Below are 144,179 nucleotides of genomic sequence, written 5' to 3' on the forward strand. Positions count from 1 at the left end.
TGATACCATTCCCTATCTTACAGCGGAAATACCAAGACTCAGAGAGATGAAGCAGTTTGTCCCTAGTCACTCAGGTTATAAATGGTGCAGCCAGGATTCACACCATGGCTTTCTGATTATAAAGACCTATTTATTTTACTGCCACTTCCATCCATCTTCTGTCCTGTGGCCAAGGCACCCTAACATGACTTCCTGTGCTTGTGGTCCTGGGGCAGGTTTGGGTGCCTGGGAGGGTGGAGGAAGGGAGGCAGCAAGCTCATGGTGGGACCATCTACAGACATCATTTTCCTGGAGGGTTTGCTTTTGGTCAGTCTCCATTCATTTTCAAGGTTTTGTGAAGAGCTGGTGCTTTAACAAATCTGCAATTCTAAAGGCATCAGAACTCTGCTGAAAAGGAAGTGTCCCAATGTTCTGTAGGTCCAGCGGATCTCTAATTCGGGAAACCCATGACTCTGGCAGGTCTGCTGATGTCCACCTTGCATCTGCAGGCAATGGCCATTGGAGGCATCTCCTCAGCCTTCAAGGAATCTGGGGGCTGTCGACATAGCTGGGATTTCATAAGCCATGCTGAATGTGGCAGCTTTTCAGGGAGGGAACCCGCGCCAGAAACATTCATAATTAGCTGTGTATTAGCCCAACCTCAGGGACTAAAAAGCCAGGCTGAGGTCAGTTCTGGAGAGATGGATGTGCTTCCCGCCTCCCCACCGGCAGGCAGCTGTCTATGGAATGGCAGGGGGAGGTGGCACAGAGCAAAGCCCCCTGCAGGCTCCCTGTCCTTCAAACCCACGGGAGATGATGCTGCCTTGCAAAGGATAGTCATGGCTACTCTGCCACCCTGCATGCCTCAGTTTCCCCCAGCCCCAACTATTGTACAGTACTGCCTTGAACAGGAAAAATGATGCCTTTTAGGTGAGGAAAAGGAGTAACCTCAGTCTTGGTAAGAGACTGGAAGGAGGATCCTTGGGGGATGGGGGTCAGCCTACAGTCGTGGAGCCCCACAAGCTCTGGTAGAGACCATGTGGGTCTGAGTCCACAGCTTCCAGATTTCAATGGGACAGAGAGGCCTGGCTGTGCCCTGTGTGTGACAAGTGAGTGATGGAAGGTTGAGGGTGAGATAAGTGCTCTGGGTTCTACTTCTCTGTCTGGGGCTGAGCTTGCCCAAGAAGGGACAAAATCATAATCAAAGGCGCAAATTGGATTCTCTAGAAACTTCGGCATCTGTCCTGCTGCAGGCCTCTGTCCCCGCTGCCCTGCCTGCACTGCTGCCCCTCAGCGCCTTCTGGCCTTTGTCTCTGAGGACCTCCAGCAAGTCTTGCTTGATATAACCTCCTCTTACTCCATGTTCTTCTTGAACAATGTCCAGTGTTGTCCCTTCCATCACGTGGGAAAGGAGAAAAGGGATGGAGCATGTTCCCCACATCAGTGCTTAATGGTTTGCATTGATTATTTCACTTAATTCTAAAAATAATCCTATATGGTATGTGCCATTTCATAGTCTGGGAAACTGAAGTTCATGAAGTTTGAGTAATTGACCAATATCTTTTAGCTGGTGATTGACATTTGAATCCACTTCAGAGGTTGTATAACACTTCCTTGCACCAGGGAAAGAGATCCAGTGTTGGGGCACTTAGCTTCCTTTCCTCTCCCAGAGAGGGCTCTTTCCAGAGACTTACAAAGGAGTGGGGTTCCTCACCTCCCCAGGCACTCCTTCCCTGCATAGCATCAAGAGGTGTCCCTGTGCAGGGTAAGAGTCTGGCATAGGGGTCACTTTGTGTCTCACTTCTGTCTCTTTCTATCTGCATGACACTGATAGAGTTACTTCACTTCTCTTGGTCTCAATTTCCTTATCACTAAAGGGAACTGCAGGGGTAGATGGTAATATGCCATAGGATTATGTTGAGGTTTAGAGCAAAGAGTGTGGGCAGCATAACTTGTACTGTTCCTAGCATTGAGTATATACCAATGAATGGAGGTAGTCATTGCCAGGCAATTTTTCGGCACATCAGTTTAGTTTGATCCATATCTAGGAACACCTGAGTGCTGAGAGGTACAGATGCTGTGTGATGTAGTGGAACAGGCGTTGGACCCAAGTCAGAGCAGTCGGGTACGTGTCTTGAGGCAGCCACCTGCTAGACTGAGAGTGTGGATGAGACGTGGAATCACTCCAAGCCTCAGTTTCATCTTCTGTAAACTGGGAGCTTAGCAGTGACCCCTGTCCCATGTGCTGACCTCATAGGGCTGTTTGGAGGATCTACAAGGTGATGTCCATGACAGAGTCATATGCAGAGGAGTTGTTAGTGCTACACAAAACTGGGACAGGACCCTGTCCCCACCCCAGAGGAATGCTTGGTGTGATTGGCGATACTCAGCTAGGAAACTCGGGCAAAACATTGGTATCACACCAGGGCTGACGTGATGCTACAGGCAAAGATGGAAACTGGCCCACAGCCTGCTGCTGGAATAAGGCTTGTTTGGATTTGTGGGTCCTCACTGCAGATGGAGGAGCTCAGCAAAGCTCTTGAGGAGATTTTTGCTTTCAGGAAACAAATTCAATTCCTATCTTTGGATTTCTGTTGTCTTTCAGGGCCAGCTGGGTCTGCCTGAAATCTTGGCTGTCATTTGAGGATATTTTCATGCATGTGGAGATTATTCCAAAAAAGGCTTCCCGCTCCTTTACTTCTTCTTGCCTTTTCCAGCTCATCCCAATGTTTCCAAGGGAAGGGAAAGCAGAATTTGCTCTGTTCACCCCTGCATGTGAGGCGTGGCGTTAGTGTGCATATGTTTTTCCGTTTCATCTTCACAACATTGTGGATATTATCATCAGTTTACAGATGTTGAATGAGAGTCAGAATCAGTAAATTTAAAGGAGAACTTTATTCCTGGGTTTGCATGCATGAAACGTATGACAACATATGACCTGTGTTCACTTTGGGGTGGAGAGTTAACATTTAAATGTATTGTATCTGGATCATAAGCATAAAAAGGTGTAATAGAGTACAAGCCCACCCTCTGGGCAGTCTGAAGACACCAGTCCAAACCTGTTCGCAGCCATCCATCCATCAAGAAGGAAGTCTCTGTGGCCCAGGGTGGCTGTCAGGTCAGAACCATACAAACAGGAGGAGCGCGCTGGGTGGTCAAATGAAGTAAGTGAAGTCTTCTGGCTTGGCTTTTTGTCCTCCTCAAGTCAGCCTTTGATTAAGATCTGCCAGTGATTAGTAAGGTAAAGGGACTTGCAGCAAGCGGGACGCATCTGGTCTCTGTCCTGTCATGGTCGGGAACTTAAAACTCTATGGTCTTTTGGCCAAAGGAGCGTTCATCAGTCCATTGAAGGCATGCAGGACTTTTATTTCAGTTCTCACAGATGAGGAAACTGAGGCTTGGAGAGGTTGAAAAACTCACTGAAGGGTATAAGTGCAGGAGCTGGTAAGCAGCAATATCAGGCTTTAAACCATCCCGAGCTTCTACTTCTATGCTTAGCTCTGTATTTCCTCCAGAAGGCTCCCTCCATCCTGTGCCTTGGAAGACCTCACACAGCTAGAGCTCACACATCTTCCAGCCTCTACCCCATCTACCCACTGACTCCTACACTGCCTGCTAGCATACCATGTGGGGGTGGCTTATGTGTGGCATTTGTGAAGTTGGTTGTTTTGAAGCAGGACCCAGGGAGAGTATAGTTCATTTTAATAAACAGATAAGATCCTTGAGGTTAGGATTTATTTATTCGTTGAACAGATATGAATTGTGCATTTACCGTGTGCAGACACCATTCTAAGCACAGGGGATAAAGCAATGGACAGAAGAGACACATTCTGTTGTTTTCCTGAAACTTATATTTTAGTGGAGAGCAGACAGAGAATGTAACTAACCACAAACTTATTAACTAGCCAGCTAACCAACATGTATAGTTTGCTAGGTGGTAGAAGTACCATGGAGAAATAGAACAAGAAATGAATGGGATGGGAAGTATCCCTGGGGGAGGTGTTTACCAAAATTTAAAAAGGTTCAGACTGTCTCACTGCAAAGTGACATTTGAACACAATCTGAAGGAGATAAGGGACAAGCAACAGAGATAATGGGAGGAGCCTGGAGGGCATTATGCTAAGTGAAATAAGCCAGGCACAGAAGGAAATACTGCATGATCTTACTTGCATGTGTACTCTAAAAAAAATCGAACTTACAGAGGCAGAGAGTACAGTGGTGGTTACCGGGGATTGAGGGCCGGGGTTCAGGAAATGGGGAGATGTTGGTTAAAGGGTGCAAAGTTTCAGTTAAACAGGAAAAATAAGTTCTGGAAATCCATCATACAGCGCAGTGACTATAATTAATAATAAACTGCCCAAAGAATAGATTTTAAATGTTCTCATCTCAAAATTGAAAAGCATGTGAGGTGATGGATATGTTAACTAGCTTGATGTCATCATTCCACAATGTATACATATTTCAGAACATCATGTTGGACACCATAAACATCTGTCAATTAAAAAAATTTAAAAGAGATAGAATGGGATGAGCACTCTAGGAAGAGCACTTTGCAAGTGCAAAGGCCCTGAGGTGCAGGTCTGTTTATTAGTGGAGGGTAGGCTCATGGGACTGTCATGGACCAAATGGGACAGGTGTGAGAGAGGCCAGAGAAGTGACAGGCGGGATAGACGAGGGGACCTCCAGGTGGACATAAATCATCCTGTTTAACTTGTCCTTTGTTGTGAACAAGACAGGGAGTTAGAGGAAACTTCTGAACTGAGGAGTGACATGACCTGAGTCACATTTTAACAGGATCCCTCTGGCTGCTTCATTGGGAAATACCAGAAGGAAGAGGTGCTCAGAAGTTAGGAAGCTATTGCGATAATCCAGGCAAGTCGGTTAGTGCCCAGGACTATATCTGCTCGTGTTTCTTTCTATTCCAGTCTCCTTCTGCTATAGCTCAGAAAAGAATGTTTGGCAAATTGTAGGTGCTCAAGAAAAACTTGTTAGAAAACGAAAGCAAGAATGACAGCATTGTATGAGTGTGAGCATTACTCTGGGATCCAAGTCTCAGCTCGCTACTGTGTAAGATGTGTGGCCTGGGTTACGTGACTTTACCTCTCTGTGCCTCAGGTTCCCAATCTGTAAATGGGAATAATGACAGCAGCAACTCCATAGGCTTTTTACTGGAGGGGGTGGGGGCGGGCGGGGTGAGAATTGCATGCAATAATGTATATGAAGTGCTTAGAATAAGAGGGCCTGGACCATAATTAGTGCTCAATAAATATCAATAATTACCAGTGCAAGAACCAGCTTTATGCACATTTGTTGAAGAAGAAAGGAAAATGTTGGGAGAAAAATAGAAATCTCTGTGAATTATTTGTGAATTTGGGAAATTCAGAATATTCATTTTTCTGTATTTCCATTCAAGCCTTGTGATTTTTGTCTACTACATTTTTCTTTCCTTTTACAGAAACAGATGTTGTTTTTGGTGATGTAATTTACCAGGGTTGGTGGTCTGATCTGGAGGAACTGGGAGGTGAGTTCCAGCCCCCTCCCCCAGTTTCTCTCCATTGTGGAGCAGCCCTGTGTCCTCTTCCTTCGATCAAGCTTCAAAGCTTCATGGCAACCACATTTAACGTTTATTGCTAATGTTATTAGTTTCTAATCAGAGCCTACTGCGATTATTACCTAATAGCTATTGCTTTGCACTTCCAACCAGATGTCAAAAATAATGAGCCAATAAGACTGCTATTAATTTAGACTGAATGACAATTTTAGGCCCTCGGAGCTGAAGATTAGGGGCCTCATAAAAGCAGGGCACAAATAATTCAAGTGCTCAAAAGTAAGAGCAAAAATGGTGATAATGTGAATTAATAGGTAAGTGTTTCTAATTTACAAATGAAACATGCAGCTTGGAATATCAACATTTCTCCTGCATTCTCCTGTGATGAATGGAGCAGTCCTCATGGATCCCAGCCTCCAGGATTTGGGTAGAATGGCTCAGAAAGTTTGCTGTCTATAGGAAGAAGAGATGATATTAGCATAGATCTGTTTACCATGGCCCTGTTTGGTTCCAGTGAGAGAATGGGGCCAGGTCAGCAAGTGCCTAGAAGAGACCTTCTCCTGGCATCAAGCGTTGTTCTATGAAATGTGTCTCCATTTTGCTGACAGGCTCTGGTGCATTCTGATTAACTTCCGGATGCCTTTCCTGACATGCACCCCATTGTAGATGATTATCCTCCTTCTAACTCACAGATGCTGTCATCCTGTACACCACTGGGTATGGGATGCTTGGGTTCAAATCTTAATTGCATTATGCTCTGAGGGTGTGACCTTGAGCAAGGTGTCCATCATCTCTGAATCTTAGCTCCCTCCCCTTTTAAGGTGTCCATATTAATAGCACGTACCTTGTAGGATTACCACTGAGCATTGGAAGAAATAGCAGATACAAGGATCTCGGCATAGTGCCCGTCACACCAATGAACTGGAGAAATTGTCACTGTTGCTTAAACACAAGGGCTCTGTTTCTCCTTCACTTTGATCATTTATTCCCTCTGTTTATTCACGCCTTTAGGTACCTATTTATCAAAGCATGGGAAAAGTTTTAAAAAGTTCACTTCTTTCCTTCCTCCAGTCCTCATATATTAATCTGTAGACCCAGGCCTGTTTCATTTCACTTTGTTCTACCATTTTAAAGACAAGCATTGTCCAAAGGCATGCTATGGCTCCTTTTGGTATATATCTGTTTACCATGGTCCTGTTTGGTTCCAATGAGAGAATGAGGCCAGGTCAGCAAGTGCCTGGAAGAGGAGACCTTCTCCTGGCATCACACATTGCTCCATGAAACGTGTCTCCATTTTGCTGACAGGCTCTGGTGCATTCTGATTGACCTCCAGATACACCAGAGCCTGTCATATAAGAGGGTGGGGTACGGAGGCGGAGACCCAGTCTGTGCTACAATACCTTTAGTGTCTGGTGGGTGTCATGGAGAAAAGAGATCCCCGGGTGTAAGGACGGGGTGAGCAGGGAGCAGTAAGCCTGCAGAAGGAGATGGTGTCCTGTCTGGCCTGAGAAGATGTTGTTGGAGAGACAGGCTAATTGCTCTCAAATGGCTACCTTTTCCACTAGGCACACAGATACACTCAAGGATGGAATGCAGGCAGAAATGATGACTTCCATTCACCTTTAACTTTCCAAGGCCTGGCCCATAAACCCTCCCTGTCAGGCTTCCTGGTACCTCTTTCATGGCTGCTAGCTGGATGCTGAGGCCCTGGGGTGCTGAGCCACTGGTGGGGTGGAGCCTGGGCCTGAATGGCTGAGTGAAACAGAAGTCATGGGATGGGCAGGTGAGCACACACACCATCACGGTGTTGATGCATGGTGCCATAGGATTGTCTGTTACAGCAGCCAGGCTTCTCTGACTAATACAGACCAACACGACTTTTCCAGGTCATTCAGGAAGCAGGAGGAGGGTGCTGCAGGCAGGGGGAACAGCATGAGTCTAGATGGGCATTGTGGAGTGAGATGCCCCCATGTGTGCTCTAAGAACTATAGGGGACCAGGATTGCAAAACGACATGGTGGGAAGCAGATTGGGAAGGTGGAGACAGATGGAGCTGGCTGCAGAGAGGCTGATGACATGCATGCCATCTGGGGTTACTCAGGAGGCAGTGGAAGCCACCAGGGACTGTTGAGCAAGAGCTCTGATGAAATCTTGCCTTGGACATGCCATGCTGGTGGCACTCCTCCAAGGGAGGCATAGGACCCATGCCAGGCTGATGGATCAGGAGGCTCTGGGAATGACCCGGGAGGCAGCATGAAGGCTGGACTAGGAAAGTGTAGGGAGGCAGGGGCAGAGCTGATTAAGGAATTATTTAGGAGGTAGAATTCAAGGGACTCAGTGGTTGTTTTTTTAGCATATAGATTTCTGTGTGCAATATGATGCTTTGATCTATATCTAAATAGTGAAATGATTTCTACAGTCATGCAAATTAGCATATCCATCACCTACCATCGTTAGCTTTTTATGTTGTTGTAAGAGACCCTAAAATCTACTCTCTGAGCAAATTTTCAGTATATCATCCAATAACATTAACTGTAGTCCTCACGCTGCTCATTGGCTTTCCAGAGCTATTCATCCTGCATAACGGCAAGTTTGCCTCCTTTGACTTACCCCTCCCCATTTCCTCTCCTAGTAAGCTCAGTGGCTGTTTTGAACTGAGGTAGTCTTGCTGTTTCTTTTACATCCTTGCATCCACTCCCTTTCTATTATATATTTCTTTCCTGTTTGAATGTGGGGACACACTGGCTAATGCAAATGTTGAATTGGCTCTTGTTTTCTGGTGCATTCTTGCTGGCCACAGAAGATGCTGATCTAGGCTGATACCTGGCAAACCCTACCTCGTCCTGCCCCTGACACCATAGATCTGAGGATGCGCTGGGGGAGCCGAGCATCCAGGTGTGCATTTTCCCATCTCTGCCTCCCTTGCTGTGCCCCCTCCATGGATTCTTCCATTAGTGACCCCGGGATTTTAAGGCTTGTAGCCTGAGCACTCACAGGGAGGTGTGGGGACTGAGTAATCCTCTCAATTGAGCCTGTTAATAAATTTGTCACCACACTAGAAGAGGGGAAATGATTTTAAATTGATTCGTGCAGAATTTTGATGTGTTCTGCACAGCCAACTTTGCTTTTGGTGCCCTGGTTAAGCGTTGGTGTGTTAATTGAGTCACCGGTTCAGCCTGATTATTCTTGCTGCTGTAAAAGTAGAAATCAATATTAATATTTCCTCACTGTTAACCATCTCTCTAGAACCAATATTTTTTCCCCTCCTTCTCCTCCTATGACTTTGTTATCTTTGCATTTCTAATTGTGTCTGAAATTTATGGAGTGTCTTTTTATTTTCTTTTTTCTTTTGGTAAAGAACTACAGTTTATGATGATGCTGCATTTCCCATCACATCTGGGATCAGTGTTTGTAATAGATTCTCTTTTATGTTCAGCTCCTGAAGAGCACTTTCATTATCTGATAAGAAAAGATAATCTTTGCTGGCCCTTTGAGGTAATGAATCCTTTTCATTTGTTTCCTTGCATACTTTCTAGGTCAGTGAGTGGAGGGAACTTTTGTCCAACGTGCACCTTAATAGAGCTTCACTGACCACGGGCGGTGTCGCCCTGCTGCCACGCAGCACACCTCTGACCACAGACCTCTCTCCAGAGCCACGTGTTTGCTCCTCACCTGACAGGCTGCGTGAGAGCCCATCTGTGCTTCCCTGGGTTGTCTGACCGCGTGCATCCCCCACTGTGCACGGGAGCCCTGCTGGGCCTGTAGGTGGAATTATTTCTCAGCTTTAATCTGAGTACATAATTGAGGCTTGTGCCAGCAAGTACTCCCATCTCTTTCTTTCCTCACACTCCACACGTAGTGCTGCTCAGTGATTTTACTGTTCCTCTAGGAACGGCTCCCACCTGCTTAGAGTGTAACAATTATCTCCTTAGCACGCCGTGGGAAGTCTCCTAAAATCCATCCACTGCTTATCTCTTTGGCCTCATCTCTCGGCCCCCTGTGATGAAACCCTGATTTCTAGTCATGCAGAGGTGCTTGCAACTTTCTGAAATCTCCTTTCAAAGGTGCCTTTGCCTGCTGTTCCCTCTCCCTTCAGGGTCCTTCCCGGCTAGCCACTGCTCCTGGCTAAGTCGAGAGGTTGCCTCCGCTTTGGGGGAGTGTTGGCCATTTTCTCCCTTCGAGGTCCTTATTGTCTGCCTTTCTCTCTTTCCCTACTAGACTCTAAGCTCCCTTAGAATGGGGCCTCTGTGTCATCCACCTCTCTGTGGCCCCCATCTAGCGTGTGTCCTAGATGTGCTGGTCAAGGCTTGCTGAGAGCTGCCTTTTCATGTGTATTATGACAATTCAGCCCAATGGCAAGTGGCTCACTCCATCTCCAACATGCTCCTGTCAACCATCCTTTTCCCTGGGTCTCTTCAGTTTAACCGTTTGTGGGCATACCATCATGCATTAGTTGGAATCAGATTGATACTGGAGGTGTTTTTACTTTCCAGAAATGTCTGGCAAAAGTGTGCCTGTGTACATTTCATATATGCCTTTCGGAGGAAAAGTTTTCATAATTCATTTATTCTTGTATCAGTTGCACAAAATTGCTAAAGATTCTCCTCTGTGTGTGGTTCTATGGGAGCTTGGACCACTTTACATGATGAATAGGACAGAGTAGAGTCCCTGTTGGGAAACAGGCATCTGTAAAATGCTATGGGTACATAAAGAGCCACCTAATGGAAATGGGTCACAGTTGGCACTCCAAAGGAGGCAACGTCTGAGCTGAGTTGGAAGGAAAAGCAGGCATTTATGCCAATGAGAACTTGGAGGGTTCTCCAGGAGCAGGGCATGCAGAGAGCCCATTGAGTGGAGGCATGTAGGGAGCCATGGGGACTTTGGTTTATCTTAAGAACAATGTGTGTTTGTGTGTACGAGGGAGGGGACAGGATAAGGAATGGCAGATAAAGCTGAAGAAGTGAGTAGAGGCCAGATCACAGGGTCCTGATTGTGTCCTGGATAAACACGGGGATGCTGGAGGTTTAATCAGGGGCATGGCGTGGTAATATTTCCAGGTAGAAAGATCACTTTGGTGGTGAATTGCAAGGACTGGCCAATTCCCCTGGTGGTAGGAAAAGAGGTGACCAGGCTGGTTTCCAGTGGATCTGGGCTGGGGCTGAGCCTCTGGGTAGTGGTTAGGAATAAGCTGAGGGATAATCTCAAGTCAGGCTCTGCTGTGGGGCATGTGTTCCCTGCCAAGCGGGTGAGATATGAGTGCCTGTTCTGCTGGCTGTGCTTCCTTCCCCTGTCTCGGGGTGCCGGGGACTGAGCCCTGTGACTCCAATTGATGGCTTCATTTCACAAATTAAACATATCATGCTAGTGAACTGTTTCAGAGCCACAGCATTACAGGATAAGAAAACCACTACAACTCTAAGTCTACAATGCTCATGAAGCAAACAGTTCTCTGAAACATTTACCCAGCACCTCAGAGCTCCTCACAACAGGTCTACCTCTTTGGAAAGGTCAGACTTTTTAAAGGTTAATTGTTACCCTTAAGAAAAATGCAAAACAAACGGCATGGCTGCATATTTAATAGGTGTTTGGTACAGCATTTCCCAGAAGCACAATTCCTGATGATTTGATTTTTAAAAAGAATGGTCTAGAAATAAAGTGCCCTTGGCAACTTCTGACTTGAAGAAAGTGAGTATGCCACCTGTGGTTTAAGGAGTATTATTATTATATGTCTGAAATGTCCTCTCCGTCTTCCCCTCTCCCCAAAGAAAACAAACTCAGCCAGACAGTAATTTGACCATTGCTATGTCCTGGGTCTTTGCACAGTGGTGGTGGCTGAACAGCTGAGCATAGAGCGTCCAGGAGATCTCATCCTTGGCTGCCTTCTCTTGCCTACTCTTTCTCCCTCAGCTTTCTCCTCTCCTGCCAGCATTGACCAGGCACCTGTCTGAAGCCGAGCTCTTCATCAGACTCCCCAGCACCCCCCACATAGCTTACCAAAGAGCTCTCCCTGGACACCTTGCTGGTGCCTCAGTGCAATTTGTCCAAACCGATTTAGCACCTCTCTTTTCCATGTCTCTGGTTCTGCCCTTAGCTTCTTCCCTCTGCTGAGCTCTCCTCTCCTCCCTGCACTCATCTTGCCTCCAGCTTGGATTCTCCAGTTGTTTTCTCACTACTCATTGTTCTTCTAGCATGCTGTCCACCCTGGCGCTGGGTCCTGTTGAGCTTTTTTCTCCCAATCTGTCTTAGGACTGTCTCTTTTCATTGCGGTGGCCACCACTCTAGTTGGAACCTCTCTCCTGGATAACTTCCCAATTGCCTCTATTACAGATCATCCATTTTGCCCACTGACACAAAACATTTTCTGGGAGGTCCATTAAGATTCTGCAAATTCCTTGATCAAAATTTTTACTGTTTTCTTACTGTCCATGATATGAAACTCAGAATTTCAGTGCTCACTGCCTTTCTACCTTAATCCCTTACTACCTTTTCTTTTCAGTAACCTTCATCTCTTCCAAGTGGATGGTCTCCGTTTTCCAAGCTGGCAGCTCACCCCCTCCCTCTGTGACTCTGCTGCCGCTGTCCATACACCAGGAATGCCCCCTGCACCCTGCACAGGGCATCCCCCCTCCTTCAAGCATTGGTCAGAGGCCCCATCCTCCTATGAGTTCCCTGGTCGCTCCAGTCTGGTGCATTCATTGTGTATCATTTCTGAGTACAATAGCGTTTGTATCCATTGGTTATTAATCTGGGGGGAAGGGTGGCAAATTTATCTTATAGTCCCACAGGTAAACTTTCTGAACCTCTGGTTTTTAGTCTGCAGAATGGGTATAGCCATTCCTTCAAAATAGGTGTTTGAAGAATATTCAATATTAAAAATAACTATTTATAAGTATGTAAAGCTCCTAACAGAGTATCTGACACTTAGTAGTAAACACACAATCATTGTCTATAGCAGGTGCAGCCATTTTCAAAGGAAGGAAAAGAGGAAGGAAAGAAGGAAGGCAGAAAAAAGGAAGGAAGAAAGGAAAGAGGGGAGGGAGGGAGAAAAGGAGGAAGGCAGGAAGGAAGGGTGAGAAGAAGGAAGGAGGGAAGGGTAAGAAAGCTAATTTTCTAGAACTTCCTTAACTGTGCCCCTCCCTGCTGTCAGACCCCCATGGCTTTACCCATTCTCTGGGTTTTCCTGAACACGCGGGCATCTGCTGAACACCTTCTCCTTCCAGCTCCAGATGCTTTCCTGCAGGTCTCTACCTCAGCTGGCCTCTTTGCAGGAAATTAATGGCTTCTCCTACCTTCTGGCTCACAGTTGCACTGGGCCAGTGGGGCATCTCGAAAGGAGAGAGAGAGACAGGGCATTTATTCTTGGCTTCTTCCCTGTGTGGTTGCCCAGGCTGGCTGTTCCTGACTGAAGGCCTCCTAGCCTGATGGAGCTGTCTTTCCTCTTCCAGTGGCTGCCCCGCCCCTCTTCAGGTGAAGAACATGCTGGCTTCAGGTTGTGACTCACCCCGAGGGGCTTGTGGATTCCTTATTCCCTGCTCACAACATTGTAGCCCTTTATTAAACACCCCTAACACGTTCCAGATAGTCTTCCTTCCAAGAACCCAAGGAACACACTCCATACATGCCTTGTGCTTCAAATCTCAGAATCACTGTGTCAAGCAAGAGAAGCCACCCAGGAAAGATATGTGGGTGAAGTCAAGAACAGGCAGGACCGACCTACTGTGATGGAAGTCAGAACACTGAAGGTTCAGTTTTGGATTGGAGTTGACTTGAGGAACCTTTCTGAGGTTTGGAAATGCTCTGTATCCTGTTTAGGGTGGTGGTCGTGTGAGTATATGCAATGGTCAAAACTCATTGAACCCATACACACGTTTTATGGTGTCTAAATGATACCCCAATAAGAAGTAAATACATAAGATTACAAAGGAAAATAATTATATTAAAATATGATTATTAAGATGTCCAATACAAAGAAGATCCTCGTAATTCCTCAACACACACAGCAACACACGCATCGGAATCCTAGGCTCCAAAACCCCAGAGACGCACTGTCTGGATGGACCTCTAACAAAGCAACCCCTGTGGGTGCAGCACCCATCTTGCCGCCCAGTACTGCATGGGATATTAACCTGAAATCCTTGCACGATCAGATATCACACTGAGTACAGGCAATGCCTTTTCCAAAGGAATGTACGACTCTTAGAAACAGGGACATTATCCCTGGCACAATCCCAAGCACAGAGTAGGTATCTAAAGCTTGAAACCAAAAGTCAGCCCTCACTTAACAAATGGACGAAGAGTCAAATAGATTCTTATTCTGGGCTAGGCAGCAGGTTAGCAACTAGAAGAGCCTAGTTTTCATTTTTTAAATTTAATCTCATAAACTCAGACGACTCTTTGGCTCTTGGAGGTTTAGATGAATCTGGCTCACCTCTCAACCCCAGGGGTTCAAAGCTTGTGAAAATGCTTTGTTTCTCCAGAGATGCCCCCGTCTCTACTCCCTTGGCTGTGACTGTCATCTCACTACTACCTCCATGATAATCTGGGCTCAGATATATGCCATTTGGGTGAGAAAATCTGCTTCAGCCAAGCAATGTGTGCTAAGTGGCTTCATGAAGGACATTAGGGTGCCATGGTGCAGGGTTGCCACTGACTGTCTGATTATCATCAGCCTCCAGTGTCCTCCCTGCATGCCTGCTTGCAGTCCACTGACTCCTTTAACTTTAATCTCAGCAGGTGACCTTCTATACTGTAAATATTCACTTGGGAAATGGAAACTATTTCTTCTTCTTCTTCTTCTCTCTTCTTCTTCTTCTTCTTCTTCTTCTTCTTCTTCTTCTTCTTCTTCTTCTTCTTCCTCTTCTTCTTCCTTCTCCTTCTTCTTCTTCTCCTCCTCCTCTTCCTCCTCCTCCTCCTCTTCTTCTTTCTTCTTTCTTGTTTTTTTTTTTTTTTTTTTGACACAAAATCTCGCTCTGTAGCCCATGCTGCAGTGCAGTGGCTTGATCTCGGCTCACTGCAACCTCCGCCTCCCCAGTCCTAGTTCAAGCAATTCTCCTGCGTCAGCCTCCCAAATGGCTGGGATTATAGGCATGCATCACCATGCCCAGCTAATTTTTGTATTTTTAGTAGAGACGGAGTTTCACCGTGTTGGCCAGGCTGGTCTTGAACTCCTGACCTCATGATCCGCCTACCTCAGCCTCCCGAAGTGCTGGGATTACAGACGTGAGTCACCACACCCAGCCAAAACTATTCCTTCTACTTTCTCCCAACACAGTGGCCTCTTTCCGACTTTTTTTGAGTTTTTTTCAGGGATCAACCAAGCTAGGCAATTTTGCCTTTCATACAATTTCCTCAAATTCCAGTGAATAACTTTTTTTTTTTTCTCATCTTCTGATATCTTGTGATGGTCCCAATGCAGCTGATCTGTCCAGGGGATGGATGAGGAAAAGACAAGAAACGATGCCCAACTGTGGCCTCCAGACTGACCTCTCCTGACACTGCTTACTCCATAGGTGACGGGCAGTGCGCTCTTCTGAGACTTTATTTGAGGATCTGTTTCCATGGTACAGGCTAGGTAGGGGACATATCTTGTCCCTTCTACACAGGGCTTCTCAGTCAGGCTGGGCTACTCATGGTCAGCAGAAGTTTTCAGGCAAGTGGGATACAGAAAGAGCTGAGTGAGGGTGTGAAGATGGAGAGGAGGGCCATGGAAGTTCCAGGCTGAGGCTTTGGCAACTCCTTCCACCCTCAGAGCCAGGGTTTACAGGCTTGCCAACCCATCTCTGACCCTTCTTCCAGGAACTAGGATTGGAAGGGAGTACCTGTACTAACTGGCTTTTCTTCATTCTCTGACCTCAGTTTCTGGAATTCATTTTGGTGCAATTTGCCCCAAGTTGTCCATCAAGAGTTGAAGGCAAAATAAATGGAGGGCAGTTCATCTCCCCAAATCTTTGAGGAATGTTGTATTTCTTGCCTTTTCTCCACAGTACTTGGGCACTAATGAGCCTCATGTAATAGCTGCCTGTAGTGTCACACATGCACCAGGGGGACGGGTGCAGTGTCTCTTCAGAGCCTCTGGCTTGCTCTGAAGATCCCTTCTGACTAGAATGGGAAACCTAACAATTATTTCTCCCTGTCGGGAGTTCAGCCTCCTCCATAAGCTTTGGCTCTGGGGATGTAAGCTGAAGCTTCCAGACCTCCGAGAGGCTTGTCTCCTGGGGGCAGCAGATGACCACCACCTTCCATCTGTCTTCCTAAATGAGCAAGAATCAGCAATTCTTGCATGGGCTTAGTTTCTCTAGGGATGTCTTGCCGGCAGTTGTTTCCTCATCACTTTGCTCCAGTGGGACCTGGTCTTCCAAACTGCAATCAGGAGGAGTTGGCATGCAGCTTACTGCCAAAATCTCAGGAAGTTTTACACTTCTAGGTCTCTTCTTCTTCCTGGTGCTGTGTACTCAGAAACCTGCCACATAGATCACAGCACCGTGCACGTTCCTGCATGCTTGCGTGCTGTTGGATATTCTTCCCTGGAGACAGGGAGAGTTATGACTTTTTGACCTTGTATAATATTCAATTCTGGACCATGCAATTTTTCTATTTATCACCATTGCTTCTCCACATCTGAGGCCTGACTCTTTGGGAACATTTCAGCAGCTCAGAATCCTCCTCTTCAATCTGTCTCTGCCTTCTCACAGATGCCGTATGTTGGCTCACATCCATGTGGCTGTGGCCAGTGGATCCCAGCTTGCCTGGCAGTTACTCCTTAGGAGGAGACCAGGCTCTGGGGAGTCTGCCCCAGCAGGTGAATCAGGAGAAAGGCCCTTCTCAATGATCAAAGTTTTTTGTTCCTTTTTCAGGATTGTGTGTCACTTAAGAAGCTGCAGTAATCATCCATGGCCAGGATTTCCTCTGGTTGGTGGGTTGATGAATTTATTCCTTGTCATGCAATACCCTGGCTAAGACACCACAGAATGCTTTGTATGTGTTGCTGTCTCTACCTGCCTGACCTGTGTGTTACTCCACATGTTTCCATGTGAACCTCCGGGTTCTGTCACCCCTCTCCCCTGGCCCAAGCATCAACATGGCCTGTGCAGAGTCATCTTTCTTCCTTGAGCTGTAGGTTCCCTGGTCTCACAGCCAAGATGAGGGTGGACTTAGACTCACTATTAGACTCAAAATACTGCATTTTGCATTGGGGGCCAGTTCATCTGCTAGTCCAGTGTCCTGGGGCTGCCCAGATGTCACTTGGGGCTGCTTTAGATCCCGAATATTTAGGGAAACATGACTCAAGTCTTCAGTCTCATGGACTATATGAACCCATAGCTACAATTCCTGTGAATTCTAACCTTGGGTCCTCAGGGTCCCATGTGGACCCCTTTGCCAATGGGATGCAAGTTTCTGCTGGTTCACAGATTTCCTCTAAAAATTTTACTGAAAGCTTATCTTCTGCCACTTCTGTGCATTTTGTTGGCTTATTTGTTCCTTTTTTTTTTTTTTTTTTGTAAAAAATAGCCGCTATAGGCAGGTCAGCTTTCCATATTTTCCTTCTCCCAATTATGATGAATACAATTTTATTTATTTAATTAGCTAAGTATTTTTATGTTGGACTTTGCAGCAGCCTCAAGTATTATTTCAGACTTGGCAGGCAGCATTTCCTGCACAGGTAGGTGTGAATTTATAAGCAAGGAAGTTGGAGGTTAGTGATGATTATTTAACACTATTTGGCTTAACAGATGTAATCTAAATATAGATAAATGAGAAAAATGACAGTTAAAACATCTATTTCCGCCATTTGAACCAGCAATCCCTTTACTGGGTATATACCCAAACGATTATAAATCATTCTACTATAAAGACACATACACATGCATGTTTACTACAGCAGTGTTCACAATAGCAAAGACTTAGAACCAACCCAAATGCCCATCAATGATAGACAAGATAAAGAAAATGTGGCACATATATACCATGGAATACTATGGAGCCATAAAAAAGGATGAGTTCATGTCCTTTGCAGGGACATTGATGAATCTGGAAACCATCATTCTCAGCAAAGTAACACAGGAACAGAAAACCAAACACTGCATATTCTCACTCATAAGTGGGAGTTGAACAGTGAGAACACGTGGACACAGGGAGGGGAACCAGGACCTGTCGGGGGATGGGGGGCTAAGGGAGGGAGAGCATTAGGAGAAATACCTAATGTAGATGATGGGTTGATGGGTGCAGCAAACCACCATGGCGTGTGTATACCTATGTAACAAACCTGTACATTCTGCACATGTATCCCAGAACTTAAAGTATAATTCAAAATAAGAAAGAAAAAAAACACCTATTTCCATATTTATGTATGCTTCCTCAAAAAGTACAATGGCTTTTTTTCCTCTCCTTCTCAAACTAATGTTTATTAAAACCATTGCATTCTTATTATTAAGTATTTACTATATGTGTGTTTTAAACAAGACTTATAATTGGATTAAATAAATAATATGTAGTAAGTTGCAATTGGGACTTTGTTCAAATTTCCAGATATTTTAAATCACCACTTAATTCAATCCTGGCTCTAACATTGAGGCATAAGTATATTTCACACACATTTCTTATTCTAGGGGTCAGAGTGCTTTCTAGGCAATGTTCTTTCCAAACATTCAGCCTTTCTGAAGATTGGATGTGATTCTTTATTTTTATTTTTTTATTTTTTTTAAGATGGAGTTGCACTCTCGTTGCCCAGGCTGGAGTGCAATGGCATGATCTCGGCTCACCACAACCTCCACCTCCCAGGTTCAAGTGATTCTCCTGTCTCAGCCTCCCGAGTAGCTGGGGTTACAGGCACATGCCACCACACCTGGCTAATTTTTGTATTTTTTTTTTTTTAGTAGAGACGGCATTTCATCATATTGGTCAGGCTGGTCTTGAACTCCTGACCTCAGGTGATCTGCCCACCTTGGCCTCCCGAAGTGCTGGGATTACAGGCATGAGCCACCATACCCGGCCAAATGTGATTCTTTATAGGAATTTTTGCTGAAAAACTTTTTATTTGACTGCTTAACCTGAATAAAATAATAATAATGAAGATAATGATAATAATTTCAGCCGGGTGTGGTGGCATGTGCCTGTATGCCAGATAATCTGGAGACTGAGGTGAGAAGATCATTTGAGCCCAGGACTACAAGTCCAGCCTGGGTAACATAGCCAGATCCTGTCTCTAAAAAATATAATAAAATAAACACAAATTTTGCTTCTTTGACTCTTTTCATGAGACTTAGAAGGAAACATGTGCATAGCTTTCTGTTCCTTTCCTAGCCAACAGAACATTTCCTTCACAGTTTTGTGATTAAAGAACATGATGTCCGCCAAATTTTTAAGTGATAATCTGCTCGTGTTTAATGGTGTATTGCTGCTGCCTTTATTTCTCTATAGATGCATTTTTCAAATATAAGATGTCCATACCATTTTGTCTTGTTTACTCACTTATCCTAAACATATTCCAGTGTTTCGCCAGTCTTCAATAAATGTAGTTATTAACACCCATAATCTACCATTCTAGCTGCATTTACAACAATCAAAACTTTTATTTTCCCTTTAACATCTATAAATGCATTTGCACAAAAAGCTGCTCTTAGCCTGTGGTTTTAGGTGAGCTGCCTGGGTTGGGCTCCTGACTTTGCTTCACACTGGCTCTGACTTTGCAGAAGTTACTCACCAGCCTAGTGTTCTCATCTGTAGAATGCTGGTAATAATAGTGCCTTCTTCATCGGACTGGCTTGAGGACCAAATGTGTAATTACTTTGAATGCCTTTGGATCAGGGTCTGGCACAGACTAACCCCTCAATAAATGTAGACTATCACTGTTTTCCCATGCTTACTCTTATTTTTGCAAATGTCTACACTGGAAATCATCACTAGTTCCCCAGGCTGCCTGCGTGTCTGTGTAGGCTGTGCAACACATACCCTTAATTCCTTTCACTCTTCACCATTTGTGGAGAATCCCCTGGAAACTCTACTTTCTGATTTAAGTGGGTTTCCAGGTAGAGTAAATTAAAGTGTCTTGGTGTGGAGGCCACCTGGCCACCTTGCCTTAATTACAGAAGTAACAATAGCATTCCCTAAGAAGACAGCTGCTGCTTCTGAAAATTTAGGTGACATGTGCCTTGTGGAACATGCTTTCTGTGACAAGAAGCAATTTAATTTCTTTGCAGGTACACACAAGCAAAGAGGCAACAAAGAAATTAGAAGGTTGTATAAGATGCTGCATAGAATCACAATGACTGCGTTGTCCTGAAACCAACCCAGGTGACTTTCTGAATAAATTGGTGTTCAATTAATTTACTGTTAACTAGTACCCCTATAGCTAGCTACATTGCTTTCTAGTTCCAATTAGACCATTAGGAAGTTTGGCAAGTTGAATTTTTCTCTGTGTCTCATATCTGCCATTCTTCAAATGGAGAGAAAGAATCTGAACTTCACAGGGAGTAAAACACTTTGAAATGTAAATATAAATGTAGATGCATATATACAATAAACCATAAAATATTATGCAAATATCTTATTAACACTATGCATTTTCTTTGAAAGGAGGTAAAGGCTGAAATTATTTTCATTCACATTTTCAGGGTGCTCATCTTTCAATTAAAATTAGGAGTAGCAGTTTTTGTGAATGAAGAAAAGTTTATTCAGATATAGATTTAATTCACATGATAGAGGGACCCTGTGGAGGTCTCTGTATAATATAATACCATCCCTTCTTTTCAGAGATGTCTTCACTTTTCAAAGACCACCTGGGTGGGCAGGGGAGAAGACCAGGGTCAGACTCACAGACCTTCCCCTACTGTGTGCTGCCGAGGCTGTACTTTGAGTAAATTTCACTTTGAATCAGCAAAGACAAAAGGCATTGCTTGGTAGAAGCACAGTGGATTTAAAATTAGAAGACCTGCGTTTGCCTTTGCTTCTCCTGGGCAATTTTTAACACATTAAGAATCTTTCCCTAGTGTCCTGCTCTTCTATCTGCTTGCTGATTTTCTCTGAAGTGTGTTGCATGTCCACGTGGTCCAGATCCCTACCCACTTCTCTTCTGACTGTCACTTGGATTCAGATGTAACTATCTTTTAGTTATAAGTACATAAAAAGGAAACTATGAACATAGCCTTTCTAGCTAGCTATATTGCTTTCTAGCACTTTTGAATGACAGAATTACATTTTTGTTTAATCCCAGAGATTATCATGTCACTAAGTTTTTCTTTACATGTTAATTTAAAGCTAAGCTTTAATTGAAAAAGAAATCTGATATTAAAGTAGAAATTTTCTTGCATGCAATTAGATTCTATCAAAGACTTAAGAAATTATTCATTTTTAAGGAAATAAGGATATGTTTTAAAAATACAAAACATAGGCTGGGCGCGGTGGCTCACGCTTGTAATCCCAGCACTTTGGGAGGCCGAGGCGGGCGGATCACGAGGTCAGGAGATCGAGACCACGGTGAAACCCCATCTCTACTAAAAATACAAAAAATTAGCCAGGCATGGTGGTGGGTGCCTGTAGTCCCAGCTGCTCAGAGAGGCTGAGGCAGGAGAATGGCGTGAACCCGGAAGGCAGAGCTTGCAGTGAGCCGAGATCGCACCACTGTACTCCAGCCTGGGTGACAGAGCGAGACTCCGTCTCAAAAAAAAAAAAAAATACAAAACATATATGGAAACAGTTTGTTATAGGCTGAATTGCATCCCTCCAAGTTCATATGTGGAATTGCTAACTGCCAGTACCTCAGAATGCGACCTTACTTGGAAATAGGCTCATTGCAAATGCAATTAGTTAGGATGAGGTCATACTGGAGTAGGGTGGGGCCCTAATCCAATGTGACTGGTGTTTTTATGAAAGGGGTAATGTGGACATTGACACACATACACAGTGCACCACATCAAGACGAAGGCAGAGATCAGGGTGATGTATCTACAGACCAAGGAGCACCAAAGATGGCCAGAAAAACACCAGAAGCTGGGAGACAAGCATGGAACAGGTTCTGCCTCATAGCACTGAGAAGAAAGCAAACCTGTCCACACATTGATCTTGGACTTCCAGCCCCCAGAACTGTGAGACAATACATTTCTGTTGCTTAAACCACCCAGTCTGTGGTAGTTTGTTATGGCAGCCCTAGCAAACTAATACAGATTTTGGTAACAGGAAGTGGGATGCTTCTGTAACAAATAGCTAAAAATGTGGAAGTGGCTTTGGCATTTGGTAATGGGTAGAGGTTAGAAGAGTTCTGAGACACTTGACAGAAAAAGCCTGGATTGCCTGTAGGAGACTGTTGTAGAAATATGATTGTCAAAGGTGCTTCCAGTGAGGCCTCAGATGGAAATGAGAAACATGTTATACGAAGCTGCAGGAAAGAAGACCTTTGTTACAAAGTGCAGTTAACTTGGCTGAACTGTGTTCTACTTTTTGAAAAGTAGAACTTATAAGGAATGAAATAAGATGTTTAGCTGAGGATATTTCTAAGCAAAGTGTTGAAGGCATGGTCTGGCTTCTTCTTGCTGCTTTTGGTAAAATGCAAAAGGAGAGAGATGAATCAAAGAAGGGACTGCTTGGCAAAAAGAAATCAGCATTTAATGTTTCAGAAGATTCCCAGAGTATTCAGATAGTGTGCTCTGGAAACAAGGCCAAAGGTGTGGCTGGACAACCACTTGCCAGAGAGACTCAGTGTGCCACTTGTGGATCCAGTCAACTATCTCAGCAGAAATGCTGCCGGCTTGGACTGAAGGGACAGAGATGGGATGAAATGAAGAAAGGCTGTCAGGATTCTGGGGTTCTACAAGCAGGAAATGGGCTAATAGAGCTACTCAGCTGCAAACATGTGTTATCCTTACAAGAAGGGAGGAATGTCCTCAAAGGCAGTTCAGGTGCTGGCAAAGCTGCCATCAGGACCCAGAGGGCAGCATCCTTCACCCAGGTGTGGTACATGAGGCCCCTGTCCCTTGCTGCTTGTGGCTTGTTGAGTCACTGCTGACATGGTCGGTGAGCACCAGGTCTGGACTCTGTTCTCTCTACCTTGATCTCCTAGGTTTCATTCTCAGCTTGGTACCTGGGTTTGTTATGGGTGCCCATTTGATTGGCATCCTTGGTGGGATTAGGCCATTCCTTTTTATCCTTCTTTACTCTTTTATGTTTCTGTTTTGCATTGTCCTGTCTGAAATTGTTGTTTGGCCCAGGAGACTTACAAGGTAGAATGCAGGCATAGATCCTGTAAGCTTGTTGTTTGAGCCAGCCTCACAGACTGGTGAGTGTGCAGTTCTCACTGGGCTGATATCCACCTGGACTAATTTTGCTGTCAGTGACTAATAGAACTGGATGAGGTTCTCCTTCCATCTGAAGTTTTTGTCTAAGTGCTTGGCTTGGCTCCACAGACAGTGTTCTCGCTGGTTTTTTGTCTGCTGGTGGTGCAGATTGCCAAGTTTGCATTGGGAGGAGGACAGCCATCATGCTGGGGACTCAAAACATGAAGTGCTCAAGCCTCACGTTTCTACTGACCACTGCTAGCACTCGTGGGGTTGTCTAAGTATAAATCTTTGCCTCCTCTAGGAAAAACTCTAGGAAACTTATACTTACTCCCATTACAATGCTAATTCTTGTGCCTATCTCTAAACGACATAACTTCATCAAGGATGATTTGAGTTTTCAGTGGCCACTCTGGGGAAGACTTGACTAGAACAAAATTGTTCATTTGAGAAGTGTTTTAGAAAAAAAAAGGAAATAAGTTTTCTCAGGCCCAATGGGCAGCATTTTTTAATTGGTATGCAAGGCCTCCAAATGAAATTCTGATTTAATAATTGCTTCACTAAGAGTCTTTGGCTAAAGCTAATGAGCAATTTGACTAAATTAAGCAACAACAAACTAGACTCATTTCCCTGCTAAATCCTTTTCCATCCTGTCTTTCAGTTGCTTCCCTCTACTAAACTCTCCTTCATTCCCCTTATCTTTTTGATGTCTCTCCTTACTCACCCCTATCAACTCCTCCTTTATTATACCCCTGTTCAGACTCCCTCCCTTTTGCCTAAGACCTCAAACTGTAGGTTGCTTCCAAACTTCCACCTCTCCCATGAGCCAGGTATGCAGGTAACTATAGAATTTAAGCGTTGGACCTGAGCTGAATTAAGGATTTCTCTAAATACAAATTAGACCAGCAACTACTGGTAGAAGAAATCAGAATTATATTGAGTGCCTATGAGCTGCATTGCCCACCCTATATTAACCTCTTTTTTTTTATTGCTTTCCTAAATTCTTTAATTTGAAAAAGGAAGAAATGAGCATGAGTCATTTAAAAGAAGTAGAATTCAAAAGCCAGACTGGTAGAAATGGGGTAAGTTGTGCTGCTGGTTAAAATTCTCAACCAGGGCTTGGAGAAGCACGATGGCCAGCAGCTCTTAGGTTAGTGACTTGGTTAGTCAGTATCCAGGATTGCAGAAGATGTTCACTTGGCATGCTGGGCACTCTTGGAGGCACCAAGGAATACCTCTACTCAGCCTATTGCTCCTTAGGATAAAGCAAGATGGATGATATCTTCTAAGGCTTCCATGGGTTTAGACCGACACCAGTCCTCATGACTCCAGCAAGCTTTGGATTCTGACAGTGGAACTGTAAGTGCTAATGTGGGAATCCATGGAGAGGTTTGGGGGAATTTGGGGGTGGAGAAAGAGTAAGCCATGAGAAATTGTACATAAAATTATATGTGTATGTGTGCTTATGCATATTTTCCTTAGGATAGAGTCACTAGAGTTTATCAGATTATCAAAAGGTCCTGAGTCCCAAAAAAGGCCAAGAACTACTTCAGTTTAGGTTATGGCTGAGGCTTTGGGGTCTCTATAAGTTTTCTAGTCTGAGTCCTTGAAGGTTCAGATTCTTCCCCAGTGGATGCTCCCTCCCAGAGCACGAGTCACATCAGAGTGGCACTTTATAGGACCATGTGCTGTCTGAGCTGCCCTATCTTCAGCTTCCTCAAACCACAATTATCAGACAAGAATTTTGTATCTAGCAAAACTAAGCTTCATATATGAAGGAAAGATACAGTCTTTTTCAGACAAACAAATGCTGAGAGAATTTGCCACTACCAAGCCACCACTACAAGAACTGCTAAAAGGTGCTCTAAATCTTGAAACAAATCCTAGAAACACATCAAAACAGAACATATTTAAAGCATAAACCGCACAGGTCCTATAAAACAAAAATACAATTTAAAAAAGAAAAACAAAAAACAAAAAACCAAGGTATACAGGCAACAAATAGCATGATGAATGGAATGGTATCTCACATCTCAATACTAACATTGAATGTAAATGGCCTAAATGCCTCACTTAAAATATACAGAATTGCAGAATGGATAAGAATTCACCAAACAACTATCTGCTGCTTTCAAGAGACTCATCTAATACATAAGGACTTTCATAAACTTAAGGTAAAAAGGGTGGAAAAAGACATTTTATGCAAATGGAAACCAAAAGTAAGCAAGAGTAGCTGTTCTATCAGACAAAACGAACTTTAAAGCAACAGCAGTTAAAACAGACAAAGAGGGACATTATATAATGATAAAAAGCCTTGTCCAACAGGAAAATATCACAAACCTAAACATATATGCATGTAACACTGGAGCTCCCAAATTTATAAAACAATTACTACTAGACCTAAGAAATGAGACAGACAGCAACACAATAATATTGGGGGACTTCAATACTCCACTGACAACACTAGACAGGTCATTAGGTCATCAAGACAGAAAGTCAAGAAAGAAACAATGGATTTAAACTATACCCTGGAACAAATGGACTTAACAGATATATACAGAACATTCCATCCAACAACCACAGAATATACTTTTTATTCAACAGCACATGGAACTTTCTCCAAGATAGACCATATAGTAGGCCACAAAACAAGCCTCAGTAAATTTAAGAAAATTGAAATTATATCAAGCTGTCTCTCAGACTACAGTGGAATGAAACTGGAAATCAACTTCAAAACCAGGCAAATACATGGAAATTAAATAACCTGCTCCTTATTGATTTTTTTTTTTTAATGAGAGAAGGTCTTATTCTGTCACCCAGGCTGGAGTGCAGTGGCATGATTATAGCTCACTGCAGTCTTGAACTCCTGGGCTCAAACAATTCTCCTGCCTCAGCATCCAAAGTAGCTAGGTACTAAAGGTGTGTGCCACAATGCCTGGCTATTTTTTTTTTTTTAATTTTGTAAAGATGAGGTCTTGCTATGTTGTCCAAGCTGGTCTTGAACTTCTGGCCTCAAGCGATGTTCCCACTTTGGCTTCCCAAAGCACTGGCATTACAGGTGTGAGCCTGGCCCCAACTTGTATAGATATTGGTCAAACCTCAGATGCTGAAGCCTAGATGGCAAAAGTTGATTATAATGACCTGGAAAAGGACTACGGAATGCCTTTTTCTATAATAAACTCAAGGCTCTCCCCTGCCACCGACCCCACCCCCACCCCTCGCCAAAAAAAAAAAAAAGCCAAAACAATAGGTCAACATCTTCTAAAAGCCATATCTGAACTATTTCTAGTAGAAATGGTTTGGGTTGTAATTAAATCATGAAAACAGAAAAGATGCAATTATAGAAGATTTTCAGGACAGACTAGGAAACACCTTCCGACAACATTCAGGAGTTAAAGATGGCACTGATGTAACAGTGGTCGTTTCACTTCATTTTGTCCTTGGAATTAAATGTGAAATTAGAGATCTAATTGAAAACCAGAGATCAGAATGAGAAATAGCCTCTTCTCTTGAACCACAACACCTTGGAGAGCATTTTGAAAGAGTTTTAGAATAAATATGAAATAAGAACAAAAATAAACTTATATTCTGTAAATCAACCAGCTAAGTGGCCCACTTTCTAATCAATTATCTACTGATGAGGACACTTATTGAAGGGACACTGGAAAAAAGATAGTCTGGTCATGCAAAGGAAAAGCAAAACAAAGAAAAATCCTTCAATTCAGATCAATGACCATGCATCAAGGAAGGAAAGAACTCACTATCTTGCCTTACCCTTAAACATTCAAGGTGAATTAACAATAAATACAGATGGTCAATCTCTTCAATTACTGGTAGATATGGTGCTACTCTCTCTATATTAAACCCTGCCACCTTTGCTCAACATCTTCCTCAGAGTAAACATACCACACAGGTGGTAGATATTTCAGATAAACTATAGCTTTTTTCTATCTCTCAGCTCTTATTGGTAACACTTAGACTTTTGACTGAAAAGCATTCCTTCCTGCTCTGTGATACTAACCCCTGCAAATTTAATAGGAAGAGACTTACTTTGCAAATGGAATTGTCATGTGATATGCACACTGGAGGGACTGTTACTTGAGGCTTTAGAGAACTCCTTTGCTTATAATTGGGGGATTTCTGGTCTAGATGTACTTTTGCCTTCTCTATTGTGTTTGATGCACACTGCAAATAAAGATCTTGAGACTATACTTGACATCCTATGGGCTAAACATTCCACTGAAATAGGAAAAATAATTGGAGCAGAACCAACTAAAGTTCAGATAGATCTTACCAAACTGTTGCAATTATTTCCGCAATATCCCTTGAAGCCAAAAGCAAAAGAAGGACTCAAATCTGTACTTAAAAGCCTTTTATCCAAAGGCCTTCTTGTATCCTGGACTAGCTACTACAATATGCTTGTTCTTCCAGGAAAGACACCAAGTGGATGAGAATATTGACTTGTCTAAGACACCAAGGCCACCAACAACATTGTTATTCTTCAATGTGGCAGCATCTAACCCAAATACCAATAATGTCGTTAATTCCATCTGAAGTCTCTTGCTTCACTGTGCTGTATCTTTGCTCCATATTTCTGCAGTGTGCCTCTAGACCAGGGCAGCCAATATCTTTTTGCCTTTACTTGTGGAAGACAGCACAGACCTGGATAGTTATGTTCTAGAGATTTAAAAAAGTAATATTTTTCCTAGGTCTTAAAGACTGAAAAGATCTAAATTTCTCTTGTGATTCATATTGTCATTCACTGCTGCAATACTCTAAGTCCTGCCTTTCACTTGCCTTTACCAGAGGAAGGGGAAACCTCATGATTGTCTTACCTCATTTAGCGAACAGCCTGTGTCTTACTCTGATTTATTGGAGACTCCCACTGAGAACCCTGTCCTTGGATTATTGGTTGGTGAGTCATGCTTCACAGCTGGAAGTGGAGGTTATAAAGCAGAATGTGCTATCACCAAATTAAGCAGCCCTCTGGAATATAGCTCTCTACCTGAGGCAAAATAAACTCAGATGGCAGAACTTCTTGCCCTTAGTAGAGCTTATCAACTAGCCAAAGAACAGAGAGTAAACATATACAGTCAACCCATCTGGTGTGGGCTCTGCACTCCTGGATTCAACCAGGCATGGATTGAAAATATTCAGAAAAAAGCAATTCCACAAAGTTCCAAAAAGTAAAACTTGAATTTGTCATGCCCTGAGTACTACAATGAATCCACTCAAATGCAGTAATGTGTTGGCATTATATTAAGTATATAATCTAAAATCTCTATAATCTGTAAATTCTATAATTAGGTTTATAGATATGTAATCTCTAGTAATCTAGAGATGATTTGAAGTATGTGGGAGTATCTACTTAGGTTATATGCAAATACTATACCATTTTATATAAGGGACTTGAGTATCCACGAATCTTGGATTAGTGTTTATAATAGTGCTGGATGGAACTATCTTAGCTTTTTTTTTTTTTTTTTGTCTTTCCATCTCTTCCTCCATGTGAGGACACAGCCTTTGTCCCCTCCAGAGGATGAAGTAACAAGGCACCATCTTGGATGGAGAGACCAGGATCCTCAGCAGGCACTGAACTCGACAGTGCCTTGATCTTGGATTGGAGGTTTTATAGGATAGGCAATTCATTCCTATAGTAAATGATTATAAGACCCTAAAGTAAGTTTTAGTAAATTGAGCAAAGGTAGAACATTTGTAAAAGTTATAGCTTTATTTCAAAATACGTCCATGGGTACAGTCCATCTGGTTGGACTCACCTTTACTCCGAGTCATGGGCTCCAGGCAGGTGTGATACGCACAAACTCACCCCTGACTTTCTCCAATCTTTTCCTCCCCACCCCTTTGCTTTTTCCTTTAATCATTACTCTCCTCATTTTTTTCTTGTGACATTTTTCTTACCAACTTTAAATTTTTAGTGTAAGTTATAGCACACTATGATGTATGCATTCACACATACACACTTTTTTTCTAAGTGGGAATCACTTCTTTTGCAATGCCTTCCCTGACTTTTTTTGTCTTTGATATACTCCTTCTGTAGTTTACTTTTGTGACACTCTGCACCTCTCTCTCCTATCATTTGTCCTAGTTGCAATTTTGTACTTATTTTTTGATGATCTGATTAACATTTTCCTCCTTCAGTAGGCTGGAACTACGTCTGCTTTTTTCATGATTTAGCACGAAGCTTGATTCAATAAATTATTACTGAATTAATGAAATAAAAGTATTGCAATCATATAATTATGGTAGTTCCCTATTTTCACATATCTTTCCTCATTAGGCAATGCTGATTTCTCAGAAGCCAGGGTTAAGCCAGACACACAGTGGATGTTTAATAAATGTCCATTGTTGAAATGAACCAGTTGTATCTGTCTAGTGTCATTCATTATCCCATTCTTAGCGGGAGCATGAACCAATGAAGTACCACCGTACCTGACCAAGGAGACGCAGATGAGGAATTACAAAGGAAAGATGTGGCTGCATCAGAGAAGCCTGCTCAATTTTTTGCAGAAGATGAATGATTAATTCATCACCTGCAGTGACACTGGACTTATTATCATTTTGCTTTCTAAGGCTGTTTTACAAATAACTGGTCAGTTAGTTAAGAAACTGGGAAATTTTCATTATAATATAGTGAAAAAGTTGGTCCAGAAACTAGAGATCTGGCTTCTCCTCTCTCTTTTGTCTTTAGCTAAAGATAAGCAAAACTTTTTCACTCTCTGGACTTCAATGTTCTCATCTTAAATAAAGGTTTTGGGACAAAAGTGTCTTAAATTTCTTAAAATTCTCTTGCCTTGTGAAGGGTGTAACATTTGGATTTTTATTTTACTTATTTTAGCCACACATTCTTGCAAGTTTCATTTCATGGTCTGAAAAAGTAAAGCACTTCTAAGAAAGTATTTAGAAGATAGAATATTTCTGGTGCAAAACATGGCCGATAAAACTTAAGCGTAATCAAATTCTCTATATATTTTCATGTTCAACTTGTCTTCTCAAGCTAACTCACCACCGATCACTCTTTATGAAGATATTTTTCAATTAGTCATACACCTCCTGAATTTTCTGTAAGTATGATGCATGGTATATGTATTATGAATTATTTTCTCTAACCCAGTAGGGAAGCATGGTAGTGTAGTGTGTGCACTAGGTTCAAATCTCAGCTCTGGCACTCACTAGCTATCTTATCATGACAATGGATTTTATTGACTCTAAATCCCAATTTCTTCATTTAATAAAGGATGATGATGATATCTGCATAATGTGGTAGCCTTTGCAAGGATTGCAAACATTAATGCAGAGCAGGAGAGCGTGCACATGACTGAGCTCCCATTATGTTCCTGGCACTACAGGTCCATAGTAGGTGCTCAGTCAGCGCAGATCTTCACCTTCTGCTGCACGATAAGGTTTTTTGTTTGTTTGTTTGTTTTTGAGATGGAGTTTCACTTGTCACCCAGGCTGGAATGCAATGGCATGATCTCGGCTCACTGCAACCTCCGCCTCTGTGCAACCTCCGCCTCCCAGGTTCAAGCGATTCTCCTGCCTCAACCTCCTGAGTAGCTGGGATTACAGGCGCCCACCACCATGCCTGGCTAATTTTTGTATTTTTAGTAGAGACGGGGCTTCGCCCAGTTAGCTAGGCTGGTCTCAAACTCCTGACCTCAGGTGATCCGCCCGCCTCGGTCTCCCAAAGTACTGGAATTATAGGCATGAGCCACCGTGCCTGGCCACGAGAAGCTTTTTGAACAAGCAACTCTTCTTCTTTGTAAATGTCACCTATAAGCAGCAATTTTCAGAGTAGGAGCTTAATATAGGCTGAATGGTTGGAGTGAAAGACTGCTCAATACTGAGAGGGAACATAGCATTGAAGAAGGCTTTCTCTGAGTAAAGGGAATTAGAAGAGGGATTAAGCCAATAAAATGTAATGTCATGGAGACCACACAGAAGATGGAAGCCTTCACATGCAGGGTGAAATACAGCAGTGGCTGTGCTGTCAGGCTAGACCAAAAAACTATTATCCCATTAAAATGCTTCTCCTCTGGCTCCTTTGCAAGGTGGCAGAGCTGTAAAAATGTTTTGCATTATTTCCTGGCAAATCATGATGGAAATGCTGTGGAATTGTACATGAGAACTTAAAGGATTCATCACAGTTTATTCCATTAAAATAAACACCAAAGAAAGTAATAATGGTATGTCATTTATTATGCAGTGTTGTCAACCTTTTTATATGTTAAATGGAATCTCCACAGGCTTGCTAATGGTATATAGGCCATAAAGCCTTTAAACAATCATGTTTAACTGTATCTGAAATAGTGGAATCTTCGGGTGGTTGCATAAGTGGCCTGGTTTTTAAATCTTCTCAGTGAGAATATCAGAAGTGCAACAAAAGGCCTCTGGGGTATTCTTTTTGAGAACAGGGGACAATCAGTCAACAAATCCAAGGCTTTGTCCTTGTCATGTGTGACAGCATGGGTGCATGAGCAGGCATGATGACACCAGGCCTTTAAATTAACAAGCCAAAAACAAAAGTAAAGTTGGGACTAAGGTACACAAATTGCCCAAATCTAAACTGAACTTCCTTATTAGGCTTTATTTTGTTTTGCTTCAACAGAGTCTCAAACCAGATTTATTTTTAGTTAACCCCTGGAAAAGTAGTACTAATGTGTTGAAAAGAAACAGATAGGAAATGCTAAAATATTTCCCATTATGAACCTGAAATGAACATATGTTTATTACATGTAAGTGACTGTCATTGATTTTCTTCTCCCATCACTCCCACCTTCATCTTAATTTCCTTCCCTTGTTTTATTTTATCCTTTCTCTTCTCTTCCCCTTTGTTTTCACTTTTTCCTTTCTCCAAGTTTGAGATACACTTTCTCCTTGTCAAGTGAGTAGCTTCAAAAATATAACAGTCCGTAGCAGAAAGGAATTTCAGAGTATCATCGGACCTGAGCTCAGAGTTTCAGATTCAATTGCCCTTAAAAGGCCACATAGATGATTGTTGATCCAACTCCTAAACCTTAGTACCTCATGCTCAGGGTAAGTGGTAGTGAGGAAAGGTAAATTTCTATGGGGGAGAACACCTACAAAAATTACCTCCTTTAGGTTACATGCTGGGGTTCATCCCTGGAATGACAGAGGTATATTCCATTTCATTTCTCCATGCATATGTGAAGCTATCAGTGCATATAATGGTCAGGGTTCCATAGCCTTGGGTGTTAATACAAGGAGTGATTGATTTCATTATAAACCATAATTTACTGTTTATACTTCCTTCCAACTTCATGAATACTGATTGGTGGGAGCAGACCAATGCATTGTAGAATATAATTCCAACTGAGTAGTTTCCATGTAAAATTTAAACATGTCATAGTACACCATGCCTAATACATTAAACTGTGCATGTGTCAAATGAAAAATGTAAATCTTTTGTGAGAAATGAGCAAGTATTTATAAAGAATTTGGCTGATGCTATCAGCAAAGACTTTTAAAATAAGGAGCCAAAAGTTTCCTTTTGGACTGTGAACTCTTGCAGTTTTCAATCAAAATGAGCCCAAGTGGAACCTGGGAGAGCAGTATTGAATTGTTTAAATTAGAAGAATCGTACAATAGTATTAAATATCTGGTGGGCTTTAAAGCACCAGAAACAGGAATTCCTTTTGTCATGCAGTAGCAGAACAATTTGTTATTTCAGTAAACACATGAATCAATTCCAGCAGGATAGATGGATATCGTCTGAAGATGGTCAGGGTTTTTTCAACTTAAAAAAATAGCAAACGTGGTTTCTGTTAAAGTTGCTGCAGGGAAAATTCCAGTGACCCAATCCTTGTTCCCACATTTGTTAAAGGAGTCTAAATATCTTGTGGTTAGAGACAATGTAGGAAAGAGGGGGACATAGTAGGTAATCAATAAATTGCTGTTATAATAATTAAGAAAGTGTTTGCCTGGTAAATTCAGAATATTAACGAAATTGCAAGGGCAAGTTAAAATTGCAAAATATGCCTATCTGACACCATTTGTGTGCAATTGATGGATCATTTAAATAATGCTTATGAATAAATAGAGCCCTTTCCTACAGTGAGTAACAAGGCAAAGCTGACACAGATTTCATCCATGTGTATTTGGCAATACTTGATAATATTGAGCACTCCTACACCTAGTTAGGACAGAGAGACAGTACAGTGCTGGAGTCCAGCTGCCAGGCTTCAAACTCCACCTCCTGCTGACTGGCTGGGTGCATTTAGCTCACCTCTCTGTGCTGCTCAGCTCATTTCATCTGAGAAGCAAGGGACAATCATGGCACATATTTCATAAATCTGCAGCTAGGATTAAATATAATCCTTGCAGAGCAGGTAGCATTAGGAAGTGCTCAACAGAGGCTTATTACTTTAAGTGTTCTTAGTCTAAGAGAGATCTGGGCAATAATGAAAAGTTAGGAGAATCTACCCTGATAATGTAGGGTAACTTTCTGTCTTGGGGGCATTTTAGAAGATAACTGGCCATGGCAAGAGATGGAAAACTATTAAATTTAACCCTTTATTATTCCACACAAACTGAAAAATGTCAAAGGTATATGAGATTTCCTCTTCTCCCATCCAATGTCTCTAACACTAGAAAAGAGAAATTTAGAAGCTTTATCTGATCATAGATACACAGATAGGTTTAGCAATGACTGGGGAATCTAAGAGCTGGTTGATTAGAAATACACAACTTTTGTGACCTAACAAATTAAGTTGGCTTAGTATCGAGGGGAACGCTTCAGTGAGTCTAGGCTGAAATCCAAGATCTCCCTTTAATGCAGAGAACAGATGGTGGAACAATAAGTCCAAAGACCACTAACGTCTTGCAGATATTCTTGACTTCTATAATTCTGCCAGAATCATCAGTAGTTCAAGCACATGGGTCTATTCCCCTTTGAGAGTTCAGACAGGATGTGTTCTCATTAAGTTAAAGATAAAAAGATTAGGTTCACTGGAGAAAATGTTTTGTGGGTATCTTTAATTAAATCTCTGCAGTTTATAAATATATCTTTAATTTCCTCCCACAGAGACCAGTAAAGAACTGCAACACCTTGGAGTCCCACGAGCATTTTATGACATGAAGAGCCCACGAAACAGATTGAAAAAAGGGGGAAGCCTGTAGAATAGATGGTAACTTCACTAACATCTTTATTTATTTTTTTAAAATTGTATCTACTCCTATGCTCTAATGATCTAGAATTTTCAGTGAATCCCTGGGAAACTTAAAGAATGCTGTGAGTACATTCTTTTTTAAATATTTAAGAAAAGAGACATTTACTTTTATAAAGAAGAACATATGGCCTTGTTTGTTACTGTGAATCCTTGGTTCTAATTACTGCTGTCACCCAGGCATGTGTTCCCAACATTAACCTTTGTCTGAACTATTCTTATCCCTATGTAGGTGTATTCTATATCTGCATCTTCCATTAAGCCTTCAGCGAACCATTTAACACATACAGACACACACACACACGTACACACAAATTGGCCCCCAATTTTTTAGGTTTTAATCCTCTTATTTTTCATGTGTTAAACTCATGGACCTTATATTTAAGTATATTTTTTGCACCTGCTGTCTGCCCAGACCCCTCCCTTAATTGACCTGAGGTCTCTCCTCTCTCTGATGCTGAAGGGTCTACTTAGGGTGCAAGGATTTTCTATACCGTGGTGGTTACAGAAATGTATGATTGAAGTTTATTATATGTCAATGATGAAAGGGATAATCCTGATTTTTTAATAATGGGATTTATCCTGATAACTTTGAAATAAATAAAATATAACATTCATCTTTGTGGCTTACTAAAACATAGCTGTTAATGGATGCTGTATTCCCTTTAAAATTTTCTTCTTTTTTTTACTTTATTCACACACTTCTCCATGGAAACCCCAAACATTAATTTAAAAAAATGGTATTAGTTTTCTTTGAGATAATAAAATTTTAATGTGTTGTAATGAATAAAGGGGAAAATAAGTTTATGAAACAAATTGCTATTAGAAACCTGTTTTCGAAGAAACTGATCAAACTATTATAAAATCAATGATCCTAAGACTTAAGTCTTATTTTCATAAATAATTCCTGCACATACATTGTGAAAATTTAGTCTTTCTCCAAGCTCAGTGCCTAATCCCACTCAAGGGTGACCACTTGGAGTGGAGCCTTGTCAATACCCAAACATGTTCCTTGCATGTTGTGCACATATAAACACACAAGTCCGTAGTTTATATATCAATCCTCTCTTTTAGAACAGAAACAAGAGTACAGCAGATAGCATTGTTCTGACCTAGAATCTTTTAAAAAAAACTCTATGAACAAATATGGAAGCACGTTCTGCTTTTTGAAATTTTTTTAGGTGATTATATGGTGTAGACTATATATATTCTCTATACTGCATAAAAGGAGTTGTCAAATTATGGCCACAGATCTACTACCTGTTTTTCTAAATAAAGCTTTATTGGAACATAGCCACATCCATTTATTTACTGTTTTCTATGTCTGCTTTTGCACTACTGTGACAGGGTTGAGTAGTTGCAACAGAGACTGTACGCCCCACAAACCTGAAGTATTTCCTGTCTGACCTTTTAGGAAACGGCTGATCCCTGCAACATACAGTCATCTCTTGGAATTGGTTTCAGGACCCCTAAATACCAAAATCCATGCATGCTGAAGTCCTTCTGTCAGCCCTGGGTAACCCACAAAAAGAGGGCCCTCTGTGTGCCCTGATTTTGCATCCTGTGGATATATGAGACGGGTTGAAAAAAATCCACATGTAAGTGGACTTGTGCCATTGGAATCCTTATTGTTCAAGGGTCAACTTTAATATGATATGACGGGAGATAGGATGTATAGAAAAGTGCACACAAGTGTACAGCATGATGAACATTAACAAACTGAACGTACCTATGTCACTGGCACCCAGATCAACAAACATAATCTTGCCAGCATCTTCTCCAACTTGCTTCTAGTCAATATCGACAGTATTCTTGTAATATTCCATTGTTTGTTTGGATGGATCTTAATCTGTTAAATTATTTCCTTAATCATGGGAATTTTAATGATTTCTTTTTGGTTACATACAATGTTTTATTTAACATCTTTACACCTATTTTCTTATACTTTAGGGGTTATGTGTGCAGGATAATTTACTAGAAGCATAATTTTGGAGTCCAAGAAAATGAGCATTTAAAATTATAATTATTGCCATGTTGCACTCTAAAGAGGTTTTACTACTTTTATACACTACAGCAGAGTATCAGAAGGCCTTCCACACTAAGTTAGCCAATAGTTTAATCTTTGCCTTCTGATAATTGGAAATTGTATTTCATTTTAATCTTAATGTTCACTGTTTTAATTTGGAGTGAGATTATGTATTTTTTCATTCGTTATAAATAATTTTGTTTCTTTGGGGGGAGGTAATTTTATGACAAACTTTTCGAATTTTCCTGTAGTAATTGATCCGTTAGATGTTTTGTCCTTTGTAAGGGAGAATGGTTTATTTACAGTTTCTTAGGTTAACACTCACTGTATCCAATCTGCATACATTTTTATCTAGGGATGAACAAAGCCTTTATTCGTGATTCATTTGACTTTCCTCTTTATATGTGACTATTTCTCAGTTCTCATTTCTAATGCTGTATGTTTATGCTTTATTGTTTTGTTTCTTTATATACATTTCTTTTCTCAAGAAGAAAAGCTTTTGGATCCATTTACTTATTTAATAGTTTTCTTTTGTTCTACTAATTTGTTGTTTTAATTTTTCCAAATTACTTTCTACACTCTGCTTTATTTGGATTATTTTACTGTTTACCTCTTCATCTTTTTAATTTTAATGATTAACTCAATTATTTAAATTACTTTCTATTTAGAAATTTAATATTTAAAGCTATGAATTTTCCTACAATGCTGTTAGCTGGCTGCAGCACTAAAATTCTGATACTTAGTGCAACCAATTTTCATATTTCCTAGATATTGTGTAATTTGACTTTTGATTTTCCTTTTCAGCCAAAGATTATTTTTAAAAAGTTTTCAGAAATATCAATGGTTTGATATTTTTCTTGTCTGTTTGTATTATTAACTTCTTAATTTTTAAAATGTTATCTGAAAGATCAGAGTATATGGGAGACTAATTTGGGGTGTATGTTGATGCTCTCTTGTGGCAAAATATATGACCAGTTAAAAATAACGTTCCTCAGGCATCTGAAAAGAAGTTTATATGATCTAGTTTCACAATATACAGCCTGATACGTCTATTACATGTAACATATTAATTAAGTAGTGTTAAGCTCTAATATTTTATTTTGTTCTACTTTATTTTTGATGGCCAGAGGCCAATGAGAAAAACATCTTAACCGGTTCTGTATTTCCATCTCTCGTTGTTCTTGCTTCATAAATGTTTATGTTTTCTTGTGTGAAGATTTATGACAGATCTTCACTGTGGATTGCACCTTCCATCATTATTAAGTACACTTCATTTCACTTATTACCTTATGCTTTGCATGCAGCTAGGACTAATATTAATAGTTGACTTCCGATTTCGTTTTGTTTCCATTTGCTTGTATAATCTTACTATTTATCACTTTTCTTTCAAAATTCCTGAGTCTTTTATTGGTGTCTCCTGTGTACAGCATGTGGATGGATTTCATGTTTTATGAAATCTGAGAAATATTTTCTTTTAAAAAATGAGTTCATCTTACTAACATTTATTGATATGGCAGTTATATTTAGTGTGTTCTTTTAACCTCTGCTTTTAGTGTTTTCTGCATTGTGGCACATCTTTGTGTTTTCCTTGCTTTGCACATGTGCGTGTATTCTTTCTGAGAGCCTGGAAAGTTTGTGTTCTGTTTTCACTTTTGTTATTAATATTGTTGTCACTTGTTTCCATTTTGTTGTTGTTATTGTTTTTTCCTATACATTTAACCCTATATTCCTTCAGCTATGAAACTGAAGGAATGAATGAAACTTATTAAATGATAATAATACATTTAACCCTATATTCTTCAGCTATGAAAGTATCTCTGGCAGTGTCTTTTGCTGTCCCACTATGAAAGTCGAAAGAATTAGTGCATATGTATTTCCTTTTACTGCCATCTGCTTTTTTTGACCTTTTACTTTTGACCAGCTTCTTTCCTACAGACCACCCCTATCTTTCATTTTCTAACTTCTGTCTCTTTCCAAGTACCATGACCTCACCTTAAGTCCCTACATGATTATTTTTATACTTTAAATAATATACTCAAATTTCTATTTCTTGGTTTTCAGTATTAAGCAGTAATCCTTGGGTTCTTGGTTTTCAGTATTAAGCAGTAATCCTTGGGTTCTTGGTATGAGAAATGAGCTAATCAATAACTTACCTCTCCGCTTTTCTCCAAAAGTTGAATTGGTGTTCTCCTAATTTTATCCACAATTTAACAAATTTTTATGCCTAGTTTTCATCAACTGTGGGCTAGGGTTATAGCTATTTCGGGGGCTATTTTTGTATGTATATACATTATATTTATGTATTATATCCATATAAAAATTATACACTTATATAAGTATAAAACTTTACATAGTTTTATGTTATATAGGTAGAGTGCACATTTTATAGTATATACAATATATTTTATATAATGTACAAGTATATATTATATAAGACATTATCTCTTTATGTTTTTTGATTGTTTAAAATTTACCATTTTAAAATATACAATTTCATGGCATTTTGGACATTCATAGTATTGTGCAACACTTACCACTATCTAACTTTACAACATTTCATCCCTTTGAAAGCAGCCACTCCCCATTTCCCCCTCCTCCCAGGCCCTGACAACCATTTATCTGCTTTCTGTCTCTCTCAATTTGCCAATATTGGACATTCCATTTAAATAGAATTATACAGGCAGTGGATCACCTGAGGTCAGGAGTTTGAGACTAGCCTGACCAACATGGAGAACCCCCGTCTCTACTAAAAGTATAAAACTAGCCAGGCTTGGTGGCACGTGCCTGTAATCCCAGCAACTCGGGAGGCTGAGGCAGGAGAATCGCTTGAACCCGGGAGGTGGAGGTTGCGGTGAGCCGAGATGGTGCCATTGCACTCCAGCCTGGGCCACAAGAGCGAAACTCTGTCTCAAAGAAAGAAAGAAATAGAATTATACAATACATAGCTTTTAGTGTCTGCCTTTTTTTTTTTTTTTTTTGAGACAGAGTCTTGCTCTGTCGCCCAGGCTGGAGTGCAGTGGCGCAATCTCGGCTCACTGCAAGCTCCGCCTCCCGGGTTCACGCCATTCTCCTGCCTCAGCCTCTCCGAGTAGCTGGGACTACAGGCGCCCGCCACCACGCCCGGCTAATTTTTTTTTGTATTTTTAGTAGAGACGGGGTTTCACCGTGGTCTCGATCTCCTGACCTTGTGATCCGCCCGCCTCGGCCTCCCAAAGTGCTGGGATTACAAGCGTGAGCCACCGCGCCCGGCCTAGTGTCTGCCTTTTTTACTTAGTACATAACTCAGAAGTTCCACTCCTAGGCATATATACAAAAAAGTTGAAAACAGATTTTCTAACAAAACTTGTACACAAATTTTTATAGCAGGACACGATAGCCAAAAAGTGAAAACAACCCAAATTTCCATCAACTGATAAATCGACAAACAAAAATATGGCATATCCATACAATGAAATGTCATTTCACCATAAAATGAAATAAAGTATAGATGCATGTTACAACTTGGATGAATCTTAAAAAACGCCATATATTTCTTATTGTGTTATTAGAAATGACTTGCATATTAATAGAATTTTTTTATCTCTATCTGGAAGACTTTGGCTTTTGTGTTCCAGAAGCCTAAAGCATTAGAGGAAAAGATTAAGGAAGGGGAATAATGGGCTCCACATCCTTCCATCCTCTCTCCAGACTAGAAACCATTTCCCCAGGAGTTGGGAATTGATGAGGCTGAGAAGAGTGGCTGAGAGAGAAGAGTTTATGCATTCTGGAGAAAGGGGCTCTGTGCCTCACCTCCTCAGCAGACTCCTGAGCAGAGAGCAAGACCCCGGGGGGAAATGCAGGACTCAAGAGCAGGGAAAATGTATGCCTTTTTCCCACACAGAGCAGAGGAAAGTGACCGACCTCCGCTAGGGTGTGCTGCCTGGTGCCGCTCAGCAATGGCCAACCTGACCTCAACGTGCTGACCATGCCCTTAGGAGTGACAGGCAAGCATCAGAAGAGCCAGATGAAAATGCACAAATGGGCAGAGGGTCCCCTAGCAGCAGCATCCTGTGTGTATTGATGACTGTGAATCTTTGAGACATGGAAGTAATCATTTCCTCTGTGGACAGTTGAATTTAATTCTAGGTTTCTCCCCCTGCCTCCCCATCTCCGATACACAAGATGATACAAACACTCACATCCTGGGTACTACACAAACCTTGGAACTTGGACATGAAGAGAAATGTCTGAGAGAAACCAGAGTTCACTGAGGTGAGTTTCCCACCACTTCACTGCCTGGGGTTTTAATTGTTAGAGAAACGTAAAGACAACGATAATTTTAAAAAGTATCTATTTTCTATCAACTGATAAATGGACAAAATGTGGCATATTCACATTTAATGATAATTTTTTTAAAGATTTATTTTTTAAGAGCAGTTTTAGGTTCACAGCAAAATTCAGCAGAAGCTTCAGAGATTTTTCACATAACCCTCCCCCTACACATTCTGAGCCTCTTCCCACACTGACCTCCCCGACCAGAACGTATATGTACTGAAACATCACGTATCCATTTACCACATGGATTTGTACAGGTATTATTTATTAATTAAAGATTAATTTAAAAAACAAAACAAAAAACAAAAAAGAAAAGAAATTGCTGAACCTACATTGACACATCATTGTCATCAAAAAGTCCATAGTTTATATTAGGGGTCACTCTTGGTGCTATACATTGTGTGGCTTAAGCAAATGTGTAACGACATGGATCCACCATTTAGTCATACAGGGTCGTTTCACTGCCCTAAAAATCCTCAGTGCTCCACTGATTTATCCCTCCCTCCGCCCGACCCCCCGGCAACCACTGCTCTTTTCACTGTCTCCTTAGTTTTGCCTTTTCCAGAGTGTCATACAGTTGGAATTATAGAGTATGTAGCCTTTTCAGACTGGCTTCTTTCACTTAGTAATATACAGTTTAATTTCTTTCATGTCTATTCATGGATTGATAGATCACTCTTTTTAGCACTGCATAATATTCCACTGTCTGCATATACCACAGTTTATTTGTTCACCTACCGAGGGGTGTCTTGTTTGCTTCTCAGTTTTGGCAATTATTAATAAAGCTGTTATAAACATCTGCATGCAAGTTTTTGTGTAGACATGTTTTCAACTCTTTTGGGTAAATTCCAAGGAGCACAATGGCTGGATCCTATAAGAGTATGTTTAACTTTGTAAGAAACTGCCAAAGTGTTTCACAAAGTGGTTGTACTATTTTGCATTCCCACCAGCAATGAAAGCAATGAATGAGCGTTCCTGTTGTTCCACATCTCAGCAAGGACTTGGTGCTCTCAGTATTCTAGATTTTAGCCATTCTAATAGGTATGTATTGGTATCTCATTGCTGTTTTAATTTGCATTTCTAAGATGACATATGATGTGGAGCATCTTTCCATATGCTTACTTGCCATCTGTATAGACTAATTTTTCACCACTTTGTTGAGTGGGGCCTTACCTATCAGAGAAAAATAAGGAGAATAATTTCTTTTAGCAGCTGGGTTTGCATCCTTAGACTCTTTCTACATGTGCCAACAGGAACAGAGTTCTTTCTTCAATTTTCATTTTTATTTTTATTGTTGTTTTCTCTTGCTTTCAAAGAGGAAATTGGAATAGACAAGCTTTATTCCACTGTCTTTAACTGGAAGCTCCACATCAACTATTTTAAATACATCAGATTAAAAATAAAACATTGATATCAAAGGTTTTTGGTAAAAATAAAGAAAAAGTAATATTGCTGAGGTCAAGTTCTTGGGTTGTCTAAAGGGTCTTATTTGATGTATCATTTGCAAATGGAAAAGAAAGAAGCTGACACCTAGAAAGATGTCCTATTTCACTATCCTAAGTCTAGTTGACCAGGGTGGCCATGGTTGGGAGATTATATCAGGCTAAGCTGCTGTTTGAAAGAGGAGTATAAAACTTTCCAAAATGTTTCAATTAAAACTCAGCAGACAAACTCAGAGGACAGACATGGAGGAATTAGAAGAGCATGATTCAGTCAGCCTCAAGGAGAATGAATACTTTGGCTTCAAAGAAGCCAACTCAAAAAGAGCTATGTGATTTCCGAGAACAAGGTGCCCATCCATGGCCTGTGCCGGGCAAGCCTGTGTGATTTAGAAGGACAGAGTTTGAGTGGGGGGTGGAGTGTTAATTCATGACGCCTTTATCAAGTCTGAACGAAATGAAACAAGCAAAGAAAATCAGTCAATTGGGGCAAATCAGCAGCTTTTCAAGTGGCCTGCAATCTGTTTTGGAGATTGGCTTTGTCGTTAGGATGTTACACAATGGGGTGACATAACCATTTTTCTCCTCTCCAGCTGTTTGTTATTGTTTATACGCCGTCTTTGTGTTAGATACAAAATTACCTGACAAGGTAAAATGAAATGATGTTATCTTCCTAATAAACATGTAATGGTCATGCTGGTTTCAGCAACATTGATTGAGAAGCCCATCTCTGGGATGCAGAGAAGTCATTAGAAGTACCATTGATACTTCTTTTCTTGATGCCACTGGGTGGAGATTATGGTGAGATGATGTTACTGTGAGCAGAGTGTGTGTCTTCTTTCTTTCAATGGCTTTCAATGTACACATTTCCTGAGGGAAGACAGTGTCCTCTACCTTTTTTAAAGTACATTCTGAGATGTGCTAGGGAAGGGTTTCCACTCAGTAGTCACTGTCCCAACAAAGAGGAGCAGCAGTAAGTTCAGTGATATTTTGCCTCATCTGATGTGCAAAATTGGTGCCCCGATGATATTCCAATGGGTCCAAGTCAAGCGGCCAGTCAATAACGTTTATGCAGCCTCTGATGACACAGAGAGGCACCAGAGGCTCACATGGAGGAAGACTGATGCAATGGACTGGGTGAGTGCTTGAAGCTAGGCAGGCCTGTGTTCAAATCCCAGCCCCAGCACTTATTACTTCTAAGGCCTGGAATGAGTTATTAAATCACCCTGATTTCTAGATTTCTCCACAGAATAGAAACAAAAATTCTACCCTAAATTCTTCAATTAAATCAATATCAGTATTGAGCACCTACTATGTAGTAGAGTCAATTAGGAGAGACACTTTTTGTTATTCCTTCAGCAAATATGTTGTGAACCTACTATGTGCCATGCACTAAACTGAGTGAAAAAAAAAAAGACTGCAGGAAAATGTGATAAATATAGTTATAGGTATTTTACTTATTTTTGAGGTTTTAAGATTTTAAGATTGAGTGAGGGCATATAAAAGAGTCTGCTATCCTGGAGGGATCCACAAAGGCTTGCACAGGGGAGCTGCTGGTGCTCAGCTTTGAATGAGGTGAAGGAATATTCCAAGCATGGAACTGACAAGGCTCCCCCAGTGAGTCTGTAATGGAGACACCTACCTCTCCAGGGAGGGGCTTCTGGACTCCTAATCCAGTGCTCTTTTTCATTGCCACGTTCTGCATCTTGGTTTGAGTTTTAAATGATTAAATGCCAAATGTGATAGTAAAGGTATTAAGGGAAGAAAGTGTACAAGCACGAATGAATCACATGTGAAGAATTGTTTAAAACGAAGTCTTCCATCAACCTCCCATAGCCAGGATTGACATTCTGATGCTCTCTTAAAATGATAATGCCCAGCTTAAAAAAATTATGTCAAATCCTAATTGTGAGGGGTGGGGGAGGAGGTAAGGAGAATGCATTACGTGGGAAGGGTTATTTAAAGTCATCAAGATAATAAAACCTTCCTTCTTATAACAAGGGTGAGATAATGAGATGTTAATCCTTCCAAGATTTAATAAATTTATTATTCTAATGAACTATACCTGACAGCTTTGAACTGTATATAAAAAATTATTAATCTTTTGACAGATGTTGAGAGTTTTCTTTCTCTCAGTCTAGGTGTATGATCAGAGAGTTATGGCTGAAATTGCTCACTCACTGCAATTTCCCTCATGGTGTAGTGGAATATTGAGGATCTCTGTGGTCCTGACTTTATTGAATGAAAACTGTGGGAATAAAACCTTGCAAAGAAGAAATTAGAGAAGTACTGATAGAGGAGATTAACTAGTGTATGTGTCCAATGATAAACAAAATTAAACACAAATGATAGAGGCTTTTATCAACCTGTTCAGTAGGACTCAGTCTTGTAAATTTAACAGCCTTGTTAATTTAACAAAGATGTTCTGAACACCTATTTTGTGCCAGGCACAGCGTTAATGTCAGGGATAAAAAGTTAACTGGGATGTTTTTGTCCTTGAAGATCTCAGCCACTGCTGCCAGGCATTGAGGGAAAGTGAGTACCTGAGATGAACAAAGGATACAGAAAAGGCTGGGGCTAATGGGTTGAAAGCTTTGGTGTGACTGAAGAATTTCTGGAGCTAGGATGCTAGAGACAGTGAGCAAGAGAGAAGGTGGTGGTTACAGGGTGAGATGCTTGCATGGGAACATTGAATGAGGTACAGTTGTTGGTAATGAGTATGTTTACAGCAGTGGTTTCAGAACTGTTTTGATCATGACTCAACACAAGAGAGATACATTTTATATCATGACTGAGTACATATATATGTTCGTATATGTGTATATATATATACACGTATATGTATGTACTCAGTCATGATATAAAATGTATCTCTCTTGTGTTGAGTCATGTACATATATATGTGTATATATGTACACATATATACACACACATATATATATATAAAATTGAGTCATGTACATATATATGTGTATATATATACACATATATACACACACACACACTCATATATATATATATATATATAAAATTGAGGCAAAGTTTCATGAAATAATTCCTATCCTTATTACAGGCAATGCTCCCTGATATTTCCTCTTATATTTTATTTCATTTAATGTAATACAAAACTTGACTTCATAGCCCAATAATTGATTACTATTCTGGCTTAAAAATCATTGGAGATGAAGGGCTGACATGGGGTAGAAAACAAACTCACTGCCAGTGAAAAGATAAAGATAATGAGAGGCCAGATATTGGATAGATGGATCAAAGGTTTTGTAACCACCAAGAATCGTGATAGGACTGATAGTGAAGAGAAAAACAGCAGTCCAGGGAATAGAATCCACACTGAATCAGGGGAAGTGACCAGGAGGGGGGCAGGTGCTTGGTACAAGGACAGGGGATGGGCTACCATCTGATAGAACATGCTTTAGAGGGGCTGGGGGTCATAGAGAGAAGGGAAGAACATGGTGTGGAGGCAACTGTGAAGTGTAAGAGGAAACCTGTCCCATGGGACATGGCTGTGAAAGAAACAACTCCCACTTGAGAGAGGGTTACAGGGATATAGGGTCATCAGGGAGACAGAACTTCCATTTAGGATAAGGTGGAGGGAATGGCCAGTGAGAGTGAGAAGATAGGGAAGGCTTTGCCCTCCAGAACTTATGGTCTGTTATCAAGTTTGGGGGATTAGGGAATGGTGGGAGTTTGGGTCAGCTTGGGGGAACTTGTCAAGCATTGAGGTCATGAGTCCTTGGATGCATCTTAGGCTCCTTATGGTGACGGAGGTAAGAGAAGAGCAATGCTTCATGGGCTTTGACATGGTGCTCTCTGGGGAGAAGATTGGTCATTCTTTCTGAGATGAGCTTCTTGGAGAGTGTGTAGTATTGAGTCAGGGAGTGCTTTGGGTGTGTGTGGGGTGCATATCTGATGTTTTCAGCAAGTGGAAGCAGGGGATAAGATACCATTTCTATCTTCTAAATAAAGACTTGGAAATTTGGTAAAATAGTAGACCACAAAGCCATACTGCAGTGTGTAGGTACCAATAATTATGGGAGAAAAGGGAAAAATCTTCTATTTCTAAATTCTCAGAGGAATTGGGGAAAGCTCACAGAGAGTCAACTCTATTGAGTCTCAAAAAATGAAGTCTTTGCTTGGTTATACATGGAGAGAAAACAGTCCAGAGAGTGAGAAGGCCTGTCAGAAAGAACAGAGATATAGACTATATCAGCAAATGGAGAGGCTGAGGGACCTCCAGGGCTATAAGGAGGCATGGTTTTGACTAGCATGCCCTTCAAAAGTCATTGTTTCCTTTCTTCTCCTGGAGATGGTCCAATGATCTGTCAACCTGCTGGTCACTTGCTCAGGTGGACAGATATGGCTTATGGTAGTTGGCTTCACTGGGAAGGGTCTTTAGCTTTCTGTGGAGGGAGCCATAGCTACTTGTCCACAGCCATTTCTCTAACAAGGGTCTCTGCAGAGTGACAGGCTGAGAAGGCAAGTCATAAGTCTGAATTCCTGGATTCGGAAGAGGATTATCCATGGTGATTGCACTGTCTTTGGGAGTTTTCTCTGGGCCTTTCACTCATTTGTCATTCAGTCTTTCACCAAGCACGCGTTGAGTACTAACTAGCAAGGAGGAAAAGCATGTGGTTAGAAAGTCCCCTTGGAGGAAGTAAGACCTGACCTGGGAGTTGCAATTCATTAGTGCATCTAATTTAAAATTAAAGTAGTGGTTCTGGCCGGGCGCTGTGGCTCACACCTGTAATCCCAGAACTTTGGGAGGCCAAGGCGGGCGGATCACGAGGTCAGGAGATCAAGACCATCCTGGCTAACATGGTGAAACCCTGTCTCTACTAAGAATACAAAAAATTAACTGGGTGCAGTGGCGGGCGCCTGTAGTCCCAGCTACTCAGGAGGCTGAGGCAGGAGAATGGCGTGAACCCAGGAGGCAGAGTTTGCAGTGAGCCGAGATCGCGCCACTGCACTCCAGCCTGGGCAATAGAGTGAGACTCTGTCTCAAAAAAAAAAAAAAGGGAGTGGTTCGATTCCAGTATTTTTTTAAAGTATAAAGTATATTAGAATAGGCAGTATAATGCAGAAAGAGAAAATGTCACTTCCTAAAGACTTTGCATGACGAAAAGCTCTTTTACACATTCTCCATGGAACATAATGACTCTAGGTGTCAGAAGCAGAGGCAGGGGTGGTCAGCTACAGCCCCATGGCGGGGAAACTCCAACGCCAACCCCTTTAGGCACTTAGGGTGTCATAGTTTCTGTCTGTGCCTCAGCACTTTCATCTGTAAAGCAGAGGGGTTCTCATCTAGAAAGATGACTGCAAAGCTTAATGGTAGACAAAAATGCTAATGTTTATTATTTCACAACGTATTTTATCTGAAGTCTTCCGTCTCCTGGGGTCAGAGAGTTAAACTGATTATCCTTATTGCTAATATAACAAAATCTTTGAAACCAGATATTTCATTTCTCTATTCATTGCTGATCATTGAGTGATAATTATGTGGTCAAATAATAAATTATATTATCAGCTACATAAATAATGAATCACATAATCAGTTATCTGAAAACTATACTAAAGTAGAGGAAACTGACTTAATCTCCTCAACTAAGGAAGTGGAGATATTCCTTGGAGCTAAGTTAATTTTTTTCCCTGATACACTTAAACCTGGCTAAAAGATAACTATGGAAGTAGGAAATGATGTGTCTTGGAGGATTTTTTGTTTGTTTGTTTTTGTTTTTGTTTTTGAGACGGAGTCTCACCCTGTCGCCCAGGCTGGAGTACAGTGGCGCGATCTCGGCTCACAGCAAGCTCCGTCTCCCGGGTTCAAGCCATTCTCCTGCCTCAGCCTCCCGAGTAGCTGGGACTACAGGCGCCCGCCACCACACCCAGCTAATGTTTTGTATTTTTAGTAGAGACGGGGTTTCACCATGTTAGCCAGGATGGTCTCGATCTCCAGACCTCGTGATCTGCCCGCCTCGGCCTCCCAAAGTGCTGGGATTACAGGCATGAGCCACCGCGCCCGGCAGTGTCTTGGAGGATTTTAAAGATTTGTGTTAAGTTGCAGTCCTGTACAGAGGCAGGAAACTAGATATTAGAATATGTTTGGCTTCTCCTAGACCCATCTTTCTCTTTTTTCCTGACAGCACATTTATCCCAATGTCTTTCATGTTAAGCTTTTCATACGACCGGCTTCATTTGCAATTTGCTAGAAGGAGGTAGAATGCAACTTCTGATTTTTGAAAGGAAATATTTTAGTGTAACAGAATAATCGAATGCAAGGTACTACTGATACAGTTTCTAATAACTTCCTGGAGATTAGAGAGAGAAAGCCATGAATAGAAAACATGGTTATCTCTGAGTCTTTAATGTGTAAGTTTAAAATGAAAGGTTTTAACAAAAAACAGGGCTTGATATGGGCTTAGAAGTTGGGGACGGCAGAAGGGAAAAATAATAGCCTTAGCTACACTGTTATCTATTGCTGCCTATCATTGAGAATCAGCTAATGGGTTGCAATACTTCTTTATTTTAATAGGTTAGGGCACATCTACATATCTGTGATTAGAATCAAGTTTTTAATATAAAGCTACAAATAACTGTAGTTGTTCTAGACATTGGAAGATGATATAAAAGTAATACAAAATAGTGCAGAAAATAGGAAGGCTGCATTGTATGGTTGTTATGAATATAAATGAAAATATGTGTAAAATCACTAGTCCAGTATCTGGCACATAGTAGGTACATAATAAATGGTAGTTACATATTATTATTATTCTGAGTATTTATTAGAGAGTAGGGTCTGTGACCACCCCCCCCCAAAAAAGAAAGAAAATCTTCTTACAGATTCCCTCTTCTCTGTTCATTTTTCTTTTAATTTTATATGTTAAACTTTAGAAAAGTGGCAAGAAAAAAAGTATTACAAAGAATGCCCATACGCTGTTTGCCTGGACTCACCTATTGTATTTGCTTTCTCTCTCTCTTTTTTCCTGAACCAATACATAATATATTCCATACACTATGGCCCTTTAACTCTAAACAACTTATTAAGTATGTCCTAAGAATATGGGCATTCCTGCACATAAACATAATGTCATTCTCAACTCCAGTAAATTTAGCATAATTGTGATGCTTTTATCTACTCTCCACATTCTGATTTTATCAGTTGATTCAATAATTTTTATGCTATTTTTCACTGATAAATTACTGTATTTAGTTGTATGTCTAGCATATTTCCATAGGCTTTTTGTCTCTTATGACATAGACATTTCTGAAGAATACCAATTCTAAAAGTCAAACATTTTATAAATGGTGTACTTCCTCTCACACCCCTTCTACCCCATCTCTCCCCACCTCCTCTAGATAACTAACATCATTGTTTTCTAGTTTGTACTTCTTGTGCTCCTGTTGGTGAAGATGAGACTATACAGCCATGTTTTCTTATTTTGCCTTTTCTCTTTTTGCAAGACAGCATGTACATATGCTGTTTTTCACATTGCCTTAAAAAAGCTTTACAATATCTTTCGGAATTCACTCCACATCATTTCATAGAAATCTTCCTTGTTCTTTTTCACAGTTGCATAGTACTCCACCATGTGTATATAACACAGGTTATACCCTATGTCTCCCTATGACTCTTTGGTATCTTTTGTAAAGTCAAATAATACTTCAATAAACAACAAAGTGCACATGGTTGTTGGTATTATTTGAAATGTATATTTAGGCTAAGTGGGATTGTTGGAGTTAAGGACAAATGCATGTATATATTTGTTAAATATTGCCAAATTCTATATGGGCTGCACAATTTGGTATTTCTAACCGTACTGGACTTTGAGCTGGAAAGATTTTACTGTGGTCCACAGTAACACGCAACATTAGCTGTTGCCTCTATGTCTGGTGTTTATTGCAATGGCAACTGTTCTTTCTGTCTCCTGTGTAGCCCCATCTTTTCCCTCAGTGATCAAACCTGCTGAAACTGCTCATTTTGAGGAAACTGGTGCTGGCTGCATTAACAGCCTTCTTCACTGCTATTCTGCTTCTCATTGTGCAGTAGAATTTCCTTTTTTGAGGACGTGGGGGTTCACTCTGCAGATAAACCTCCCTTTTACGGCTGGGACCTAATGGTGAAATCAGAAGATGAAACAGAGCTAAGAGCAGCCATGCGTGGTGGCTCACACCTGTAATTCCAGCACTTTGAGAGGCTGAAGAGGGCAGATCACAAGGTCAGGAGTTCGAGACCTGTCTGGCCAACATGGTGAAACCCCATCTCTACTAAAAATACAAAAATTAGCCAGGCACGGTGGCATGCACCTGTAATCCCAGGTACTTGGGAGGCTGAGGCAGGAGAATCGCTTGAACCCGGGAAGTGGAGGTTGCAGTGAGCCGAGATCATGCCACTGCACTCCAGCCTGGGTGACAGAGAGAGACTCCATCTCAAAAAAAGAAAAAAAAAGAAACAGAGATAATAATTGAACATGGAGAATAAATGAAGAGAGAGAAATCAGAATGCATTGTCAGAAATGAGGATTTGGAAGTAAAAATCTGTGATGGCTGGAGTGAGAGAATTCAGGTAGACAGGGAAGAATTGTGGGTCCGGAGAAACAGGGAGTGAGCACCAGAAGAACCTGGAAGGTGCCAGGATGGACAGGAGGATGGCTCATGGGTAAATGACCAGAAAGACATGACAGTGACCAAGATGATCAAGCATCTTCTATGGGTCTGGTATTGGGGTTGGTGTTTCAAGTCTATTAGTCTTTTTGGTTCATCTACGTCTGAATTAGTTGGGGGCACTTCTAGCTGCTAACTAAGTTTTGGTGAACTTTAGAGTCAGTAGGAGATAGCTAATACAGATGGAGGAGTTGATTATTCTGTTTTAGACTTACATACATTTTCAGCTTAATTCAGCTCAATAAATAAACGCTGAATGTTTATTGCGAATCAGGATTATACTGCATGAAGTGGCTTAAAGGTAGATCCTCATCTGCCTTCTAGGGTCTCATGTGGGTGAGAGGCAGTGCCAGCACAGTTACAGGCAGTGCCAGCACAGTGTGGTGGGTGTGAGACTGCAGTGGGATCAGGTGTCCTGGGAATCTTGAGGAGCCCCAAGATTTCCAGAGGAGGTGTTGCCTGCCTCAGCTAAGTCTGGGTAAAGAATGAGAGAGAACCAGAAAAACGGCAGTGGGGTCTGAGGCAGAGAGAGCATCTTCTAATCTGCAAAGTTGGCCCAAGAGGATGAAACAAGAAGTGTAAAGCTGCAGGCACTGGATACTAAGCGGGGGGGAAGGGAGTACGGGGAGGTCTTTGGGAGCCCCTCCTCACTTTTTGTGCACAGGTGCACACAGTTCTTTTTGCCAATTACTCAAAACTGTTCATTGTTTCTAGTGTTAACAATCAAGAATAATAGTAACAACAATAACAACAATAATTAATTAGTCCTTTCTTGAGAAGATAATTGGGCAAACGAGACCTTGAAATTGTTGCTCCTGGGATAAGCCAGTGGCTGCATGGTATCTGTCCAGGAGGTCCTGAGAGAGGGCTGCTCGATGTTCAGCTTAGCCAGAATTATTGCCGTTACCATCCTCTTTCATAAACTGTCTCATGGAGAATGGAGGGTCCAAACAAGTGCATCTTCCATGGCAATGGTTTTGTGACATCTACAGTCAGTGGGACAGGATTTGTACTCTGCACTGTTCCAGACGTATTAGAGTGATTGAGTGTGCTCAAAATATGTTAGCGCACCACAGAAAGTTTGCTAAAAGCTCATTTTGTAAGTGATTTGCTGACCAAGAGCTAAATTACTTAGTTTACATTTATTTTTATATTATTATTTAATATAGTTCTTAACAATCTTTGGGACAGAATTCAATCCTTCCCACAGTGAGGGTACTCTTTCCAGGTCTAAAAGAAAATAAAAAATGACTGCCAACTGGTTGAAGCTATAGGATCTGAAATAGCAGACTGATTTTTATGTAGAGCACCAAACTTTGCTGTTTCCCTGTCAGAGATTCTGAGTTACTCATCAGCTGCCCCAATTTTCTTCGCAAATATAACATTTTCTTCTTAGATTAAGAAGATGTTTTAAATCCACTCCTTTCACATTGAGTTTCTTCTCTCCCTCCTTTCCTTTCCTCCCCCTTTTTCTTCTTCCTTTCCTTTATTTTCTGCAATATGTTTCTTTTTTATGATATGTAATTTTAAATCTTACTTGGCCATTGTTATATAAATTGTCATTCTAGCGTGATGATGGATTAACCTGGTCTATTAACACTGTTAAAACTTGTGTGTCCCCTGGGATTCTTTTGTTATAATTGGTAGAACCAGCTAGAATTTTCGTCTCCTAGCAGAAGAGGGATTTTGTCTGCCTGGTTTTTTCTCTTAATTAGCTAAATTTACTGATGTAACATTTTAGAAACTACTGCTAAACCATCTGTCTATTTGGTTATTATATATGATCACTCTATTAATCATCAAAGCTCCATTTTGCCTTATTTTGTGTGAACCACCTTGCTAGGCAATCTCCGTGGCTCTTTTTCTGAGTTCCTACTTTTTCTGAAATTACTTGACATGCTTGAAGCTCCCTGGGTTATCTCTTCTTGCTCACAGCTGAAAACAAGTGTCAATCTGTAGATTAGAAACAACTATATACTGAACAAAGGAAATACAATATTTGCATAAATTAACACTCTTGAAACTCAATCGCAAATGTATCCTGTTAGGTTAGGATAATTGTGTGTTACAGATAACTTTTTGTATGTTTCATATTTGTATTTCATATTTTATATTTCGTGTTTGTAGGATTCACCTGAAAGCTGGGGTTAGAGTGCATATGAGAATTTGTTGATTTGTGTAAGTTGATGTCAACTATAGATGCCTTGTCAAATTCAATTAATTTTAATAATGGATGGAGTGATTATTCTGTATTTTCTAGATAGACGATCATATTGCATACCAATAATGACAAGAATATCACTTCATTCCTTATTGTATTGGCCAAGATCTCAGTGCAATGTGGAATCATACAACAGATAGTGGTTGCTATTAATTTGACACCACTATGTTTATATTAAGGTCAACTATAGGTTTTTGAGAGATAAATTTTTCAAGTTGAGGCAACTTTCATTTAAATCTAGATGGTTATCTTTTTATAAAACCTGAGAATGAGGGTTAAATTTTATCAGATGTTTATAATCTATCGACATGATTTTTATTCCGTATTTTTCTTCGAATATAATGTAATTTTATGTGGTATAGTGAATCACCCTGAGAAAGTTTTTTGATCTTGAAGTATGCTCACATTTCTGACATAAATCCTGCCACGAGGTTGTTTTTTATAGTTGTTAGTATTTCTCTTTGTTTTCTTTTACCCTGTTGTTTTCAGTTTTGCTAATAGTTTTCTGTTGGTCATTGGTTTTTTGTCCAGTTTAGTATCATACTTATGTCTGATGGGTAAAAGAAGTTGATTTTCCCACTTTTCCTATGCTCTGGAAGAAACCACAAAGTTGTCTCTTTAAGGTTTGTTAGAACTCCTCAGAAAAGTGATTTGCTCCTGTCTGTATCTTATAATTACAATTTTGGCAATTGGAATATTATGTTTTCTACTTTTTATTGAGTTAATTTTGACAGTTTAAATTTTCCTTAAATTTTGATTCCTTCAAGATTTTCAGAGATTGTTGAAAGGCTGCACATAATATTCTCCTGTCACTTTAACATTTTTCTTTTCATCTGTATGTAAAAATTACTTCCTTATAGTGTCTATTCAAATGTTAAATTTCTGTGATTAGCCATCCCATTTTTAATCCATTTCAATAATTTTTCCAAATTATCTTTTGTTTTATTAATCGACTCATTTCATATTTTATTTTTCATTAATTTCTGCTTTAATCTATTTTAAGACTTTCCTCTTCTGTTTATTGAGCACATTTTTCTAGCTTTTAAAAAACTAGCTATTTATTTTTTATTTGTTTTCTAATAAAGGCCTCTTATATATTTCCTGTCATTACTACTTTGGTTAGAGCCCTCAGTTTATATGTAAATTGTCAGTAATGTTTCCATCAAAATTATGCTTTTGATTTCCTCTTTAACCCTGTAATTAATTAAAAGCAAGTTTTCAACATCCAGGCATATGGATTTTCTTTACTTTCTACTTTGATTGCAGTAGTGCTCAATGAATGTGACCTCTTTGATTTTTGCTTTTTGGAATTTGGTGAGATTTCCTTTGTGGCCTAACCCATAATTTGTGTTGTCAATTTTCCATGTATATTTGAAGAGAAAGTGTTTTTCTGTTAGAGACAAATTTCTATATAGAGTTAGATACTAGATCAAGCTTTTAAATTTTATTATTCAAACATTATCTACTTTTTCTTTTTTTTACTAACTGATCTCTGAAAAAGATGCATTTAAATCTACTTCCATGATTGTGGATGTCAATTTCTCCCATATTTCCCCCAAATTTTGCTTCATATATTTCCAATCTATGTGGCCTGGTACATACATCAATGTTAACGCAATATTTTCATTGCAAGTTGGACTTTTAAAAAATCAAAATGAAATATCTTCCTTTTGTTTCTCCTGTTTTCCAAATTGAATTCTGTTAACATTTATTATTAGTATTACAGCTCTACTTTCTTATTTATTTTATTAACATTTGCATTGTATATATGTTTCTATATTTGTTTCAATTTTCTTTTGATGTTTTTATTACAGTTGTGTCTCTTTTAAACAGTAAATAGACTGGATTTTGTTATTCAATCTGAGTTTATTTTGGAAAAAATTTATTTTTTTCTTCTGGTAAAATACATATAACAAATTTGCCATTTAAACCATTTAAGTCAATTCCATGATATCAATTACATTCATAAAGTGCAGCTATCACCACTATCTATTTGATCACTCTGAATAGAAACTGTAGCCATTAAGTAATAACTTCCTATTCTCCTCTCTCTCCAGCCCCTGGTAACCTCTAATCTACTTCTGCCTCTGTGAATTTCCAGCTATTTTCAATATTTAATATAAGTAGGCTTATATTTGTCCTTTTGTGTCTGGCTCATTTCACTTAGCATAGTGTTTTTAAGGTTCATCCATGTTATAATATGTGTTCAGAGTTCACTCTTTTTTATGGTTGAGTAATAGTCCATTGTATGAATATACCACATTGTTTACTAACTCATCAGTTGGTAGATGTTTGGGTTATCTCCCACCTTTTGGCTCTTGTGAATTGTGCTGCAATGAATATTGGCATGCAGGTATTCATTTGAATCCCTATTTTGAATTCTTTTGCAGTTTTCTTTTTAATTCTATCTAGGACTGCTGCTGGGTTATATGGTAATTCCACATTTAACTTTTTGAGGAACTGCAAAACCATTTTCCACAGTGGCTACATAATTTTTACATTCCCACCAGCAATATACAAGGGTCCTAATTTCTCCACGTCCTTGCCAACACTTGTTACAGTAGTTCCCCCATCCACAGGGGATACATTCGAAAACTCCCTGTGGATGCCTGAAACTATGGATAATACTGAACTGTATATGTACTGCTTTTTTCCTATAAATATAAACCTATGATAAAGGTTAATTTATAAATGAGGAGCAGTCATAGATTAACAACAATAACTAATAACAAAATAAAACAATTATAACAATATACTCAAATAAAAGTTGAGTGAAACTGGCCTTTTTCTTTCTCAAAATATTGAATTGTACAGGATTCACCTATTTTCAGACCATGGTTGAGCATAACACTATGAACACTGTGGAAAGTGAATCTGGGGATAAAGAGGGACTGCTGTATTTTCTGTATTTTTGTTTTTGTTTGGTTTTTAAATATAGCCACTCTAGTAGATATGAAGTGATATCTCACTGTGGTTTGGATTTACATTTACCTAATGATGTGTGATATTGAGCATCTTTTATGTGCTTATTGGCCATTTGTGTATCTTTGCAGAAATGTCTTTTCAGGTTTTTTGCCCATTTTTAAATTGGGTTGTAAGCCAGGCATGGAGACAAATATCACATGTTCTCACTCATATGTGGGAGCTAGAAAAGTGGATCTCATGAAGGTAGAGGGTAGAATGGTGGTTACCAGAGGCTGGGAAGGGAAGCAGGAGAGGTGATGAAGAGAACTTGGCTAAGGCAGGATTACCCACCCCCGGGCCACAGTCTAGTATCGGTCAGTAGCTAGGCCTCACAGCAAGATGTGAGTGGTGGGCAAGCAAGGGAAGAGTCAACTGCATTTACAGGCACTCCCCATCACTCACATTACTGCCTGAGCTCCAGATCATCAGCGGCATTAGATTCTCATAGGAGCACAATCCCTATTGTGAACTGTGCTTGCAAAAGGATCTAGATTGCACCCTCCTTATAAGCATCTAATGCCTAACGATCTGTCATTGTCTCCCATCACACCCAGATGGGACTGTCTAGTTGCAGGAAAACAAGCTCAGAGCTCCCACTGATTCTATATTATGGTGAGTTGCATAATTATTTCATTATATGTTACAATGTAATAATAATAGAAATAAAGTGCACAATAAATGTAATGCACTTGAATCATCTTGAAACCATTCCCTCCCACCCCTGGTTCCATGGAAAAATTGTCTTCCGTGAGACCAGCCCCTGGTGCCCAAAAGATTGGGAACTACTGGGTTAAGGGGTACAAAAATACATTTAGCTAGAAGGGATTCATTCCAGTATTTGATAGTACAGTAGGGAAATTATAATTAACAATGATTTATTATATATTTCAGAATAGAAGAGATTTGTGATGTTCTCAACACAAAGAAAAAATAAATGTTTGAGACGGTAAACATACTGGTTATTCTGGTTTGATAATTACATATTATATACATCTGTCAAAATATCACAAGTACTCCCAAAATAAGTACAACTATATCAGTAAAAATTTTAAAAAATCAAATTGGGTTGTTTGTCTTTTTCTTGTCGAGTTGTAGGAGATCTTTATATATTCTGCATGTTAAACCTTTGTCAGATACATAATTTGTAAATGTCTTCTCCTATTCTGTAGATTTCTTTTACTTTCTTGATATTGTCCATTGATGCACAAAAGTTTTTAATTTTTCATGAAGTCCAATTTAATCTAGTTATCTTTTTGTTGCTCATACTTTTGATGTCATATCTTTTCAATTTACATTCATGGTGATTTAAAATATATTGGTACAAATGTTGTCCTTTTATTTAGAAGTTTCTATTCAATACATTTTATTTCTTTTCTTGCCTTTTGTAGAATTACTTCTTAGATATGGCACCAAAACCAATGGAACAGAATTTAGAGTCCAGAAATAAACCCATATACCTACAGCCAAATGATTTCTGACTAGTGTGCAAAGTCCATGGACTGGAGAAAGGATTATCTGACAACTGGATTACAACATGCTAAGGAATAAAATTGGATGCTTCTTAAATTGGACACTTGCATCACACCATAAATAAAAATTAGCTCAAAAATGGGTAAACAACCTAAATATAAGAGCTAAAACCATAAGACTCTGAGAAGCAAACGTAAGGCCAATCTTCTTGAGAAATAGATCTGAAAACAGATTTGAAAGGGTATCTATTCTTTCAATGATTTCTCTTAAATTAAGGGATATGTGAAGTATTTTTATATATATTTATTTTAAATTAATTTCTAGCATTAATAAGAAGCTATATGCTTGCACAGAATAAGCAAGAAACATACCTTGTTTTTTTTTTTTTTTTTTTTTTTTTTTAAGGCAGAGTCTCGCTCTGTCGCCCAGGCTGGAGTGCAGTGGCGCTATCTCGGCTCACCGCAAGCTCCGCCTTCCGGCTTCATGCCATTCTCCTGACTCAGCCTCCCGAGTAGCTGGGACTACAGGCACCTGCCACCATGCCCGGCTAATTTTTTTTTTTTTTTTATTTTTAGTAGAGACGGGGTTTCACCGTGTTAGCCAGGATGATCTCCATCTCCTGACCTCATGATCCACCTGCCTCGGCCTCCCAAAGTGCTGGGATTACAGGTGTGAGCCACCGCGCCTGGCCACATACCTTGTTTTATTTCTTTTTTCCCTCCACCTAGCTGCCCTTCTTGATATAATGTAGGATTTTACTTATGTTATTATTGTTTTTATTTTTGTTCCTTCTTAGACTTTCACCAAGTTTTAATGCTTATTTATTTAACTTATCACAAAGTTTTAATGCTTAATTTTTCTAGTAATCAGTTTCACATCCATTCACTCTTGAATGCACTTTGTTTTTGTTTTGTCAGAGTGTATCCTTTGATAGCTCTTCTAGGATAATCTGTGAAAAGTGAACTTATTGTCTTCTTTAATTCTAAATATGTTTTATTTTCCCCTCACTCTTGAATACTGGATAGCTTTAATTAAAAATTCTTGATAAAAATGTTTTCCTCAGATCCTCAAAGAAAGTATTTTATTGTCTTTCTGTATTTAATGCTGTCAACAGGGAGTCATATCAATTTAGTTATCTTTCCTTTGTAAATACTCTTTCGTCTCTCTAGAAGTTTTTGAGGGTTCTCCTTTTCTTTGGAGTTCGTCATGATATAGTTGCATGGGTCTTCATTTGGCATCATTTGGGCCCTATCACAAGTTTCATGTCTTTTTTAAATTCTAAGAAGTTTCTCCTATTATTGGTTTGTGTGTATTTTTCCCTTTTATTTTCTACTTTGGAAGCTATTACTAAAGAGTCATTAGAATATGTGTATCTCACCTTTCTCTCTCTCTCCCTCTTCTCCCTGCTTCTCTCTTAACTTTCTTTTCTTTTTTTGTTTTTTTTGAGATGGAGTCTCACTCTGTCACCAGGTTGTAGTGCAGTGGTGTGGTCTTGGCTCACTGCAACCTCTGCCTCCCGGGTTCAAGTGATTCTCCTGCCTCAGCTTCCCAAGTAGCTGGGATTACAGGTGCATGCCACCACACCCATCTAATTTTTGTATTTTTAGTAGAGATGGGGTTTCACCATGTTGGCCAGGATGGTCTCGATCTCTTGACCTCATGATCTGCCTGCCTCAGCATCCCAAAGTGCTGGGATTACAGGGGTGAGCCACCGCGCCCAGCCTCTCTCTTAACTTTCTACTTTATCTTGTTGTGGTGTTCTTCTTGAAGGTCATCTCAACCTTCCATTTCATTTTTTACTCCTTTTAAAAAATATATTTATTGTGAAGCTTTCTTAACATATTAAAGAATATACTGAATAATAAAATAAATATTTATAAACATAAAATTTGGCTTAAGGAATACAATAGTGCCAAATATTTGAAGTCTTTGGCATTCTCTTCCACAATCAGCACACCCTTCTCTCTATCCAGAGGGAATCATAATTTTGCTTTCCTGGGGGAATTTTGCATAATTTTACATAATTTTGGGAAGTTTATCATTCCCATGAATGTCTTTATATTTACTACACGTATGGCATCGTTTCCCATTTCTAACTATTATATAAACACATTCTAATGTATACATCCTTTGCAACTTTGCTTTTTTAAGAAAGTGAGCATTATGTTTATGATATTCATCCATGTTTACAGATTACACGTCTCATTCAATTCAGTCCTTCAAGCTGTTGTTTTGTGTCAAAGTGGCTGAACAGACCTCAGTTTATTTATCCATTTTCCTCTTGGTATGCATTTCGGCTGTTTCCAGACACTTGTAATTAGAAGCAGCCTTGCCGTGAACATCCTTGTCCATGTCTTTCTCATTGAATTGTAGATTGCCTTACACATCTTAGAAACAAATACTTTGGGGGGTTATGTGCATTCCAAATATTGCCTTCCTATTTTCTTATAATTTTTTCACACTTCTCAAATGGTTTCTTTGGATAGAGAGACGTTTTAAGATTTGTATGTAATTGACTATATTAATTGCTTTCTTTAAGTTTGCCCTTGTCATGTCTTACTAAGAAATTATTTCCTCATGGTTTCTTGTGAGGTCATAAAATATTCCTCACTGTTTTCTATCAACTGTTTTCAAATTTCGATTTTTTTAAGTCTTTTATCTGGCTGTGATAGATTATTGCTTATAGACTAGTTAAGGGCTCCAATTTTATTTTCATTTCCATAAGGATAATTGAATATCCCAGAATATTTGAAACATTATGTAAATATGAACAACGCAAGAAGATAAAAGTCTAGAGGGGCCTACCATTTGCATTCTGACCAGGAGTGATTTAGATTTGACTGGCTTCTACAGTTTGGGAACATCAGGCCTCTTAGAATTTAACTCTTTGTGGAGATGGAAGACCTGAGCTAGTGAGGGGTGGGAAGTTCTTCTATAGTCTTGGCTCAGGATGTGGGTGGCGAGGGATAAAAGACCACACATTGGGTACAGTGTACACTGCTTGGGTGGTGGGTGCACCAAAATCTCAGAAATAAAGAACTTATTCATGTAACCAAACACCACCTGTTCCCCAAGAACCTATTGAAATGAAAAAGTAAATAGAAAATAAAAACAAATATAAAAATAAAATCCACCCTTTCACAAAAAAAAAAAAAAAAGAACGTTAAGGAAAAAAATAAAAATAATGTGATGGCTAGAAGAAGGCCTCCAGCCCAGGGTGTCATTGCTGGGCAGCAGAACAGAGCATCAGTCTCTTACACAAATGTACTAGAGGACCTTGGGCAGTGAAGTTTTTTGACAATTTGTCATTTGAAGAATTTTCTTCATTTGACTCAATAAACCGTACCTAGAACCTGCCTATTTATTTTAATTATTTAAGTTATAGCCGTTAGCTTTATATTGTCCAGGCTTTTTAGCTTGTGTGGTGTTATTTGAATGCTGTGTGCTTGCTGCTTTGTAACAGCTCTCTGATCAAGAGTAGAAGCAGCCCATCTCTCAGAGCCTGGAAAAGAATGATAAAGGTATCATTTGTTGTCATCACAATCGATCATCTCAGGCTTAGGAGGGGAGGCAGCGGCTGGGTTAAGCCCATGGAGCTGGAGCGTAGATTAATTTCTTTTTGTCTGCCTTATCAGCTGGAGGCTAAGAAATTATTATGGGTAAAAAATGACTTTTATCTGTGATCTTGGATAGAAAAATGAAGGGATTTTGTCAAAAAGAAAAGAAAACTCATACAATTGATGTGTCAGTCTCTTAGCACTCAGAACCTTTAAAAATAATAACTTATTAATTAACTTTGGAATTAGTAAGTGAAGGAATCCCCCATGGTCATTAATCAAAAATTCCCCTTAAAATACATATAATTTCTGTCATGGTTCCATGACTTTTCTCCAGCGATCTTCTGGAGATGCAGCGATCCACCTGGCAATGCGTCTACCTTCCTTCAGCAAATAAGCTCCTCTTCACCCCTCAAAACCAGCTGAGGTGTCAACTGTTCCAAGAGCTGCATTCTGTGCTAAGCGTGCCTCTCAGTCAGCGCCTCCACTGCAGTGCTAGGCTTGTTGTGGTAGAGTGATCTCTTCATGAGCCTTACTTTCTAGGGGACTGTGTGATCCTGGAGGGCTTGAATGGGTCCTCTTCATCGATGTGTCCTCTCTTCCTTGTTCTTTGTGCACAAACACCGCACACACACACGATCTATATTTCTCTCTCTATATATATGCACATATCTATTACACTGAGTTTAAATGAAAGGTTTATTTTTATTTTTTTATTTTTTTTATTTTTTGAGATGGATTTTCATTCTTGTTGCCCAGGCTGTGTGCAATGGCACGATCTCAGCTCACTGCAACCTCTGCCCCCCAGGTTCAAGTGATTCTCCTGCTTCAGCCTCCTGAGTAGCTGGGATTACATGCACCCCCAACCATGCCTGGCTAATTTTTGTATTTTTAGTAGAAAACCCAGAAATAAATTCGGAAAACGGGGTTTTGCCATGTTGGTCAGGCTGGTCTTGAACTCCTGACCTCAGGTGATCTGCCTGCCTCGGCCTCTCAAAGTGTTGGGATTACAGGCGTGAGCCACCGCTCCTGACCCTAATTGAAAGTATTATTAACTAATAATCCAAGAAGCCAAAATAACGGAAAGCCTCTAAACTTTGGAGTCAGAGACAACTGATTTCAAATCCCACCTTGGCTACTTATTGCCTAGATGACTTTGAAAATGTTAATACATGAGTCTTAGTTTGCTGTTTGATTAAATGAGAGTCATAACTAGTGTCATGCTGGGATTAGACAAAAGAGCATTGTTCATTTTGAATGTCACACAATAGGACCTAGATGTAGGTCTGCTGTCTTCCTCTTTTTTCAAAAAAAGTATTTTAAGTTATTTTTATTTTAATAAAATAAAATAACTGACAGAACCTTGTATAAACAAATGATCAAACCATGTGGGTTCCTTACTCCTTGGTTATCTGCTATTTTCCTGTGTAAGAAAGAGTGAGCTGATGAAGACTTGGCATCAGACTCCAGGGACCAGAACACCAGAGCCACTTGGGAGCTTATGAGAAATGCAGGAACTCAAATATCTTGAATCAGAAATGTGCATTTTAGGAAGATCCCCAGAAGATTCAACTGCCCATTCAAGTTTGAGAGGAGCTGAGCCTGGAATAGGCTACAGCCCAGATTTGAATAATTCTAGAAAGTTCATTCTAGCTCCTGTGCTAATGAAAGAGAACTTGGACTTATTGAATAAAACTTCCCTGTGACGAAACGAGGAATGGGCTTTCACAGAAATAATTGATTCTGCCTCCTTGTTGCATCTTATTTCAAAGCTGCGCCATCCTAGAGGGGCTGGGGCCTTTGTGCCAGCTACTGCCCCCAGAGAAACCAGTCAGAACATCAGCCTGATGGGAAAACAGTGGCTTCACTTCATTTCCCTGTCCCTGGCTCTTTCCTGTGCCCATGTCAGCAGAATGTAAAGGCTTGTATGTCCCCAGGGATTCAGGGGGCTGAAACAATACTTTTCTTTCATCTTTTGATGTTTTATTAAAAAAAAACTACCCACCAAAAGCAAGGCTTTAATACAATATATATTGATTTAAAGTGTTTCGTGTCTTATAGAAACATATTATTACCTTTTGAAGGGACAACCTTTGCTGACATTTTGAGTCAAGGATATTGGCCTCGTGGACCATCTCTTGTTTTTTTTTTTTTTTTTTTTTTTTTTTTTTTTTTTTGTTAAAGTATCTGTGCATTTATTTGAGATTTGAAGGTGTCCTCATATCAAATTGACATCTATGCTCGGCAAATAATCATTCATGAGCAACTCCAGAATTTCCTCAGCTGCAGATGAATGTAGACTTGCAGAGTCATCTTGGTGGGGGCTTTCTGTCCCGTCTTGTGTGATAACTGAATAAATCCCATTTGTGAGAGTTGGATGGCTGCTTAGGAAGCACTTTTCAACAGAAAAAAATGGCTTTTCTATTTTCCAACTTATCTTTTATGTGTTGGTTTAGCAAACATTTCCAACACACCTACAATACCACATGTTCTTGGAGTAAAAAGATGAGGGAGAGAGAGAGATAGAGTTTCTGCCTTCAAAAAGCCAAGAATTTAGTAGGCAGACAGGCAGTGTTCAATGAACTGCAAATAAAATATGACACAATTGATTAAATCCAAATACAATGAATGTGACCAAGGTACAGACAGAGTGCAGCCTTTGGCATAGAGAGAACAAAGGAGAATGTCTGGGTGAGGATGTGGAGTCACACAGCAGGTAACTAAGCTTTCGCTGTGTGTTGTTGAGAAGAGAACCCATTTGGGCTAGGGTGGGCAAAAGGACCTTCCACTAGAAGGAAGAGCATCTGCACAGGCCCGGAGATATGAAAGAGTATTGCATATTTAGGAAACTGAATGTATCTTAGCATGCATATGACATATGGCAGAAGTTTTTAAATTTTTTTGATTGTGATAAGTAATAAGGAATATGTTTTACATTGTGATCCAGCACCCACATGTACACACTCAAATACCACTGCAACAAAAGACAAAATCTTCCCAAGATAGTATGTACCCTCGCTATACTCAATGTGCTTTGATGTTTTCTTTCTTCATCTCTTCAATTCTATTTCATTTATTAAAATGCTGGCCATGCCTTATTAAACTGATGACAGTTCACTAAAGGGTCATCACCCACAGTTTGAAAAGAATGTTCTGTTCACTAAGAACTCAGGTGCAGTTACATGGCTGGAGTCAGTAAGAATCAAGGGCAGGGCCCTGTTTGAGCATATGTGCCACCAAGTGAAGAGAATGGGTAAAGTGTCTCTATAATTTATTTTTCTTTGCTCTTTCTCTCAGCAGCTCATCCTTCATATCCATACTCTTTCTTGTTTCATATTCAGTATCTCAAGGCTCCGATGTTATATCTTATAACATCTTATAACGGTTTATCTTATAACCCAAAAACCCCAAGATGTAATAGAAACTAAATTGTAGGTTTACAGTTTACCAAATACTCTATTATTCTTATAAAAATACTATGAAGTTGGATTTTTCTATATGTTACAGTTAAATAAATGGAGATTTGGTGAAGTTAGCTAACTTTTATAAGATAACTCAGCTAGTTAGTGGTGGATCCACTGATTTCGTACTCATAAGATCTCCTTTCTTCCGTACCACCCTCACCGCCTATATCGATGTTTCCTTTTTACACAATGTGTTTGCATTTTAAGAGGGACTTTCTAAAAATAATATTAATTGAAGTGACAAGTATAATAAAGATGTCTCAGATTTATGGCTGCTTAGAAAGGGAGGCATTTTTGTGCTGGTAGGCCAATTTGTGTGCTTCGAATTATGCCACAGGTAATCAGCCGCTTCACCCATGGGCAGTGTGAAGGCTACTTGTATGTGAGAGTGCATAAATGCCTCCATAGATCTACATATACTTACATGTTTATGGATTTATAGAAGTTGTCTAGTTTAAGTTTTGGTTTTCCACGGGGAGAATTATAGCTCCCTCACACTTTGAGAGGCTCCATAAAGTATCAATGCCAAAAAGCCCAGATGAGCCCTGCCATCAACACAGACTCAAGATCTTAGTGAGTACATCCAGGCTGGGGAGAAGCAATTCCTTCTGATAGCTTTTATACTCTATTTGAGGGGGCAGCTCCTGGCTATGCCACATCTTTTGAAGAGTCTGTTCATTCATTCATTTGTTCGTTTGTTCAACAAATATTTTTTGATCGACTATTAAGCGACAGGATCTGGCAAGGGCAAGTGTGATGACCTGCACAGGAACATTCACAAGCCCACCCCAATCTTTGGCATCTCAACAAATCGTTCTACCACCCATCCGTGTGCTCAAGCCAACACTTAGGTATCAGCATTGATTACTCCCTGCTTTCTTCCCAAATTCCTGACATTCTCCTTCCACTTGCCTTACTTATCCAAAGTTGAGTCACCTGCCTTCTTCAAAGGGTTCTCAAAGTAGAGTGGGACCTATAGTCATATAGATGAAGCAGTATGGATGCATGAAATGTTTATTTATGACCTACACTGGCTTTACCAAAATTTGAGCGAGGTGCAGTGTGCTTGCAATATCCAGTGAAGTTGCAGGAGAGCAGACTCAATTTTGGTCCTTAGTTCTTCTTTTCATTATCTCATCCTTTGACTTGGAACAACCTTGTCTTAGCCCTTCTACCAAAGTGCAGCCTGTCAGTGCCATGTGTTACTTTGCCCCTAATTACTGTTTACTGAATTTGCATGTAACTTTTTACATGATAAAATCATTATCATTACTAGGGGGTCCGGTTGCTGAGGCAACTAAGAGCGGTGCATGCACAGCTTATCCTTTCCCCAAAATTTAACTCTCCTCAATCAAATATAAAAGATGTTCTTGGTTATTTTCCCTTTTGTGTTTGAAAATTATACAACCTTCTACAGGTCTTCTGGCTTTTCTCCCTGTTTGTCTGTCTCTTCACAAGATTTTACTGTCTTTTCCTCAATACCTTTTTTCTCCAAATTTTATTTTTCTCAGTGTAATATATATTCTTTAAAAGTTAAATTGTATTTCAGATTTATAACAAAAATAAGAATTTTCCTACTTCATCAATTCTCACCATTACCATGCTTAATTCTTGCTTCATAAACAATCATTTAAAGTACTTTTTGTGTATTATTTTAGTATTTCCCTTCATATTTCTAAATAACAGACAAATGTTACTTCTTGACTTGGCAGTTTTAGTTATGATCTACTAACTTTCTGCCAAGAAAGAGAGGGATTTAGTTTCTGTTTCCTCTTATTCTCCCCATTTTTTTCTCCTTGATCCTCCTGATTGCATTTAGCTCATGGCTTGCCTCTCAGCTGATGTGCCTGGAGCTTAGGAAAGAAGTGAGAGAGACAAGAAGATGAGGCCAGAAGGGTAGATATATAGGGCCTTGTGGGCTTTGTTGAGGAGTTTGGGTTTTATCCTGAATGCAATGGGAAGCATATGGCTGCCATAAAGTTGTAGAGAAATGGTCAGATATAGGACATCTTTTCAAGGGAGAACCAGTAGAGCATCATGATGGATTGAGTGTCAGGAGTTTAGGAAGAAAGCGGGGATTAATCAATGCTGACACCTAGGTTTTGGTTTGAGCACATGGATGGATGGTAGAACCATTTGTTGGATGCCAAAGATTGGGGTGTGCTTATGCATGTTCCTGCACAGGTCATCAATAATTTTATTTTGATTGAGTAAATTTGAGATGACTATTGATCCCAAGAGGAGATGTCAAGTACATAGTTGAATAGACTAATAAGGAGCTCAGTAATGATATCTGGGAATGGATGCATAAATATAGGTGCCGTTTTAATGCAGGTGGTACTTAAAACCACAGGACTGGCTGAGATCACAGGGAGACCAGTTCTCAGCCCAGTATGCTCCAAGATCAAGGGATCTAGCTGAGGAAGAGAAGATAATAATTCTGAGAACTGGTGGCTAATGTGGTAGAAGGAAGACTGGGTGGTTGTGATGTCCTTAATTCCGGGAGGAATGAGTGTTTTAGAAGAAGGGAGTTTTCAGTTGTGTCAAATGCTGATGAGATGTCAAGTGACAGAGAAGGGACCACTGCATTTGACAACACGAAGAGTCATGGCAGTGTTGGAAGGAGAATTTCGTCGATAGGTGGCTTTGGAAGCATGAATGAAAGGGCTTAAAGGTTTATAATGAGGATGTGGGGACTGTGACAGGTGCTACACCAGAGCCCAGGAGGCAGTGAGAATACACTGTAGAGAATCATGGCCTCGTCAGGACATCAGGAAGTTTCTCCCAAGTAAGTAGTTCTGAGATCTGTCCTGAAGTCTAAAGAATGAGAAGGAGTTGAGTATGTGAGACACTGGGGAGGGGAAAGAGTGCTTCAGGAAGAGGGAACAAGATGTGAGAAGACTCAGAGATAGCAAGGCAAGTGCAATGAAATGAAAGAAGGCCAAAGAATACGGGAAAGTGATATGGGGTCGGGGGAGGTGGATGGAATTGAGGGGTATTTAGGGACTCAGGCTTTGCAAGATACCCTAATCTTATTTGTCTATCCCAAACACAATGGGATGTTATTGAGATGTTCTCAGAAAGAGTTTTGTGGGTTTTCAAATATCGTGTGGATAGTATACAAAGGGCAGACAGGAGGTGGATAAATGTGGCTAAGGACAGACAAATTAGGAGGCTTTTGCAGTGGTCCAGACAAGAAATGACGGCAGCTTATTCCAAGCACAGGGGTCAGTGAGGGAATTATGTCACAGAAGCCCTTCATAGAACAAAGAAGCAAGTTCAATAATAGCAGTAAAAGTATTTTATCTTTGGCAATGAGCACAGTCTTTGCATTTGACAATGTCTCATGTTAATTTATTCTGTTGACTAATTGCTCTTTGGAGAAATTGAACTCATTCACCATTAGGTTTGACATGTTAAATTAATCAGATCTCTTAAAAGGCTTCCAACTTCTGAAAGGCTCAGACAGTTCAAAACTGCATCCCCATTTATCACACTGTTTTTGACATGATATGCAAAGAAAAATAGCCTCATTCATTCCTATCTATACTCTGGCATGCTTCTTGAGGCACGGGGGCATTTACTGGGTTACAAATGACTTCCCTGTTATTCAAGATAAACTGATGCCTTTAATTTGACTTTATTATCAATCTATTATTTATCAATAAGAACCCCTTCAAACAGTGTTTCAAAAATTGAAACATACAACAGACTACTTTCCAATTCCTTTAATTTCTGATCACATCATTTCTGATTTTGATATCACTTTCCAAAAAGAAGTTCTGTTCTCTATAATGAGATATGTTGTGTATAACACATTTTCTATTACGTTGCCGTTTTCCTTTAACGGAACTCAACTTGAAGTATCCATTTTTGGCTTGGAGCAAAATGAGATTCTTTGGCTGAGCTCTTGCATTAACAATCCCTGTTGTGCTGGTTCTAGTTCTTCAAAACCCTAAGTGATGTACTGAATGGGTCTTCTCACATCCCATACATCTTTGCACACTTCTGACTAATTCTAAATATTCCCTCCCCAAATATAACCTTTATGCCTTTCTACTAAGCTCTTCTATTTCATTTCAATGCTGCACTCAGACATAGTTTATCATATTTTTATTTAAAGATGTGGTTCTTGTTTTAGGAGATGCAAATACCAAAAAATAAATTTTGCAGAACTTTTAGATAAACTTTTAAGGGAACTGTTCAGTCTTGAGCAAAGGTCTAACTACTTCTTGGTCTGTAGTCTATAAAGTCTCCATCTGAATGCATGATCTGTTGCTCTCAGGACTGTTGAGAAGGTGTTTCACTGGCTGTGAGCAGGATTGCATTTGTGCTTTTGTGCTCTCTCCCTCTGTTTGTACTTTTCCAAAGTCTCCTGACCACTCTTTCTCTGTCCTTGTCTCACATGCCTCCTCCCACTGATTGCCTGGCTCCTGATGAAAGTTTACAGTTGAGTCTTTCTTCTTCTCCATTCCCCATTTTAATTCATACAGTCTTCTCACCAACTCTATCTTCCTTTTCATCCCTCCTCTAGTAGTCTATGCCGTATTTTCATTCACTTGCATGTTAACCATGCTTAAATGGGCTAAATTATCAGGCATCATTCATTCGCTCATTCTTTCAGTCAGCCAGCTGACAAACACAGCCTCACTACACAGCCAGCACCCTGTTATACAGGAATTCAGGCGAGAATGAGACAGAATCCATGTCCTCAAGAAATGTCTATGGGAAAAGGCATGTTTAAATCTGGATTAAAAAGGAACACTGTCTGCAGCTTTACTGAGCTGGAATCTGCTCACTTAGAAGGACTGGTTTAAACAAAGTGTTAAGGATATTCCATGATGTCTACAAGGGATTTTTGTATTATTAAGTACTTAGTAGGAGCCTGGCATTATTCAGGTCTATTACACTAATTAATCTTCAAAGTGATCATGGAAGGAAAAACATTTTTATCCCTGTTTCATTAATGAGAAAATCAGAGCTCAGAAAATTTAAAACATGTCCAGTATCACACAGCTAATAATTAAGTTGCAATGGCTACTTTAACTAAATCTTATGAATATTTTCAGACTCAAATTTAGCCCTTATCACCCATCTTCATCAATTATTAACATGTTGCCATTCTCCATTCTTCCTTCTTCTTTCATCCATCACCCCCTGCCATTTCCTTTTTTTTTTTTTTTTGGACAAAGAAGTATTTTAAGCAAATTCAATACGACATATTACTTTACCTGTGTATATTTCCATATGTAACTTTTATAGATGTGAACTCTAAAAAGACACAAGCACAACATTATTATCACAAACAACAAAATTACCAACTTTCCTGAATAATTGCTTAATAGCATCTAATACTCAGCTCAGGATTTCTTTCTTCTGATTGTCTTTCTGGAGTTTTTAAACTTTTTTCTTAACAATTAAGATCTAAAACAGAACCCAGTCTGTCTTCTTCGCGAGCGCCCCCCATCCCATTGCTCATCATTAGGCAGGGCTGTTGAGCTTGGGCGCACAACACAGCCGCCCCACCCCAGACTGATTGCTCTGATTGACAGCTGCTTTGCGTTGTGCTGGGGTGCAGTCCTGAGAGACAAGTGAAAGGCCCTCTGGCCCTCTGCCATTACCACTGCCAAGGTCTCTGCACCTGCTACCCTCACGTTTGGGAGGGACCATAAAGCCTGAGCTAGCTCCAAGCCTATGGTGTTCAGCCCGGCAGTGCCAAGCCAAGATCTGCATCCAGCATTTGAGTGGAAGAGGAGCCCACACCTTCAGAGCACTGCGAGGGACCACCGCTGCAATCCTGAGGAAATGCAGAGGAGCCACTTGGCTAAGAGCCTACCAGTCACTGCACTTAAGCGTCACCTATTGGATCACGGCCTAAACTTCAACACCAAAAATACTTCGCTGTATCCCCCCTCCATTGCTGTGAAAGGAACGATAAGAATTCAGCTATAAATAAAGACCCTGCACAAATACTTAGCCCTCTGAAAACATCCAGAAATGATGACAACTCATTATACCCAAATCCCACTATAGTTAAAGGAACATTAGCCCATACAGATGAGAAAGGACTAGTGCAAGAACTCTGGCAACTCAAAAAGCCAGAGTGTCTTCTTTTCTCCAAATAACTGCACTAGTTCCCTAGTGATGGTCCTTAACCAGGCTGAAATGGCTGAAATAACAGACACAGAATTTAGAATATGAATGGGAACAAAGACCATTGAGATTCAGAAGAAAGTCAAAACCCAATTCAAGGAATCTAAGGATTACAACAAAATAATACAGGAGCTGAAAGACAAAATGGCCATTTTAAGAAAGAACCAAACTGATCTGACAGAGCTGGAAAACACACTGCAAGAATTTCATAATACAATGGCAAGTATTAACAGAAGACTAGAAGGAAGAGGCAAGAGGCATGTGAGACAAGGACAAGCTGAGAAAAGAATCTCAGAACCTGAGACTGATTCTCTGAACTATCTCAGTCAGGCAAAAATAAAGAAAAAAGAATTTTAAAAACAAACAAAACCTCTGAGAAATATGGGATTGTGTAAAGAGACGAACTCTGTAACTCATTGGCATCCCTGAAAGAGAAGGAGGGAAAACAAGCAACTTGAAAAACATATTTGAGGATATTGTCCATGAAAATTTCCCAATCTCACTAGACAGGCCAATATTTAAATTCAGGAAATGCAGAGAACCCCTGTGAGATACTGTACAAAACAACCATCTTTAAGATGCATAATCATCATCAGATTCTCTGAGGTTGACATGAAAGAGAAAATATTAAAAGCAACTAGGGAAAGAAGGGATAGGTCATCTACAAAGGGAACCCCCTTAGTATAACAGTGGACTTTTCAACAGAAGCCTTGTAAGCCAGAAGAGATTGGGGACCTATATTCAGCATTCTTAAAGAAAAGAAATTCCAACCAAGAATTTTATATCCAGCCAAATTCAGCTTCATATGTGAAGAAATAAGATCCTTTTCAGACAAGCAAATGCTAAGGGAACTCTATCACCAGAATTGCCTTACAAGAGGTCCCTAAAGGAGGGCTAAGTATGGAAAAGAAAGACTTTTATCAGCCATCACAAAAACACACTTAAGTAAATAGATCACTGACACTATAAAGCAACTACACAATCAATTCTATATAATAACAAGCTAACGATATGATAATAGAATTAAATCCACAAATATTTATGTTAACTTTGAATGAGAACAGGCTAAGCAGCCTGATCAAAAGGCACAGAGTGGCAACTTGGATAAAGAAGCAAGACTTAACTGTATGCTGTCTTCAAGTTACCCATCTTACATGCAAGAACATCTACAAGCTCAAAGTAAAAGGAGGGAGAAAATCTATGAAGCAAATGGAAACCAAAAATATCAGGGGTTGCTATTCTTTTTGTTTTTAAGACTGAGTCTGACTGTGTTGCCCAGGCTGGAGTGCAGGGGTTGCTATTCTAATTTCAGACAAAACAGACTTTTAACCGACAATGATCAAAAAAGACAAAGAAGGGCATCACACAATGGCTAAGGGTTTGATTCAATAAGACAATTTAACTGTCCTAAATATATATGCACCCAACACAGGGGCATCCAGATTCATAAAACAAGTTCTTAGAGACCTACAAAGAGACTTAGATAATTATACAGTAACAGTTGCAGAATTTAATATCCCATTGACAGTATTAGACAGACCAACAAGTCAGAAAACTAACAGAAATATTCAGGACCTGAACTCAGTACTTGACCAAAGGGACCTAATAGGCATCCACAGAACTCTCCACCCCAAAACAACAGAAAGTACATTCTTCTCATCTGCACATGGCACATACTCTCAAATTGATCCCACAATTGGCCATAAAACAATTCTCAGCAAATTAAAAAACTGAAATCACACCAATCACACCTTAGACCACAGCACAATAAAAACTGAAATCAATATCAAGAAGATTGCTCAAAACCATAGAATTACAGATAAACTAAACCACGTGATTATGAATGACTTCTGGGTAAGCAATGAAATTAAGGCAGAAATCAAGACATTCTTTGAGACTATGAGAACAGAAGACACAATATACCAGAATCTCTGGGACACAGCTAAAGCAGTAGTAAGAAGGAAGTATATAGCACTAAATCCCTACATGAAAATGTTAGAAATATCTCAAATTAACAACCTAACATCATACTTTGAGGAACTATAAGAACAACCCCAAAGCTAGCAGAAGACAGAAATAACCAAAATCAGAGCTGAACGGAATGAAATTCAGAAGTAAAAAACCATACAAAAGATCAATAAAACAAGACATTATTTATTTAAAGAATAAATAAGTTGATATACTGCCAGCTGGACTAATAAAGTAAAAAAGAGAGATATTCCAAATAAACACAATTAGAAATGACAAAGGGGACATTACCACCAACTCCACAGAAATACAAAAAACCATCAGAGACTATTATAAACACCTCTATGCATGCAAACTAGAAAATCTAGTAGAAAGTAGATAAATTCCAGAACACATACACCTGCCGAAACTGAATGAGAAAGAAATTCAAGCCCTGAATAAACCAATAATAAGTTTAGAAACTGAATCAGTAATAAAAAGCCTATCAATCAGAAAAAGGCCAGAGCCAGACAGATTCACAGTCAAATTCTACCAGAAGTATAAAGAAGAGCTGGTACCATTCCTACTGAAACTATTCCAAAAATTGAGGAGGAGGACTCCTTCCTAACTTATTCTATGAGGCCAGGATCATCCTGATAACAAAACCTGGCAGTGATGCAACAGAAAAAGGAAAATTCAGGTCATTATCCTTGATAAAAATTGATGCAAAAATCCTCAACAAAATACCAGCAAACTGAATCCAGCAGCACATCAAAATGCTAATCCATCACAATCAAGTAGGTTTTATCTCTGGGATGTAAGGTTGGTTCAACATGTGCAAATCAACAAATGTGATCTATCACATAAAAAGAACTATAAACAAAAATCACACGATCACCTCAATAGATGCAGACAAGGCTTTTGATACAATTCAGCATCCTTTCATGTTAAAAAAAATCCCTAACAACTAGGCATTGAAGGAACATACCTCAAAATAATAAGAGCCATCTATGATAAACCTACAGTCAACATCATACTGAATGGGCAAAAGCTGAAAGCATTCCCCTTGAGAACCAGAACAAGACAAGGATGTCCACTTTCACCATTCCTATTCAACATTGTATTAGAAGTCCTAGCCAGAGCAATCAGGCAAGAGAAAGAAATAAAAGGCATCCAAAGAAGAAGAGAGGAAATCAAACTATCTCTGCAGACAATATGATTTTATCCCTAGAAAACCCATAGGTTCTGCCCTAAAGCTCCTAAATCTGAGAAACAATGTTAGCCAAGTGTATTAGTCTGTTTTCATGCTGCTTATAAAGACATACCCGAGACTGGGCAATTTGCAAATGAAACAGGTTTATTGGACCTACAGTTCACCATGGCTGGGGAGGTTTCACAATCATAGTGAAAAATGAGGAGCAGCAAGTCACGTCTTACATGACTAGCAGCAGGCAAAAAGAGAACTTGTGCAGGAAAACTCCCTCTTATAATAACCATCAGATCTCATGAGACTTACTCACTATCATGAGAACAGCATGAAAAAGACCTGCCCCCATGATTCAATTACCTCCCACAGGGTCCCTCCCACAACACGTGGGAATTCAAGATAAGATTTGGGTGGGGACACAGCCAAACCATATCACCAAGTTTCTGGATACAAAATCAATGTACAAAAAAAATCAGCAACATTTTCATACACCAATAATGTCCAACCTGAGTGCCAAATCAAGAATGCAATTTCATTCACGATAGCCACAGAAAGATTAAATACCTAGGAATACAGCTAACTAGGGAAGCAAAAGATCTCTACAACAAGAATTACAAAACACTGCTGAAAGAAATCAGAGATGACAGAAACAAATGGGAAAACATTCCATACTCATGGTTAGGAAGAATCAGTGTTATTAAAACGACCATACTACTCAAAGCAATTTATACATTGAAAGCTATTTCTATCAAACTACCAATGACATTCCTCACAGAATTAGAAGAAACTATTCTAAAATTCATATGGAACCAAAAAAGAGCCCAAAGAGCCAAGGCAATCCTAAGCCAAAAGAACAGAGCTGGAGGCATCATAGTACCCTACTTCAAAGTATTCTACAAAGCTACAGTAATCAAAACAACATGGTACTGTTAAAAAAATAGATACATACTAATGGAATAGAATATAGAGCTCCCAAGTAAAGCTGCACACCTACAGCCATCTGATCTTTGATAAAATTGACAAAAACAAGCAATGCAGAAAGGAGTCCCTATTCAATAAATAGTGCTAGGATAACTGGCTAGCCATATGCAGAAGACTGAAGTTGGATCCCTTCCTTACACCATATACAAAAATTAACTCAAGAGGGATTAAATATTTAAATAAAAAACCTACCATTATAAAAACCCTTGAGGAAAACCTAGGAAATATCTTTCTAGACATAGGCCCTGGAAAAAATTTTATGATAAAGATGCCAAAAGCAACAAAACAAAATTGACAAATGGGACCTAATTAAACTAAAGAGCTTCTGCGTATCAAAAGAAACTATCAACAGAGTAAATAGACAACCCATAGAATGAGAAAAATCTTTACAAACTATGCGTCTGACAAAGGCCTAATATACAGAATCTGTAAGAAACTTAAAAAAATTAACAAGCAAAAAACAAACACCACTAAAAAATATCAAAGGACATGAACACATACTTTTCAAAAGACATATGCATGTCCAACAAGCTTATGAAAAAAATGTTCAACATCACTGATCATTAGAGAAATGCAAATCAAAACCACAGTGAAATACCATTTCACGTCAGTTGGAATGGCTGTTACTAAAAAGACAAAGAATAACAGATGCTCATGAGGCTGCAGAGAAAATGAAATGTTTATACATTGTTGGTGGAAATGTAAATTAGTTCAGCCACTGTGGAAAGCAGTTTGGTGATTTCTCAAAGGACTTAAAACAGAACCCAGCAATCCCATTATTGGTTATATGTCCAAAGGAATACACATTGTTCCACCATAAAGACACATGCTGGCCAGGTGCGGTGGCTCACTCCTGTAATCCCAGCACTTTGGGAGGCCGAGGCAGGTGGATTGCTTGAGCCCAGGAGTTCGAGACCAGGCTGGGCAACAAGGGAAAACCCCATCTCTTCTAAAAATACAAAAATAAGCTAGGCATGGTGGCAGGTGCCTGTAATACCAGCTACTCAGGAGGCCGAGGTGGGAGAATCACTTGAACCCCGAATGCGGACGTTGCAGTGAGCTGAGATCACGCAACTGCACTCCAGCATGGGCAATAGAGTGAGACTCCCACTCAAAAAATAATAATTAAAAAACCACATGCAAATGTATGTTCATCACAGCACCATTCATAATAGCAAAGACATGGAATCAACCTAAGTCCCCATCAATGGTAGACTGGATAAAGAAAATGTGGTACATATACACCATGGAATACTACATAGCCATAAAAAAGAATAAGATCATGTCTTTCGCATCAACATGGATGGAGCTGGAGGCCATTATCCTAAGTGAGCCAATGCAGGAACAGAAAGCCAAACACTGCATGTTCTCACTTACAAGTGGGAGCTAAACGTTGAGTACACATGGGCACAAAGAAGGGAACAATGACACTGGGGCTTACTTGAGGGTGGAGAGTGGGACAGGGTGAGGATTGAAAAGCTATCCATTGGGTACTATGCTTATCACCTGGGTGATGAAATAATATGTACTCCAAACCCTCGCAACATGAAATTTATCTATAGAACCAGCCTGCACCCATGTATTCCTGAAACAAGAATGAAAGTTAAAATAAAATAAAATGGGCTCCCACACTATGTTTGGTTAATATAATTACTAAGACTCTTTTTACCTTTACATTTTTCTTCTCCTCTTCTTTCTCCCATGCTAACTACTTGTTGAAGACACTTGTTTTTTTTCCTTCTGTAGAATTCCCCACATTCTGAATTGAGCTGATTATTTCCGTTTGACTGTGTTTGACATCTTCTTTTATGTCTCATATTTTCTATAAACTGGCAGGTTAATAAGGTGGCATCAGTAGATTCAGGTCAATGTGTTCTCTTTTAATAACATTTTTTCTTTACAGATGGTGTGTGGCACTTCCTAGTGCATTTTATCAGACACTGCCTTTCTACAGATGTCACAGTTGATGACTGGGGGCAGGTGTTGTTAATCTGAGCCATACTTGCTAAGTGTCCTCATTAACCTTTCACTGATATTTTTTAGCCGTTGATAACCATTGTCCAGTTGATTAATTCATTAGGTATCACAAAATGTTGATTTCTATAATTCTCTATCATTCCTGCTAAGTTCATTAGCTAGTATTCTTCTACAATAAGAATTTTTCCTGCACCAATTATTTGGTTGCCCTGAAATATGGTTTATATCCCAAAGGGAGGCTAAATTCTTGATTCTGACCCTTTTGTAGCAAGTTTCAGAATAAGGAGTTGGTATACCACAAAGCTAGAGCCCAGGGCCACGTGACGCTAAGCCTTATTAAATTTCTCTTTAACTGGAGAGTTTAAAATGTTGTAAGAATAAAAGCAAAGTCTAAATGTCCTAGTTCTTTTTTGGCAGTCAGGTGGCTGTGGAGCCAGGATCCCTGAGATTCCCTGGTGCGGCTGTTTCAGAAGAAATGTCAGAGGTCACGAGGTGTCACTTGGTTGCACTTCATAGCAGTTACTGCCCTTCGCGCCTGATTAGCCATCGCGATCAACATGGAGTTTCAACACTTAGATGGCCAACAGTCAGGTTTAATTAATAGCTTGGTGTCTGAGTCATATCCATTTATTCCCTCACTCCCCCCACCCATGCTCCTGGCCACAAGGGCTGGAAGAGAGTGAAAGCATGTCTGCTCATCTCCTTCTCACTGGCTTTCCGGGGAAGTCAGGTGCCTTTGGAAGGAGAAGAGAATTGTGTGAGTCAATACAGTGTTTCTTCTCCAGCCCACGGGGGTTGCCTTTGTCAGCATCGGCAGAAAATCATAGATTGGAAGCAGCTCGATGATTCTGCTGAGCTTGGCCTAGCATAGCAGCTGGAACAAAACACATTTCTGTGTGCCCATGTGAATACCTGAAAATTGTTTTACCTTGGGCCTTCAAAATGGAAATGATTTAAAAAAAAAAAAATACCTCCGGGAGGCACAAGTGCAATTGTGGCAGCTTCCATTAACTACCCTTGTCACACCTGCTGCTCTTCTCAGCTGAGGACAAGGGACAAGGTTGTCTCTGGCCACAATTGCCCTTGGACAGGTGGGCCCTTCTCTAGACTCTGTTTAATCCCTACATTTGCAATGTTCTTATTAATCCTAGATGGGAGAAACGAGCCCAGCTTTTAGTCTTCTCAAAGGAATCGCATTAGATGAGAGACAGATTTAGAACTTTAATATTCTATTCTCCACCCCACACCTCACACCCTGCTGCTCAGAACACCAAAGGGAAGATTCCTGTGAACAAGTGTCTTGGAGACAGGGGGTGGGGAGTGTCAGAGTAGATTGCATCTGAGAACACAGAGAGAAAGGCAGGAGGTCGCAGGAGAGGAGAGGAGTGCAGCTGGGTCTCAGAGACAGGTGCATCCCAAGGGGAGAACCCCATGCTCCTCTCTGGCTCCTGAGTTCCTGTTGGTCCTCTTCTTTGCTGACCTCTCAAGGTCCCAGTTGTAATAGCTTTTTGCAGATGGTCTGGTAATGAGTCTCTAGAAGAGCCAGTGTCTGTGGAGTGGCTGTGCTAAGCATGGGCACAGGACGTATACTTTCTGCTTCTCCCATGCTTATTGTTGATGTGGCCACAGGGCAGAGATGTCTGATGAAGAAAGAACTGCATTCTTTCTGAAGTCCAGTTGGGGTCCCCCAAGCATTTTTGGAGGCTGGCTAGTACATGCTGTAGGCATGATCCTGTGGTCTGAACCAGCAGCCTCCTGTTCCCTGTCAAGGGATAATGTCTCCCCATTGGTGCTGGGTGGGGTAAGAGGTGGCATTTAGGATTAGCATTGCCCAGGCCAGGTGCTCAGAGCACCCTCACCCACAAACACATACAGGGACCATGGATGCCCTTGCCCTGGCTAACTCCAGATACCCCTGCCCTTTGAAGTTCAGTTCCTTCACCAGAAATTGTATTCCACAGTAATAAGCTTCTCTGTTCTAGAAACATTTGTTAATTTTACACAAAATGTCATAGTTTAAAAAATATCTGCATATCTGGAATACAGGGAGTACTTAATGAGTGTTTATTGAATGAATGAGTGCGTGAAGGAAGCAATAAAAAAATTACAACAGAAAGCAATTCCACAATGGCACTTCCAGAATAAATGGATTAAATCTCGATGCTTCTTTCCTAGGGCTCTTCTATGGTTGGAGCTGCTCACTTAGATAGTAGTGATAATTCTCATCCACAGAGACCAACAGGAGCCAATTCCCATAGACACACTGTCTCTGTCAACCTAAATGACAGAAAGACTCTCAAAAAGAAAATGATATTTATTTGGGAATAGGGCATTGCAATGAAAATATGAGTGCCACAGTGAACTATGTGTGTGTTCAGGGAGATAAAAGAAGGCAAAGGTTTTTAAAGGAAAAATGAGGAGGATTACACAACTGTTTTGAGATAATTATCTTTGGCTACAAGGGTCAATAATAACGGTGATGCCAGCTGAGGTTGGACAGGAAGTTCCTGGGCAGGTGTCCTTACGGAAGTATTTTTTGTGGGAACTAGCAATGACCTTTGTGCAAGGTTATGGTTTTTGTAGTCTTGTGATGTGTTTTGTTATCAGGCATATGAGCATGAGAACCTTCTCTTTATGGCCTTCCCTGTTTCTATTTTTCAGGTGTTTTTGGTTTGTTTAACACAAGTGACTCCATTTTGATTCTGACAATTTTGACAGCTCCAATGCTAGGACCCTGAAGTCTGGTATTGCTACCTGTTGTTTCACGTGTGAGGCCACTAAGAATGGAGGAGCTGAGCACAACAACTGATTAGGGATGCCTGGCAGATCTGGGCTGGTTCTCTTGCTCCACACAGCTTCCAGGGCTACCGTGTGCATGGAGCAAATGAGTGGAAGGTCGTGAAGCTCTGCTCTGTGGAAAGAGTCGAAGGGCAAGCACTTATATGCACAAGAGCTCATGCAGCCTGCAGGAGAACCACACTCAAGCAATGCCCAACTCACTCTTCATATGTGAGCCCCGCAGGACTGTGTCCACGTGGAGGAGTCACTAGTCTTGTTTACAGAGACTCAGTGTCCCCCTCACATCCAACCAGAAAGGGAATAGCTTTCTATCTCATAAAGGATGGATATGTGGGAAGCTGTCTCCATCAACACTTATTTCAGAATCAAGAAGTTCATGAGTATTTAGTGTCTCTACCTAAAGCACAGACTGAAACTCGCTTGGCAAGTCAAATCACATCTCTCCTTTGCTTCAACTCTTCCAGAGATCCGTCACACTCAGAATAAAATCTGAAGTCAGATCAAGGCCTCCACGTCCATGGCCCAGCCTTGCTGCCTTTTCACCTCCCTGTTCCCCTCCCCTCTTGCTCACTTCTGCCTGTGCTGTGGCTGGTCCCTCTGCCTGGCACTCTCTTTCCTCATAATTCAGACGTCAGGTGGTTGAGGTCTTTCCTGAGGACCTTGTGTGATGAAGGCCATCCTATCCTCTGCTCCTCTCTCCCATCACGATGTCAGTTGGATGGTTTCTGCGGGGGTCCAGGAGGGTCCCTATGCCCCTCTCCATCTCAGTTTCCCCTATTGTTAACATCTTGCAATAGTGTGATACTTTCATTAAAATTGATGAGCTAATACTGATAGATGATGATGATGATGATGATTACTCTTAGAGACAGGGTCTTATTCTCTCACCCAGGCTGGAGTGCCGTGGTGTGATCTAGTTCATTGTAACCTTGAATTCCTGGGCTCAAACAGTCCCCCACCTCAGCCTCCCTCCCAAGTGACTAAGACCACAGGCATACACCACCACGCCTGGCTAGGACCACAGGTGAACACCACCACACCTAGTTTTTAAAATTATTTTTTGCAGAGATGAGATTTCATTATGTTATGTTGCCCAGGTTGGTCTCCCTTGCCTCGAGCAATCCTAACACCTTGGCCTCCCCAATCCTGGGATTACAGACATCAGCCACCACACCTGGCCTAATGCATTATGATTAACTAAAGTAGTTTACATTGAGGTTTCCTGTTGGTGTTAAACACTCCGTGGGGTTTGACAAATGCAAAATGCCATGTATCCATCATGACAGTATCATACAAATTAGATTCACTGCCCTAAAAATCCCCTGTGCTCCACCTTTTCATCTTTTCTCCCTACTGGTTCCAAACATGATATTTTTACTTTCTCATAGTTTTGCCTTTTCTATTAAATAGAATGCCATATAGTTGAAGTCGTATGATTATGTAGCCTTTTTGACTCAGTAATATGCATTTATTTTCTCTGTGTCTTTTTGTGGCCCGAGAGCACATTTCTTTTTATCTCTTTTATCATTATGTTGCATGGATGTAAATTATAGTTTTCTGTTTTTTTGAGATGGATTCTTGCTCTGTCCCCCAGGCTGGAGTGCAGTGGCACAATCTCGGCTCACTGCAAGCTCTGCCTCCCGAATTCACGCCATTCTCCTGCCTCAGCCTCCCAAGTAGCTGGGACTACAGGTGCCTGCCACCATGCCCGGCTAATTTTTTGAATTTTTAGTAGAGATGGGGTTTCACCATGTTAGCCAGGATGGTCTCGATCTCCTGACCTCGTGATCCGCCTGCCTTGGCCTCCCAAAGTGCTGAGATTACCGGTGTGAGCCACCGTGCCCAGACGTAAATTATAGTTCTTTAAAAAAATCTATTCACTTATTGAAAATAATCCTGATTGCTTCCAATTTTTGGCAGTTGTAAATAAAGCTGCTATAAACACTTGTGCATAGGTTTTTGTGTAGACATTAAGTTTTCAACTCATTTGGGTAAATAGTTAGGAGCACAGTTGCTGGATCATATCATAAGACTAGTTTTGCTTTGTAAGAAACTGCCAAACTGTCTTCCAAAATCACTGAGTCATTTTTGCATTCCCACCAGCAATAACTGGGAGTTCTTGTTGCTCCACATCCTTGCCAGCATTTGGTGGTTTTGGTATTTTGGAATTAGACCATTTTAAAAGGTGTGTAGTGGTCTGTCATTCTTGTTTTAATTTGCAATTCCCTAATGATATTTGATATTGAACATCTTTTCATATGCTTATTTGTCATCTATATCTTCTTTGGTGAGGTGTCTGCTCAGATCTTTTGCTCACGTCTTAATTGTTTTCTTATTGACAAATTTTGAGGGTTCTTTGCATATTTTAAATACAAATTCTTCATCAAATATGTATTTTGCAAATATTTTCTCCAAGTTGTCGGCTTGTCTTTTCCTTCTATTAAAGACTGTTAAGAGATTTCTCAGGTGTTTGAGAAGCACTAGACTAAACTACTGGCTGCTATGGGACTTCAGGACAGGAGGGCAGAGTCATCAAAGACAGCTTCATAGCGTTAGTACTGGTAGCCACTTAGAACAGTTCCAGCACGCCATAAAATCTATAAAAGTGTTTGTAAGAGAAATAAAATTGAGTAAAACCGAAAAATTCCAAATCACGGATGTTGCAAGAAGATAGTACTTTAAATGGACCTTAAAGATGAAGAAGGTATTAGATGTTAGGATAGGAAAGAATTCAACTGATTAAGAAAACGTGAGCAAAAGTCAATGCATGAACATAATGAGGAATGTTTTTGGGGCAGGAAGGAAACTACAGAATAAAACTAAGGAAACTGTTCTTTAGTAGAGAGAAATAAAGTGAACTGTGGTTTATAACAGAATAATAACAAAAAGAAGGCCCATTTTATGTATATACACATATAATACGTGTATATTATATTATATATACACGTATTATATAGTATTATATATACATATACATATTATATGTGTATATATCTATAATGTATATTATATGTATATACTATATACCTATATTATATGTATACATATATAATGTATATATTATATGCATAATAATATAGATATAATATATACATATGTTATATGTATATATTATGTATATAAGAGGCATATAATATGTATATAATAGGCATATAATATTTATATATTACATATAATATGCATACAATATAATATGTGTAAAATATTGTGTATTTAACAGGTATATATGTATATGATATATATGCATATATACATATTACATACATATTATATATGCATATATACATATAATATATTTTATATATACTTTTATATATATTTTTATATATACATATATTATATGGATAATTGTATACATATAATATATATTATATTATATATTATAATATATAATACAATATTATATGTATATGTGTATATACATATATGCATATATACATATATGTATATATCATATATACATATAATATGTATTATATGTATATATCATATATACATATATACTATATAATATGTGTATATATACTATATAATGTGTACATATATACTATATAATATGTATATACTATATACTATATACTATATAATGTGTATATAATATATAATGTGTATAGTATATATAATATATACTATATAATGTGTATAGTATATATAATATATACTATATAATGTGTATAGTATATATAATATATACTATATAATGTGTATAGTATATATAATATATACTATATAATGTGTATAGTATATATAATATATACTATATAATGTGTATAGTATATATAATATATATTACATATTATATATAATATATACTATATAATGTACATATTATATAGTATATATAATATATACTATATAATATATATAATATATTTATTATATAAGATTAGATAAGATTATATATGTATATAATATATACATATTATATTTTATATATGTATATAATATATACATATTATATTTTATATATGTATAAATATATATTATATATTATACATGTATATATGATATACATATTATATATTATACATGTATATATAAGATATACATATCATACATATTATATGTATACAAATTATATATGTAAATACTCATGAAATTCTTGATTCTGAAATAAGTGTTGATGGAGATAGCTTCCCACGTATCCATCCTTTATGAGATAGAAAGCTATTCCCTTTCTGGGTGGATGTGATGGGGACACTGAGTCTCTGTAAACAAGACTAGTGACCCCTCTGAGTGGACACAGTCCTGCGGGGCTCACATATGAAGAGTGAGCTGGGCATTGTTTGAGTGTGGGTCTCCTGCAGGCTGCATGAGCTCTTGTGCACGTAAAGGCTTGCTCTGCGACTCTTTCCACGGAGCAGTGCTTCACGACCTTCCACTCATCTGCTGCATACACACAGCAGCCCTGGAAGCTACGTGGAGCGCATATATATATATATATATATATGTATATGGAGCATATATATGTGTATATATATGGAGCATATATATGTATATACATACACATATATATGTATTTGAACATCATATTTTAAAAGTTCTGATGGCTATAAAACATACCATTACTCTTAGACTTTGCTATATGTTTTTGTAATTGGCCTGGTGCCTTTCCCCTTTCTTTGAACCATGAGAGTCATAAACTCTTAAAATCACCAGAGTAATACAGAGAAGAGAAGACAAAGCCTGCGGTGGCTTCCAGAACTATCACCAGAATCACTGAACCAGGAAGTGTATTATTTCAAATCCAGCTGGAAGAACATTCAAAGAGTTTTAAAGCCATTGCACTTCCACTTCCCAACTCAGTATCATTTCTCACACATATTCAGCCACTTTCCAATCTCAAACAAGCCAAAATCCGTGACAGCCCTCTGTGAGGTTGTCTTCAGTGTGTGGGTGTTATTTGTGTTATTTGCAGTTAAATGAGTCCTTTGAGGCTCTCATCTGGTGCTCGTTCATATTTTCTTGAAGACTCTTGGCAAGTTAAGGAAACTTGCTGAAGGAACCTGCTGAAGAACCCAAAGATCGTTCCAAGATGAATCTTTGTAAAAACTGCATGCATTTTGTATCCTTAATAAAGACCCTCCCTTGGAGTTTTACTGCTATGCCAATTGTTAACAGTATCCAATAAAGGTTTTTCTCTGGAAAAAAAAAAACCTGCATGCATTTATCCCAATATCCAAGTCCTCAAGTCAAAATAAACTGTGTGCTGAAGTTCTACAAATGGCACTGAAAAAAATGTAGGAAAGGTGAAGGATCTCATCTCTGATTTTAATGCATAGAGTTACACAAACCCGGAAAATGAGGGATGGGAATTTAAACACTACCATAGTACTGGTTAGAGAAAGGCAGAAAGAAGGAAAAAGCATTGTGTAGTACAGAGGCTTTCACCAGGACACACAGGAGAAGGAGATTACGAACCCAGGCGGTTGAGTGTGGACTCTACCCATTAACCTGAGCGCCTTGTAGAGCCCACTCCAATTTCCTAGGAATACTTTCCCCATCACTGGCCTTTTGCTTTAGAAACTTGCAGGAAATAAAGGAGAAACAAGGATGGCTTTATTGCAGTCTGTGGAGATGCATACCATAGTGGAAACACTCGTCACAATATTAAGAGCTAAGTTCAAAGGAAAGTGAATTTTGTGGAAAAATAAAATGCCTGTTGATTACATTTTCTTCCCCATTAATACCAAATAACATTTTCCATTTCTCTCGGCTGCTCTGGACTCCAAGGTGGGTATCCTTTTTAAGACCCACAATTAATCACCTGATGGAAAGAGGCAGGGGATGTGGGTGGGGAGTGAGCAAGCAGGTATGAGAACAGAGGCAACCAGATCTGCGAGGAAAGGCACAATTATAGCCGTGAGAGGCTTGCCCAATGGGCAGTAATTTCCATTTACCCACAGGTTTCCATTCTGCCGAATAAAAACAGCAGGAAAACAAGCAGATAGCCCTATGAAATAATACACCTTCCTTTGCCTGTGTTGGCTACACAATTTGGAAGGCTGATGTCAGAGAAAAAACACTGTTAGGAATTTTAGTTTTCAAATTATGAAATGTTCATCTGGTACTTGAAAGGGAAACGTGTGCCTGGAAGAAGATGAGCACACATGAGCACAGCCCAGGGACATCCTTCCATCTTATCATTTAATATCTCATTATCGCATGTCAGCAGGGAACGCAGGCACCTGGCATCATCTCACCACTCCAGCCCAGGTGACAGTGTGAGAGTCCGTCTCAAACAAACAAACAAACAAACAAGCAAACAAACACTCCATTTGCCTCTCTCTCTTTCTACTTTCTTCTTTCGCCTTTCCCTGTGAAAAATGGGTAGATGGGTATGCATTCAAATTATCTACTTAGGGAGACAAAAAGGCCACTTTTGAATTCTAAGTTCAACATCTACTAACCCAAACGTATATCTGAGGAAGAAAATGTTTTTTAAGCAGCTTCTTCTGTCTCTTTTTGCAAACAGTGTTAAAGGGGGTATGTAATAATTTCTTAAATTCCCTTTGCTTGATTTAAATTGATTAAAATGTTGGTTGGCCAACTTGTACTTAATCATTCAACAATATTTTTTCAGGCCTCTATTATGGGCAAGTCATTTTGCTAGATCTGGGGTACAAAGATGACTAAAGCATAGTTGTTTTAGTCAAGGAGCTCCAAGTCTAGAAGGAAAGGCAGGAAGTAGATCCTGACATTCACAAGATAAACATTATTAAAGATTTTGAGATTGATTTCATAATCTATTTCTCCCCATAACATGTAATAAGTTAAAACTGAAAAATTAATATCATTCTAGTCCTTTATAATGCTTAGTCATAAATTAATTAAGCAATTAATTAACTTAAATATTTACTGAACATCTATTAAGCATCAAAGGCTCTCATGGAGCTTACTTTTATGCCAGAAAGTGATAAAGGCCATGAAGAAAAAGGTAGGTTAAGGAAATAAAGAGAGATTGAAGACAAAGCTTTTTTTAATGGAATGATCAGGGAGGCCTCTTTAAGAAGGTGACATTTGAACAGAGAGGGAGTGAGCCACACAGATATCTGAGCAAACAGCAGGTGCATAGGGTCTGAGGCAGGAATAAGTCAGGCACACTCAAGGAACAGCCAGGAAGCCAACTTGGCTATAGAAGTGGAAGGAGAAGTAAATGATGAGGAAGAGAAGAAGTGAAAGTCTGTTGTGCATGGAAGGTCTATTGTGCATAGTTGCACTTGGTAAGGATTTTGGATTAAATTCTGGGCCCAACAAGGAAAGCGGGTAATGGGCTGTGGAGACAGTTTTGGTAGATGTTGGTAACTTGAACTAGAACAAAGGTGGTGAGAAGGGCAGATTCTAGTTCTGTGTTAGAGACAGAGCCAACAGGATTTGATAATAGATTATGTTATGGGATGAGAAATGAATGACTGGTGGCCAGGAATAGGCATTTATTGAGATGGAAAGGGTGAAGGGGTAGGGGATGGGGAGGAATGAAGAATGGGTTTGGGCTTGCATTTTTGAATAGGAAACAAGGGGATATGGTGAGTGGAAGCAACTGTGAGTCTGGAATTTGGGGTGATGTCAGGGAGATCTGGATCTGAGAGTCCTGGGTGTAGGTGTTATTTGCAGCCCTAGGTCAGACTGATATCCCCTGGAGAGTAAAAATAGACAGACTTGAGGAGTGAGGGCTGAGATCTGGACCACTGTAGGCTGTAGACGTTGGGAAGATGAGGAAGAATCTGGAAAGGTGACTGAGGAGGTATGAATAGTGAGATAGGACAGCTAAGAGAAACCGGGCTTCTGAATGCCAAGTGAAAATATGCTGTAAGGAAGAAAAGCTCAACTTTGACATCTGCTGAGAGGTTGACTTAAGGTGGAAATTTTACTTTCTTTTTCCACTTTTTGCCAGCCCTGAAAGTTAGCTTTTACATCTGCATATATTAAGAGCTAGCAGTAGCTTTCTTTTTTTCTTTTTAAAGCATCAAGGTTTTCAACTCTTAATAAAATATATTGCATGTACTCAGTCTGTTTGGGATACTGTAACAAAATACCTTAGACTGGGTAATTTATAAATAGTAGAAACTTATTTTCTCACAGTTCTGGAGGCTGGGAAGTCCAAGATCAGAGCACCAGCAGATTCAGTGTCTGGTGGGGGCCTGCCCTCTGCTTCATAGGTGGTGTCTCTTGTCACATCCTTACATGGCAGGAGGGGCAAACTGCTCCCCTGTGTCTTTTTTTTTTTTTTTCTTGCAGATCACAAATGAGTAATAGGATATCTTGGGAAAATACAATGAAAAACAAAACTGTATCATTTTACAAATGTAAATACAGAGAAAAATTCTAGATGGAAGCACATGAACTTCATAACAATAAACTTCATAACAATGTTACTCCTATGGAGGAGGAAAGGGGATTAGGACACGGAATACGGCCAAACATAGGAAAATTGTATCCTGGGATGCCTGGGACAGTCCACATTTATTCTTGTTTTAATTACTGGTTGACTTAACTTATTTCCCTTGTGTCTCTTTCATAAGGTCACTAATTCTGTTCACTATGGCTCCACACTCATGACTTAATCACCTCCTAAAAGCTGCACATTTTAATACTAACATATTGGCAACTGAATTTCAACATGAATTTTGAAGGAACACAAATATTCAGACCATAGCACATATGTAAGAGTTAGAGAACCAAAAAAGATGAGTTTGTGCTGAGATGGACTGCTAAGCTGTGGGCTCGATTGTCTTACTAGTTACATTGATCTCACAACATTTATATTTCACATAGCTACTTCAGCAAAAAGAAATTTTCTGTATGTCCTTGACCTTTGAGTCTGACACCATGTAATTGAAATTTCAGGAGTTAAATTTATAAATGCTAGGACCAGACAACAAAGAGTTCCAAGGATTGTGATAGAGAACATGTACAATTTGGGCACAAAAATAGGAATCATCAATTTTGCTTTCAATATAGTTTATTTATAACTTGCCTTGTTCCAAACTGTAATCTTCCAGCAGGTAAAATCTGTGTCTAAAATACTCATTGTTGGCAGCAACTTAGACTAAGTGTCTGGGGGTGGAACAAAGATTAAAAAATACGTGGAGGCAGAAATCTTCGTTGACTCACTTTGGTCAATGTGTAGATGTTGCATTCCTCCCAAATTTTTAGTTTTTCACTGATACAGTCGTTTAGACGCTAACCCCTCAGGCCAAATCCAGCCCACAAGCATATTTTGTTTGGTGTACACAATGTTGGCTCACATTTAAAAATTGGGAGTTTTCATATGAAAATCCACAGTTATGGCTCCTTTTGAAAAAACAGTTGCAACTATTCCATTTATCAATTTAAATTACCTGAGTAATCACTTTATTGATTTAAAGTACCTGAGTAAGACTTACAATCAAGTTTGCAATCACTGATCTACAGAATGATTTATTTATCATATAAATTGTTACAACTGCATTTTCTTTCAATACGACCTCATGTGGTTCCCCATAAACATTTTTCAAGATGACAAAATCAAATCTTCTTTTGTGTGCCACATTGTTTTGGATGCTGTTAAATTTTATTTAAATAATTGTTTTTAATGTGTCAAAATGAAATGTATATGGTTCTGATAGAGTTAATAAGTATATGTGGCCATATTTTCCAGAGTCAAAGTACTGTAAATAATTAATAAGTTGACTCATTCTGGAAGTGCATATTCCCCAGGTTAGACCATTTAAACTGACCATGCTCCATTTTCTGAAATGGCTTTCATTAGTTGATTCTGAAGGAGTCCAGAATATGACATCCCAAAATATGCCACTTTGGCATAGGCTTATTCTGAGATGAGGGCAATTGAGAAAAATCAAACACAGGAAGGGTTCTCTGCTCTTTCCTTCTTCCTAAAAGCAGGATGTAAATTTTCCTTGTGGAGATATCTGCTCCTCTCCTTCTTGTACCAGGAAGAGGAGATTAATCCTTATTATGGGAGGCAGAGATGGCACCAAGATGATTCCGTGTAAATAAGCTTTACTAAATAACTTTATCTGCCATTGCATAGTTTCCCTTATGTATTTACATTCCCACATTTTACTGCCCTAGAAACCCAAAGCCTTCCTTCCTTTGTCTAGTCATTTGTCTAAATTTATCATCCTTTGTTAAAATGGTATATAGGCACTGAAGTCCAACCACTGTTTTAGAGTTTTCACTTCTTTTCTATGAAACCCATCATGCATGTAAAAAATAGTAACATCAAATGGAATGTGTATGCTTTTCTCCTGTTAATACTACTTTTGTCAGTTTAATTCACAGGCCCCTTTCAAATAACCTAAGAGAATAGAGACAAGTTTTTTCCTCCACTACAGTTTATTTATTTACTTTTACGTTGATGCCCTTTATGTGACAAATGCTGCTAGGGTATGGATATTAGGAATGAGTAAACTTGATTAACTGCTATCATGATTCAGTGAAAATATGCATACAAAAGCACATAATCAAGATTCAGTGAAACATATTCCAGGAGAGATATTAGCACAAGGAACTATGGAATCACAGAGGAGAGGGACCACTAACCCCTTTAAATGAGAAGTTATCCAGTGTGTTTTTAACTGTTAAATGAATATCATGTTACTCTATCTTGTGTAATGAGATCTGATGGAGATCTCATTCATAAATTCTCTCTCTCTCTCTTTCTGAATTTGTGTGTGTGAGAGAGATTAAATGCATTTATTTAAGATGGTTTCTAGAGATGGGTTTACATAATAACACTAGGGACTATTTAGCAAAGAACTTTCCTGTCTTTAGCTTTGCCATATGCCATAGATTGAGTAAGTCATTTATACTCTATAAATTCAGTTTGCATATCTATTAAGGAAGCATTAATTTAGATTATCACTTCTCAAATAGGGCTCCTTATACGAATTATAGGACACAGAAAATAATTTGAGTGACTATTTTCTCAATTCTCCCAAGGATGGTATATAAGTTGTGACATTCTAAATGCGTGGGAGAGAAATTAATTCATTTCATACAATGGATGCTTTAAGAGATTAGGGCTTAATTCTCTCAAGAACCCTGCTGTGATCTTATGTGGCTTTTAACTGGTTCATTGCTGCTCTATCCTCCACCCTCCTGCAAGCCAGGAGTCTAGGTTATAAATAAGGAATATAGGTCACAGGTGTCATTATCTATCTAGCCTCTGTCTGTGATATAAGCCTCAGCTTGTTATAGGGTTTGGCCTATATGGATTACTGCTGCTAAGGCTAGGGTTGACACTGTCATAACTTGCATAGATTCTTTGTCCTTGAAAATGGAAATCTCAGAAATCTCAGAAAAGTAAGGAAAAAACCTCTAGTGTTCTAATCTGATTTTAGGACTAGACCTCCTGATAAAGAATTATGAACTTGAACTCCATCCAGGTTGCCATTGCTATATCAGGGAGTCACGGTTTCAAGAGCGCATATTAAAATAACAATAACATAGAAAATGGCAGCTATTCATTATAAATAGTTGTTTTGTACATTATTTTATTTAATTATCATGAGAATCCTGAGCTGGCCTTCTTGTTCTCCATTTAACAGATGAGGAAACTCAGAGGAGTTAGGTCACTTGCCCAAAACCCAGGGCTAGTAAGTAGCAGAGGCAGGTTGCACACCAATGTCTCCATAGCCTTGGTAACCTTATACTGTGCATCCTCTCTTTCAAGTCAAATAGGAGTCAGGTTATGCTTCCTGGAGAGGAGGAGTGGCAAGAACTATACAAAGACTCTGAACCTGTCAAAGTACTAGAAAGACTGGACAAGCATGGAGATGACTTGGTTGACACTTGGAGGGTGCAAAGGTATTCCAGGTACTCTGAGGATCAAGCTAAAGGAAGGATCCCCAATTCTACCTCCAGCAGCTGATGGCACTGAGTGTAAGGACCAACTGCTGCCTTGGCTGGAATTGATTCAGTGGCCCAGGGAGACAGGGGAAGAAAGAGGAGCTTGCAGATCTAAGCCCATTTGCAGATTAGTTGGGGAGGGGCTGGGATGGGTGCTGCTTTTTGTTCTATCTGTTGGAGCATGAACCTGTGCTCACAGTTTTGGTTGTGAGAATTTGCTTTGAAATGGTATAGTGGACCCTGTCAGTGCTGCCATATATCCTCTCAAGTCAATTTTAATGTTTCTATACAATTCTTCTTCAAATTTAGTAAGTTCTTGCCTTATTTTGAGGATTGTCTTCGGGCCAGTGGAGGATTCCTGCAGCATCAGATTGCCTGAGAGTTCACATCCTCAGGGCTGCCATTGGCCGGGTGACTGACACACAGGATCAGGGCTGCCCAGCCCCCTTATCTGGGTGAGATGGCTCTGAGATTACTAAGCTCCTGACTTCTCTCCTGCAGGATCAGCTGAGGCTACTTCTGCAGGAAGATTGTCTGAAGTTATTCACTTCTCTCTCTCTCTCTGTCTCTCTCTCTCTATCTGTCTCTCTCTCTCTCTATCTGTCTCTCTCTCTCTCACTAGTTTCTCCTTAATAAGTAATTTGCTCATGGTCTGTCTCTCACTAGTCCTTCCTTAATAAGTAATTTGCTCAAGATCCTTATCTCAAGAGCTGCTTCAGGGAAAACTCACCTAAGACATACAGTATTCCTGTTTATATGTTACATACTTATATATTCAGCCAATGTTCCAAATTCATGGGAAGTCGTGTTCACTGAAAAAAGAGCCTAGGGTTTGGGGCCAGATGAATCATGAATCTTGCTCAAACTGAACCACTGCTACTGAGGACTTTGGGTGAGGCACCATCCCCGTCTGGTTGCTTGTTTCATAATGTGTGAAATATCAATAATGATACTTAAATTGGAGGAGTCTAGATTTAATGGGATAAAGTATTTAAAGCATCTGGTACTCAATGGTACTAATTATTAAAACGCCAAGCAAAATAAGATTCTAATCTCAGGACAGTCACAGAAAAACCACATTTAAAATATTATTTTCATTGTGTGATGTTTTTGCATAGATCTCTCCTATAAAAAAAGAAAAAAAAATTGTATAGCCTGGCCTTTCTAGAGACAGGCAGTGCCCTCCCCACTTGGAGTACTGTATTGTTGCTGCCAACTTGTTCTCACCCTCAGGAGGCACTGTGGTCTGTGGACAGAGAAATAAATATTTCTGTTTGTTTCTTCATTTAGTATATGTCAGTCCTGCATTGATCTTGGCTATTTCCCTCAAAGGGATGCATGTAGAAGCAGTTTTCACAGCACAGATAAATATTAAAGGCATATTTAGCTCCCTGTAGTGAACAAGCTGAGGAGACAAACAGGCACATCACAGAAGGAGGTGTTTGAAGGTAAATTAAGGGCCAGCCATCAAAGTGACCCTCATGTATGCCCGCAGAAAGTATGCCTTTCAGAAAACTCGATGACCTCTTCAATTCCTCTGTGGGAGTGTAGTTGGGTTGAGCCCTGCATCATTTCTGTTCCTCAAGCCCAAAATAGTTTTTTCTGATTTGTTAAATATTCTACTCACAGAAGTACGTGATCATGATTTTTCCTGTGTTTCATAAAGTATAAAAATTTCTTTCTTGGAAGTGGTATGGGCTTTGGATTTGCACCCAACTGCCCCAACAAGAGGCTGAGGAAACCTTGAGGATTTGTTCAATAGGATCTTATCTCTGACTAGGGCTGAGGGACTACTTACTATCTTGTGGCCACTCCAGATACAGAAGACTGTTCCTTGCCCCTCTGCTTTGGTTCATATTGTTTTCTCTGCCTGGTATTTCCAACGCTTTCCTTACCCCTACACCTGTCCCCATTTACCTGGTGCTGAGCTACTTACACTCCAAGATTCAGCTCTCACAGCATCTCCTCTAAGTAGCCCTTTTCTAAGTCCTCTAATTAGTCTTGTTCCCACCTCCTGTTGCTCCCCTGCCCTTATATAGGTTTCTACTGCAGCAGCTGAAAACCAGGAAGTGCTAGGACCTGTGATTTCCCACGAGCAAGGATCAAGACTTACACATTTTGGCCAGGCGCAGTGTCTCATGCTTGTAATCCCAGCACTTTGTGAGGCTGTGGTGGACAAATAGCTTGAGCCCAGGAGTCCAAGACCAGCCTGGCCAATATGGTGAAACCCCATCTCTCCAAAAATACAAAAATTAGCCAGGCATGGTGACATGTGCCTGTGCTTCCAGCTACTTGGGAAGCTGAGGTGGGAGGATCACTTGAGCCCAGGAGTGGAGGCTGCAGTGTGCTGTGATCACACCTCTGCACTCTACTCTGGGTTGCAGTGAGACTCTGTATCAAAAATAAAAAAATAAGATTTATTCATTTTGGGTCCTTCAGTACTGGGCAAATAATATGTGCTCAATATACATTGGCTAGTAACAGAACAGCCATAGAGCCATGGAGTATTAATTGAGGTACATTATGTGCAAGACACTATGTTAGATGCTAGAGAAGATATTGAAAAATAAAATATAATGCTGCTTTCTATAATTAGAATCCCTAATGAACTATCATGCGAATTACACGAGGAGGGGGGATTTCTGTCTGTTTGGTTCACTGATGTTTCCCAACCCCCTAGAATAGTGCCTGACACATAGTTGGCCCTCAGTAAATATTTAATGAATGAAAGAATGCCTTCCACTTGGTAACAGTTTTAGCTTTCTCAGTGATGCATCCTGTTTTATATTATACCATGAACAATGTGGCTTTGGATTGCCACATTAGACATCCTCATTTAAAAGGTAAATCCCTCTGAAAAAAGTGAGGGAGTTATTTTCAATGCTAGCTTAACCAAATAGAAACAAATTAATTTCTTGTTTAAAGATGCTTTTCAAAAGTTCTTGTTTGTTAGAAGGATGAATGGTACCTGAGGCCAAGGGAAGCTGGTTGCTTTTGAGCTCAAACACTTCCTATGAGAAGTGCAATTGTGTGTAAGTTCTGGTCCATCAGTGGCCACTGAAAATATCTGTTGAGCTGTTGATTGTTTTACTTCAATTTAGAGCATTAAATAGAAAATGTTTTCCTGATTGGAAGTCATTTCTGCTCTTTCTGGGTTGTTTGTTAGGGACTTCATTACAAGGGTAGCTTTTGTCTCCTCTTTCTTTAAATAATCTGGGAGGTTGCTGGAACCCTCAGTAAATTACTTCAAAGATAGGCTCTGTCATTGGAATAAATCCTGAAAGACCCATCGCAGATAGCCCTGTAGGGAGTTTTGATGGAAAAGTGGAACAATACCTTGGTGTCCTAGGACACTTTTGACTCTAAAGAGAGATGACCAGTGAATTACAAAATATAAATCTATTCCGAAACTAGGAATCTAAGGAAATTAAATTTAGCTGCAATTGAGAGCAGTTAAGGAGGGGAAAAAGTAACAAATGTAGAAAACTCGCAGCCTATAAGTTTTATCTTTAAATGTTCTATCTGTTAGTATTCCTTATTAGGACTTATATTTTGGGGAAAATAAATTTTGTATTTGAATTATTAGAAAAGAATATTCTTCCTAGTTCAAACTAGACAACAAAGATATCTTCGTTTCACAGTGGTGATTTTCTGGAGGAAAAGAAAGGTGAAGGTAGTTAGGAGAATCAGGCAACTATGGGGCTGAAGAGGGGAGAGGAGGGCACAAATGGGGAGAGGGCAGAAAGTAAGACCCTGGGTCGCCCCAAGAAGAGAAGAGAACAGGCTTAGCTCAGCATCTTCTTACAAGTGCCCGCCATAGAAACTGCGGGATCTTCACCAGTCTTCTTCTCGTCCTTCATGATAGAAGGGGTCTGAGTTTTTGGTGAGCAGGGAGGATGTGAAGAGAAAAGATTCCACTAGAGTGATTAAGTTTGCCTACATGGCTGTTGAGTGCATGAGGTTGTATTCCTGCCTTCCCAGGTATCTTTCCTTCCTGACTATCTCTCTAGCAGCTTTTGCCTGCCACAGGTGTGGCTGTTGCATACATTAGGATGTCTACCCAGGAGGGCTATGCATCACCTTACAATCCTGAAGAGAATGGCTTACAGTTAAGCTGTCCTTGGGGGCTTTGCAGATTTAGCAATTCAGCCTCCTGGAAAGTGTGACTGTATTAATATTGATGCCCTGGGAGAAGGGTTATTGTAAAAATGGAATTGTGGGAAAGTCACTTTTACTGCTTCAGCCCATCTGAATCCATGCACTAGAGGATGCATAGGTAGTTTCATTTTTTTAGCATTGTTTCTTTGTGAGCCAAAGAAAGAAAGTTATGTTCCCTGAAGTGAGATCTTGATTTTTTCAAAGTAGAATCAATATGTTGCTTCCCTTCAGAGGAGAGAGAAGATGCTGCAATTGGTCTGGATTCTGCTAATCACCAGCCTAGTGGATTCACCTTTATCTCATTCTGTCTTGGTGAGGAAAGATGGTTGTGAGAAGAAAGCCCAACATTCTGTTTCACTAGCTAACCCCTCATCTTTCTTTTCCTCGTTAAACTACAAAGACCTCAACCTCCCAGCCCCTTGATAGGGGCTTTATATTGCCTACTGTGAACTCTAAGAGGTGGGGCTTGTTCTTCCTATCTGATGACACGGGAACTCTTCATTTCCAGAGGTGGTGAATAGGGAAGCTAGGATTTGAACCTGAGTTTTTCTTATTCAAGAGTCTGTACATTTAGCAAATAATCTTTCTTGTCTATTGGTTAATTTTTAATTAAAAATTGATTAATTCAATCAAATTTTCTGCTTCTGTATTAAACAAAGCAGCAGTTAGGATACAGCTGTAAAGCTTTACTATCTTTGTAGATAGTCTATGGTAGAATACATTCTTTGAGATGGGTGAGCAAAGAGGGCTGACAGTGTAGATGTTGGAAGGATGATTAGAAAATGTTTCCTTGCCTATCATTCCCTAGGAAAGATAAGGACTGCTCCGTAAGCCTGGTGGACTCCACGTGAGCATGTGGTAGATTCAGTTTTCAAAGTAGAAGATACTGCTCTTTCTCATTAGAAACCCAGGTGTTTCAGGGTCATACCTGTGAGTACAGCATCATCCTACATTTTACCATGCCTTGCTCTGTTTCAGGAGCAGCTTTAGGTGGTGGAAGGAGCATGGCCTTGGAGCAGAATTTCCTATGTCCTACAATGGGACCAACCCTGGGCAAGCCACAGGAGCTGGCTGCCTCATCGAGGAAGGTCCACTGTTGTGGTGTGAACCTCAAGCAGGATTTGACCAGCTTTGTGCCTCAGCTTCCTCAGCTGTAAAATGGAGATAATACTAACTGTTATATATAAACCCATGGGGACTTATATACAATAGGTGATAGGTGAGTGTATATGTAAGCATGCCTGCCCCATAATTAGCTCTATAGAAGGGTTCAGTGTTTCTATTATTTTTCCCTGGTAAAACAAACATGGTAATACCTTCCTCATGGGCAGGTTTGAGATTAATTGTTATACCTACAACATTAGTTTTAAACTAAGGCCAGTTTTGTCCTTAGGGGACAAAAGATCCCCTTAGGGGATCTTTGGCAATGTCTGAAAACATTTTTGATTGTTAAAACTTGGGATGAGGTGATGCTACTGGTATTAGCAGGAGGAAGCCAAGGATGCTACTAAATACCTTTTAATGCATAGTGTAGATCCCAAAACAAAAAGTAATTCAGTCTAAATGCCAATATTGTCGGTGTGCAATGCATAATGGTGCTTTTCATTTCCTCATCCTCTTCAATCTATATCATTGACTATCCTTTTCATCCATGTGCGTTGTCAACAACCTCTACTTGATGCCCCCTCCTTCTCTGTTCCTTCCTTTAGGAATTCACCAGCTATTGGACTTTTGTGGGGATGTTGAAATAATAAGGCACCTTATCAAGTGACTTTTTTTAGTGGCCTCACTTTAGGGCTGTATTTAGAGCTGTGGCAGAAGCTGGATGAGAGCAAGCTCTGGTTTGGGGCTCAGAGTACCAGAGCTTACAGTCATTTAACAATCATTATGCCCATTGCTAAAATTCTGAGTTCACCAGGGCATGGGCTTTGCCAGGGCATGGGTTCCTGAGGGTTTGATTGAAATTTCTGAATACAAAACAAAACAAAACAGAATATTTGGCCAATGACAGGGAAGGGTGCTCTTTGCCTCTCTTCTCTCCTTGATGAAGAGTCCAGCCATTGGGAATAATTCGTGTCGTGGGTGGGAGAAAGCAGATAATAGACATGAGGAGGATCATTTTAGAAACTGCGTTTGAAATCTACCTGGGAAAACTTCCATAGCTATGAGTCAATTCATTGTTTAGAGTCACATAATTTATCTGAATTGTTATGACAACAGTTTTGGCTCCATATAAACACACCCTAAAGCCTGAGAGTTAGGAGCTCTACCCATTTTATGTTGATAAATGAAAATAGAAATGATCTTGAGCACTGTTGTGTTATCCAGAAACTTCTCAGCGGATGTCCTAGTAATTAGATGTGGATTCAGAGGAAGCTTCACTGGAATAAAATATTCCAGCATTAATTGCCAAACTTTCACATGATGGCTTGCATTTGTATGAAATGTAGTAACGTCTTGATTTTTATTTTGATGTTTGGCCATTTTTTCCTTTTCTCAAACTCTTTAACTGTCTCTCCTATTTAGGAAATGCCACATTCATCTCATAGATGATTTATGGTTTTGGAATAAAAAATATAGGCAGGAAGGAATTTTTCCTAAAAGTAACCCAGTATTTTATTTTCAGGATTATAGAGTGTTATTGAATATGAATGCAATGTGCCTGTAACCTCATGGCACCCACATTATATTAAAAAATGTGCATTTGATAAAGCCTCGGATATGAACCATGAGTCAGGGCAATTTTTCAAAGCCATTTTGCAGAGTCTTATGACAGCAATAAATACCTAAGTATCAGATTAATAATTGGATCCAGAAAAGTTTGCAATTGTGGCCACATATCACCAAAACTGTTTATTCAGCATCTCTCAGGGGAAAAAAAATCAGAGGATGCTTTTATGTGAGATGTTTTCAAGTAAAACGCAAAAAAAAAAAAAAAAAAAAAACCCAGCAAAAAACAACAAAACAAAAGCAGAAAACAAGTGGAGAGAAAGTGCTGAAAAGTCCAATTCTGAGTCTTTTGTTGAGTAGTTTGCATTAGTCTCATTTAGGTTGCAGGATGTGAGAGTGTCTTGTATTGTACAGGCTGTCAGACCTATGATGAAATTTTGGTTCTGCCTCCTAATGCCTCTATGACCTTGGGCACTTTAATCTCTGGTTTTAAAACTTTTTTCATATATAAAATAGACTAATAACACACCCTGTAGGGATTTTGTAATGATGGAGTGAGAAAATGCATGCAGACATCCTTGCACAAGTAACTGGAGCATAGTAGGTGGTGCTTGAGAAATTGTGCAAATAGCTTCTCTGGGGAAGGCAATGCGTGATTTATGCAATACTTACAAACATGACATTTTGAAATTATAATCCTCTTATTATTTAATTTTTAGGAATTTTTGGAACTGAAAGAGATTGAAAGAAATTAGAATTATGACAAATTTTTAGTCACATCTGGTTCAGGTGAACACAGATGCAGTACTGTATTGTAGAGACCAAAGCTGTCCCAAGGAAACATGGAGGATGTGATAGCCAGACTTTCCGATACTGTGGTCAGCTGACCAGAGTCACCGTACAGACAGGTGGAACTTTGTTGGACCTCCAGAAATGCTGACGGATAGAAATGACTCAAACCAGGAGATAATTTGCCCAAATACAGGATCATTTCCCTTTTCTCTCCTTAATTCAAAGCTAAAGAGGAAGAAGGAAAACTCTATAGGGCCTTTCAAATTTTTTGTTTATATTGGTCTTCAATCCAAACTGAAAGTCAACCACTTTCAGGCCCTCTGTCACTTACTAGCTGTGTCATTTGGGGCAAGGTACTTAATCTTTGTCTGTCTTAATTTTTCATCTATAAAGCGGTACTAATCAGAGTACCTGTTCCTATAAGCAATCATGAAGATTAATGGAGATAATGCATAAGAAGACTTTTGTAACTGTTAGCTCTTGCTGTTGCTATTACCTCTTCTCCCAGAATTATTTTCTGTTTGCCCTGGCTCTTCCAGTCAAGTTTTCCCTGGGAGAAGTGTCTGAATGGCAGGTGAGTTTGTGAGCCTCTGACAACTGCTGCTCTAATGTCTTAGGTTCAGAAATTCTGACAGTTGTAGTGATGACCTTGGAGCATGGTGAAAACAAAAGTCTGAAACTGACAGGAGAAGAGGCATCTGTAATTAAGCACCTCGTCTTTAAACTCTTGTTTGCATCTATCTATCTATATATGTGTACATGAAAATGTATTTATTTATAAAGTATAATTAGGTTATATATTTCCAGTGATTTTTTTTTAACGCTTCTATGTTGTTCTCCATGGCCATCGTCACTGTAGTTCTTTCTGGAACAAAACTTTGTTGTGATACTTTCTAAGGAATTTTAAAAATACGTGTATTTTAACTTTTGCTTTACATTTTAAAAAAGTCTCACAATGGAAATATTCACTATGATTTATAGCAAAATAAACACTTCAGGAATTATAGATGCTTTCATCCTGGGATAACATTTGCTATTTGCTGGGAATGAATGTCAGCCATAAAAAATAGATGGGAGCTGCTTATTTAGTGTTTTCATTTGTTGTAGCAAATCTATCTGTCAGGTGAATTTGACAACAAGATGAGCATCCATGGTTTGATTCACACAGGAAGAATAGGAGGAACTCTGTAGAGATTGAACTTCGGCCTGGTGTATGAGGGAAATACAAGTTAATAAGGAAATCCAAATAAACCACACAGCCAGAAAACTTACAGGAGAAAAGGGACTGACACTTTAGCATTCAGCCACTTCATAGTGACATGCATTTTAGAAGCTCTCCAGCTTTAAATTTGTACTACTAAGGGATTCCTCTTCCAACTTGGATTTTTAGATTACAAATTACTTTTATGTTACTCTGAAAGCTGAGTTCTTCATAGAGTTACTTACATGCAAAGACTAGTATGGAGGATATTTATTAATTTGTTCAAGAGAACATCTTGAATATCTACTATGTTCTAAGTAAATGTTCAGGTCTGGGAGAGGAATGAGACACAAGCAGTACTTGCCTGAAGGGGTGAGGGATGGGAAATAGATAACTCATGTATAAACAAGCAGATGCAAAGAAATAACAGGGACCTTCAGAACTAATAGCTTGTGGGGCAAAGAGGAGCAAAGAAGAGGGAGTTTTCATTTCTGCTCATGGGTAAGCATTGTCTATATCAGAAAAGGCTTGGCCTGGTGCAGTGGCTCACACCTGTAATCCCAACTCTTAGGGAGGCAGAAGCAGGAGGATAGCTTGAGCCCAGGAGTTCGAGACCCACCTGGGCAATATAGCAAGACCCTGTTCTCCACAAAAAGGAAAAAAAAAGAGAAAAAACCAAGACTTCAGAGAAGATGAAGCTCAGATGAAGCTTGAAACATGAACGGGTACTTGTCAGTGGAAAATGAGACATGTATTCCAGGAAAAATGCAATGCTGGAGTATTTTGGGAAAAATGCAATGCTGAAGGCACAGGCGCGTGCAACCCATGAACCAAATATTAAGAGGCACATCTGACTTCATTTGGGCACTTTGATCATGCACACCTGCTGTAAAAGGTTTAGAAACCATGTGAGCTTGAGATGCCCCGAATTTAAAATATACTGAAAACAGGTAAGGACTGGTTTTTCTTGCCTTGCATGATACACATTATTTACTCTTTTAAAAATGTCTTTGATTGCAAACCACTCCATCAATTTCATGATAGCATTCTGGGGTGGGGGTGGGGTGTGAGACTATGACATTTATTAATTGTAAATCAATAACAAGATGTATGTATACAGATTTCAGATATATTAACATGTGATCAGATATCTATGTCTTAGAATTGAGGAAGGACAGTATTTTGAGTCCCTCAAACCACTTACCCAAGTAGGATGCTACCCTGGAAGTTTCGTCAGTGGAGCTGGTTGTGTTTACTGAGTCATTCAAATAACAGGATCCATTTATTACCAGCGTCACCGGCTTTATATCTTACGAGGTGTAACTGATGTCTACATCTTATCTCAGAACTTGAGGCTCACCAGCAACTCCAGGTCTGCCATTACTGAGCACCTGCTTTGTGACAATCCAGGCAGGCACAGCCCTGCACATTTCCTTCATTGCTAATCTCTGCCATGTTTTATAGATGAAAACTTGGAAAGGTTTAGCAATTTGTTGAAGCCCACACAGCTAGGAAGTGGAAGGCCCACAGTTTGACTCCAGGATGGAAAACAGGTGTTCTTTCTGTCATCTAATGCTCACTCTCCAGTCTGCCTCTACCTATCCTGATGGTGCTATTCTGGGTAAGGCTCCAATACTACAACTTAATATCTCATTTGGGTTTTTTCTTCTTTTTCAGTTTTTAATTTTTATGGGTACCTAGTAGGTGTATATATTTATGGGGTACATGAGATGTTTCAATATAGGCATGTAATGCATTTTAATCACATCATGGAGAATGGGATTTTCCAAAAAGAAAAACATTTATCCTTGTTACAAATAATCCAGTTGAATGTTTTTAGTTATTTAAAATGTACAATTAAATTATTATTGACTATAGTTACCTTGTTGTGCTATCAAATAGTAGGTCTTATTCATTCTTTCTAATTATTATTTTTTGTACCTATTAACCATTCCCACCTCGTCCTCAGCCCCTGACTACCCTTCCCAGCCTCTGGTAATCATCCTTCTACTCTCTACGTCCGTGAGTTCAATTGTTCTGATTTTTAGATCTCACAAATAAATGAGAACATACAATGTCAATATCTTACTTGTACTTAGCAATAAAGACAGGTTGAAGATGATCAGCTTTTTCAAAAAGCGTATTTTCACCAGTAGCAAACCAGTGAAACAAACCTGGCAAAGATGAGATTCACAAAGTACCTTTGTTTCAATGCTTTAATTAGGTGCAATTCCAAATACTGCAAGGTGCATTGTGTTAAAATTGAATTAAAGACAGCTACAAGGGCAAAAAACAGTGTTTGCTTTTGTATTTTGGCGAAGCAGAACTAAGAAGCTGATAATGATTAAATAATATCTGGAAAAATGTTAACTTTCAGTAAGCTAATGGTTGCCTTCCTGAGTTTGCATGTAAAATCATATGTGTTTTCTCTCACTAACTTGCTCTCTCTCTCTACCTCTCAGTGGCAAGTGGATGGTGTCCTATCTAAAGGGGATGAGGGGTTCAGCTTCCTACACCATTTGCGCTGGTGGAATCTACAGTTTAATTTTTGTTTACTCATTTCCATGGATCCTTTCTCTATAGGGTCAGGAATCTGTTTGCCTACTGAGCTGAGCTTGGGCTTTCACTCCAGATTCATAGACAGAATCACTGTAGAGATCTAGCCAGCTGAAGGCTGTTCCCATTTCTTCACGTGGTCATTGGTTCCTAGGGGTGAGGAGGGCATGAAATCTAACAAATCACTGAGTGCAGTGAGGACAGTCACTGCTTGTCTGCAATCCCTGAATCTCCATCCTAACACTTGCTGTGTGCAAACTCTCCCCTCCATCCCACAGCTTCTGCCTTCATCAGGTCTTCATTACATCTTGCCCAGGCTATGGTGACTGCCACTGAGTGGTTCTTCTTTCAGCCCTACCTTCACTTTGATCCTGTCATTCCCTGCTTAAAGTCCTTTAGAGACTGTCTGCTGCTTGTAGGCCAAACTTCCAACAAAGCCAATAAGACTCTGTATGATCTGGCACATGATGGTCTTTTCAGTCATCGTCCTGGAAACTGTGCCTGGGAACCTCCTACTCTGGAGTTGCCAGAATACTTAGAATTTCCCTAACCTGCTGCATGTGCTACACGCTCACACCTTTCTCTTTGTCCCTTTCCATATAATTGGTGAACATCATGGATTTTTCAACATAAATATCAAGCCTTACCTATTCTGAGAAGTTTCCCTGATCCCATCAGGGAAACTGATCACTGCCTGCTCTTGGCTCAGAAGCATGGGGTTTAAGATCACGATATATACAAGAAAGACAATTCTATGGGACTGAATGTTTGTATCCCTCCAAATTCACATGTGAAAGTCCTAATACCCAGTGTGATAGTATTTGGAGGTGGGGCCTTTGGGAGGTAAGTAGATAATGAGGATGGAGTTTTCATGATGGGATGAGTGACCTTACAAAAGGAGACATGAGAGAGATGATCCCTCTCTCAACCTCTGAGGACACAGCAAGAAGGCAAACTTTGGCAAACCAGAAAGTGAATCTCCGCCAGGAACATAATTGGCTGACATCTTGATATTGAACTTCCCAGCCTTCAGAACTGTGAGAAGCAAATGTTGGCAAATGCTTGTTGCTTAAACTGACTTGTCTATGGTGTTTATTATAGCATCCTGAGATGACTGAGATAGACAGGATTTAAAATGTCTCTGAAAGAACTTTGGGCATAGTGAGAGGTACAAGAGTAAACTGGAATCAAATAGATCAGAATCTAAATGCATTTTTGAAGAAGTTTTATTTCCAACAAAATTGTGTAATCCTGGAAAATACAAAACAAAATAAAACAACCTCCCTCCCCCAATTAAAAACCCCTTTGCATGTTTTATCTCTAGGACACTACATTTGGTGCAGCAAGAAGATGGATGGGATAGTGGTCCAGCTCCCAAGGAAGACATACCTCCTCAACCCTCTGCAGATATGACAAGGAGAATAGCGGGAGATGGACAGAAGTATTTCTATCACAAGACAATATCAAAGCCTATTCAAGGAACTGCCCTGCCCTGTGAGTCAGCTGGGTCTTATAACTGGGTCAGTAACTTCTGTGTGCCTTCCATTCTTTTATATTCAGACTAGGAATTTTTATTGTTGTTTTCCTGACCCTGGTCCACCATTGCTTATTAAGTGTGCATGTATCTGTGGAGGGCAAGTGACTCTCCACTGGATCATAAGAAACCTCACAGCATCTGGAGAGCCTGCTTCTGGGCTGGATTCAGGGCCTGCCTGAGTCTTTGCATTGTCTCCAGCAGGAGGGAGTGAGTGTGATTCAAGGTGCTCAGAGGGTTGGACCACGAGGGATATAGTGCCTGAAGCTCAACAAGCCCCTCTTCTTTTTTCTCCTGGTCATCCAGTAAGACATTTCCCAGCCCCTGTTAACAAATACCTGTTGAAGTTAGGTGCAACTTTGGGATCAAACTCTGGTCTCTGGAGTGTGGGTGGAAGTGGCTGGCCTTTCAGAGCTGGCCCTAAAACCCCTTCTCACAGGAACCTCCACACTTTTTTTCATCCCCATCTTTCAACTGGATTTTGGTACCCAGGGCCACTTTGAGGACTAAGCATAATGAAACATAGACACCTCCAGCTTAGGACTGTGAGCAATGAGCTTTGGTTATATTTGACCTCTGAGATTTGTTTTTGTTGTTATAGTAATTACCCTACCCTGAACAACTTCAGTCTAACTCCTATTTATAAATTTAGCACTAAGCACTCCTGGAACATAGGAGGTGCTCAATATATATGCTTTGAGTTAATGAATAAAGTTATCTACTGAATTTAAGATAAGAAGAATTTAATGCTTATCTGTTATATCACACAAGCTGAGCAAAGTACCTTAGGGAAATAAGGACTATATTGTTTTAGCCCTCAAATAGTTAAAAACATTTTTTTAAAGTTATATTTCACTTTGTTCCTGAACAGTTTCAAAGCATCTTACATTAAAAGCAAATGTAATGGAGTGAGATTCAATATCAATAAGAATCAAGAATCAGGATCAGGGAAGCAGAAGTTTTAATGGGCAGCCAAGATCCAGAAGAAAGCATGAGACTAAGAGCAGGCTGTACCACTCCACCTGCCTCCTGGAGGTGGGAATCTGAGCCTTCTGGAAGCAAATGTGGAATACAGACATGGCTGAAAATCTCTTTTTTATCATAAGAGAGGAAAACCCAAGAGAGAAAAAGCTATGCACACTGTGATGCATCAGTAGCCATTTTTTTTCAATAACAAAACCTCCCTTTGAACATGAAACTGAGACCATTCCACTATTAACAATTAACAATTCAAGTCATATATTAGAATTGGAAAGGACATTAGCATTCCTTTTTTTTTCTAAGTTGAAGTTTTGTTTAAAATGTGACAAAAATGGTTCTTTAAAATGTAAGTGAAATACTACAAGTTGAGGTGCACTTGAATCTAACTCGAAATTGTAAGCTAATTATCGTACACTGTGTACATTAAGGGAAGGAAAAAGCGACTTTTCATTGATACTTCCTCAGTGCCTAGTACATAGTAAGCACCCAATAAGCATATGTTGGATGAACATTGTAGTTACCATCAGGTTAAATTTCAATTGAATTAGAGTTGGTTACTTTTTATAGATTGGACTTTATTAAAGTTACTTTCAATAGGCCTTATGTAATAGACCTCATTGATTTTAATAAAATGTGCATCGATTAAGGCAAAATGTCAGTTTTCTGCCCTGAACACAATTTCCCACAGTCATTAAACAACATTATAATTTTATTAAATCAATTCTATTCATTCACTTTAATTAAGAATAGCTTACTATTTGATCTCTTTTTATTCTGAAGGGCACTTGATCAAGACTCAGCAAAGAGTTAATCACTTTACTCCAATTAATTCTTCGGATCCTTAAAACACAAAAGGCAAAAAACAAACCCTGAAATTATGTTGTTTTGATGGTCATACCCAAAGGCAAATTAGAATATATCAATCAGATCACTTTAATTTATTATTTTGGGGGTGGAAAGAACAAGTTTTGAAAAGTTACTTCTTTTAAGCCATTTTTTTTTGTCTAGAGTCAGATTCTGAAGGCAAAGTTACAAAGCAGATGAGGTTGGTCCTTGGAACTCCTTCTCTTCCCACAGTTTTAATCCCTTTTTACCCTTCTTTTTGCTTTTCACCAGTATTAAATTCAGTTTTTTCACATGAGAGGATATATGTAAACAAGCATCCCTCAAGATGCTAATGACACATAAAGTTTCATGCGGCCTTTCATCCAAAGGATTTTGTAGTTTAATAGAAGAAAATGCCTGGTTCTTGAACAGTGATCCAGTTCCTAACTCTACACCAGATAGTGCTGCCTGACCCACAGGCACTGCACACCTGAGACAGGTTAAAACAAAAAGCCTAATGGGACTGAGCCCTGCCTCTTGTCACTGCTGTGTATCTGATAGCAGCAAGTGTTGTGCCTGCAGGCTTGTCTCAAAGAGTGATGATAATCAAAGCATACTGTAACTAATTGATACGGTTTGGCTGGGTCCCCACCCGAATCTCATCTTGAATTGTAATCCCCATAATCCCCATGTGTCTACGGAGATACCAGGCAGGAGGTGATTAGATCATGGAGGCAGTTGCCCCCATGCTGTCCTCATAATAGTGAGTGAGTTCTCATGAGATCTGATGATTTTATAAACATCTGGCATTTCCCCTGCTTGCACTTCTCTCTCCTGCCACCATGTGAAGAAGGTCCTTGCTTCCCCTTCTCCTTCTGCCATGATTGATTGTAAGTTTCCTGAGGCCTCACCTGCCATGTGGAACTGTGAGCCCATTAATCATCTTTCCTTTATAAATTACCCAGTCTCTGGTATTTCTTTATAGCAGTGTGAAAACGAATTAATACAGTAATTAACTAATTTTGATGAACTGTTTACTTTTGTAAATATTCCATTATAAAATAGGTGACCTTGTGAAGAATTCTATACACAAAGGAGAAAGAGATATGTATAAATCCTCCAGATACAATGAACTTAGTTTCAGTCCCATCCAGTTCTCTTATTTCACATGCAAACTGATCCTTACTTTATTTTATTTTATTTTTTATTTTTTATTTTTGAGACAGAGTCTCTCTGTGTCACCCAGGTGGAGTGCAATGGCGTGATCTTGGCTCACTGGAACCTCTGCCTCCTGGGTTCAAGCAATTCTCCTGTCTCAGCCTCCAGAGTAGCTGAGATTACAGGCACCCATCACCACACCCAGTTAATTTTTGTTGTTTTAGTAGAGACAGGGTTGGCTTCTGTGCACACTGGACAGTGAGCCCATTGATTGCTTGGTAACATCAGGAGCATCCCAAAGAGGAGAGATGAGACCAGAGCTCACGAAGGACAAGTACAGGTAAGGGACAACTGCTAGAAGGCACTGCCTGCCCCAGCCAGCCCCAGGAACTGTAGGAAGATGGAGAAATACTCAAGGAAAATGACACTACAAAGTGTGGGGTCCCTGCAAAGCCAGGTCTGGGGCAGGGGCCCTGCCCTTGCTTGAATCTAAGGGTGGTGCTGGACCTGGGCTTGGTCTCCTGTCTGCCTCTCACTGGATGTGGAACCCAGGTAAGTCTCTACCTCTCTAGGCCTAATTTTCCTCTTCCCTAAGATAAAGATAATGACCTCTCAGGGTTGTTGTGGAGAGTGAATAAGATATTTATTGAAGCCTTGTGATATGCATTGGAGGAAGCCCAGTGAATGAGTCACATAAAACTAGCTTTTGTAAAATTAATAATCTGTCCATGAAAATCCTGTATGCTATGAAGCCAGAAGTGTGCACAGCAGATAATATACTCTCAGTAAATAAATGTAACATTGCATCGTTGCTGGCCTACACCAAGATCTTCACCCCAGGGCATGTTCCAAGCCCGCCCAGTTTCTCTTTGAAGCTTCAGTGTGAGGCCATAGCTTCTTTTGTACTTTACAGGATGGGAGCGAAAGAATATGGTCCAAGTGAGAAGGGGTTCTGTTTGCCTAGCTTAATCCAAGAACGACTTTGACAGCATCTAGATGAGAGGAACAAAAAGACTATAAGGCCCTCAGGCAATCCTTCTTAAATCTGTCTTTTTTTCCAACTAAGACTTTGACAGTGATCAGGCAGCAGTGAGTTCAAGGTTTTACTTACTGGTGAGGGCTGTTCCTTGCAGTTGCTAGATAAACGAAGATATCTCTGCTGAAACAGTGTCAGGAGACGGGGGGAGTAAAACCACAGGATGAGTATGTATTCCACAACAACACATACAGTAGCTTCGTGTTCAATGAGGAATCCTCCTGGTGCCTTTAAAATAAATTCTACTGATCTTAACTCATCTACTTGATGAGTTATGTTTCTAGAATGTAACAATTTCTAAAGGCAATACACAATTTCATTATTCTTTCCAGCCTGTTTTCCAGCTTTCCAATAATTTTGGAAACTGAAAAATATATTTAAAAAATTACTTTCCAGATATGCTTCTAAAAATCTGCGTGAATGCCAGAGATACTGTTTTTCCTTTGAACAAGTGCCTGCCATATATCCACATGTGATGGAGCACAATAATTCAAGGATAACTGAATCATAATGGGGGGTTTGCTTTATTTTCTGCTCAGTAGGAATTTTGTCTGAAATTCACTTCCTTTCACTTTTAAATGAATACATCACATGAATTTTAGTTGAATAACTAAGGGGGAAACCACTTATATTTGCTACAGCTATTTTTTCCCTTATCCCACAATAAAACATTGTCTCCACGTAGAGAGAGTAAAATTGACATTTGTAGAATAAGTTTAAGTAGAGATGCTGGCTGATGTGTGATCAACACTCCAGTAAGAGTACAAGTGCTATAGTTTGAATATTTGTGCCCTCCAAAGCTCATGCTGAAACTTAATACCCAATGTGGCAGTATTGAGAGGTAGAGTGTTTAAGAGGTGATTGGGTCATGAGTAATTATGGGGGTGGAACTGGTGGCTTTCTGAGAAGAGGAAGAGAAACCTGAGCTAGTATGTCAGCATGCTCGGCTCCCTCTCCATGATATACCCTGCACCACCTCAGGACTCTACAGAAGATCCCCATTGACAAGAAGCCTCTCACCAGATGTGGCCCCTGGACCTTGAGCTTCTTAGTCTCCACAACTTAATACATAAATTCCTTTTCTTTATAAAGTATTCAGTTTTAGGTATTCTGTCATCAGCAACAGAAAACAGACTAAGCAAATGAGGCTGTTATCTGACAAGTTTTCTTTAACTCTTTGAAGACAGTGCTGAAGGCTGGTGATTGTTTTGAGCTGAATTGTGTTCCCCTAAAATTCATACATGAAGACATAGGGAGAAAATGGTCATCTACAACACCAAGACTACTGACACCTTGATTTTGAACTTCAAACTTCCAGGACTGTGAGAGAATAAGCCTCTGTTTTTTTAAGGCAGCCAGGCTGTGACACTTCGTTATGGAAGCCCAAGCTGATTAATCAGTACTTTACAGTCATACAACACAGAGTTGATAAACCCATTGAGAGATACAAATGTATTTGGGAATTCGACTTCCATGACACTTTGGCAGAATCGCAAGAATCTGTTTCTTTCTGAGTGTATTTCTGCAACAACAACAAAAACAACAACAACAACCACAACAATGGTAATCTCAATAGCAACTACAGCATCTACCACCTATTACACATTTACCAGGCATTGTACCCTGGGATTTCCATCCATACCAAAGGAATATCACGAAGCCTGTCAAAATATCAGTGGTGCAAAACAATGCATGTTTATTTCTTGCTAATGCGTTGCCTGAGTGGGCACTCTTGGCTGGGAGGTTTCCTTTCTAGAAGTGAGTCAAAGGACCGATATGTTCCTTCCTCCTTAGGATTCTGCCCTGACAGAACCCACTACATCCAATCATTGGGGCTTGGGGGTGGAGGAGAGAAGGAGAGGATTGTGTTGCTTATAGGAGGGTTTCATGCTCCTGGTTTGGAAGTGGAGTCATCACTAGACACCCACCTTCCATGGACCAGAACTAGAGACAAGGGAGCCTGGAAAGTGTAGTCTCTGGAGAGAGGATGAGCAAACTGAGGAACAGCAAACCTGCTTTTGATACAATCCCTGAAAGTTTTCTTTCTCTCCAGGTCTTAAGCTTTAATAATAACTTGTTAAAGCTGAATCTTATTATTCCCCTTTTACAAATGAAATGAAAGTGAGGGTTAGAGAGAGCAAGTAGTGTCTGAGGCCATATTTCTGGTATGTGATGGAGATAAAAGTAAAATTGAGACCCAAGTGTCTCCCAAACCTGTGTACTTTTTATTACACCAGCATCTAACAAAATGAATTTTATAGAATATGAATTCCAAGAGATTCTTTAACAAAAGAAAAGTTTTGTGGTCAAGTACAATTAAAATACATTGCACACTACAGGCCCCCTCTTGGATATTCAACATGGGCTTTGATACATTAAAGTATCTAAGAACCCAGACCAGACCCAGACCCACCTAGCTCATCTGTTGGACCTCCTGGTCATAACCATGATCGGGTAACTAGTGAGTTGCTTTACAGTACAGCAGCGGCTGCCAGGACCATGTTCCAGCACCACGACTAGAGTCTATTCTGGTTGATCATTCACAATGTCATCAGCTTCTAGAAGCCCCACTTCCTGGGCAACATTATTGGCTTACCTGAGATCCTGATGGGCTGCTTTGAACCCTGCCCATATTATTGTCCAGATTAATCAAGCCGTGGTGGACAGCACCTGGGAATAATTCTGGCATCTGCCACCCAGTCTAGTGGAGCCCCAGACCAGAGGAGCCTCAACCCTGGTGAAAGAGGAGGCCACCTTGGTGGTTTCACCGGTCCCCCGGTGGGAAATGCCACATGAGCACTTCCATCTGTGACTGCTCCCTGTTGCCTATTGTTTCCCTAAAGTTCCCCTCACACAGCTATTTTTAGTACAAAGGCTTTATTACCAAGCCAAAGATGTTGGCTCTGAGCGATCCGAGAATGGACAACCAAGCGAGTGGGTAGTCAGAGAAGCCTGTTCAGGAGCCAATTAGGCATCGTGAGCTCCAGCAGCACGCCACGGAACCACTTCTGGGATAGGACATGAAGAAGAGCTGTGCCGGGGGATGGTTTGGGGTGAGGGATGCCCAAGCTTTAGGTCTCTCTTTTAAGCAATTCTGTTGAAGTTCATCTCCATGGAATGGGAAAAATTCATTAAAAGCCACCAAAAGCTGACTTATTACAGATATTAAAAGCATTAGATTTATTAATAAAATGAACATCAACACTGACATATCACTTGCTCTATGCCAGGCACTTTTTGAGATGCATAATTAACTCAGTTGAATATGACAAATATCATCATTATCTTCTTTTACAGGTGAAAAAACTGAGGTGGAGAAAAGTTATTTAAGATTTAATTATAGAGCCAGGGTTTGACTGCAGGCTGCTGACCATAGGCTCTACTCTTAATTGCCAACAACCTCACTGCCTCTCAGCAAATAAGATAAGGTTTGACTTAATATCTATGACATTCCAGTAAATGATTGTTTCAACTTAAGCAACAGTAAAAATACCAAATATATATATATATATCTAAGACACTTTAATTTTAAATTTTAGCCTTTTTGATAAATTGGGTTATTGCTGTTGCCCAATTATTATTGGTTATGTAGAAACTGAGAGGGTTCAGTAGGAGAATGAATATTGTCAGTTTTAAGAGGAAATCTTTACTGCTTAAGATAAAATATGACCTAATAGCTATTGATTCAATGGGAAAGTCACTAAAATACTTTGAGATGATTTCCCCCTATGTCAAAATATGGCTCAGATAACAAGTATCAGTCGTGCTACAAAAGATTGCACCAATAGAACCAACATTTTGGAGATTTTTAGGACAATAAATGATTTACGCTACAACTTATAAAACTTAATAACTAGTTTTACAGTTTAGCTTATTTAGGATGTGTGTGTGTGTGTGTGTGTGTGTGTGTGTAGGGGTATTTACTGTACCATTTGTTATATATTTTGAATATATACCTATGAGTGTCAAATCTCACAAAAGTAGCTTTGGGTGGTCCATGAATTGAGAATTATACTTTCATATCATCTGATGTATTAGGTTGAATAATGCTCCCTGCTCCCAAACATTCATATTTATCTGAAGCCTCAGAGTACTGGGAAATAGAGTCTTTGCAGATGTAATTAGTTTAGATGACATCATACTGGTTGAAGGTGGGCTCTAAATCCAATGACTACTGTCTTTATAAGAGAAATTCAGAAACAGAGACATGCAGACACACAGAAAGTAGATATTATATGAAGATGGAGGCAGAAATTGGAGTGATGCTACCTTGAGCCAAGGAATGCCAAGGATTGCTGGCAACCACCCACAAGAAGGTAGAAGAGGCAAGGAAGGAATCTCACTAGAGGCTCTGGAGGTAGCAGGCCCTGATGACAGCTTGATTTTGGACTTAGCTTCTGAAACTGTGAGGGAATACATTTTCATCTTAAGCTATCCATTTGTGATAATTTCCATGGCAGCCCTAGGAAACTAATCTGTCTGCCTCTGCACATCCTACTCATTGTTCAAGTCAAATTCAAATTCTGTCTCTTTTGGGAAGCCTTCTTCCTCCACACATTTAGATTTCCCTTTTCTCTAAACCCCGAGAGGGATTATTGTCTTAAGAATTCCTGCTCTTCCTTCAAGATTAGTGCAGACATTGCCTTTTCTGAATATTGTCAATACCTTAATAAGCATGCAGCTTTTGCTTTATGCTCCTGCAGCTCCCAGCTTTTTACCTTTATTATTATACTCATCAGGTTATTTTCATTGTTTATTTACCTGTGAGTCATCTGAATATAGAGATTATGTCTTTCATTTGTGTCTAATGTCATAGATCCTCAAGTGTGTGCTTATTGAATGATATGCATGAAGAAGCCTGGGAGACAAGGAACTTTGCTCAATTGCATTTGGCAATGGTCTAGTGATTCTTATCTTAAATTCCTTTAGACCTGGGCTTTATCTTCTCAGAGCTTGTGGGCTTACAAGAAGTGTATACTTAATGTAATAAATGATTATAACCCTGGGTCTTTTAATACCTGAAGCATCTTCAGAGAAGTTGCAAATGTATTCGAGATGCTTACAACATCCCTGTGATTTGCTGGCATATTAACACCTATCAGTTTCATCTGCTTCCTTTAACATCTTTCCCTTAGAGTTTAGTTCTCTCATGAGTTTAAATTGTAAAGTCATTACTACAATTGCATTAAATAATGTTTTAGAGAGAACATTCATTCTTCCTTATTCCACTATACCTAAACCTCATGATTTTACTTTCATAATTTTTGGTTGCTCTTTTCATATCCATGCTTAATCTTTATAACTTTAATCACAGTGTAACTATAGTCTTGTTTTGTGTTTACAGTGCATGTCTGTTGCTGTTTCCTGCCCCTTTTCTGGCAGAAAATACAATCCTCAGTCTGTTTTGTCAGTCCACTCCTCTTTCACTCTCAGTCCCTCTGGCTCTGCCGGGATGACTCCAGCTCTAGCTGTTGGCGTGGACATATAGCCCACACTTTCTGGATTTCTGAGCAAAGAAACAGACAACATGGTTGGAATATGTTTGTCCTGATATTAGCTCTCAAGTAAACTATCCATTCATTCCCATAACCTAGATTTATTAATCCATGTATACCACAAATATCTACTGAGCACCTACTATGTAGGTTTGGCTTCAGGAATGCAAGCTGAACAAATGGAAAATCTATACTCTCATGAAGCTTACAATAATGAGATGTGGGGAGGAAAGAGACCAAAAAACAAAACCCAGTAAGTGGACATATTATTTCAGATAGTGATGAAGTGCCATGAATACAATAAACATGTGATGTGCTATGAAGAAAACAGAACATGGAGCTGTGGAAGTTAGTATCTGGTGTATGAGTGAGAGAAGCTAATTTAGACTAGGTGGTCAGGAAAGACATTTCTTGGGGGACAATACTAAAGCTGAGACTGTGATGAAACAATAATGATGAAAAGAGCCAAACAAGCAAAGATGGGGAAACAGCAAGAGCGAAGGACCTAAAATGAGAAGAAAATGAGCATATTTGAGGAAAAGAAGAAGGTGGGTAGTGGTAGGAGACCAACTCAGAGGAGAATGTGAGGTTTAACTCATGAGAGGACCTGTCAGCTTTGTAAAGAGGTTGGATTTTATTCCAAGTGCAAAGCAATAGGGAGCAGCTGGGAAATTATAAGCAAGGGAACAATATGATTTGACTTATGATAAAAATAATTTTTATGTGACTATTGGATTGGGAGAGGGCAAGTGTAGGAGCAGTGAGGGCAGGTTGGAGGTTATTGCAGTAATGAAGATGGTAGATGGCATTGGCTTAGAGGGAGTGGTGGCAATAGAGGTGGTGAGGAGTAGATTCAGGGTATGGTTTTGAATTAAAATTTATAGATGAATTGGCTATGGTGGCAGAGGAAGAGAGGGATCAATAAAATTAAAGCTTGAGAATACCCTTGGCTGATGGTGACATGTTCTGAGATAGGAAAGAACAGAGGGAGGAACAAGCTGGGTGCTGAGTGAGTCATAAGTTCAGTTTTGAGCCTGTTATATGTGAGATATATATGAGACAGAGAATGAACAGCTTAATATATGACTCTGAATTCTTTAGGGAGATTGGGACTGGAGATATAAATTTCTGAGTCATTGGTATATAGATGTTGTTTAAAGCCATGAAACTGGATATGTTTACCTAAAGACAGTATGTAGATAAAAGAAGAAATTTAAGAAAATAGGCTGAGAACCCTCTAGCATTTCCAGTGAATTGAGATGGAGAAATCAGGATAAAGGCATCAAGAACATAGAATAATTATTAACATATAGGCATTTAAGAGAAGAGTTCCAAAATGTGTGAAGCAAAAACTGACAGAATTAAAAGGAAAAACAGACATTTCAGCAATAATAGGTATTTCAATACTACACTTTCAGTAATGGATAGAACAATTAGAAGATAAACAGAGAAATGGAAGATTTGAAAAACGCTATAAACCAACTAAACATAACAGGTATCTATAGAGCACTCCACCCAATAACAGCTGAATACATTCTTCTTAAGTGAACATTGGAAATTCTACAGGATAGACCATATGTTAGGACATAAAATAAATCTCAATAAGCTTACAAGGACTGACTTCATACAAAATATATTCTTCAGACACTCTAGAATAATATTATAAATCAATAACACAAGGAAATTTTGGAAGTTTAGATATGTGTGAAAATTAAACAACACACTCCTAAATAACAAATAGAACAATAGGGGGAACAAGCACATAAGAAGCTGGTTATTTAAAAAGACCAAAAATTTGACAAACTTTTAGCTAGATTGACCAAAAAATTTCAAATTACTACCATAAAACTTAAAAAGTGGATATAACGGTAGACTTTATAGAAACAAAAAAGAATTACAAAGGAATAATATGAAAAGTTATCACACCAGTAATCCCAATACTTTGGGAGGCTGAGGCAGGAGGATTTCTTAAAGTTAGGAGTTCAAAACCAGCCTGGTCAACATAGCGAGACCCTGTCTCTGCAAAAAATTAAAAATTAGCTGGGCATGGTGACACATACCTGTAGTCCTAGCTACTTGAGAGGCTGCAGTGGAAGGAATGCTTGAACCCGGGGGTTTGAGTTGAGGCAACAGTGAACTATGATTACACCACTGCACTCCAGACTGGGTGATGGAGTGACAGAGTGAAACCCTGTCTCAGAAAAAAGAAAAGAAAAAAAAAGAAAAGAAAAGAAAGAGAAGAAAAAAAAGGAAAAATTGTATGTTAACAGATTAGACAAACTAGATAAAATAGATAATTCCTAGAAATATACAAACTATCAAAACTGACTCAAGAAAATATAGGAAATCTGAATAGACATGTAACAAATAGTTGAATTAATAATCAAAAAACATTTCACAAAGAAAATTCTAGGACCACATATCTTCCCTGGTAAATTCTATAGAACACTTGAAGAATACAATGAATGAAATGCTATCCTTCACAAACTCTTCCAAAAAATAGAAGCAGAAAGAACACTCTTCAACCCATTCTATGAAGTGATTATTACCCTGTTACTAAAACAGACAAAAAATTTCCAGGAAAAGAATAGCACAGACCAGTATCCTTTAGGTATATAGATGCAAAAATCCTCAACAAAATAATAGCATGCTATCTAAAGTAAAAGAGTTACATACCATGACTGACTGAATTTTCCCCAGGAATGCATGTTTGGTTTAACATGCAAAAACCAATCAGTGTAATGCACTGTTAAGAGAATAAAGGACATGAGCCAATTAATTAAAATTAATCAAATTAGTTAAATTAATTAAAAGGACAATATCAATTAATGGAGAAAAAGCACTGGACAAAATCCAATACCATTTTATGATAAAACATTAAACAAACTAGAAACAGAATGAAACTTTGTCATCATAATAAATAGCATCTATGAAGAAACCATAGTTTCATGCTCAATATTATGAGGCTAAAGGCTTTTCTTATAAAAACAGGAACCCAATAAGGATGTCCACTCTTGCTACTTCAATATTGAAGTAGAGATTCTAGCTCAGGTATTTAGGCAAGAAGAAGAAGGAATGAAATGCATCCAGATAGAAAAAAAAGAAGTAAAACTATCTGTATTTGCAAATGATATGATCTTGCACATAGAAAATCCTAAGGAAACAATAATGCTAACCAAGAAAATCCCATTAGATGTAATAAATGAGTTTAGAAAGATTGCAGGATGCTGAACAAATGTACAAACATTAATTGTATCTCTATATACTAGGAATGAATAATATAAAAATAAAATAACTTCACTAAAAGAATCGTTAAAAATAATTAAATACATACAGACAAACATCAAAAGAAGTAAACGGCTTATACACTAATTAAAAAAATTATTGTTGACAGAAATTAAGAAGTTTCTAAAGAAATGAAAAAACATTCCATGTTCATGGACTGAAATATTTAGTTAAGATGGAATACTCCCCAATTCTTCTACAGATCCAATGCAATACCATTCAAGATTCCAGCTGGCTTTTTTTTTTGTTTAGAAATTGCCACACTGATCCTCAAATTTATGTGGCAACACAAGGAATACAGAATATCAAAAATTTTGTCAAAGAACAAGTTAGAGGATCACATTTCTGATTTCAAAACTTGCTGCAGAGCTACAGTAATCACAACTGTGATGTACTGACATAAATATAGTCATGTGGATTGATCAAATCACAGGAGAATCCAAAAATAAACTCGCTTATTTATAGTCAGTTGATTTTTGTCAAGACTGCACAAATAATTTGATGGGAAAAAATAGTCTTTCCAAGAAACGATGCTGAGATATTAAAATATCATTGGGCTTCTGCCTCTCACCATATAAAAAATTAACTCAAAATGGATTTAAAAAACCCTAAATATAGGAGCCAGTACTATAAAACTCATAGTTATGACACCAAAAGCAAAGTCAACAAAAGAAAAATGAAAAATTGGGCTTTATCACCAAAATTAAATTTTTGGTGCATTGAAGGATACTACCATAAGTGAAAAGACAACCCACTGAATGGGAGAAAACAATTGTAAGTCATGCACCTGATCGGATTCTAGTATCAAGAATTTGTATAGAACTCTTACAACTTGTGGTAGACAGAATAATGGTCCCTAAAGATTTCCAAGTCCTAATCCCTGCAGCCTGTGAATATGTTACATCAGATGGCAGATGGTACTTTGGATGTGATTAAGATAAGGACCTTGAGATAGGGAGATTATCTTGAATTATCTGGGTGGACCCAATGTAATCACTAAGGTTATTATAAGAGAGAGGCAGGAAGATCAGAGCTGGAGAAGAAGATGTGACAATGGAAGCAGAGGTTAGCGTCATGCAATCATGGACCAGAAAATGTGGGCAACTTCAAGAAGCAGAAAATGGCTTGGAATGGATTCTTCCTTTGAGTATCCAAAACCCCTTCAAGTGTCCAAAACTCTGGATGGAATGCTGCTCTGTTGGCACTTTGAATTGAGCCTAGTAAGATCCATGTTTAACTTTTGATCTTTAGAACTATAAGATAATACATTGGTGTTAGTTTAATCCACTAGGTTTAATCTGTCATAGCAACAATAGAAAACTCATATAGATTTTGGTGCCTGCAAATGTGGTGCTTCGGTAAGAAATCTAGAAGTGGTTTTTGGAATTGGGCAGTGGACAGAGGCTAGAAAAATTTGAGGATCATGATAGAAAAAGCCTAGATTTTCCTGAACAGATTGTTAGTAGAAATATAGATGCTAAAGGCTCTGCTGGTGGAAGGCTCAGAGGGAAGTGAGGAGCAAGGTAGAGTAAGTCTATACAGTCTTACAGAATACCTGAATCACCATAGACAAAGTGTTGGTAGAAATATGAATGCTGAAAGTGTTGTTGGTGAAGTCTCCAAAGGAAATGAGAAACATGTTATTGGGAACCAAAAGAAAGGGAATCTTTGTTATATAGTGACAGAAAACTTACTAGAATTTTATCTTGCAGTTATTAAAAAGCAGAGCTGGTAAGTGATAAAGCTCCTTTGTATCTAGCTGGGGAGTTTTTTTTTAGCAAAGTGTTGAAGAGGTCACCTTGTTTCTTCTTCTGTTTGTACGAAAAAACAGATTGCAAGACACTAAAATTAGGTGATTCATTGTCAGGACTGAGTGCCTTGGAGAGAAAGCCAAGAACACAAGTGGTTATTTTGCTAGTACCTAGGAAGGATTAAGAGATCAGACTACTTGGCCAGGTGCGGTGGCTCACACATGTAATTCCAGCACTTTGGGAGGCCGAGGAGGGTAGATCACGAGGTCAGGAGATCGAGACCATCCTGGCTAAGATGGTGAAACGCCGTCTCTACTAAAAACACAAAAAAATTAGCCAGGTGTGGTGGCGGGCGCCTGTAGTCCCAGCCACTTGGGAGTCTGAGGCAGGAGAATGGCATGAACCTGGGAGGTGGAGCTTGCAGTGAGCCGAGGTGGCGCCACTGCACTCCATCCTGGGCGACAGAGCAAGACTCCGTCTCAAAAAAAATGAGATCAGAATATTCAAATAACACAGAGAGCTGACTAAAGAGGTTGGGTGTGTGACTCAGATATCTAAGCAGAACCAGGGATAGAGATGGAATTACCCAGGGAAGATCTCTGGAGGAGCCTATAGTCTAAGGGAGTGAATCTCTAGACATATACAGGAGACCCACAGGGTTCTTGAGAATGTTTTATCAGCAGAAACACTGACAGCTCGAACAACAAACAAACAAACAAACAAACAAACAGAAAAGATGAAATAAAAGACTTCAGAAATTCTCTAGGCAGTAAACAGGCCAATAAACAACCTACCTGGAAACTTGGGCTATTCCTCCCTGGAAAGGCAAGGCAGCCTCAGAGAGGGAAGCAGCCAGCCCAAAGGGACAACAGTGGCATGTTCTCAAGCATTGGAAACAGAGGGTGGAGGATTTTCTTTTGAGAGTTACAATGTAATATGAGTATAAATAACAATAGGAACAGCAATGGCAGCAAGAGGTGTCATTTACTGAGTGCACTCTGGACACCATTCTATGTGTGTTTTATATATTAAAAGTAATGGCAAGGATCATAATTATTTTTGCACCAACCTAATATTATCTCATTTGATCATTTTACCAATCCTGTAAAGTAGGTAGTCACATGCCCATTTTCAAACATGTGCAAATTATGGTTTGGAGAGACCAAGAAACTTGCCCATGGCCACAGAGCAGGGGTAAAGCAGGCTACTTTCAAAGCCCGGATTGGGTGCCACTATGCTGTGTTCCCTCCTCATTCTATAATGGATTAGAGTGACATATTAAAAGTCACCACAAAAGTACTAACTCTCAGACCAAAGAGGGACTTGTCGGGAAACTGATTTATGGCATTAGCATATGAGAAGAAAAACAAAAAACTAACTAAAACGGATGTCAGTAATTCCTCCTATAAGCACCCAAGTACAGAAGACATCTTAACAAAGAATTTTGAATATTTAGAGCTCTGCCCTTGTTAACCTTATACTGAGATGTGAATACTTCGAGTTACCTCAGCTCTTGGATAATTTGCAAGCCAATGTATCCAAATATTACATGCAAAATATCAAATTCAGTGCTCACCAAAAAGCTACAATTTTAACATCCTTCTTGTAGGTTAGCTCCAAATAGAAAATGTGGAGAAAACATATACCTAAGAAATGTGGTCTACAGGAAAGTTCTATTTCTCATTCAAGTCACTAAAAAGGACATTCCTGGGGTTCCATAATTAGGTGATGTAATGTGGTGGTTAAAGCATAGGTTTCAGAGGACAGACTTAACTTTGAATTATGGCTCCATTACTAATTAGCTGTGTAACTATGGGCAACCTGTCTTGTAGGATAATAGCTAGGACAAAATGTGATGTACCTAGCATAGTATCTTATACAGATTAACCATTCAGTGTAGTTTAATTATTGTTATTATGATTATGTCATCTCTCAGAAATAACAAATCAGATTCCTGAGCCTGTAAGATGGGAGAGATGACCTGGAATTCCAGAAAAATTCTTCCAGGAGTGTCCTACTCTGCCCGAATCCCATGGGATTTCATAAAACAGAATAATTTCAGAAAATAAAAGGGAGGAGGTGGAGACCAAAAAAAATATTGTTAACATTTTATATTATCAAGTAAGACTGTGAAAATTCAATCAAACAAAATAAAGCAAGTCACAAATGAAACAAATAAGCCTGCTATCACCTAACCTCACCATTGTTTCTAAGAAAAAGGGCATTTCAACATCAAAATGTCACAAAGAAATAATCTTAGAATGAAGGATGGTACTTTGAATAAATTTAGCTTTCTGAAAACATCACTTAATTTATTCCATTTCCTGTTTAATAGAGGTCAGTGAAAACGTTATCTTTTTTGGTGCCAGTATGTGGACAAACACTTAGAAAAGATTGGCGGAGTCCACTTTGCCAAGTCTGTTGTCATCCAACTAGTTGATGTTGCTTGTAGACACTCTACACTGCTTCTCTATTTCTATGCAAGGTCACACTATAATTTATAGAGTGCTCTGTTTTTCTATAATCAGTTTTGTGGACAAATATCATGCATATGATCTGACCATGTCAGACTGCAGAGAGTTACTGCTGATACTGAGATAGAATAGAAGATCACATGAAAATTTTAATTTTCTCCTTGTAAATTTCTAACACTTGTCAAGCATATATTTTTATGTTCCAGACGCTGTTTCAAGGTTTTATGTAAATATATTCTTTTACCAAAGCTCCACAGCATTCTCTTTAGTAGGTGAAATTATTATTCTCATTTACAGAAAAGGTGTATAAGGCATACGGAGATTCAGTGTCACAGTCTAGTAAATAGTGAGCTCTTACTCCATCACCCAACTCAACTCATCATCTCTTCATCTACAGAGCTTGTCATCTTGTGAGGGAGTTGGTCACATAACCGGATTTTTAACAATGTAACATTAAGACCCAGGCAAGCATAAATGACTTAGGAATATATAGAATTAATTATTGGACCATCCTGAGGTCCAGGCTGCTTCTCCCTCCTCCTCCTCCTCCCATCCTCCTCCTCTTTCTCCTCTTCCTCCCCCTCCTCCTCCTCCTTGTCTTCTACTCGTCTTCTTCCTCCCCCTCCTTCCCATCCTCCTACGCCTCCTCCTCCTCCTCTCCATCCTCCTACTCCTCCTCCTTCTCTTCTCCTCCTCCTCCTTCTTCTTCTTTTTCTCCTTCTTCTTCTTCTTTCTTCTTCCTCTTGAAGGAGTTTTTCTTTTGTATAACATTAATATTTGGCTGGGTGCAGTGGCTCACACCTGTAATCCCAACACTTTGGGAGGCCGAGGCAGGCTGATCAAGGTCAAGAGATGGAGATCATCCTGGCCAACATGGTGAAACCCCGTCTCTACTAAAAATACAAAAATTAGCTGGTGCATGCCTGTAGTCCCAGCTACTCGGGAGGCTACGGCAGGAGAATCACTTGAACTCGGGAGGCGGAGTTTGCAGTTAAGCCGAGATCGCACCACCGCATTCCAGCCTGGCAACAGAGTGAGACTCCGTCTCAAAAACAAAACAAAACCAAACAAAAACCAAAAAACATTAATATTTATAGGTTAGTCTACTATGATAATGGAATTTGAGGGGCAGAAAATTTTCTTGCTATGCTCCCTTCACTATTTATTGCAAGGGAATTCTGTAAGCAAAAGGGTGGCTTTATATGGCCGTTGACATCACAGCTTTTCTTTGCTTCTTTTCTGTTTGGTTAATTAAGTCAAGCTTTTAACAAATCTAAATGCTGGATCTAAACGTGCCTATACATAGAAAAGATAAATAACACATGCTTCATTGTATCTGAAGCATTTATATCTACAATTTTTAAGGTTTGGCATGGAACTTTATGGAACTCCTTGGAGTACATTTATTTCCTACTTGGAATATTAAAAAATGAGACAATACCACCAGGAAAGAACACAAAGGGCCCAGCACAAAGGGCTGGAGTCTCTCCTGATACTGAACTCTACTTCCTGCCATAGCATGCTGAGGGAGGGATTCCCACTGTTGGAGTGGGAAGCATTTTAGTAACATGGTTCTTGTGAAGGTATGTTAATGTTAAAACATATATTAAGCCTACTCTCTGTGAAATCAGGCTTGGTTGGGACTATTACTCTACTCCTATGGCACATGGAGGCCTTGCGATCAATAATACTTCTTAAAATCCTGCTGTTTTAATTCAATGAGTTTAGTGCTTAGAGACCACAACTATGAGAGAGCCAGGGAAATGATACAAGAGAGCAAAAGAGAGCTAATTCATGCATGGCCTTGCAGGTTTTGTTAAGAAGCATGCAAATGGTTGGAAATCTGGTGAATTTTAAGCAACGAATCTCAAATGGTCAGATAGAAATGTGGAATATTCACATGGCAGTGTGGAAGATGAATTAAGAGGTCAAAGATTGGAGGAGAAGCTATTGTAATTATTAGATAGCAGGAGCTTGGGCTATAAAGTCAGGTAGGCCAACGTTCAAACCCCAGGTCTACTTCCTAATAGCTGCTTTGAAACCTGAAAAGCAGCTTCAATCTTTCTAAGCCTCCACTTCCTACCTATATGGAGGAAGATAGGGTAAATGGGCAGGGTTATTTGAGATGTAAGAGATTATTTGAATAGAGTGTTCCACATAGCACCAGCCATATTAAATAAATAGCATTATTATGTCATGCAATTTTTAGGTGTCCATCACATTTTTCCATTCATATGCAATGCTAATATCAGAAAATTCTTGGAAAGCTAATGACATTTTTTTCTTTGTGCCACTCAGTATAAAACCTAGAATGAAAACTTCACCATGAAAAGCACTTACTGATTAAGATTAACCCTCATGAACAAACACATGATTGACAGAATATCTTAACCTGAAACTGGGGAGTGTAAGTCTCTGATGGGAGAGAAAGAAGGGATGAACAAATTGTGAAACAAGAGGCTGGTTGGTGGTGAGCATGTTGAGAGCAGAGGCAAATACTGCACAAAAGGCTGGACCTACTAGTTAGATTCATCTGTAGTTTGGCTTAAGCTAAAAATCCTAGTTATTTCTCCTCACAAGCTTTTCTGAGTTTTTGATTTTATTTCCCCATAAAATAGCACTTTGTATCAAAATGGAATTCCTTGAATGAAATTTAAGATTGGGTCTGTGTTATTACTAAGTGATCCTCTGGCTCCATTTTTTTTCCCCTACAAGTAGTTTCCAGAGTAGAATCTGCAGTCTTGCAGGTGGCTTGAAGTGGCTTTTTGGAACCAGTAATACTCTTGCAGTAGATTGTATTTACTCAGTGGTGAAGCAATGAGGTCATTGTCATCCTCTAGAATGATGGGTTTATTTGACAGCGTCAGATATCTACACTTGAACAGAAACACTGCTGCTTCAATCCGCAGTGAATTTAATTGGATACTTTTTGGTTAAAACTCTGGAAGAACAACTTTTGGACACAGAATGAAGCAATGCATAAGTTGCACTGAAATGATGAGGTGTAGAGTTCTTTGAACTTTTTGTGATCAAAACTAAAATTAATTTTTCACTATAGTTTTAGGATGGGAAGTTCTGTTTCCTAAGCCATCAATTTCTTTTTACATTTTTCCAAAGTAAGTTGGGTAAGGGAAGGTTTCCGTGACAGCCACTTACAGATAGTAGATACAATCAAGATAAATATATATGTATATATTTACAGATTAAAACTGGTTTCTCCTCACATTAAGTTTTTAATGAAATGTTTCTTCTATAATTTATAATTATTTGAAAACAAAAAGATTATTATTTGAACAAAGAGCCAAATGAAAATGATCCAGTAATTCAAATACAATCTATTTCTCCACATCAGCCCGATAGTTCTAACACATGACAGGGTGAATTAAGGAGCAGTTTATTACCAAAAGGATAAATAAATGGGTATGGATAGAATAAGCTAAATTATTTCTCTCAAAGCATATGCCTTCTGCATAGATAACATTGGCAGCAGCCTCATTCACAGTGAGATGTAAAAGGCTCTGAAAGATCCTTCTGGCTTCAGGTTCTGCACCTTATGTTCCATAATGCCACAGCTTCTCTAACTGATCCCTCTTTTGGGAGGGGCTTTCTGATGTGGATCATCCTGTCTTCTCCTGTCTATGTAGAGATTAGCAGTTTGTTGATAGAGACCCAGGTGTATAGTATGTTTCTCCATGTCTCACCCCGACTGCTCATGGTTGTCCCAGAGGTGTGCAGAAGCAGTCTACCAGAGATATATGACTTGTGAGACCCAGCTCGTGTAGCTAAGCTGGGTCTGTCAGATTTTCCTGGTGCTCTGAATTGAGAAATACTGAGACACCACGGCCATGTGCAGGAAGTCAGAAAGTTCCTTTCGGGCCCTGGCCGGCAAATTCTGACATGTAAGCTGAGGAAGGAGACAAGATATCGGCTACAGGGTGAGGAAATGGAGAAAGATGGAGGAAAGGAGCAGCCATGAAGAGAGAAACTGAGGCTTGGAAAGGGGAGAGAGAGAGACCCAGAGGAGATGGGCAGCTCAACACTCCAGTTCTTGCCTGGCTCTTGTCCAGCAGCCTGCCCCTACATCCTTAGAATAGTAGCACTTTCTCTCCAGTAGCTTATTATACTATAGGTCTTGGATTTTCACAACCTAAAAGCTAACCAAAAACAGATATTAAAAATGTTTCCATTTGGAAATGTGTTTAAGAAACATTGACATGATATTTTGTAAGTGCCTGTTGGTTAGAACCAAGTTAATGAAACTGACGAACTGGCCACACAATGGGCTTAAGTGAACATGGCAGGAATTGAAAAGGTCTGGTGGGAAGGTGAGGTTCGGGAAGCTGTAACATCCTGCTCTGGTTATTCCTGAGTGAGCTGTGGGCTGGGAGTCTAAGGAGATGAGAAAGAAACAGTGCAAGTGACACATTTTTTTTCCCTCAGTTAGATGACTTTCACTCAGTCATGGTTCAGTGTTATGCCCTAAACTTCCATTGAGGCATCAGAATAAACTGCTTTCTGAGGCTCACACTTGCTTTTCATACTGAGCTGTGGTTAGTGTTGCCATCTACAACACTGCTTGTGTTCCTTGTAAGTTTTATGTAGGACATTTCTTCCAAAGCTGAGTGCTAGGTAAAATTTTGCTTCCTCTTAAGAATTGTCATGATTTGTCTTCATGAGCATTGAAAAAAACCACTGAATAAATTCTGTTACCATTTTTATTTTATTTTCTTATTGTATTTTTTACATTGTTATTAACTATAGTCACCGTGTTGTACAATACCATTTTTATTTTTGTTGTCAGGAAGCTCTGAGGTAAAGTCCTGGAGGACCTTCTGGCCCGTATATCTTTATTCTCTTTCTTTTCTTCTAGGCACAGGCTCTTGGGTTTAATTCCATGTTCGCTAGATTTGACATTGACACATAAATGTTGTAATTCATATTTTAATATTTTATTGCATGCATTTCTCGAAGTCATATCAGACTGAAACTCAGCCTGTTCCCCCAGTGTCTTTATTGACTTTTCCTGTTCCTTCTGCCTGGAAATTCTTACCAACCCTCACTTCCACCCACCACAAGAATCCTCACATTTCCTCCACAGGCACCACCTCCTGGAAGCCCTGTTGTTGACCTCAGACCTTGGGCCCTGCCCTTTGTTTGGCCTGTGCTCACCAGACAAAGCTGCCCTGCATTTGCTGTTATCTCGCTGTCCCTCTCTCTACACTGCCAGCTCCTGAGGGCAGAAACTACTCTTCTTGGTGAAGCTAGTGCCCCACATGTGTTCAGTGAATAAATGGAGAAGCACTTGCTGCTTATAAAGAATTATAATTGACCATGATGCAGTACTCACCAGGTGTCAAGGAGGTATTTAAGTATTTTTTTTACATATTAACTTTAATTGCACCTCTTCCCCTTAAACAGGTAGTGAGGACTATTGTTTCCTCCTTTGACAAATGACAAGACAGGGGCCAGAGAGGTTAAGCGACTTGCTCCAGCTCACATACCTAGTGGCAGAGGAAGTATTGGAATGTGGTGATCTACCACCTGAACCTCACACTGATGTGCTTTGCTGTGCTGCCCCTCTGTGTCTTCACATACAAAGCCTAAATTCATCTTTTGATGTGAATATTTTAGTCAATATATCCTTTTTTTCACACCATGCTATACATATATAGGCATTCATATGGCCCAGATCTGAAGCCTTCCTTCCCTCTTTTGACTCTTCTTTGACCCTCCAGCTGAGTTACTAGATGCAAAGGAGATACAACCTTGTTCAGTTCCTAGCACATATTAGACAACTGATAAATGAAAACTGTTATCTTTGTTATTATTATTGTTATTACTACCAGTTGTCTTCTTGCTACACTGCCATTTTCTTTAGGGCAAGGATTTTTGTCTTATTCATCTCAAATATAATTGGTGCTCATAAATGTTAATTTGGATAGAATTGCTCAAGGCAGATTAGCAGATGGCAAGCTTGTACATGTGAGGCCACAGACAGGGTAGTTCTGTTCTTTCATCCAATCAAAAACATTTATTGAGCACCTATGTAGCAGGCACTACTCTAGACTATGAGGGATCCAACCATGAGGACACAGATGATAATCCCTGTTCCATGGAGTTTGTGTTCTGGTAGAAGGAGGCAGAGAATCAAAGGCATAAAAAGCTAAAATATATAATATGTGAGATGTACTGTAGAGAGAACTAAGCAGACCATGAGAAAAGGGAGCACTGGAGGCATTCCAATTTTAGAGGTGGTAATGGAAGAACTTGCTGAGAAGGAGATACTTGAGTAAGATATAGGGGAGCTGAGAGAAGAAGCAACATGGCGGAATGGAAATTAGCCAGGGAAAGTGGTCCAGCAGAGGAAATAGCAAGTGCAAAGGCTCTGTCTTAGTCCTCTCAGGCTGTCATAACAAAGCTACCATAGACTGAATGGTTTAAACGACAGAAACTGATTTCTCTTTCAGAGGCTGGGAAGTCCAGAATCAAGGCACTGGCACATGGAGTGTCTGTTAAGGGCTGCTTTCTGTTTCATAGATGGAGCCTTTATGCTGCGTCTTACATGGTGGAAGTGGCAAGACAGCTCTCTGGGGCCTTTTTTATAAGGGTTATTATTCCATTCATGAAGGTGGAGCCATCAAGACCTAATCACCCCCTAAAGGCTCCACCTTCTGATACTGTCACAATGGTGATTAGATTTCAATACATAAATTTTGTGAGAGGGCGGGCACCGGCATTCAGATTGGAGCAGGCTCTGAGGGAGAAGTAGGATGCACAGGCTTTGGGAGCAGCAAGACAGCCATTGTAGGCCAGTGGAGGGTTTGTAGTGGGAGTTATACAAATCAGGGCAGTGGGGAGATGCAGATTGTGTAGAACCTCGCAGGCCATTGTAATGGTTTTAGTTTTCCCTTGAAATAACACAGGAAGCTACAGAAGGGGTGTAAAAGGGGATGTGAGATGATATAACCTATTTTGATTGCAGTGTTAAGAATAACTGAAAAGTTAGGATGGTAGGCAGAATGTAGATTACAAAGGCAGAAGGAGAAAGAAGAAGGTGTTTCCATAATCTGTGACAATGACGGTGCTGGCTCGTTCCAGGTTGGTAGCAGTGGAAGTCATGAGAAGTCTTCCACTGTGCATATATTTTGATGGTGACATTGGCATGATGGGAGATTTGATGTGGAGTGGGAGAGTAAGAGAAGAATCACAGATGACTGGGTCTGAGTGATGCAAATGATGGAGGTGTCAAAACTGAGATGCAGAAGGCTGAAAAGAACTCTATTTGGGACATGCTAGATTTAAGATGTTTATTAGATATCTGTGTGGGGATGTTAAGCAGACAACTGGAGACTTGAGTTCAGGGGAAAGGACTAGAAAGGAGAGTGACCATTTGGGAGACACAAGCCTATAGATAGATTTTAATGCTATGAGACTGATGGCACCATGAAGAAGGTGAGTATATTGAGAAAAGAAAAGATGTCCAAGACTGAGTCAAGGAGATGAGGTAGAACCAGCAAAGAAGATCTAGAAGTAACAGCTAAGGTGGGTAGGGGGAGAATCCAGAGAGGGTGACATCCCAGAAGTCAAATAACAGGAGACTATCAAAGAGCAGGGATTGATCAACCGTGTCAAAGGTGCATTGAGGACAAAGAGTCTTGACAGTTACATTTATTACAGCAACATGTGACTCATTGTTGACATTAGAGGGAACACTTTCTTCTTCAAGCAATAGAAGGTCAAGGGAGTCGGGGGAAGCTGCTATCTGTAAAGAAAGGGAATGGCTACCAGGAGATAAGCAGTCAACACCAAGTCCGGAAGGGCCACAAGATCAAGCTGGAAGCCACTACTCCCAGATTTTGGAGTGAGTGGAAACAGAATCTTAGTTAAAACAGGTTTACAAAGAAGCAAGAATTTCCTGAGAAATTATTTTGAGTACAGTGTGGTGTTTCTAGTTGATCTTTGTAGGAGATGAGTGTGTGGCATTTGAATGTTTCAGCCAGCTCATGATATGGGTAAAGGAATGAACACAGTCTCCATTTGGAATGTACCAGTAAATGTAAAATAATAATAAAATATAATTGTGGACATTTGATCCAAATGTATGTGGAAAACATTTTTAAGAGAAAAAAATGATCAGAATAACTACATTACCGCATTTTTAAAATGTCTTGGGGTTGCTGTCATTTTATCCTTTTTAAAACATCCTTTTAGAGTCTACCAATACCCTATTTTTACAGAAAGTCGATTATATTTTTGGACTGCACATTAATTTCATTTCCCAGCATAATGAAATTCCACTGAACAATTTCACTAGCCCTGAAAAGTGATTTGGTCATTTTGAGTCAGAAAATTAGCATTAGGCAGAAATACAAGATCACCCATTACTTTGCCTTAAAAAATAAAAAAGCTAAAAAGAGTTTTCTGTTTTTACTGCATCTAGTGATCATTCGGGTGAAAAAAAGTGTCTGTTCCATCCCTTGCAGTGCCAAATTTCATCGCCTTTCCTTCACTGCACAGCTTGTTAAACGTGAACAAGTGCTTTGGATTTCATGGCAGCGTTAAAATTCTTACTTAAATTGCCTTGGAACTTGGTGACCCCTTAATTAATCCAGTCATTGCTAAACACTTTGTGTAACATTGATTATAGAACTGATAGAAAAAACACATCTGTGCTGCAAGGGCTGCAAATATAGTGAAACAGCAAACATAGACAAACGTTTAAATGTAGCCATGTGAAATGTCCCAGCAATATGCACAGAATATAGTTGCTGTTATTATTATGATTAGTGTTGCTATTTTTAAAGATCTTGCAAAAAAGGACTGTGTAAAAAGATTTAAATACCAGGCTGGCTTTGGGCTTTGTTCTCTGATGGAGTTGCTGAAGGAACTTGAACATGAAAGCGACATGTTCCTTCCACTCTGGTGGGTCTCTGGAGTACATACAAGAGGAAGCTGAGACTGCTGACAAAGAACTGAGCTAACACGTTATTAAAATTGTCCAGACTAAAACAATGGAGCTAGGCCTACACTAGAAGAGACAAGAGTAATGGCTACGAGGTGGTAGATGTTAGATGTTAGTGGGATATTTCACATTCTGCTGTGTCTTTGGTTCTAGAAAATATAAGAATGACCCAATTCTCTCTTCTCCAGAGTTTTCAATTCTAACATTTGATTCCTAACTTCACTTTGGTTAGGTGTTCCAATGTGTTCTGTTTCCTTGAGTTTGCTAAATTGGTGTTACTTCTTTCTAAAGAGCAGAGCTTATCAGCTAAAGCAACTAGTCATTTCTTAATGCAATTCAGTAATCTAAAAGTTGTCTTTGGGCAATCTTAACTCATTGTATAAATCCATTATTCTTTTACCAAATTCTAGAAATGAGAACAGACATCAAATTTTTTCCTATGTGCCAAATATGTGTGCCTTACTTACTTCATCTGGTTCACCTTATGGTAAAATGGAGAGGCTACAATTTATATTATGGAAATAAATCTAGCATAATTGACTATGGCAGAATGTGGTGCACAATAATTCCTGATATTCTATTGGCTTGTGGATTAAAAGTAGATATTGAAAATAACCCTTCGAAAGGCTTAGCCTAAGAGCATTGCCTGCTGATATGTCTTAGCCATAAATCTTTAAGTAGAAATTACATTTAAAAAAATCAAATATTAAAAAAGACTATTATGACTATTTATGACTATTATATTAATCTTGAGAATTCCAAAGGAGATTCCAGTCATAGTAGCCTTGCTTCCTGTGCCAATTTTTGCTTAACATGAAAATAGGCAACAGAGGCCATTGTTCCTCTGTAAGTGCTATTAGCACATGGACAAATGCTCTCATTTTTACATCTTCTGCCCCCTTCTAGCGCCTGGCCCTTAAGATGCAGCCAATAAATTAGTGTTGAAACTGTATATTCTCAATAGCAGTCTAATTTGGCATATTAATATGATACAGGAAAAAAGCCTTTAATGATAATTTACATAAAAAGTACACCATTCATTTATGTACAAAAAGTCCCACATGTACCCATTTATCATTTTCTGAGTTTCTACTGTGTATAGCAGGCAGTAATTATGGCTGAGATCTTCTGAAATGATTATAGCACTGCTCTCATCCTTCAGTTCACTGTCTGATGGAGGTGACAACTCTATAAATTATTACAAAACAGTATGAAGTGTTGTCATAGAGATGGGCAAAGACTTATCGTGGTATGCCTGGAGGAGGACTTGTCAAGCTTGTTTTGATCTAGAAACACACAATCATGTATAGATAGATGCTAGATGCCAGATAGATAGATAGATAGATAGATGGATAGATAGATATTTTAGAGTTGGAGGCAGTCTCAGAGGTTGTGATACAAACTTTTAGTCTCTCTTCCTAGAAAAGTTAAATAAAACTGTCTTTCAAATGAACCACAGTAAATAGCATGAATAAAGACACTCCATCATTAACTAGTATACATAAATAAATAATTTTCCTTTAACAAATAATGATGTAACACCTACTATAGGCCAGATACTTCTTAAGAACTCAAATATTATTATCTGAATTTAATGTATTGAATATCTATTAACACACCCAAGTGGCTTCTGTTCTAACTTCCTGACAGTTATAAATTCTAGCTTTCAACTCTTAATTTCCCTCTCCTTCCCAAAATAATATTTTCTGTATTATTGGTTTCAACTTTGTATGGGAATAGAACTGAACGGAATTCAAAAAAGTATGAATTCAGGAACAGGTACACTGGTGAACGGTTTATGTTCTCAAAGATTTTCCAACCAAGAAATTTTTTTTAAAGCATAAAATGATGGCTGAACATTGAAGACCATGAAGACTCTAGATATTCAGAAACAACCTCCAGGTTCAATAGAGAGGATAGGTACTGGGCAATAGGTTCTTCTCAGTAAGAGAAGAAGTGGTTATTTAAGGAAGTAAATGAAAGAGACTATTGAACTTTTGCAATAGTTAGATATGAAGAGGACAGAATTGATTTCAAAAACAATTTTTTTCCTTTTCACTGTTTTCCCATCCTCCTTGCTGACTACCAGACATGAAAAATAAATTCTGACTACTTTCTGCCATTTTGGGAGGTAATAGTGAGTTAAGGTCATTAAATTGTAGCAATTACATAGCTGCATTGTTTTTTGAGACTCCAGTAGGAGAAAAAAATCCACACACTGATCAGCAAAGAATATTCTTTCACATATGAGAAAGTGACTCTTCAGTGGAACTCAAGCATAAAAGGACTAGAGGAAGAAAAAACTTAAAAGTCACATAAGACATATGATTTCTGGTAATGGCAGAGTGGCTTGTTTGAAATAACCTGTCTATAATTTTAAAATATAGAAAATATATTTGAAAAATACAACTATTTAAAGGCTCTCAATAGCAAATATGGAGAAAAAGGAATGAGATTGGAAAATTTGCAGCTTTAGGCCTAAAGGCCCCCCAAGCCTCTACTGCCCCATACTCAGTTTGCATCTGCTTCATCTACAGAGAGCTACTGCCTTATTGGTGTGAGATGTCAGAGGATACAGCTCAGGCTAGCAGAACAATGATAAAGTTTTGGGAGACTACCTGGGAAAAAGGGTGCCATAGAGAGTGTGAACTCAATAATTTACTGATAAAATCCACCCAAGAACTCTGTCTGCAAGGGGGAGACTTTGCAGGGGGTTTTCTTAAAAAAAAAATGCAGCAGCTGGAAACTAAGGAAACTATTATTCTGTTTTCACATTGTTATAAAGAATTACCTGAGACTGGGTTATTTATAAAGAAAAGAGGTTTAATTGACTCACAGTTCCACATGGTTGGGGAGGCCTTAGGAAACTTACAATCATGGTGAAAGGCAAAGGGAAAGCAAGGCATGTCTTACATGGTGGCAGGAGAGAGAGGGGGGCAAGTGCCACACTTTTAAAACCATCAGATCTTGTGAGAAGTCACTCACTCTCATGAGAACAGCATGGAGGAAACTGCCCCTATGATCCAATTGCCTCCCACCAGGCTTTTCCCTCAACAGGTGGGGGTTATAATTCTAGATGAGATTTGGGTGGGGATACAGAGCCAAAACATATCATTTCACTCCTGGCCCCTCCCAAATCTCATGTTCTTCTCACATTTTAAAATACAGTCATGCCTTCCCAACGGTCCCCCAAAGTCTTAACTCATTCTAGCATTAACCCATTTTTCAAGTCCAAAGTCTCATCTGAAACAATGAAAGTCCCTTCCACCGACGAGCCTGTAAAATCAAAAGCAAGTTAGTTACTTCCAAGTTACAACGTGGGTGCAGGCGTTGGGTAGATGCTCCCATTCCAAATGGGAGAAATAGGCCAAAACAAAGAGGCTACAGGTTCCATGCAAGTCCAGAACACAGCAGGGCAGTCATTACATCTTAAAGCTCCAAAATAACCTCCTTTTATTAATGTCTTATACCCAGGGCATGCTGATGGAAAGAGGTGGGCTCCCCAGGCCTTGGGCAGCTCAGATCTGCAGGGTACAGCCCCCATGGCTGCTCTTCTGTGGCTGCTTTCATGGGCACGCTTTGAGTGCCTTTGGCTTTTCCAGGCTTACAGTGCAAGTTGTTAGTGGATCCACCATTCTGGGATCTGGACAATGGTGGCCCTCTTCTCACAGCTCCACTAGGCAGTGTCCCACTGGGGACTCTGTGTGGGAGCTCCAACCCCACATTTCCCCTCTGCATTGCCCTACTAGAGGCTCTCCATGTAGGATCTGTCCCTGCAGCAAACTTCTTCTGCCTGAACATCCAGACATTTCCATACATCCTCTGAAACCCAGGAAGAGTTTCCCACACCTCAACTCTTCTGTGCACCCACAGGCCCAACACCACGTGGAAGCCACCAAGGCTTGGGGCTTGCAATATCTGAAGCAATGGCATGAGCTGTACATTGGCCTTTGTCAGCCATGGCTGGAGCTGGAGCAGCTGAGACAGAGGGCACCGTGTCCCAAGGCTGCACATAGCAGTGTGGCCCTGGGCCCAGCCCACAAAACCATTTTTCTTTCCTAAGCCTCTGGGCCGGTGATGAGAGGAATTGCTATGAAGATCTCTGAAATGCCCTGGAGACATTTTCCCCATTATGTTGGCTATTAACATTCGGCTCCTTGTTATTTATGCAAATTTCTGTAGCTGGCTTGAATTTCTCCCCAGAAAATGGGTTTTTGTTTTCTACCACATGGTCAGACTGCAAATTTTCCAAACTTTTATATTTTGCTTCCCTTTTAAACATAAGTTCCCATTTTGTATCATCTCTTTGTGAATGCATGTGACTGTACGCTTTCATAAAAAGTGAGGTCACCTCTTGAATTCTTTGCTGCTTAGAAATTTCTTCTGCCAGATACCCTAAATCATCTCTCTCAAGTTCAAAGTTCCACAGATCTCCAGGGCAAGGGCAAAATGCCACCAGTCTATTTGCTAAAGCATAGCAAGAGTGACCTTTACTCCAGTTCCCAATAAGTTCCTCATCTCCATCTGAGACCACCTCAGCCTTGACTTTATTGTTCATGTCACTATCAGCATCTTGGTCAAAACAATTCAACAAGTCTCTAGAAAATTCTAAACATTTGACATCTTCCTGTCTTCTTCTGAGCCCTCCAAACTGTTCCAACGTCTGTTACCCAGTTCCAAGGTTGCTTCCACATTTTCAGGTATCTTTATAGCAGTGCCCCAAACTACTGGTATCAATTTTCTGTATTAGTTCATTTTCACACTTATATAAAGAACTACATGAGACTGGGTCATTTATGAAGAAAAGAGGTTTAATTGACTCACAGTTCCACATGGCTGGGGAGGCCTCAGGAAACTTAAAATCATGGCGGCAGGAGAAAAGGAAGCAAGGTACATCTTACATGGTGGCTGGAGAAGGAGAGAGAGAGAGAGAGAGGAAATGCCACAGTTTTAAAACCATCAAATCTCATGAGAACTCACTCACTGTCATGAGAACAGCATGGGGGAAACTGCCCCCCTGATTCAATCACCCCCCACCAGTTCCCTCCCTTGAAACATGAGGATTACAATTCTAGATGAGATTTGGGTGGGGGACACAGAGGTAAACCATATCAAGAACTAAGGGGGAGATTTCAGCTGATTTTTACCACAGGGGAGCTGGAGTCTGGACTTTGAGTATAGTCAAATTGACTATCTTCTAGACCAAAAATCATTGTTTAGAAGAATATGAAATACTCCAGAGTCTTCACAAATGTATCATTTATAATGTGTAGATTCAATTTAAAAAATCACTCAACATGCTGAGAACAAGGAAAATGTTACCCACACTCAAGAAAAAAAAAAAAAACAGTCAATATAAACTGGCCTGAGAGGACCCAGATGCTGCAATTATCAGAGAACTTTTAAAGTAGTTATTATAAGTATGTTCAAAAACTTAAGAATGTTATAATAAACAAACAGATGGGTAATCTTAGCAGATGAATAGAAACTGCAGAGAAAAATACCAACTCAAATTCTAAAGCTGGAAAGTGTAGTAACTGAAATAAAAATTTTGCCAGAAGAATTTAACGGCAGAAGAAACAATTGAACTTGAAGGCAGGTCAAAATAAAATATCTACTGTAAAATTTTCAAAGAAAAAGAAAGTGAAGAAATATGAACAGAACTGTAGAGACATGTGAGACTACCAAGCAGTAACCTATGTGTAATGAAGTCCCAGAAAAAGAGGCAAAGGAAATTTTCTTTTAAATGCTTGAAAAGTTTTAACTTATGTTTAGTGAGACTTACGCAAGATAAATGCAAAGAAAACACCAGGAACATCACAGTGAAACTGCTGAAATACAAAGACAAAAAGGTAACCTTGAAAGCTGCTAAAGAAACCTATCACATTACACACAGAGTACAATGATGCAAATGATGGCTGACTTCTCATCAGCAACAATTGAGGACAAAGTAAATGGAACACATCTTTGCAGTGCTAGATGACAAACACTGACTACACAGAATTCTACATTCAGCAAAACCATCTTTCCAAAACAAAGATGAAATAGACATTTTCAATATATACAACTATTATTTATCAATAAAAAAGAATAAAAAAGATATTTTAAACAAAAATAAACAGGAAATTTGTCATTAGCAGATCTATTCTGTAAGAAAAGCTAAAGGAAGTTATCTTTTTCAGGCTGAAAAGAAACTATACCAGATGGTAATTTTACTCTATGTGAGGAAGCAAATCACCAAAAAGAGAAAATATGTAAGTAAATATAAAAGACTTAAGATTTTTTCTTTTCTTAATTTTCCAAAAAAACCATGATTGTTTAAAGCAACAATTATAACACCATTGTATGGAGTTCATAACGTTTATAGGCATAATGTGTCTGACAATTATAGTGCTAAGGATGATGGTGGTGAATTGAACTATATTAGGTTTCTACAATTTTTACATGAGGTAGTAAAATATCAAGACCAAGTGGATTATTTTATGTTTAAGATACATGCTGTAATTTCTGGTAAAACCACTAGTAATACTGCAAAGAAATTATAGTTACTAAAATATCAATAAAGAAATAAAAATGGAATACTAAAATATTCAATTATAACATCTAATATGTAATATGACATAAAATAACACCCATAAATAAAAAAGAAATACACTTAAACTCCAATAAATAAATGAAATAAGAAGCACCAAGAAATAATCCACAAAGAAAAGAAAATAGAATTGTCAGCCCAGCATGGTGGCTCATGTCTATAATCTCAACACTTTGAGAGGATGAGGCAGTAGGATCACTAGAGTCTAAGAGTTCAAGACCAACCTGAGGAACATAATGAGACCCTACAGAAAAAAATACCCATGCATGGTGATGCACTTCTTGTAGTCTCAGCTACTTCAGAGGCTGAGGAAGGAGGATTGCTTAAGTCTGGGAGGTTGGGAGGTTGAGGCTGCAGTGAGCCATGATTGCACCACTGCACTCCAGCCTAGGTGACAGAGTGAAACTCTGTCTTAAAAAAAAAGAAAAAAGTAAAAAGTAAAGTAAAATAGTCAATATAAAGGGATGTAGGCAATTTTTGAAGAAAAAATTCAGAAGAGCTTTCTGAAATCATTCAAAGCTATACTGTTATTTGAAAAGACAGCCAGTAAGAAATCTCTTTGGGAGATGTTCTAAAAATTTCTAGGAAGAGTCTGAAATAAGCTTGAATTTTTTCTTGCCTTATGCTGTAAATTTATCTTCAGACTTTAAATAAAGCCCACTATACTCAAGAATCTTGTGTTAATAGTGTTTGGAGAAATGTTATTATAACTACCATTATCAATATAATTTATCCTGCTATTTTTCCTGACTTTCTATTTTACAAGTCAATGCAAGCTACTACTCTGTGCTAAGTACTATGCTATACACTTGTTGTGCATTTTACCTTTTAGTCTGGATTCACACCCATTTCATGGAGAGAAAAATATGGAGGCTTAGGGAATGTAAGTGACTTATTGCAAATCACACAGCTAGTCGGTGGTGGATGGGCAAGTTGGTATGTGGCTCTCTGACTTTGGTGTCAACATGTGTAATCATAGAGCTATGCTGAAGGAAGAGAGATGGTATCCGCATGCAAAAAGTAAGCTAAAAAGAGATGCTGCCTTAAGGCTTAGAGTTAATGATTGGTAGCAGGTGTAGATGTTAATAGTTAAGAAGAACACTGCAGACTGGAAGATGTTGAAGCATTCAGGCAGCTATCGTATGTATTACAAAATGACTTACGATTAACATGGGATAATGATAATTTAAAAAACCAAGTGAGATACAAAATTGCAGTATAAAAATGTGATTAACATACATGTATTTATTATTACTCATATAAGAATAATGCAGGAATTCAAATTTAGGAAGTGATATACCAGAATATTAAGAGTTACCTCTGTGTTTGGAAAGAGAGATCACATTGATCTCTGCTGTTCTTTATGCATTTTATTTTCAAATTTTGTATCTTGGACATGTCTTGTTTCCATACGCATAAACATATTTCCAAAAAAAAAAGAAAATAAAAACACTGCCATTTCAACTGCCCCAGGAAGAAATGTAAAAGGATAAACATAATTTCATCAGGCTTTAAAGAGTATCTCTCATGGCAACTGCTTCTGAGAATCTGATATCTTCTCTGAGGGAAACTGCTCATTAAACAGTTTTCAATAATGTGGTAAAGAAATACAGCAAAGTTATTAAAGAGATGACGGCTCTCCTAGGGTACACATACCACAGGGGCCAGAACCATTCTTTAAATGTATTTTCATTTGACTACTGCTCCTACGGACTGTGGCTGTATTACCATACCTAATTTCTAAAACTCTTTTTTAATGGGGGTCATTCTTCTTGCCTTCAAACTGGCTCATTTTATTGCCTCAGTGACTTTGTGGAGCCTGGTGGTTTTATGTTTTTTGATACTCACATATGGTTTGGTTTTTGCTAAATCAAAGGATATAGTCTGCGTGTGATGACTTTAGGAGCCTTCTAACACCTCACCTGCTCAGTGGTTGCTAAAATTACCTAAAAGTGTTTACTTGTTAATTATACAAATTACAGATAAGGTTTAAAATGCAGAGCACCTGGAAGTGGTCATGCATGGCAGTAAAATTACACTAAAGTATACAAGTCTATTTGTTATGCATCTATCTATCTATCTATCTATCTATCTATCTATCTATCATCTATTTATCTATCTATCATCTATCTATCATCTATGCTTTAAACAATCAGAATTGATGGGGATTTCAGGAAACCCAAGGTTTCTGAAATGGAGGATGAGGAATAATCAAACCTCAAACCACAGAGTTTTTGTTATGGACAGCGTATTCTTGTCTTATTGAGTACATACCTTGTTTATTAAACAGTTCTGCTCCAGTTTAACCCTAGCCAAAGGAGTTTGTATGGCTCTGTTAAATTATCTTCACAACTGTGAAGGTATGTAATGGACATACCGGGTGAAAGTCCTCTTTTCCTCTCCTCTGGCTGTGTGATTGAAGGCTGAGTATTCAGTATCTCTGAGGCCTGGTTTCTGTACCTGTCAAATGAAGGTCATGTGAACCAATGATCTACTCTATGCCAAGCACTGCACTGTGTATGCACTTGACATGTGTTTTATCTTTGAATTCACTCCCATTTCGTGGATGAGAAAATATTGAGGCTCATTGGTTTGTTACAGGGGTTAAAAGAGAGAAGGCTTGTAAAGTACAAGGCACAGGTGTCATGTCTCATAGGCACTCAATAAATATTTTTCCAATACTCCAACGTCCTTTGACAAGGGCAAAGCACACCAAGAGAACTAACTCCAATCATAAATTAATGACTTTAACTTTTTAAGCACCTATTTATTTTCTGCCCTTAAAGATGTGTTCCTTTTTTTTTTCCTCTGGTGAATTTCTATCCTATATTTCAAGTTCACATTTTATCAACCACACGAGTCTTTCATATTCACTCTATGAATGCCTATTTTTCCTTCCTTCAAATTTCTATGTCTCAGAATTTATGACCCTTGGTCTTGTTCCATACATCATTCTGTTGGAATTTTGGTCTACTTTGTAAACTTTAGAGCCCAAGACTTGCAGTCTAATTTTATGATTTACTTCATGAAGATTTGAGGAAAAATATTTAATATTTTGGTGTCCTAGTTTCCTTATTTGCAAAATGAGGAGGGCAGGACATTAATTAAATATTCCTTGAAGGTTAGTCCTTAGGTCAAGTTAAATAACATATGTGGAAGTGTCAACTGTGTATATGTACACAGTGGGTTATTCACAAGTGCTAGTTCCTGCCCTCAATAGTGCTTCCTAAAACTAATATTTTTGAAGCACAGATCATTTCTTATTTTTTGCTTGTGTCTAATACATGCCCACTGTCATGAATTATTCTGGTCGCATTGAAACATGCAACTTCCTGCATGTGATGTTCTAAGATAAGCATTTTGAAATTTTTTACCTAACTAACTCCTATTCACCCTTCAACACACAGCTCAGGCCTCACTTCTTCCTGGAAACCTCCTGGGCTTATTTAGGCTGGGGTTTACCCTCCATTCAGAAGGCACTATGTGTTTCTATTATTCTCCTTATTATATTCCATTGCCCACATACATATTTTACTACTCTGGTAGACCTTGAGACTCTTAAGTGATTTATTTGTCATTATATCCCTAGAAGAGAATTCAGGTCATGAAATACAATTGCTCAATGAACAGTTGCTGAATGAATAAGTGAAGGAATGGATGTAGCAAAAGACTCTGGGGAACTGAGTGCTGCAATTGAGCAAAACATCATGTAAGATCCTGGAGATGTGTGATTGCCAATGAGTATGTTCAGCATTAAATTACCCCACATACTGTTGGCATTTTCGGTGATTCTTTTATTTCTCACCCTCTTCCATGTCTCAAACTTTTAAATATGGCAAAAGACAGGGTCAACAGTTGGCTCATTGGTCAACCATCATGATGACCTTTGGAAATTTAACCACAAGAGATAGTTTGCCTTTATTCAGCAACTGGTGTATGTAACTTACAAACACCATAATGGTTCAAATATCACAGTATTTGTATGCATGCAGTATAAAATATATGGCATTTTGAAATATTGATCTCTTCAGTGCCAGCAAGTAAGAGATATTAGTGTAGCCTGGGATTCCATTTGTAACTGTGGGGTTAGAGTCAGAGAAGTGGAAAATTGGAATAGACCAGAATTCATGTGAAGTGGAAAGTACAGCTGGCAGTAGTGCTAAAGAAGGAGAATAACAAATAAGAGAAGCATTATTTTAAAAGCTGACTCAACCATCAAATGGGAAAGGAGCAGTCAGATGAATAGGCTTTAACTGCCTTGGCTTCCTATGCCTCCAGGTTGGCTTTGCAGACTTAAATTCAGCACAACAGCTGGAAAAGGCAAAGCTGAATTGATTTGGAAGCAGGAAAATGTGGCACCCCTATGGGCTCCTGTCACTTCTGTTAAGCAAATAAATGAAAAGAGGAATTCAGAAAGAAGTTCACTGTGGTCAGGAAAGGTTGAAAAAATCAATAGAACATTTTCCTAAAGCTTGGAATAATACCTTATAAATTTCTTCCAATGTCATTTGCACTATGAAGTCCTTCTAGACCCTCACCTTCATGTCCACCTGCAGATCTGATCTTTTTCTCTTCTTTCAGTTCTTAACTCTTTGGAATATTTTGGGATAATGCCTTGTGTGCTTGACTTTGTGTATTTACCCATTTCCATTTCTTTGGGTGGGAATCTGGTTTTATTTGATTTTGTGCAACCAGAGACAAAGTATCTGGCACACTAGCTGGCTATTTTGACTGAGTGGCTGCTAAATCAATCTAGAAGAAATTTAGGAATATTTAGTTCATATCCTACCCACTAGACCTCTAAATAATTTCTATCCAAGAATTTATTCCCCATTTTCAGATGGGGCCAATTTCTCCATTTTTCACTTTTCTCTGCAATGAAAAAGTAACTGGGATTCCATTTGTTGAAAAGAGGAAAGGAAATTGACTGAAAAGAAATATTTCATGTAACAGTGGTCAGCAGTTCTCATCTCCTTGGTTCTTCTTTCTTTAGTAGTCTCTTATAGGTTAGTGTCTACCATGTTCCTGAAATAAAGCCATAAAAGACCACCTAGAAGATTCTGAGAATTTTTATACTAAGTGGAAAAGACAGTAATAGTCAACAAATATTTCATTGACCCTTCTTTGTTTCTCAGTTTTCTTTCTTTCTTTTTCTCTAATTATGCCTTAAGTTCTGGGGTACATGTGCAGAACGTGGTGGTTTGTTACATAGGTATACACGTGCCATGGTGGTTTGCTGCACCCATCAACCTGTCATCTACATTAGGTATTTCTCCTAATGCTATCCCTCCTCTAGCCCCCCACCACCCTGACAAGCCCTGGTGTGTGATGTTCCCCTCCCTGTGTCCACATGTTCTCACTGTTCAACTCCCACTTATGTGTGAGAACATGTGGTGTTTGGTTCTGTTCTTGTGTTAGTTTGCTGAGAATGATGGTTTCCAGGTTCATCAATGTCTCTGCAAAGGACATGAACTCATCCTTTTGTATGGTTGCATAGTATTCCATGGTGTATGTGTGCCACATTTTCTTTATTCAGTCTATCATTGATGGGCATTTGGGTTGGTTCCAAGTCTTTGCTATTGTGAATAGTGCTGCAATAAACATACATGTGCATGTGTCTTTATAGTAGAATGATTTATAATCCTTTGGGTATATACCCAGTAGTGGGATTGCTGGGTCAAATGGTATTTCTAGTTCTAGATCCTTGAGGAATCGCCACACTGTCTTCCACAATGGTTTACTAATTTACACTCCCACCAACAGTGTAAAAGCATCCCTATTTCTCCACATCCTCACCAGCATCTGTTGTTTCCTGACTTTTTAATGATTGCCATTCTAACTGGTGTGAGATGAAGAAGACATTTATGCAGCCAACAAACATATGAAAAAAAGCTCATCATCAATGAACATTAGAGAAATGCAAATCAAAACCACAATGAGATCTCAGTTTTCTTTCATGTAGAGAGGGCCATGCAGCCACTTCTGGCCCATGAACTATCAGGAGGTGCTCCATCTCCCTTTCACACTAAAGTAGTAAAAAAGCCCAGGTGCAATTTGCTACCTTTTCTCTTGCCTGTTATAGCAATAGAGGAGGCTGCATACCACCGGTGGTGTTCTATAAGATAGTGGAGCCTCCCTTAACCCAATCTTTTAGTATTATGAAACCCCCACCAACCCACTGGGGACATACATACAGCATAAGGAGAATCAATTGTGTGTTTTAAGTAGCAGAATTTTGGGGACTGTTTGCTATGGAAGCATAACCCAGGCTATCCTAATACCCATTACTTACACATTATCAGCAATTCATATATATATATATATATATATAATATATATGATATGTATATAAAATTCATTTATGGATGATAGGTTCATAACGTTTGAGTGAAATGAAGCTTCTTGAAGCACATTCTTATCCTTTGAAGGAGACATCATGATACTAAGTGACTGTTCTTTGTATAGCATCATTAGTGCCACTGAAACTCACCAGATAATTGATTTGTTAGTGTGGTTTGGTTGAGCAAAATTATCATATTTTATGTATAACTCTGTACTTGATGCTATATATAATAGGGGAAAAGGAAATAAAGGAGGATTATAAAATACGTTTTCTGCTTTCCAAAAATTGATAAGTAAACTTTATTGTTTTGAGGATGAGAAATATTATGCAGTTGAAGCAATAATGTAACAAAGCAGGAAAATATTGAGTAATACTGAATAAATGTAATCTTCCATTGAGGCCGAAACACATGGATAAAGGTAAATCTGCTTTGACATAACTGGACTCTACCATCTTATTTTTGAATCACTGTGGTGATCTCTCAGACAATTGTTCTTAGAGGGTGCCTCTTTTTCGATGCTGAGCTCTAAATAAATGAGGTGGAGTAGGTTAAGAGGAAGTTCCTCAGAGGGACTGTAAGTTGAACTTGACCTTGAAGGAAAGGTGGGAAAAGCATTCAATGCTTTGAGAAGAAAGATTAGCATGGAGGGGGTATGAGAATGACTACCTGGATGGACCAGGGGACATGTTAGAAAACAATAGAGGTGGTCCAGTTTGTAGGGGCTAGGGGGACTTTTCTTATTCGCTTAGAAAAATAATTCTTCATTAGTTAACCTTGTTTGTTGGTTAATCTTGTGCATTCTTCACTGTCAAGTTTATAGTTTCTATGAGGTAATTAAAATGTGAGAACTTTTCAGTTTTCACCAAGGTATATGGTTTTCAATCATTTCGCTATCCATACAAAGCCACAAACTCATTCCCTAATCTCTATCATCATCTATCCTTTATCCTTTTTATCATCACTCTTGCTCTTACTGTTAACACCAGATAGACACACAGGCCGAGGTACAGCAATGAAGTTTCTATGAGGATGGCTTGTATTCTAGATGGAACCTTAGGATGATGTTTACTTTCTCATGTCTTCGTTTATTCCTCTGTTTATTTCACAAGTGTTAATTGAGTGTCTGCAATTGTGCCAGGTGTTAGGGATATAAAGAAGAACAGTGTATTCTCTGCCCACAGAGTCTTAGAAGGGAAATGGGTTTACAATATTCTGCAGCACAGAGGGTGAATTATATAAGAGTTATGTTTGAGGAACAGTAGAGGGACTTAACTCCTGATAGCTGAAGTTCAAAAGTGACCAGAATTTTATGTCAACTGATCT

Source organism: Nomascus leucogenys, chromosome 20, assembly GCF_006542625.1.
Source record: "Nomascus leucogenys isolate Asia chromosome 20, Asia_NLE_v1, whole genome shotgun sequence".
NCBI lineage: Eukaryota > Metazoa > Chordata > Mammalia > Primates > Hylobatidae > Nomascus > Nomascus leucogenys.